Source organism: Natrix helvetica (assembly GCF_964273705.1).
Source record: "Natrix helvetica genome assembly, chromosome: 5".
Taxonomy (NCBI): domain Eukaryota; kingdom Metazoa; phylum Chordata; class Lepidosauria; order Squamata; family Natricidae; genus Natrix; species Natrix helvetica.
Window position 1 is genome coordinate 26,772,794 of NC_138551.1, and position 144,179 is coordinate 26,916,972.

Sequence of the window (144,179 nt, forward strand, 5' to 3'; positions counted from 1 at the left end):
TAAAACACTAGCCTTTTAAGGATATATATATAAAAAAAAAGAATCGTGACTTGTGCCTGAAAGCTGAGTGGAAGCAAATGGAGATTTCAGGGCAGACCAGGACTGCCAGGTGGCTCGGCTGCATCTGAGAACTGTCTCCAGCTAAAGCCTTCCATTCCATTCTCCAGAGAGGAAGGGTAGTTATTTTTAGAACCATGTGTGAAAGCTAATGTCAACAGCCACAATGATTAAACTGGCCACGGGCTGAATGTGAAAACTGCACGACTGTTCGCCACACCTATGAAATTGGCCCAAGTTAGCTGACATTTAATGTTTTATTGGAAATGATGCGCTACTGCTTAATGGAGCAGTGATGGCAAAACTTGTCGGCACTCAGTGTCGAAAAGGGAGAGCGTGTGCAGGGACGCAACCCGGAAGAGGAGCTGTCTGGTGTGCATGCATGTGCCAGAAACTGTATGTGCGCCAGGCAGCTCCTTTTCTGGTTTCTGGCCCACGTGCATGCACAATGATCAACTGGCCGGCACGCATGCATACGCATAAACTGGAAGACCAGCTGATTGTCAAACATGCGCACCAAAAACTCGGAAGAGCAACGGGCGAGGCTGCACATGGCGGGCAACATAGCTCTGTGTGCCACTTCAGGCATGCATGCCACAGGTTCATCATGATAATGAAGTGTCTAAATACATGCGTACTTGAAAGTGTCTCCTTGTTTGTTCAGATCTGGCAATTTGAACAAGAATTTCCACTGACAAAATGCCTGATCCATTTCAGTTATAAAGAAAACAATTCACTGCTCCATAAATGCAAATTCTCTAGAAAATATTTATCATCCTTTTGGTTTTGTTGTTGTTGTTATCTGTTCTATTGTATATTAAGTTACTAGATACCAGGTTTGTAGCTTTGTTTTGTTAATTTAGATCAGTCTTCCTCAACTTTTTTGCCTTCTAGAAGTGTTGGAGCAACAGGATTAGAGTATTAGTACAACACATTTAGTTACAAACTTCTTAATCACATTTTAAGCTAACAGGTTACATAAATCTAGCCATAATGATGTCAGGTACAAAGGATCAGGGCTGTACATTAAGTTGTGTCACAGAGGTTTTATTCAAGTCTGTGCACAAGAATCTAGTCAACTAAATTTAATATTAAATTGGCACCAGGTAAGGGTTAATGGAATTCAAGAGGGGTTGAAGTTGGATTGTTGATGGCAACATAAAGACTCTAAGCTAATGACACATTTAACTCTGCCCACCTCCACCTCTGTCCGGCCTTGTCCTACAAATGATCTCACTTCAAAATGGGTAATCACTTTTCTTGTTAAAAAGAAAACTCAGTAACTCTTCTCCAGTTCTCCAAAATTATTAAGTGTTTTCTTCTTCCTCCTTCTCCCCTCCTTCCTCCTCCTCTTCCTTTCTTGGAACAAGCTTAGACTGTAAGAAAAGCATCAGAACAATCACAGACAAGCAAAATAGTGTTCTGTCATACTCATGGCTTAGAAAGAAGGAAGATTATATACAGTGGCTATATATAAAGAGAGAGAAAACTATTCTCCCTTCTAGCACTGTAGATGTTACCTAGTTGGGTATTGAAATGTCTGCAAGAAAGCATCCAATCTCAGAGAGCATCAAGGATTCCCCAGTTCAACCCTCATTACAAATATTCTATTAATATGCTTTTTTTCTGGATGATAAAGGGTCCCTTTAAACTTTCCCCAAGTCCAACAACAATGGCTAAATCCATGAAAATCTATATAATAGATAAAGCTGTTGGACTGGCTAACTTTATACCAATTTAGGTATTCTGATCCTAGTGAGCATGCCAACTGCAATGAACAGAATGTTTTTCTTTGATTGGATCCTAAAGTACAAAATTTATGAGTGACTCATTCACCTTATGTGGATTGTAGTTCATCCTCCCTTCTACAGTTCTCAGCTGTATCACAGGCATTGCTCATATTAGTATGATACAACTTATATTAGTTACCTTACTGGATTTACCAATTCTTCAACTAAGATTATACACATAAGGAAAAAAAAAACCATATTTTTGGAGTATAAGACATACCCTTTTCCCTCAAAAAAGAGGCTGAAAATCTGGGTGCGTCTTATACACTAAGTACAGCATTTTTTGCCTCCCAAAACCTTTACCAAAACGGCTGTGCAGAGCCTTTAGGAGGCTTCCCAAGTGCTCCTGGGGGCTGGGGAGGGAGGGCAGAAATGAGTGAAAAATGGGCCGTCTTTTGCTCAATTATGCCCCCAAAGCCCTCAGGAGCACTCTACAGGTCTCCTAAAGGCTATGTATTCTCTTTTTTGATAAAAAAAATGGGCCTGTTTTCACGAAAAACAGACCATTTTTTCTTCATTTTTGGGCCCCCACCCCCTAGGAGCACTCTACACGCCTCATAAAGGATATTCATGCCCTTTTTTAAAAAGGGCCCTTTTTTGCGAAAAACGGGTTGTTTTTGGGAGGTCTACAGAGTGCAAAAAAAAATTTTTTTTATTTACCTCTTCAAAATCTAGGTGCGTCTTATACTCCAGTGTGTCTTATACTCCGAAAAATATGGTATATTCCTGAGCTTCCTAATTGTTTCTACTCAGGAATGATAAAAATAGTAGAGTCTTTATGGTAATTTACCCAACAGAATCCATAGACAGAGGTCAAAATCTGCAAGAGAGTGAATTGCACATTATTATGCAAGTCTTACCCCTTTTTAACATTTATGCATGCAACATCAATACACACAAAATAGGTGGGATTTGCATTGATTGATATTCAATTTACTCCTAGGTGTCTGTGTGAAAACAGCTGTTGGGTAGTTATGCTCCTCACCTATTAAAATGAAAGCCAGTGGGATGATGTTAGGAACTGGGTATTTTATTGGAGATAAAGTTGACTGAAGAGCTAACCCTTCTCTCTCTGTCTTCTTGTACTGTTCATATGGGGACAATTGGCGGACCCTGGCAAGCAGTTTTTAATTGTTGACGGGTTTGTGAACCCCGAGAGGTGGAGGAAGCAGAAGCTAAAGGGATTTTTAACAAAATGTTTTGTATCTTTTTTAGGGGGTTCCACGGTGGGGGGGTGGGTTAATCAGGCCGGGAGGGGAGCCAGTGCCAGGTGAACATGTGAGTCCAGGAGGGAAGTGAGTGTGGTGGGGGGGAGAGGGAAAAAGCTATTTCAACAGAGGGTTGTTTTATTACAACGGTCGCAGGGAGGGGGGATGCGAGGACAGGAGAAGATCACAAGGTCGGTTGGGAGACCGTGGCTGCTGGCTACGCCCGGTCGTTTGTACCAACCCCCGCAACCTAGGTGGTCAGGATCTACAGAGACAGGGCCTGCGGCTGATGCTTTGCAATGCAAGGTCCGTGACCAACAAGGCCCCCCTCATTAATGAATTGATCTCTGAGGGGGAGCTGGACCTTGCAGGAATAACAGAGACCTGGCTGGGTCACGAGGGTGGTTTGCCCCTCGTGGAAATGTGCCCACCAGGTTTCCATGCATTTCATCAGCCTCGGGCCCTGGGTAAGTGTGGAGGGGTGGCGGTGGTTATACGGGATGGTCTAGAGCCGAGGGAGTTCACTGTTTCTCAGATACCCGGGTGTGAGTCACTTGGTGTGAAATGGGGCCCAGGGAGGCAGTGGGGTTTGCTGATTGTATACTTGGCTCCTCGCTATACGTCAGCAGCCCTGCCCGAGCTCCTCAAGCTGATCTCAGAGACGGCAGTTGAGATCCCCAAACTTCTGGTTATGGGGGATTTCAACCTGCCGTCGACGGGGGAAGCATCTGAGGTAGCTCGGGAGTTCATGGCTTCCATGACGGCCATGGACCTGACCCAATTAATTCAGGGCCACACACACGAAGGTGGCCACACACTGGACCTTGTTTTTGTATCTGAACAGTGGACGAGTGATCTGGGAATAGGGGATTTAGGGGACTCCCCTGTCATGGTCAGATCACTCATCTCTCCGGCTGGACTTCCCTGGCGCTACCCCCCACCGCGAGGAGGCGGAACCAGACTGTCCAAGTTGGTACCGCCCCAGGCACCTGATGGAACCGGATAGGTTCCAGACGGAGCTTGGGCCATTACCTGTAGCCCTGACCCGCTCTCGGTCGGAGGACCTAGTGACCGCCTGGAATAGGGTGGCGGCTGGGGCCTTGGACCGGGTTGCGCCTTTGCGACCTCTCCTACGGCAGCGACCCACCTGAGCTCCTTGGTATACCGAGGAGCTGAGGGTGATGAAGCGCCATAGGAGACGTCTAGAGAGCAGGTGGAGGTCCTCACACTCCGAATCTGACCGAACACAGGTAAGAGCCTATTTACGGACCTACCTTGTGGCATTAAGAGCGGCCAAACGCAGACATTGTGCCGCTCTTATTGCGTCCGCCGATAACCACCCTGCCGCCCTATTTAGGGTAACCCGTTCCCTCTTATCGCAGAGGACGCGGGAAGCCCCCTTGCAGGGCAGAGCAGAGGAGTTTGGGGAATATCTGCAGGACAAAGTCGCTCAGATCCAGAGCAGATGGACCCCCTTCAGTGGACCGGGGGAGCCGTCAACAGTGAGTCTTGTGAGACCATTCTGGGAGGAGTTTGATTCTGTTGCCCCCGAGGATTTGGACAGGTTACGTGGACGGCTGCGACCCACCACATGTTTAATGGACCTGTGTCCCTCCTGGCTGGTACTGGTATCCTGGGAAGTGACACGAGGCTGGCTCCTGGGCCTGGTGAACGCCTCGTTGGGCGAGGGATCCTTACCAACCGCCTTGAAAGAAGCGGTGGTGACGCCCTTACTCAAGAGGCCTTCACTTGACCCGATGGAGCTAGCTAATTATCGTCCAGTCTCCAACCTTCCCTTTTTAGCGAAGGTTGTAGAGAATGTGGTGGCACAGCAATTTCCACGACACCTTGACAAATCCGAATATCTAGACCCACGCCAGTCCGGCTTCCGACCCGGGCACAGCACGGAGACGGCCTTGGTCGCGTTGGTTGATGATCTCTGGAGGGCCAGAGATAGGGGTTGTTCCTCTATCCTGGTCCTATTAGATCTGTCAGCGGCTTTTGATACCATCGACCATGGTATCTTATTGCGCCGGCTGGAGGGGATGGGAGTCGGAGGCACTGTTTTGCGGTGGTTCGGCTCCTACCTCTCTGGCCGGATGCAATGTGTGTTGGCAGAGGGGCAGAGGTCGACCCTGAGGCCACTCACTTGTGGGGTGCCACAGGGGTCGGTTCTCTCGCCCCTTCTGTTCAACGCATATGTGAAGCCACTGGGGGAGATCATCCGTGGTTTTGGGGTTTAGTATCATCTGTACGCTGATGATACTCAGCTGTACATTTCAACCCCAAACCACCCCAACGAGGCTGTCGAAGTGATGTCCCGGTGTTTGGAAGCCGTCGGGGTCTGGATGGGGGACAACAGATTCAAACTCAACCCCTCCAAGACTGAGTGGCTGTGGTTACCGGCACCTCGGTTCAGCCAGTTGACTCCATCACTGGCCATAGGGGGCGAACAATTGCCTCCTGTGGAACGGGCGCGCAATTTGGGCATCCTCCTAGATGCCCGGCTGTTGATGGACGACCATGTGGCAGCCGTGGCAAGGGGGGCGTTCCACCAGGTTCGCCTGGTGCGCCAATTGCGCCCCCTACTGGACCGGGATGCCCTACGCATGGTCACTCATGCGCTGGTGACGTCTCGCCTGGACTTCTGCAATGCTCTCTACATGGGGCTTCCCTTGGGACGCGCCCAAAGACTACAGCTAGTCCAGAACGCAGCCACGCGGGCTATCATGGGGAGTACTAGGTACTCCCACGTAACACCTCTCCTGTGCGAGCTGCACTGGCTGCCGGTGGTTTTACGGGTGCGTTTCAAGGTGTTGATTACCATCTTCAAAGCGCTCCATGGCACAGGACCTAGTTACCTGCGGGATCGCATCCTTCCACACACATCCCTGCGACCAATTCGCTCACAGGGAGGGACTTCTCCTGGTGCCGTCCACCAGGCAATGCCAACGGGCGACGCCTAGGAGTAGGGCCTTCTCTGTGATGGGCCCAACCCTCTGGAATGACCTCCCCCCGACATTAGAACCACCACCGACTTCCGCTCCTTCCGACAAAAACTAAAGACTCACCTGTTTCGATTAGCTGGCCTAGCACACTCATAACTTTTACCTCCTGGCAGATATATTTTAATTGATATTTTAGGGGAACCATTTTAAATTTAACTTTCGGGATATTTTTTAGGGGTTTTTTAAAGATTGTATTTTAAATACTTTACTTTAATGTACAGTTCTTTTAACTTCCTCCATCTAAGTATCTAAGTATCTAAGTCTTTAACTATTTATGTATTCTATGTATCTTTTATGTATTGACTGTACACCGCCCCGAGTCCCTTTTGGGAGAGGGGGCAGTCTATAAGTGTGAATAAAGTAAAGTAAAGTAATTAATCTGATTATGTGAATTATTACAATGTTACTCCATTACCTCCAGGCAGAAAATATGCCATAATATTCTTTAGTAGAGTATATATCTACCGATGGTCTATCTCATTATGAAGCACACTTTTCATTATCAGAACTGAGTATTAAGACAATTTGTTCTTACTCAGTTCAGGCCTGTTTATTAAGCATGATTGAAAGGATTCTAAATAACATTGGCAACCTGCTTGCTTGGCTAGTTTATGATTCATGGTATTGAATGAACCCAGAAAATGGATTGATCCAGCACCAAGTTAAGTATGTCATGCAAATTCAGCAAATCAGCCTGTATTGAGAAGTTCACAAGGTCGGTTGGGAGACCATGGCTGCTGGCTACGCCCGGTCGTTTGTACCAACCCCCGCAACCTAGGTGGTCGGGATCTACAGAGACAGGGCCTGCGGCTGATGCTTTGCAATGCAAGGTCCGTGACCAACAAGGCCCCCCTCATTAATGAGTTGATCTCTGAGGGGGAGCTGGACCTTGCAGGAATAACAGAGACCTGGTTGGGTCACGAGGGTGGTTTGCCCCTCGTGGAAATGTGCCCACCAGGTTTCCATGCATTTCATCAGCCTCGGGCCCTGGGTAAGGGTGGAGGGGTGGCGGTGGTTATATGGGATGGTCTAGAGCCGAGGGAGTTCACTGTTTCTCAGATACCCGGGTGTGAGTCACTTGGTGTGAAATGGGGCCCAGGGAGGCAGTGGGGTTTGCTGATTGTATACTTGGCTCCTCGCTATACGTCAGCAGCCCTGCCCGAGCTCCTCAAGCTGATCTCGGAGATGGCGGTGGAGATCCCCAAACTTTTGGTTATGGGGGATTTCAACCTGCCGTCGACGGGAGCAGCATCCGAGGTGGCTCGGGAGTTCATGGCTTCCATGACAGCCATGGGCCTGACCCAACTAATTCAGGGCCCCACACATGAAGGTGGCCACACACTGGACCTTGTTTTTGTATCTGAGCAGTGGACGAGTGATCTGGGAATAGGGGACTTAGACATTACTCCCCTGTCATGGTCAGATCACTCTTGTCTCCGGCTGGACTTCCCTGGTGCTACCCCCCACCGCAAGGAGGCGGAACCAGTTTGTCCAAGCTGGTACCGCCCCAAGCATCTGATGGAACCAGTTAGGTTCCAGTCGGAGTTTGGGCCGCTACCTGTAGCCCTGACCTGCGCTCGGTCGGAGGACCTAGTGGCCGCCTGGAATAGGGCGACGGCTGGGGCCTTGGACCGGGTTGCGCCTTTGCGACCTCTCCTACGGCAGCGACCCACCCGGGCTCCTTGGTATATCGAGGAGCTGAGGGTGATGAAGCGCCAGAGGAGACGTCTAGAGAGCAGGTGGAGGTCCTCACGCTCCGAGTCTGACCGAACACAGGTAAGAGCCTATTTACGGACTTAACTTGTGGCATTGAGAGCGGCCAAATGTAGACATTTGCCGCTCTTATTGCGTCTGCGGATAACCGCCCTGCCGCCCTGTTTAGGGTCACCCGCTCCCTCTTGGTGCAAGAGACGCGGGGGGCACCCTTACAGGGTAGAGCAGAGGAGTTTGGAGAATATCTGCAGAACAAAGTCGCTCAGATCCGGAGTGGATGGGCCCCCTCCAGTGGTCTGGACGGGCCGTCAACAGTGAGTCTTGTGAGTCCACTCTGGGAGGAGTTTGACTCTGTTGCCCCCGAGGATTTAGACAGGTTGCGTGGAAGGCTGCGACCCACCACATGTTCATTGGACCCGTGTCCCTCCTGGCTGGTACTGGCATCCTGGGAGGTGACACGAGGCTGGCTTCTGGGCCTGGTGAACGCCTCGTTGGGTGAGGGATCCTTACCTACCGTCTTAAAAGAGGCGGTGGTGAGGCCCTTACTCAAGAGCCTTCACTCGACCCAATGGAGCTAGCTAATTATCGTCCAGTCTCCAACCTCCCTTTTTTGGCGAAGGTTGTTGAGAATGTGGTGGCGCAGCAGTTTCCGCGTCACCTCGATGAATCCGATTATCTAGACCCACGCCAGTCCGGCTTCCGACCCGGGCACACCACTGAGACAGCCTTGGTCGCGTTGGTTGATGATCTCTGGACGGCCAGAGATAGAGGTTGTTCCTCTATCCTGGTCCTATTAGATCTGTCAGCGGCTTTTGATACCATCGACCATGGTATCCTTCTGCGCCGGCTGGAGGGGATGGGAGTCGGAGGCACCGTGTTATGGTGGTTCGACTCTTACCTCTCCGGCCGGATGCAATATGTGTTGACAGGGGGGCAGAGATCGACCCCGAGGCCACTCTCTTGTGGGGTGCCGCAGGGGTCGGTTCTCTCGCCCCTTCTGTTCAATGCATACGTGAAGCCGCTGGGCGAGATCATCCGTGGTTTTGGGGTTGAATACCATCTGTACGCTGATGATACGCAGCTGTACATTTCAACCCCAAACCACCCCAACGAGGCTGTTGCAGTGATGTCCCGGTGTCTGGAAGCCGTCGGGGTCTGGATGGGGAACAACAGACTCAAACTCAACCCCTCCAAGACTGAGTGGCTGTGGCTTCCGGCACCTCGGTTCAGCCAGCTGACTCCATCGCTGGCCATAGGGGACGAGCTACTGCCCCCTGTGGAACGGGCGCGCAATTTGGGCGTCCTCCTAGATGCCCGGCTGTCAATGGATGACCATGTGGCAGCCGTGGCAAGGGGGGCGTTCCACCAGGTTCGCCTGGTGCGCCAATTGCGCCCCCTACTGGACCGGGATGCCCTACGCACAGTCACTCATGCGCTGGTGACGTCTCGCCTAGATTACTGTAATGCTCTCTACATGGGGCTTCCCTTGGGACACGCCCGGAGACTGCAGTTAGTACAGAACGCGGCCGCGCGGGTTATCATGGGGAGGTCTAGATACTCCCACATAACACCGCTCCTGCGCGAGCTGCACTGGCTACCTGTGGTTTTTCGGGTGCGTTTCAAGGTCCTGATTACTATCTTTAAAGCGCTCCATGGCTCAGGACCTAGTTACTTGCGGGATCGCATCCTCCCACATACATCCCTGCGGCCAATCCGCTCTCACAGGGAGGGCCTTCTCCAAGTGCCTTCCACTAGGCAATGCCAGCGGGTGGCGCCAAGGAGTAGAGCCTTCTCTGTGATGGGCCCAACCCTCTGGAATGACCTCCCCCCTGACATTAGAACCACCTCGGACTTCCGCTCCTTCCGACAAAAATTGAAGACTCACCTGTTCCGACTAGCTGGCCTGGCATGATTATAAATGTTACATCTATGAACTCCTGGTAGTATATTCTCATCTGGTTATTTTAAGGGTAATGTTTTAGTTTTAATTGTTTTTAGGGCTTTTAGCCTCATATTTATTCTTCTGTACAGTACTCTTAATTTTAACCTCCTCCACATACATACATATATTTATAGTTCTATTTATATTTGTATTTTATCTGTGATTTATTGTGGACTGTACACCGCCCCGAGTCCCTTTTTGGGAGAGGGGGCGGTTTAGAAATGTGAATAAATAATAATAATAATAATAATTGGTTTAGGGCAGTGGTTCTCAACCTTCCCAATGCCTTGGCCCTTTAATACAGTTCCTCATGTTGTGGTGACCCCCAACCATAAAATTGGTGTCTCGGTTCCTAAGACCATCGAAAATATGTGTTTTCCGATGGTCTTAGGCAACCCCTGTGAAAGGGGTCATTCGACCCCCCCAAAAGGGTCCCCACCCACAGGTTGAGAACCACTGGTTTAGGGTGTTTCCCCTCCCTCAATTTAGAAATATGGAGAAGGATGCAGGGAGAGACCAAATGAATTAAAAAGAGAAAACATAAGTCTTATTTTAACCTTACATAGTTATTTATAGTTTAGAAGTATTTCCCAAATGTATACCAAAATTGAAGGCTAATTTAATTATTTTTATTTTTTCCTAAGTTCTTTGGAAGTAAGGTTTGGAAATTTACCAGTGTGTTTTGAACTGTGATAGATATTAATGGCATTAGAGTTGTTTGGGTATAGTCCACAAACATTTATAACATGGAAGTGTGGAATTTGCAATGTGTGCGGGGTTTTTGCATGAATAAAGCACTTGAATTCTAACTGCAACCTGATGACCAAAATGTAGAAGTTGGTGGACCTAGTTGCAATACTTAAAACAGGGGTGTCCAAACTTGGGAACTTTAAGACTTGTGGACTTCAACTCCCAGAATTCCCCAGCCAGCTGGCTGGGGAATTCTGGGAGTTGAAGTCCACAAGTCTTAAAGTTCCCAAGTTTGGACACCCCTGACTTAAAACAACTCACAGTTTGAGGTATTCTGTGCATGCAAGTTTCCATTTTTATTTCATGACATGGATTTTTTTTTCACATCAGAATTTTGAATTGGGTAATAAAGTCATACTATAATTATACTAAGGTGACCAACTCTCCTCCTTTAGGGAGGACAGTCCTTCTTTTGTAAGTTCTATCCTCCCTCGAAAAGTGTCCTCCTACGTGTCCTCCTTTTCAATATTTGAAGACTAATCTGTTGCGCGTTATGTGACGTATTTGTATTTGACATGACAATTCATCAAGACTCGGTATAGTGCGGTATAAGACGCGATTATGAGACTCATGTGCTCCGCACGGGAGACCTTGAGAGAGAGCGCCCCGTGCAAGTGGCTTTGTTTACTTCTTACCGAAACACAAGACGGCACATACGCACGCAATAGACTCACGGCACGTCGGCAATTGAATGACTCACAGTAATTATTTCTTTCTCAGTTAATATTCAATTATACAGAGGTAAGTACAATTCATGTTTTATTAAACAGTTTTCAATGGTGTTTTTTTTACTTCATCACAAGTATATTGAACAGATATTGAATTTTGTGTTGAATTTTTATCTAAAGAAATGCTAGACATTAAAATAGACGACAATTGTCTCTTTGAAGAAATTAGAAGACTGAATGTATATTTAAATTCTGAAAAATTAATACAATGGGAAAATCAACATGTTGAAATTGATAAAAGATGGGTGGTTATTTTCAGCCATTTCAAAAATGAACATATTCCATGTGAACATTTATTTATACTTGTTCAATTTATGTTGTGCTGCCCTGGAACTAATGTAGCAGTTGAAAGAGTTTTTTTCAATTGCCAATGATTTTTCGACAAGTGAGAACTCGAGATTGAATGTTGATACTCTAGCTGCAGCACTTGCCATAAAATTCAATATGAAGGATATTTCTTGTTCAGATATTTATTTATTTGTCCTCCTTTTCATTGTAAAAAAGTTGGTCACCTTAATTATACAGAAAAGGCATTCAGGATTTCTGGAATGCAACCTTTCAAAATTTTGTCTACCCAACTGAAAGCTTTCTAGCAGGCTTACAGTAGGTCAGTAATGATAAAACAAGAAGATAATAAACTTGTTACTAATGAATTTTGTCCTGTCTATTTAACAGAGTGGGAGGAGACACAGAAAATGTCAGTGTTTTGTAAGAAAATGTCTCCTAATATGTTCCCCTCATTACAAAAAAATTAGATGTTAAGACTAGGAGATAAACAGAAGCAAATAAGTCCAATACTTATTTTAGAAACTGAGAAATGATGGAAAGTATTCTAGGAGATTTAATTCTCTGGCTTGCCAACATACAAAGGTTTATTAGAGAATATTTTCCATGGATTCATTTTTCTGCCCAGTTTAAACTGGGATTGTTTCCAACATACCCTTTTGAATATAGCCTTGAATAAAAGTACACCCAAACTTTCCTTTGCAAGTGGTTATCTGCATTCTTGAATCAACTGATTTTTCTTTTCCATTTATCTGTCCTGTGCTTGTCCCTATATCTTTACGATTGGTTTCTTCATTTTTTAATGCACATGCTACTGGGGGGGGGGGGTCAAATATCTTATTGCTTGAGCACATCATGTTACCACCTATGTATAAAGAACACTTTAAAAATAAGTACTGTAATCCCTTCATTGAAAACAGTGCAACCAAGAAAGGAATGGTCTTCTCCCTCCATAAATTTTCATGAACAGAGTAGCAATTTTTCAGTTCATGTACAAAATGTATAGTTCACCCTTCTTTGTTCCTGGGCTAAGCATTATATTAAGGACCTCCTCATAGTTCAAGGCTTTACTTGATTCCTTGGTTTGATTTGGCTACATAATTCTTCAGCCCAACTTGGCAGAATGTGAATCTTTACCTTAGTCAAGAATCAGAGGCACTCACACAATTCAGTGGCTTCAGCAAAATGATGAAGAGTTTCAAGCTCCACCTCATACGTGTTGTGGTCTGCCACCAGCCTGTGGAGCTGGCAGCAAAGTCGGACAGTGAGGAGATTGGGGAGGAACATGGGCCAGTTCTAGGGTCTGGGAAAGGCTCAGATGAGGGCTCTGCATCCGAGGCAGAAAGGGGGCCAGGGCCATCTGGTAGTTATGTGCTGCCTCCAGAGCCTCCGAAGTCTGACATCAGCAAGGCAGAAGAAATGTGTGAGCCTGTTCCCAGTGCACGCATGTGCAGAGCTATCAGAAGGCAAGAACAGTTAAGACAAAAGGGGCAACTCGGGAGTAAGGCTTGGAGATGATTGGTCCCTCCCATAAGACATAAAAGAGGAGCAAACGGATGTGAGCCTTTGCGGGAAGCAACTTGGTTCATGCTGGTCGGTTTAAACTCTGAAGTTCAGTTTGACTCTGTGCTCCATTTGGCCTTGCAAAAGTAATTGGTCTTTGGCAGCATTTCAAGGGAGATAAAGGTGGGTGCTCATCAGCATTACCCTGAAAGACTGTTTGTGAATCATTATGGGCTGTGAATGAACATAATTCCCAGCCATTTAAATAAAAAGAGGGGTTTTTGGGACTAAGAATGCAATTTTTACTGTCTCAGGAAACTTAGATCAGAACACTATGTAAATCCATGCAACATCAAAACATATGTGCAAAAAGGGCGACACTTGCCTTACTCTCTATTCTGACCAGCAAGAATTCATTGTCATAGGAGCTATGAAATCATTGACCACATATAATTTTTTAACAGATTTAAACCTTGACTTAAGCACAGCACATCTTGGCTACTAATAAAAGCAGGCATGTCCTTTTTCAGACTTCTATTCCAAGCAAAAAGAAAAAGAAAAGATGTTACCCTTTTTATAAGACTGACTCATTAAAGCAACTAATTTATTTAGTAGGCTTCAAAGGGAAATAGATATATTCCTTTATGTTAATTGAATAAGTCATATGAGGATTGATATACACTAGCTGTGAAGAATAATATGAGCCAAGCTTAGTCTCCCCTAATTTAGTTCTGGCTAGCTATGAATTTATATGAGATGAGCTTTGGTGAGCTATCATAATGATTTGTAGAAATGCAATTTATAAAATGCTTTTTAACTGTTACAGAAAATACTATAACAATATTAGAATTCCTATAATAATGCCAATTATTTTGAGTTCACATCAGAATGGCATTTCTACAAGAAGTGAAACAGACTTGTATTAATTATCTTTCTTATAATGCACATTGTAATACATTTCACACCTAAATGTGGTAAATGTATATACATACATACATTCTTGTTCTCAGGACATTTCCCAGATGCTCATTATTTCCCCCTTTGCATCAATTTAGTGTAACACCTGCCACAAGGAGGCAATTTTGTGGTCTGTATAAAACAAAGAGCTCAATCAGAATCAGCATCCTGGTTTTTTGCAAACCCACAAAAGAGTAATTTTGCTGGTAGCTGCAAGAGCTTCTCAAAAATCAGAAAGGAGCTGATGATTTATGGCTTCAGTGGATACAGTTTATGGCTTTCTTGTAACAAGGCTCTCATCCATGATCTCATAAGCCCTGGCAGAGTTTACTGAATTCTGGAGGGGCATGTCTTTATGTGGCACATAGAAATGTACTTATCAAGTGTGGCATCAGCCTTGACCCCAAGACAGGGAGTGAGATGGATTGATGGGTCTTGTTATCTGGGTGTCTCTTGTGGCTTTCAGAGACACTGTTTTGCAGAGAACATTATGTGAGATCCTGTTTAGGACGTTGGGCTTTAGAGGACAAGTGGTAATGTTGCTCTGTACCTCCCTGCTGCATAGCAACTTTACTGCTTAGATGTTCAGTGGTGTGACTGAATTGATAGTGCAACTTCCTAGATTTATGGAACTGGAAGACTTCAACCTTCTTCTCTAAGTACAGAGTTTGAAGTAGCTCAGGAGTTCAGGGCCAACAAGGCAATCATGAATCTAACACAAATCATCAGGTCCCTGAAGCATGGGGTATGTTTATGTTCTGACCTATGTTTCCCAAGAGCATGAGCTCTTTGAGCTCCTTGTCCCGACAAGAACCCTTTGTATTAATTTACAGTGAATTCTGCTCATTCACATCCAGCAAAGTCTTTCAAGGGAGGATTTACAGTCACAGACCTTATCTGGCTTGGAGAGCTGAACGGCCCATATCCGCAAAACCTGGCAAGGAGTCTCGGAGAGTCATGAACCAATTAAGTGATTTAATTGTCTCCTACAAACTCCACTCCCCTTTTGCTCCTCTTTTATTTCCTCTGGGAGGGGCCATTCATTGTCCACCTGTGGCCTTACTCCCAAGTCGACTCCCATTCTTTAGCTGTTCCCTTCGTCTGGCAACTCTGCACATGCGCACACTGGGAACAGGCTTCAGCTGTTTGTCTGCCTCACTGATGTCTGACTCTGAAGTCAAGTGATTACTGGCATACGGTTCTGGACTCCTCTCTGCCTCCAACACAGAGCCCTCATCAGAGCCTTCCCCAGACTCCAGGACTGCCCTAAGTTCTTCCTCAACCTTCTCACTGTCCGAATCTGCTGCCAGCTCCGCTGGCTGCTGGTGGGCCACAACACTTTATGGGTTACAATTTGGATCTATTTTTTTTTTTTGTATGTTTGCTTCAGGCCAGGGGTGATGTGATCTTGGGAAGGTTATGATTTTATTTACAATAATACAAAAGTAGAGTTGAAGGGACCTTGGAGGTCTTCTAGTCCAACCCCCTGCCTAGGCAGGAAACCCTATGCCGTTTCAGACAAATGGCTATCCAACATCTTCTTAAAGACTTCCAGTGTTGGGGCATTCACAACTTCTGGAGGCAAGCTGTTCCACTGATTAATTGTTCTAACTGTCAGGAAATTTCTCCTCAGTTCTAAGTTGCTTCTCTCCTTGATTAGTTTCCACCCATTGCTTCTTGTTCTACCCTCAGGTACCTTGGAGAATAGTTTGACTCCCTCTTCTTTGTGGCAACCCCTGAGATATTGGAACAATGCTATCATGTCTCCCCTAGTCCTTCTTTCTCTTAAGCTAGACATACCCAGTTCCTGCAACCGTTCTTCATATGTTTTAGTCTCCAGTCCCCTAATCATCTTTGTTGCTCTTCTCTGCACTCTTTCTAGAGTCTCCACATCTTTTCTACATCGTGGCGACCAGAACTGAATGCAGCATTCCAAGTGTGGCCTTACCAAGGCATTATAAAGTGGTATTAACACTTCACGTGATCTTGATTCTATCCCTCTGTTGTTCCTTGTCATGAACAGATCATTCTTCGATTGCTTTGGCACTTGCCATCTCAGTTCTGCTTGCAGGGACATAAGGCAAGGCATGTAAATGATTATTATCAATTTGATTAGCGCACTGCAGATGCCCGATGGACAAAAGGTGGCTAAAGAGACCAGTGTAAGTGTGGTTCATGTAAATTATGTGATTACATCATGGCTAGCAGTGGCAAACACTCTATATGTTGAAGAGAGAGACTTCTCTCTGCAATACACAACTCTAAAGGTGCTTGGAGAAAGTCATTGTTTAACCTTCCTGCTCCTCCAACAAGTGTGTGCAAATTGTTGTACTCTCACATGTAATGAATGATGAAAATCCACACTCATGTAACTATGGAAACTTTTTGCCATCTAATTAAGTAACACTTGGCAGCTTTAGTTTATATAAGACTTCAGCAATTAAAGAGTTCAAGGCAGGTATAATACGATGTAATGTAATAGCTGTTACCTTTTTGGACAGCTTTCAAAGGAGTTAGACGTAGGGTCAAAGGAATTCATATAGAATAGTCCTATTTGGTGATTACTGTTGATTACTGTTATATAAAGAGTTGGAAACCTAGAAAACACTGAAGAAAAAATGGGAGACATTTTCCATTTAGGTTTTCTCCCTCTTCCCCCCAAATAACCACTAGAGATGAGGGCAGGAAAAGTTATTTTTCCTAAATTGCCCTAATTGTTTCAGAATTACTGAAACATCTTGACAGCAGTTATTCTAGAAAAGCACTTGATTTGCATGCAACTGATGCAAAATTGAATAGATTGTTTATTAATTATTGTAGTAATTGCAATTGACTACAATTGTAATTGCAATTGTAATTGACTACCAGGAACATTTTAAATATTGCTGTTGACATTTAAAACCCTGATCAGTTAAGGGCCTCAACAGTAGTGGCGAACCTATGGCACGCATGCCAGAAGCGGCACACAGAGCCATCCCATGCAGAACGCACAGCCTTGCTGGCTCCTCTTTCACGTTCCTCTGTGTACACACATACACACACACTGGCCAGCTGGCCTTTCACATGGGAGTGCGCCAAAACCCGGAACAGCAGTGTTCCATCACACACACACACACACACACACACACCGGCATCCGAACTTCCGGGTTTCCATCACATGCATGCACCACAGCCAGCTGTTCATCAGGTGTGCGCCTGCACTGGAAATCAGATGTTCGGGTGCCTGTGCGTGCCTGTGCGCCAGAACACTGCTCTTCCGGGTTTCAGCTCTCCCGCGTGCGCAAAAGCCAGTGAGGCCGCACAGTCCAGGCAGGATGGTTTTACGTGCCATTTCCAGCACTCAGGTCGGTATGCAGTTAGCCATCAGTGGTTTAGGGCTTCTCTGAGTGACTGTTTTATTTGCTGTAGAGACATTTCAGAACCACAAGAGAGGCCTTTTCAAAGATGCCTTTGTTGCTAGAATACATATATTTTACACACACCTGGATAATAGGAAATAGAATCCTTCATATTTTTTGTAATCCAGATGTAATACACTTAAGTGGAAAGGCATGAAGTACCAGGCTGGTAAAAACTAGAAATCATAGCTGTAAAATGGAATAAAAACAGCAGTGGTAGCCCTGAGTAACAACAAAATAAAGAACTAGTATATTTGTGTCTAGGAATAAAGTAGAATAAAATATGGATTAAAATATAAGAATGAAGACGTGGCATAAAAGGGACAGTTAGAAGCTTGCTTAAAGGGACAGCGAAATGTCATCAGCCTTCAACCACAACATGTTCCAGCAAACGTTCCTATGTCAAGAGTCCAAAACCACAAGATTCAATTAAAGTTTGTTAATGACACGTAGTCCATACCTGTAACAAAAGGAGAAGTAAGACCCCCATCTCCTTATAAGGCTTTTTCCTCAAGGTAACCAATAAGAAATGAGTTAAGTGTTTCTGTGTTACGCTGCTTTGAGAATGTATAAGAATGTGTGCTTCCATAATGAAGGTTGTTCAGAATTTCCAATGCTAGCTATGTGCTAACTTTTTGAACCTGGCTGTCAAATAAACTCCTCCTGTATCCTGAGAAGTCTAAAGACTCTCATTTTCTGCAACAGGAAAGCCAGTTTTGGTGTAATGCTAAAAGCACCAGGATAGAAACCAGGAGACCATGATTCTAGTCTGCTTTAGGCAGAAAGTTAGTTGGGTGACTATTTGGACCGTTCATTTTCTCTCAGCCCTAGAATGGAGGCAATGGCAAACCACTTCTGAAATTTCCCCCAAAAAAACCCTGCAGGGATTTGTCTAGGCCAGGTATGTCAAACTCGATTTGATTGAGGGCTGCATCAGGGTTGGGTTTGACCTCGGGGGATGGGTAGGGCTAGCTGGGATGGGCATGGCCAACTCGACATCATTCGTTTCGGTACCTGTAGTGCCCAGAGCAGGGCTGGGGGGAATCCATTGTCTCCAGCAGTGGTAGGCAAAACCAGTGAGAGCGACAAACTCTTGCTGTCTGCCGGTGGCCAGGTGCTACGGCAGGACTCCAAATCGATTGCTGATGTCCATTTTGCTCTCCAAAATCATGGAGACCTAACCCTAACCCCAACTGGATTTTCCGCAAATGGGATTTTCCCATGCATTTTGCCAGCAAATGTAGATAAGGCAGGATTGAAAAGTATGCTCCCTCCTAACCATACCCATGAGCTCCGAATCCATTGGTGATGTCCATTTTGCTATATGAGTTCATAGAGACCTAACCCGAAGTAGATTTTCCCATGTATTTTTCCAGGAAATGTATCTAAGGCAGGCTTAAAAAACAACACACTCAGGGATTAGCCTGAGGATTTTCTAGGATTAGGCCATAGTAATACTTTATAAAGCAGCAGAAGGTGAATCTTTCCTCTGCCATTTCTTCTATTCTCTTGAAAAGGATTTGGAGATTTTGGACAAAAGCTGAGCATCTGTGTAAGAAAGAGTTTGCTTTTCACAGTTAATAGCTGGAAAGAAATCCTGACCCATCTTCAGGTTGTTGGTGGTAAGTGCCAGGCCTCATAAATGGGGCAGGTGGTGACTTTTTAAAATCTGTCCTTTTTTAGTTCACGCTGACTTTTCTACTCAGTTCTCCAATTGAAGAGCCTGGCAAAGAAAAATTCAGAAAATGACATAAATGCGGAAGACCTTTTTCAGCCCTGCAGCTGGCCTTTTCATTTTGAATGGGTTTAATGTAATCAAATGCCTATTTACACTAAATTGTCCTTCAACTTTTGCTGCAATTGAGACATTCGTGTCTTTGAAAAGTCTCCAGCTGTAAATATGGATCCTGCCCCACACCTTGGTGCCTGGAATCAATATGTGTTTCTCGCATCTGCGAGAACGAAAGAAGACATTTTTGACAATACCCCGAAAAAGCCAGAGTGTGTTACGTTTTTTCTTTTCTTTTTGGACTACAGCCAGTGCAGACCTGCAGAGCCTGCATGTCTGACAATATTTATGGATCCATCGTGTCACCCTGATTTTATACATGCTTCCAGCAACTCAAGTAACACATTGGTTTTTTTTTAAATTAATTGACTTACAAATGACCTTCTGTTATGATTTTTTAAAAACATCAGACTGAAGGCACACTAGAGAACCTAGCAGACTGACAGCAGACTGACATGATTTTAAAAGACAATGCTCCCTTTCTGATTTTCGATCAAATGCTGAGTTTTGGACTCAAATCACAAAGGCCTGCTTTTAAGAATGATTGGGGCACATATAGATCCGTGATGTTGAACCTATGGTACACGTGGCCTAAGTGGCACAGGGAGCCATGTTGCCTGGGATGCATGGTGTCACCTGTTCCTCTTCTAGGTTTCTGGCCTGCGTTTGTGTGCATGGTGATCAGCTGGCCTTTGTGTGTACAGCAGTGCCGGAAACTGGAAGAGCTGATCTTCCGTTTTGAATGGGTTTAATGTAATCAAATGCGGCATGAGTATGCATGCCGGCCAGCTGATTGCCGCGTGTGCATATGCGCCAGTAACGGGAAGACTAGTTGGCCAGCGCACATGTCCCTGGGCAGCTCTTCTTCTGGGTTGTGGCCCCAAAAAGGTTCACCATCACTGATATAAATGGATGCCACATTTATTTTACTTACAGCATTCCTGTGCTCTATAACAATGGTTTTCTTTGGATATCTTAAAACAGTAAACAAAATTCAGTATCGTTACAGATAATCCTCAATTTACAAGCCTTCATTTAGTGATTGCGTGAAGTCACAATGGCACTGAAATAAGCCCCTTATGACTTGTCCTCACACTTACAACTTGGGCAATATGGTCTCCATGGGCACAATTTGATTAAAATTTGGACTCTTGGCAACTGGCGTCTATTTACCATGGGTCACCTTCCCAGGTAGTTGCTGTAAAGTCAAGCCTATCGGAAAGGCCAGATTCACACTTAATCAAAGTGTGATTCATTTAACAACTATGGCCAAAAAAAGATAGTAAAATTAGATGTTTCACCTAAAAACCACCTTGCTTAGCAATGGAGATTCTGGCCCAATTGTGGTAATCACTCAAGGATTACTTTTATTCCATAAACGATTGAACCATTGATTAACTATTAATTATTAATGAATTAAGTGATTAAACTGGCAAACAGTTTGGTGTAGTGGTTAGAGCACCAGGCTAGAAAGTGGGAGATTGAATCCAAGTCGTACCCAGCTGGGTGACCTTGGGCCAGTCACGCTATCTCAGCCCAACTGACCTCACAGAATTGCTGTTGTGGGGAAAATAGGAAGAGGAAGGTGTATTGGTACGTTCCCTGCCTTGGTTTTTGTCTGTGAAAATAATAAAGGCAGGATACAAATAAAATGCAAATAAAAACAGCAATAAACAGGCACGTCTTCCCTTTTTTTATGGGGCTTATGGGGCCAAGCAAACAAATCTCAGAGAAGCCTTCCATAACTGGGATGGTGTTTCTAAGAAGTTCTCCTTCTCTCCGACAGAAAACTGCACACACTTCTGGGACTTTGAGCAGGGAGTTTTCAGATATTAACTTTGCTGAGCAACTTGTGCTAAGCAGTCGAACATGTGACCCTGGGAAGTAGGCAGTCCAGCACAGATTCTGCTAGGTTAAAAATGATATTATAGCAGCTTTCAACATGGTCTTTTGATGCAACTTTTTAAATTCAGAAGACCCTGCCTGAGGTTAACAGCATTGTTAATATACCTTGAACCAGTTTCAGATCAGGATTTAGAATTGCAAAAGTTGGAGTATAATATTTCAAATAGAAGAAGCTCAGAGGTGGTATTCAGCAGGTTCTGACCAGTTATGGAGAACCAGTAGCGGAAATTTTGAGTAGTTCGGAGAACCGATAAATACCACCTCTGACTGGCCCCGCCCCCATCTATTCTCTGCCTCCCAAGTCCCAGCTGATCGGGAGGGAATGGGGATTTTGCAGTAACCTTCCCCTGGAGTGTGGAGGGAATGGAGATTTTGCAGTATCCTTCCCCTGCCACACCCACCAAGCCACACCACGCCCGCCAAGCCACGCCCACAGAACCGGTAGTAAAAAGAATATTGAATCCCACCACTGAAGAAGCTACATAATAAATACTCAAAGGTTGATGCTTAATCATTTATACAGCAAATAACAGAATGATGACAATTTCTTGGGCATGTTAAATATGGATCGCTCCATGCATTTCTCTGTGAAGGAAAATTATTAATTATACATATTTTTTTAAAAAAATGTTAAAGTCTTTTTTTTTAAAAAAAATGCCAGCACTCCAAAACTAACAGGATGTTCAAAACTAGTGCCTAAAGAGGAAAATTGTAAGAATAACTCAACCCTTCAATCTTCTTAATCCCCTGCAAGATTTTGTAGCCAACTCTTGTCAGCATTTTTATGTGTGAAGCAATTTGCTTTAATAACGCAGTACGCTGTGATCTTCCTGCTGATAGAGTCCAGAACTAGGTGTCTTTGGATAGGTTGTGCTGTATTACTAACCCTGAGGGGTCAGGAGTTTAGACAGCCTAATGAACAAAAGCAGTTTGTCCTCTTCTGTTACATTTGGTTCACTTGCAACATTCAGTTTTCTTTCCGAGACATTTGTCACATTCAGTCATTTTCCATTAAGACATTTCTTATGAGATCCCTGTGAAATATTTTTAACCTTACCACTCTTGTACCCTATTAAATTAATCAAATTAATATTTAATGGACAACTTAACTAAACCTTTGCAAAATAACGTTGCATCATTACTGGGCTTTCGTTTGTATCCCTTTGCATTTTTGTTCTGTTTGAATAATCAGGCAATTGTATATCTGTTGGATATTCCAGCATGAAGAACTCTGTGTAATTCCTTGATAAGAGAATTTTTGCTGGTCTTTGGGTACAAAGAGAGGCTCCTGCTGTTCATTGGGAATGCAAGGTCATTATAGCCTGGTACCAAATTAAATTTACAATAAAAGCAAAACTCTGGATGGAAAGCTCTTAATGACGGGAATGTTTGTCATTGAATTTATGCTCAGTGGGCAGAAGTTCTCTAGAGGGCCAAGAGGAATGAAAAGGTTCTTTGCCTTGACAGGACAGTTTTATTTGCTTTAATAATCCTGGAGGAGTTTGTAACACACTGTCCAGCCTACAGATTAATCTTGCACAAATATCTCTAGCACACAGATATTTCAGACCAAATGACCATAGCAAAGAGTCTTCAACAAGGAGACTCTTAAGAAGATGGTGATGGTCGTAGTTTTGTTGTCCTTCTAACATGAAGAAGAAAGCAAAAGTGGGCATGAATACACAGCCATAAAAATTGGCTTTCGGGACCTGGACAAAATCTGGATTTGAAGCAAGTGTTACTTCTGAGCACATTCTTAGCAAAACCTCAAAACTGATTTTGAAAGAAAGAATGGAAACAACCTAGTATGGCAGGCTTATTATCTATGACTTGTGGAATAATAAAATGTTTGTTTGTGCAACTGTGCAAGGTTTTATTCATGTATTTTTCAAATTTAATCCTTAGCATGCATAAAATTTGTCAAATAAAAGTAAAACCATAGAAATATTTTTAAAAAACAACTATTTAATAATTAACCCACCTTTAAAAGACTGGCTAAAAGGAGCTGTCAAAACTTCGGCTAAAGGGGGAAGGTTATGGACTTAGATGCTAAAAGCAACTCCCAGAAGAATAGATTGTATAGCTCAGGAATGGAGAAGGACATCTCTTTTGTCCCAACAAATGGGCATCTCAATGCAAAGGTGCCTTCAGAAGAGGCTTTCCTGCCCATGCAGAGTTGTATCAAGAGCTAATGGGGTGGTGGGGATGGGGATGGCATTCTTATCATTATTAGGATGAAAACTAACACCTTAAATTGTGCTGAGTCGTCAACTGAAAGGGCAGATGAAGCATGTTCCAGTTAGCAACTTAATTTCCACATTTTGCACAAATTAAACACTTCCTAAACTTGCTGAAGGCTAGCTTGAGTGTGTTTCCTTAATTTGCTCATCCGAAGGTCTAAAACGGAAGTTAAAACCATATTGTTCTGTTCCCCCCATTAATCGCAAATAACCAGGTTAGTCAGAAAGCCTATCTGATTTGCATTTATGGTTTTCTACACTGAACGTGACTAATTTTGTCCCTCAGTTTTTGCTATCAAACCAACTGGCTTATGAGTGCTCCTGAGTTGTGCTGTTGCAAGTGTGAATCTCAGAAGCAAGTAAGGGGACATATGTCCCATGGAGCAGAGCGCACTCTCCAACATATAATACATGGTTTTCTAGGAACTGGCAGGAACCCACCCCTGCATCAGATGTTAAACAAGAACTTATTTGTCCTGTTCTTCTTTGACAGGAACAGAACAATAACAGGATCTTCTTGGTTGCATGAAGTACAACCAAAGCTAGTGCCACATGGTGGCTAAACTATGTAATGGATAGGTATTGCCATACATTGACTGCAAGAAGACAGCTACTAAAGTCTGTGAAGATTCTCAATTGTCCAGATAACGGTTGTCCCAAAGATGCTTTTTCAAAAGGCAACTGGTCTTTTTTTGGTTTTTTTCTTCTTGAAAATATTTCAGTTCCGAACTCAAGAAGCTTCTGGGATGAGAAGCAAAATGTTTTCAGGGGGTGGGTGGGAAATAATGAAAGCACTTTTTGAGACCTTTGGGGCAACTTTTGCTAAGCGAAGATTATTTCTGAGCAGATATTGGAGAATGACTTTAGCTACAGAAACAGGCATTGCAAGAACTTTACTTCCAGATAACTGGAAAAAAAAGGGAAAGAAGAAAGGCTGCAGCAATGTTAAAAAGTCACAGAATGAAAGCAACTTTATGATAAATAGTTATCCCATGTTGGATTTTTTTTTTCATGAAATATGTAGTTAAGATGATTTCTTGTGACTAAATCCACCTACTGCCACTTCCTAGTACGCTGATTAGATTAAACATTTCATATTCCCAGAGCATAAAACAAATGGGGCTATGCTGCAACTGGAAGTAAAGTGTATTTTTCAAGATCTACGAGATTTTGTATTTTTCTTAAGAAACCCTTTAGCTATATAGTTGCTGCCTTTAAAATTCATCCTAGGTGAGAGCTTTGTGATTGTCAAATTAAACCATACTAGGACAATGCAAAATACTTAAGTGCTACAGATCGTTCTGGACTTACGACCAAGGGAGATCAATCTTGGTCATTAAGTGAAACAGTTATTAAATGAGATGTCACATCATCATTTTACTCAGTGACTGCAATTTTGGCAGTCCTGGTTGTGGGCATTAAGTGATGTTGTGGGGCATTAAGCAAGCAGCGTCTCAGGCAAGTAGCATGTGGTGTGCCTTAGGGAAGTGAACAAGGTAATAGAATTCCCGGTGTAGGCTGTGCACAAATTATCTGGGGGGGCGGGGTACAGTACAGTACAAAGCTGCAGCCATCTCTGGAAGCTCAACCATCCACCTGAACTGTAAACGCTAAGCTACCCAGGCCCAGGACACTTTATCACCCCCCCCCAGTCCAGTAGGGCAAGCAAAACTGCTTAGACCTGGAAGATTTACCAGTCAGCCCATCAGCACAAGGAAAGCTGCCATGGCCTGAGAAGACTCACTGCTCATCCAGACCACCAGCACAAGCAAGGTGTCCAAGTTAACTTTGCCTTTTTTTTCTCTAGCTACTGATTGACATGTGCAATCTATGCAAAGCACGGCCTTCTTATTGAAGCCTTGTGCCATTCTCCAAGAAGGCTTGCAGTGTTTTTGGAAGCCTCCTTAGCAGCTTTACTTGTGCTGGCGGGTGAGGTGGGCAGTGGGGCTTTCTGAAAACCAAGGCAGTTTTGCTTGCATTGGTTGATTGGGTAGTTGAGTGGGATCACGGGAGAAATTGGAGGGAGGGAGTTGCAGTGCCCCTGTGGTTGTAAGCGCAGGCAGGCTGCCAAGTGCTCAAATTAGCACAGCGTAACAAGGGGGGGGGGCATTGCAACAGCCATAACTTCAGACATGAGTCATAAGTCCCTTTGTTCATAAATGGTTCTAAGTTGAGAACTTAGTCCAACTTAGTCCATATTGGTTTTTAATCTGTGCTCCAAACTCACTCAAAGTTTACAAGTGCTTGTTATCCACTTACAGCATTCACATAAAAGGAAGTTTTCACATCAGCAAAGTTCAGGCTGAGCAAGATATTTTATTGAGCCTAGAAAGTATGATTAGTGGAAGGCACTTCACTAGGAACTTTGTGTACTCAGTAACTCAGTCTTTAGAATAAAAACATTGAATGATTTAAATGTGGGTTGATGAAATAGGTTGATGAAATAGGGGAGAGGATGATGTTTGAAGCTCATGTGATGGCTGCTGATCAACCCACATTTAAGGGCAACTCACATAACAAAAATGGTATTCTGAGGAACCTTGTCATGGAGAAACTTTACTCCATGATGAATGCTTCCCTACAGAAGAACCTTTCAGGGTCACACGTCTGGAAAAAGAAGAGTCTAAATCAATGTTTGTCGAACACAGCAACTTTAATCTTGCTGGCTGAAGAATTCTGGGAGTTGAAGTCCATGCAGCTTAAAGTTGCCAAGTTTGAAAAACATTGGTCTAAATTAGTTCTGAACCACATCTCATCAAATCAGCTAATGATCTAATAAATATAATGTACAATATTGCAAACTGAGACAAGGATAACTTTGACTAATTTTTTGTGCTTAACATGTTGGGTTTCTGGCAAGTTAATGTTTTGATATATTACAAAAACCTAGAAAATGAGTAAATTTGAACATGGTTTTCATTATGAATATTATTCCAAAGCTATAGAAATAAATGTGGTATATATAAGGATTGGGTCAAGATGCCTAGAGCAGAGACAATCATGTACAGAACCGTACAATAGAAAATCAAATTAATACTTTGCATTAATTGACTCTTCAATTTCAGAATATTACAGATACTTATCCCATCCCTGTACTCTCAAACAATATGGAACAAGTCAACCTTCTATGACATTCCTTCAGATACTTGAAAAGGGCATGTCCACTGTCATTTCTTCTTCAAGAAAAAACATATCCATTTTCCTCAGACTTAATTTCCTGTTACCTGATCATCCTGCACCTGTTGGTTTCTCTGAATTTTCTTAAAATGTGGTATTCAAAACTGGACACAGTACTCTGATCAATACAATACAATACAATACAATACAATACAATACAATACAATAGTAGAGTTGGAAGGGACCTTGGAGGTCTTCTAGTCCAACCCCCTGCCTAGGCAGGAAACCCTATACCATTTCAGACAAATGGCTATCCAACATCTTCTTAAAGACTTCCAGTGTTGGGGCATTCACAACTTCTGGAGGCAAGCTGTTCCACTGATTAATTGTTCTAACTGTCAGGAAATTTCTCCTCAGTTCTAAGTTGCTTCTCTCCTTGATTAGTTTCAACCCATTGCTTCTTGTTCTACCCTCAGGTGCCTTGGAGAATAGTTTGACTCCCTCTTCTTTGTGGCAACCCCTGAGATATTGGAACACTGCTATCATCTCTCCCCTAGTCCTTCTTTCTATTAAACTTGACATACCCAGTTCCTGCAACCGTTCTTCATATGTTTTAGTCTCCAGTCCCCTAATCATCTTTGTTGCTCTTCTCTGCACTCTTTCTAGAGTCTCCACATCTTTTCTACATCCTGGCGACCAAAACTGAATGCAGTATTCCAAGTGTGGCCTTACCAAGGCATTATAAAGTGGTATTAGCACTTCATGTGATATTGATTCTACCCCTCTGTTTATGTAGCTTAGAACTGTGTTGGCTTTTTTGGCATTGCTGCACACTGTTGGCTCATATTTAAATGGTTGTCCACTAGGACTCCAAGATCCCTTTCACAGTTACTACTGTTGAGCAAGGTACCACCTATTCTGTACCTGTGCATTTCCTTTTTGTTGCCTAAATGTAGAACCTTACTCTTTTCACCATTGAATTTCATTTTATTAGATAGTGCCCAATGTTGAAGTTTGTCAAGATCCTTTTGTATCTTTAGCCTATCTTCTGGAGTGTTGGCTATTCCTGCCAGCTTGGTGTCATCTGCAAATTTGATGAGTTCCCCATCCCCAAATAATTGATGAAGATGTTGAAGAGTACTGGGCCTAAAACAGAGCCTTGGGGTACTCGACTGCATACTTCCCTCCATGTAGATGCAGTTACATTGAAGACTACACGTTGAGTGCGGTTGATCAGCCAGTTACAAATCCATCTGGAAGTGATGATGTCCAACCCACATTCTTCTATTTTATCTAGTAGTAGGTTATTGTCTACCTTATCAAATGCCTTAATGAAGTCCAAGTATAATATATTGACAGCATTCCTCTGGTCCACTAATTTTGTCACTTTGTCAAAGAATGCAATAAGATTAGTCTGGCATGATCTGTTTTTGACAAAGCCATGTTGGCTTTTGGCTATTACTTTGTTTACTTCTAGGTGTTCGCTAATTCATTGCTTGATTATCTTTTCCAGAATCTTTCCTGATATTGAGGTCAGGCTGATAGGTCTATAGTTTCCTGGATCTATGTTTTTCCCTTTTTTGAAGATGGGAACCACGTCAGCTCTTTTCCAGTCCTCTGGCAGTTCCCCAGTGCTCCAGGATCTCTGAAGGATATAGTTCAGTGGTTCTGAGATCTCATCTGCCAGTTCCTTCAAAACCCTGGGGTGTAATCCGTCCGGTCCTGGTGATTTGAACTCGTCTAGGGTAGATAGGTGGTCACTTACCATTTTCTTCCCTATTTCAATTTGTGTTCCTAAACTGATTTTTGTGGTGCTCTTTTTGATAGGCTGGACTGTTTTATCCCTTTTTGTAAAGACAGATGCAAAACATGAGTTAAATAGTTCTGCTTTCTCCCTGTTGCTTGTCACATTCTTGCCACTTTCTCCCAGCAATGGACCAATTGTTTCCTTAACCTTTTCTTGTTTTTAACATGTTGGAAAAAGCTTTTTTTGTTATTTTTTACTTTTGTGGCAAGCCTTTCTTCATTGTGAGCCTTAGCTTTCCTTACTTCATCTTTAAAGGCTCGGGCTATTTGCTGATATTCTGCCTTAGTTATGTTCCTCTCTTTCCACTTTTTATACTCATCTTTTTTGTCTTTCAATTTGTCAGAGTTCTTTATGCAGCCAGGCTGGTTTCTTTTGGGAGCTGTTATTTTTCTTCTTCATTGATATTGTGCTAGACTGAGCTTTTCTAATCTCATTTTTCAAAATTTCCCAAGCTTCTTGAGTTGTTTTCTCCTTGAGGATTCTCATCCATGGAATTATTCCCAAGCTCTCTCGAAGTTTATTGAAATTAGCTCTCTTAAAGTCCAAGACTCTAGTTTGACTTTGTTCTACTACTTGTGTTTGCATAATATTGAATTCCAATATTGCATGGTCACTTGCCCCCAGGGTTCCTGTAGCTTCAACACCTTCTATCATTTTCTCTGTTAGTGAGAATTAAGTCTAATGTGGCTGATCCCCTTGTTCCCTTCTCTACTTTTTGGGATACAAAGTTGTCTGCTAGGTTCGTTAGGAACCTGTTGGATCTTCCACTTGGTGCAGAGTTTGTTTTCCAGTTGATGTCAGGGTAGTTAAAATCCCCCATTACTATTCTGGTGTGCTTCCTACATACCTTAGTTAGTTGACTAGCGAAAAGTTCATCTACTTCCTCTGCTTGGTTGGGTGGCCTGTAGTATAGACCTATGGCAATGTCATCCCCCCCCCCCCAACCTTTAATATTAACCCAAATGCATTCAAGATAGTTCTCATCATTGTTGTGCTCTATTTCTGTAGAGATGTAGTTATTTCTTATATATAGTGCAACTCTACCTCCTCTTTTATTTGGTCTATTTCTTTTAAATAATTTAAATCCTTCTAGCTGTACATTCCATTTGCGGGTTTCATCCCACTAGGTTTCTGTAATGGCAACACTATCGTATCTGCCCTCATTTACTTGAATTTATAATTCACCCTGTTTATTCCTCATACTCTGTGCATTGATGTATAGACATTTGAGTCCATTTTGATTGACTCTGTGTTTACTGTCTACATTAACCTGTGTTATGCCTGACTGCCCCTATTTTCTTACCACTTGTATGATTCATGCACATGGTATGGCACTCACTATTAAATGCTTGGTTTTGCTTGACAGCAGGAGTGATAATCTTACCCGCACAAACATCTATGTTACACGCACTGATAACCCTATGAGTTTTAGATTGCTGAGGACATAAATGTTCTGTATCAATTAATTCTCTGTCCCCGCTGTTCAGTTTAAATGTTTATCAAGAAAATCTGTGAATTTAATGCCAAGTACAGTAACTCAGTCCCTTTCTTGGATGGGTGCAACCCATCTCTTTTGTACAGTTTTTCATTGGACCAGCTGCAGGCATCATGACTAATAAAACCAAAGCCTTCCCTTTTACACCACTCCTTTAGCCACACATTAAACTCTGCTACATGCTGGCCCTTCCCTTTTTGTTCCTTATATACTGGTAAAACCTCTGAAAAGATAAGCTACACTACTAAGTTCATACCCCAAGATCTGGAAATCATTCTTCACAGAAAGTACATCTTTTTGGGACAGATCATTTGTGCCAAGATGTATAATAGCATCAACGTCACAGTCCTTACTTGCATTCTTGACTATCTTAAGAATACGCCTCTTGTCTCTGCTGGCAGTAGCACCTGGCAGACACCTGACCTTTTTTAAAACCTCCATATCCTTTCCTAAATTTACATCCCTTAGGATTGCATCACCAACCAGAAGGTGACTTCTCTTTTTACATACCCTGATCTTCTTGTGCGACTGATGTGTGATACCTGGGTCCCCATTTCGCCTTTCCAAAGAAAGTTCTTCATTTTGGATCAGGATCCCCTGCTTATTTGAGTCATCATTATCACAACTACCTTGATCTGTCTCTTTAGTGTCCCCATTAAAGTCAGCAAGGGCGCTGTATCTGTTATGCTGGGTTACAGCAAAAGCTTTGTGTTTATGGTTCACAGCTCTGCTCAGACTGCTCTTCACCTGCAGAATTTTGCTGTAGAGGGGGCTGATAGCGTGGCATCTCCATAGTGTGGAATGGCTGAATTGGGCACCTAATTTCTGCTTGGAGAGCAAGGATTAGAGATTCTAGATAGGTAATCTGTCTATGTAGACTATGTTCAATGCAGAGTACAGCAGAACGATTATCTCCCATGGTTTAGAAAGTCAGCTATGCTTCTCCCAACAGCACCATATGGACATTTTTAAGCATAGTATAGTGTAGAGTTCTTTTCCCTATTGCTTCTGTTTGGGGGCAAACTCCATCCTTTAGTTGTTCTGTTGCAGTTAGGAAAATCATCCCACTTTGTCTGTCATACCTGTGAAATAGTATTTGCCTATGTACACTAATAGTTTGAGGTCATTCTCTTTATTTTCCTGATTGGGAGCCACCTAGAGTTCAGTATAAGATGGGTGGCTATATAAATGCTTTAAATAAATATATACATACACAAATATTTTAAATGTACACTATGAAGATCACTGCACTTTAAAATAACAGTGGACAGGTCCTAGCCTTCTTTTGCATTAGACTATAACCTTGTTGATGGGAGGCGGTGGCTCAGTGGCTAAGATACTAAGCTTGTCGATCAGAAAGGTCGGCAGTTTGGCGGTTCAAAGTGAGTGAGCTCCCATTACTTGTCCCAGCTTCTGCCAACCTAGCAGTTCGAAAGCATGTAAAAATGCAAGTAGAAAAATAGGGACCGCCTTTGGTGGGAAGGTAACAGCGTTCCGTGCGCCTTCGGCATTTAGTCATGCTGGTCACATGACCAAGGAGATGTCTTTGGACAGCGCTAGCTCTTTGGCTTTGAAACAGAGATGAGCACCGCCTCCTAGAGTCAGTAACAATTAGCACATATGTGCAAGGGAAACCTTTACCTTTATAACCTTGTTGATCCTTGAAAATGCCATTATAATCCTTTTTTTTTTTCAAGATATCCATTTAAAGGGTTGACAGTTTTCCAAAGTACGTATCACCTTCTCCTCAAATTTTTCTGTCAGGTAAATATAACAAAGTAATTCCCATGGAGTGTTTGCATTCATTCTTGCTAGCTTTCTCTTTGTACAGGGAGAAGTAATAGCATTTTCCCAATCATCAGGCACAGTTGCAGCCTTTACACTCATTAAACAAACCATACAGCCACACCTTACACCAACCACTTAACATTTGTCTAATTATACAATTGTAGCCCAACAGCTTTTTAAAATTCTCTCAGTTTTTGATATTTTATTTTCATCATTTTTATAATAGCTGCCTGGAGATCAAAGTCATTACCCTGGATTGTATCTAGTTTGATCAGTTACGTGACTTAGAAAGAGCAGTGGGTTCTATGCTGGAGAATAGATAAAATATGAAGAACAAAATAGCACATCTTCATCCCTTTAGACAATTTATGAGCTCGATACTGAATTGCTATCAATATTAGGTGATTTAGTTCCATATAGCCTGCTTATGACATATGTAATTTGCTTTGCTTCCTATACATTTGCTGCTTTTTAAGGGAAAAAAAATCAGTGCTCTTCTTCATGCTGTATTATTTTGCAATTTATATATCAGCTGGGTTTTTGCCTAAAACAACCACCAAAAATAATAGCACTTCATGAATTGTATACATTGGAAGTTAGCAATTAACAAAACAATCCTAAATATCAATCTGGCTTATTGGCGGTATGGTTGTTATGCAGTTAACAACCCATTATGTCCAAAGGAGGTTACACCCCATTCCTGATGCAAATATGCGATGATCCATCTAGGCCAGGGGTGTCCAAACTTGGGAACTTTAAGACTTGTGGACTTCAACTCCCAGAATTCCCCAGCTAGCATGGCTGGCTGGGGAATTCTGGGAGTTGAAGTCCACAAGTCTTAAAGTTCCCAAGTTTGGACACCCCTGATCTAGGCCCTCTTCTCAACCCAAATACTGTGGCTGAAAGTAATCCCTGGGGAAGATATATTCCCATACATCTTCATGCAGGAATATCACTGGCTGCTGGGCAAACATCCCACTCTAGCTGAGACACGTTTGCTCTTTATCTGCCATAGCTGGCTTCTCTCTGCAAGCCTCAATGTAGGCAACGGTTTTAGAAGAAAACTGGCAATTGTACAAGCAATTCAGCAAGGTTTTTATTAACATATGAAGAATGGAGACAAGTGAATAAAAATACCATTCCACAACTAAAATACCATTGTGTTTGTTGTGTGTGTTCAGGTGAGTCTTTGTCCAAGGGGTGGGAAAAGGGAAAAAAGGAACAAAATCACTTAATTTGTTGTACTCCATATACACATGATGCATACTATATATTAATTTACATTGGCGATTCTCCTCTGACGTTTCTTCTCAGCTGACAGGCCCCCAACCATTCACCCTGGACAACCCTCCACATGCTTCGGCGCAGCCCAGTACCTGAAGGAGGGTTCGTCCTGGGTTTTTCACCACCCAGGATAGTTAGTCATCAACCAATCGGCTAGCTGCCAATGCCAGCAGAAGGGCTGCAGCCAAATGGCTTTAGGAAAGCCAAACGCTTATTAGGAGAAGGAACGGGAGGGAGTGGAAACTCCCCTGTACCTGATTGTGCCTCCCTGGTAAAGAACAGGAAGCAGTAAGGATGTCAGCTTCATCCAAAGGAAAGGGCAGGAGAGAAAGAGAGAAAGAGAAGGGAGACAAGAAAGAAAAGAAAGAAAAAGAAGTGGAAAGGGAGAAAGAAAGAAAAGAAAGAAAAGAAAGAAAAGAAAGAAAAGAAAGAAAAGAAAGAAAGAAAGAAAGAAAGAAAAAGAAAGAAAGAAAGAAAGAAAGAAAGAAAGAAAGAAAGAAAGAAAGAAAGAGGAAGGGAGGGAAAAGTGCCAAAGCGCATGGGATGGAGGGGCCGTGGCCCATTGTCCAGGGTGAATGGGTGGGGTCATGTCAGCTGAGGAGAAAAATCAGAGGAGAATCGCCCAAGGAGGAATGCTGGCAGAGAAGGAGGCGCGGCCAAGGGTAGGAGACAAAAAATCCCATTCCGTCCCATTGCAGGTAGAGGCTCTCATAATCATATGTAGCTAGGGAGGCAATCACAAGAACATTTCTAGCTTAGTCCTGATGACAACCTATTTTAATTAGGTATTATAAAGTTAGACTGGGATGTCTCTCTATGACTTTTACTTTGCTAGATTAAGTGAATGTCGAACAGTAAGGAAGATATATGAGCTGGATCTTGCAGCCTGCAGTGGCAAGCCAGAAATTCACTATTCTGAAGTCACCACCATTTTCTGATTGAAGTGAGGAATCATGATTGTATAATAAAATTCAAAGAGTTTGGTAAGCAAAGCATGGCCTTGCAGCTTAATAGCATGCTGTCAGCATAAAAAACGTTCATCCCTAAAAACATGTTTATTCCCAGAAATATATTTTCTTGCAACATTACCGCCTGAAGACTCACTTTAAGAAACTTAGATAATGTGCCAAGGTTGTTGATCCTGGGTAGCAATTCTTTTTTTCATCATAGTTGACTCATTTGTCTTTTTATAACTGCTGAGATCCTTCTCCTGGATTCATCTAGAGATGTTCTCCTTTGAGGTGACTGCAATGTACGTATAGCAGGCAAGCTAACACTGAAGCTGTTTTGGTTCCTGCCACAGACTACTGCTTTAGTGGTCCTTGAAATCTCAGATGTTATCCCTTTTGAAGCCTTTGGGCGCCTTTGACTGTTGATCAAAGTGGAGGAGGAAGCTGAACTGCCCTGACCAAGGGAACACTGTGTCAACGGAAAGTTTCCACCAAGTTTTTTTCCTTCCATGACTTGTTCTTTAGCTTGAACCAAAGCCTCAGTAAGCTCATAACGTTCCTCACACTCCCTGCGTACAGTGTCCTGGAGAAGGGCATTCTATGAGAATAAAGAAAGACATATTTCATAAAACATTATTGAGATGACAACAAAAGATATATAAATATTGGGTGTTTCTTAGCATCTCGAAACATAGTGTACTCAGAACAGCGTGTGCAGACAACACATTGTGTTCTGAAATGCGCACAGCCATACCACAGATAATCAGCATATCCATGTGACAATTATTCTTATTAGTGACTGTGTTTTTCATCATGGGTGTGGTAAACTATATATTGCGCCTGACATCTAAAGTGTTACTATATTTTAGATATACTAAGCAGCTTTAAAAGTATAATTAGAATACCATTGCTTTATGTCATATCAGAAATCAATTTGCAATTTGGCAGTGCTCATCCACCCAGTTCTTTAGATATGAAGGTAAAATGCTCTATTCACAATTACAATGACGTAATAATGGAAGATCACCATCGCATCAAAGCACATATAAACATTATCTTTATGTTTACAGAGAGAAACATCCATTAAAACAAACAGGTTGAATAAGCCACTTGGCATCTTTCTTTAAATGAACAATGTGCAGCATGAAGGAATAATTCTTTTTTCTTGAAAAAAAGGTTCATTTCATTGGGTGATCTAATTTTGATCTCTTATTCGATGTTCCAATCTCTCCTAAAACGACACTGCTTTTTTAATTTCATAAACATATCTACATTTTGTCTCTCAAATTGCCTGTTTTATTTTCAACAGTTTTCCTCAACAAAGGATCTCAAAGATAGCTTTTCCAACCTGATTCTTGCCATATTGCTGGACTTCCCTTGCCAATTCCATGTCAGCTGGAAATTGTTACAGTGAAAGTCTAATAATGTATGTAGAAGGCAGCAGTTTGGGAAATTGGATTAAGTGAAAAAAGTGAAATTGTTATAGGAAACTATTCATAATTTCATTCATAAAATATTTCTCTTGCACTCAGGGTGCAAAACTCAATAGAAAACATACTTCGTTTTATCTCAATAAAATGACACCTTGCTTTTCCATGACGGATAATGGCTTCAATGATTAGCTAACTATGAAAGTAGTTCAGAGGTTGAACTCATTTAGGAATAGTCACTTTGCTTCCCACGAAAACCACAGTGAGCTGAAATGTCTTTAGCACTGTGCTTGCTTCAAGCCTTAGAATGGAAAATTGGAAAGATAAATCAAGGTATCCTCATGGTAGCAGGCCTTCAGGGCAGAAGCCTAGACCAAATTTGAATATAACCACTTAAACTATTAAATCTGCCACTGAAATATTAATCATTTTAATTAAAAGTCTACGCACACTATTAGTGAACAACTTTAAAGGATTTGAATGCTTTTGCATTTTAGAATGATTATAAAAAACTTACCAAGGGCAATTGTAAAGGCTCAAAAACAATGTGAACCCAATTTGACTAATGATTAATTCAAAGGAAACCTTATTAAGTAAGACATAACATCATTTCTTTTTTTAATGAAAGTAAAGGAAGTCATATCCAATATAAAGGGGTATGTAGCATAGAGGGTATATAAATTGACTGTATGTAGTCAATATAAAGATTACAATAATGAATGTATCATTGACAGATAAAAATGGAACTACATTCAGTGCCAGAAAACAAAACAATGTCCATTTTTCAATTGTTTCTATTCATCTATATGCATAGCTTACTGTCAAAAAGATATAAGGCATGGTTTCTATGACAAGTGCATCTATTTTCAATCTTAGAAAAGAATATTCCAGAGGCAGATAACTAATTAGATTTTTCTTTCCCAAAAATCTTTTGAATCAGAGGGATATATCATGAGAAGTCTAGAATTGGATTTGCTGTCCCTCTTTCCTTCCAATGTCAAAAAATGCCTGAGGGCCTAGCCAGGGGTTGGGTGACTAAGGTATAACTTTTCCAGTGTGCCAAAATTTTAGACCAGATTTCCAGATATTCTGAACGTATTTCCTTCAACTGAAAGGAAATCAACGTAAGTTAAAAAACAAATCAACAAATCAACAAAGCCAGGAGACTGTTCTCATTCTGTCCTGACAGTTTTCAGATAGCAGCGTTCTAGAAATATGTTACATATGGTTCCTAGGTTGGAGTTTTGCTACTGAAGAACAGGATTGTTTTGTCCACTACGGAATTTTCAATGAAGAAGCAACTACTAAGATTTTTTTGAATGGACAGGATAAAAATAATGCAAACAAACAAAGGAACAACTAGATGTGTTAATTTTTAATAATTTTAACTACTCAGATGCAAATCCTCCTTGCACTTTTTTTCCATTAAAAAAAAGGTTTCGCTTCCTCTTTTACATTTAAAAAAAAAAGTTATATTTTTTTTATTTTTCTTGATTGTTTTTCTTTAAGCTTTTTTTATTTGATTTCTCAAATGCCTTTTGACTAAATGTATTCCTTTTCAATTGCAGCTCTCTATTTTACTGTTTTTTTCCTTTTGCCTTCATGCTCACTACAGGGTAATTTATGGAACAAATTCTGTATGCTGCTTTGGAAATTTTAAATACTTGTATTTGCACTGGGCATGGGGATTCAACCACTGAAAAAATAATAGATATTTTATTATATTACATAAACAACTTGACAGGCCTAGCATTGTGTACGCTCTGCCTATTCCTAACTTTATATTCAAATCAGTTGCCTGTCTGTATGAAATATATGGCCCATAAGATTCTCTTTCCCAGTAGAATTCCCATTTATGGAGCAGAGAATAGGGAGAAAATCCTACATATGCAGTACAGCATATATTTACAGAAAATGGTTTCTATGCAGAGAAATTAATTTGTTTATCACAATTCTCTCTTCCATGCCTTGACGAGAATAGCTTGCTTTAGACTTAATAATCTTAGACATAGAATATGGTTTATTTAGCAGGCACTAGACCATGGTTTGATATCCTTGTTTGTAATGGGAAAGAGAGAACAACTGAAATGGTATTTGGACTTATATTTTCGTTCCTTGTCCAAATATCCACCATTCGTTAGGTTAGGATTTTTGTATCTCAAACAAACCAAAATATAAAAATGGATATCACATAATGAACCAGGTCTGACCTTTGGCTGAGTTCATACCTCCTCTTGAACTTGATTCATTGTCTGAATCAATTGTTTTTGTTCCTCGCTTAGTTTTTCCAGTTCATGGGTCTTCTTTTTTATTTCTTCTTTCATGTCTTCTGTCACTGAATTATGAATGCTCTGTTCTTCCTTCAGCTGGAACTCAAGCTCAGTTATTTGTCTTCTGAGGATTTGCCATTCTTTTTCCCTCTTGTGATCTTTCTCATTAACCTTCCTCTCCGCTTCATGGAGTTTCTTTTCAAGTGTCTCCATTTCAACCTTCAGTTTATTAGTAGCATTACATATCAGTAGAGGTATCTGAAAACAAATTGGACATTCAATTCTTGTCAAAGAATCTTGGCAAACATACATTGGTCAAGAAGATTTAAATAGGTTTAAGTGGTTTTGGAAAAAGATAAGGAAACATCACTCCATTCCATGTAACACTTATAAAGAGCTTGTACTTAACATGAAATGAATATTAAAAAGTACTCTATAGTAGTGGAATTCTTAGAGGACATAAGATTTGGAAGTGATTAAAAATGTTAGCTATGAATACATAAATGAAATAAATATTATAGTAAAGCTCAACAAAGAGAGAAGAACTTGTTTTTATAAATAAGTATTCTGGACAACTCTTAAAGGACTAAAACAAAACTTGACCTATGTTGGGATTTTTTAGTATGGAATAAATATAACTGCTACTTCAGTTTAATGGGGTTCTTAGTCTTACAAAAAATCTCTGGACTCACGAAATATCAGTAAGGAAAGATCTTTGTAATGTACTAAATAATCAACATCTAAAAAGAAATGGGACAACTCTGTGACCTTTTGTCATATGACATATAAGGTAAAAGTAAAGGTTCCCATTGCACATACGTGCTAGTCGTACCCGACTCTAGGGGGCAGTGCTCATCTCCATTTCAAAGCCGAAGAGCCAGCACTGTCCGAAGACGTCTCCGTGGTCATGTGGCTGGCATGACTAAACGCTGAAGGCGCACAGAGTGCTGTTACCTTCCCACCAAGGCGGTCCCTATTTTTCTAATTGCATTTTTACATGCTTTCAAACTGCTAGGTTGGCAGAAGCTGGGACAAGTTACGGGAGCTCACTCCGTTACACGGTGCTAGGGACTTGAACTGCTGAACTGCCAACCTTTCTGATCGACAAGCTCAGCATCTTAGACACTGAGCCACTGTGACATACATATGACATACAGAGTAAGATTAAATGATTCTTGAGGCTATACATTAAAAAAGCTTATTTTTAGTTGCTTAAACCTTTGTATGTAGCAGCTCGTCCTGATCTTTCTGATATTTTGCAATTAATTCCTGATGCTTTTGTTTCTCAATATCTAGTTCCATTCTGGCTTCTTCTTTGAGTCTAACAATCTCGTCTTTGTGACTGGTGTGCTCTTTCACTTTATCAGTTTCAACCTAGGAAGCAAACATTGGGAAATCAGCTAAGACTCTGTTCAATTTACATACGCACAATGTTCAGTGGACATAATGTACAATGTAACTTGTGGAAATAATGGGACTTAAGTTGGTGAAGACATGCAGCCTGATCCTTATATCTACAATTTTGGTGGAAATGTACAAATTACGCAAAGGTATACACTATTTCAGTGATGGCTTACATTTTTGGTGCTGAGTGCCCAAAGTGCGCATGCCAAACTCCAAAATGCAATGCGAGCACCCCTGCCACGTATGTGCGCACGTCTCCTGCGCCTACGTTTTGCCCCCCTCTTGCCCATTTTTGCCTTTTAGGTTGGTGCAGGAGGCTTTCCAGGCCCAAAACAGGGCAGGGGGGGGGCTCGTGCGGCATCCCCGCATCCCGTTTTGGCTTGCAGACTGCTGCAGGAGGCCTTCCAGGGCCAAAAGAGGGCACGGGGGTGCGCGAACTCACGTGAACCTCCAAAATACAATGTAAGCATCCCCCACACATGTGGCCCGCCCCGCGCATGCACAGCAGAGCCCCATAGAATATCTGGCCGGCTGGAGACGCATGGTGGAGCTGGGCTGGGGCAATGGCTGGTGTGCCCGCAGAGAGGGCTCTCTGTGCCACCTGTGGCACGCGTGCCATAGTTCACCATCACGGCACTATTTGATACTAATTACTTTGGGATACAAACCATAATAGTACAAAACACTATAAAATTCATAAAAGCTTTAGAAAAAGAGGATTACCAGCAAAAGTGTTTCATTTTTAATGCATGAAACTCTCATCAATATATGTTATGTTCAATAAAGGAGAATATTTGTAGCTCAGGGTTGAAATAAGAGATCCTTGGTGCTCTCTGGGCTTGGTTGTTTTTTTGCAGATGTTTCCTGACCCAAACTAGGTAACATCATCATCAGTCAGCAGCATTGTCATAGTCAGTGGCACTGATGGTGTTGCCTCGTTTGGGTAATGAAATGTTTGCAAGAAAATAACCAAGCTCAGCGAACATGAAGGACCCCTCCAGTAAGGTGAGGTCCAAATGCAGCCAGATAGTTCGAAGTAAATGCATTATATCCAGAATCTAAAATTATTTAACAAACCTACTGGTTTTCATTGGGCATGTTCTTCTATCTTGTTCCCTACTGTGAGAGATTCTAAAATATGATGTGATTCCTGAAATGGAAGCTTAGATGAAACAAACAACTTTCAGAGTACTTTGCTGCACTTTTGCAACCTATTTTAAAGATGAATTTCTTCAGTCGACTTGAAATAATGATGTCATTAATTGAGCTTTCGAACAAAGTGTCACACTTTGGGATTTTTAAATCTATGTATGAATTTCTGAACAGTTTAAAGACAGTAAAGACATTATAACAAATAATGTTGTCTAATGTATATGGTTATTAATCATTTGCTTATCTTTTTTCTAAATGCATAGTCCTCACTACACTAATTACAATTTTGTGAAAAAGCTTTCATAAAACGATAAAAGAAAATGTAAGTACAGTTAAACCATATATCAATTATATTTAAATAATCACTCTCAATAAATATATAATCTGCATTGCAAAATGACATGGTTCAATGTACAATTCTGTCAGACACACATACGCATGCACACACAAACCAAAAGAGATAGATGCTGTCTATCTAAACACCCCTAAAACACAACTGTTCAACAGCACTGCAATATTTACTAATCAATAAGGAGAAGGATTTTTAATGATAGTTGAAGTGTGAGTTCGTATCCAATAGAAAGATGTCAAGTGATGCTCCAGTTGGGTTAAATGCCTCCTCCAGTTGTTTATCTTTCATTATTTTAGAAAATTAGAATATTTTTTCTTTCATAAGAGAAAATAACTGCAAACCTGAATAGCTCTAAAATATTCAGAAAGAGCTTTAAAATATTATGGAAATTAATTATTACAACTCTCAATAGCTTCCAGTCATGATGGCTATACAGCTATTAGAACCGTGGTGGCGCAGTGGTTAGAAAGCAGTACTGCAGGCTACATCTGCTGCCTGCCAGCTGCCTGCAATTTGGCAGTTCAAATCTCAGCAGGCTCAAGGTTGACTCAGCCTTCCATCCTTCCAAGGTGGGTAAAATGAGGACCCAGATTGTTGAGGGCAATATGCTGACTCTGTAAACCGGTTAAAGTGGGCTGTGAAGAAGTTTATAAGTCTAAAGGCTCTTGCTATTAAATATATGCAATATTTCTTAATAATTGCTGATGGATAGTTGTTAAGTCTTTATTCCATAAACGTTCAGAACCATGGTAAGAAAATGCTACTTTAGGTAACACAATCCATCATAGATGTTTCGGTTTTTTGTAGATACAGTCAGATCACGTTCAATAGTGCGAGTCATCTCTTCAGGATGAGGGGAGAGGGATCAGCTAGATTCTAGATCTAGCTGCTAGAACATAATCTCAGTGACTAGATCTGACCTTTTGACGTTGGGAAATTGGCATCTATTTAATGACACATTTCTTTCTGCTGCATGTTTTTCTACCCTGGCCTCATTTTTAAGTACTTTAATCATCAATCATGACATGTGGCAAAAGTGTTTATTAAGCCTTGAGCACATAGATCATAAAGGGTCCTAAAGTACTCTCAAAACACTGTCAGCAGTACTGACATAAGTGGAAGTGGATCTCAGAATGAAAACATTTCCCATTTAACCAACACACAAAATCCGTGCAATTAATAGCCATAATGAGCATTCTGAAAAATGTTTCTCAATTATCTTGTCCACGTTGCCTAGCAACAATTTCCTTCTTCTTTTTTACGTAGTGTGTTTATAATCCAGGGAATTAAATGCCTAAACTCCACTTTAAGGAACTTAGTTTTGAAAGATATTTTTCCCTTCCATTTAGGGTATATATTATTTGACACACACACCCTTTTTTAAAAAAAGAACATTTTATTCCCATGTAGTGGCACAATGACCCAAGAACAAGACTAGTCTGAGAAGAGCATTTCTGGAGCACTTGACATTCAGCACATTTTAATAGTTGTCAGCAAATATGTAAGTGCTGTCTCTTATTCCTATTAGTTGGTTACCTGTGTTGAATGCCAAGCTGCATAACAGATACCACCTGTGCAAACAGACCAATTCGTGATAAAATTATATCCAGTCTCTGAGAAACTATGCCAGGGGTGTCCAAACTTGGCAACTTTAAGACTTGTGGACTTCAACTCCTAGAATTCCCCAGCCAGCTGCTGGCTGGGGAATTCTAGGAGTTGAAGTCCACAAGTCTTAAAGTTGCCAAGTTTGGACACCCCTGAACTATGCTGAAAGGAAAAACTGGGACATCCGAGAACCAAGTATTCATACCCTGAGGTTTAGTGACCAAGAACAAAAAAAAGCTAAACCAGGACAAGAAGACAAGAAGTAGGCAAGCGCAACAAGTACCGCTGGCTATATGAACTGCACTGTCGTCCTGCCTGCCTCTTCGGTGCAACTCCTCCTCCGCCCTCCCCCAATTCTCCTTGCCTTACAATTGAGGGGGACATAACTGCGATATGGCCAGTGAAGTAGGAATTTGGCAGAAAACTTTCTAGTGCAGATTGCCTTGGGTGCTGAATCCTTCCTGGCTCATCTTCTCAGTGTAGGCAAGCTTCTGAGTCTAGATGTGCGTGTGGAGAAACCTACAATAAAACGGCACAATTTTGCTGCTGACAACATCCCAGCCAAATAGTTTAACTGAAGAAAAGGAAGGGCAGTGATTATGGCCCTGGATTAGGATGCAGGTTCGAGTTCATTCTCACCTGTTGAAATTCACTGGATAATTGAACTATTAATTCCATCTCAGTTTAAAGCACCTTACGGGGTTGTTGTTGTTGTAGGGATAAAATGAAGAAAGATCCCCACCTAAAGCACTTTGAGTTCTGAGAAAAGTGGGGAATAGATTAACCGATTAATCTATATTTTAGAATAAAATATATGAAATCTAGGAAGGCCAATATGTTTATATTATACAATGAAGAAAAATGAAATATACTTTATATGTTTTATATAAATTATTGTTCTGTTTTTAAATATTTTAAATATTTTTTTTCTTTTAGAATTTTTAAAACTTTAAATGCTTTTAAAAATGTAAATATCCAGAGGATTCTATGAAACAAAATGGAAGGAAGGAAACTCTGTTACAATATGTATTCATCCTAGCTTTGAGCAAAGAATACAAAAGTAAAAGTATAATAGAGCAAAAGCTTGATGCATTGTCTGACAACTAAGAAAGTTACAGAAAACAAATGAACATGGTGATAATTAGAATACCTAGTATTACCTTTTCTTGCCAATTTTTTTCATTCAGCACTTTCTGCCTTAATGTTTCCTGCAGCCGTTCCGTTATCTTCTGATGGGAAACCTGCACTGATTCCCTAATTATGCAAAAAAAATAATAATATATAAGATGTATTCTAGCAAAAGGGATTTTAAAAACAGTTCTAAATGGGATGTCTTCTCTAACTTCTGATTCTGCTTGATTTAAATTTTGCTTTTGCTTCTGGTGGGTCAATATTTCCCAAAGAGATGCTATAGATATGGAAAATACTGATACAATTGACACTTATTCTCTTCAGATCAGGCATTCTCCCACCAGATTTCTGAAGCAGTACAACACATTTATATCTAGAAATCCTCCCAAAATAAAAAATAAAAATACACATCAAAAGGTACCCTAATTATACAACATCTGGAGGAATTTATAGCATTATGCTATTCCACAAATAACATAAATGCAGTAATTTGTGTACATATTCCTCAGCTTACAGCAGTTCATTTAAGTGACTGTTCAGTTTCAACAGCACTGAAAAATGTGACCTATGACTGTTTTTCACAGTTATGACCTTTGCAACATCCCCATTATCATGTCATCAAAATTCAGATGCTTGGCAATTGGTTCATATTTATGACCGTTGCTGTGTCCCAAGGTCATATGATCACCTTTTGAAACCTTCTGATAAGCAAAATCAATGGAAAAGCCAGATTCATTTAACAACCATGTTACTAGCTTATCAACTGCAGTGATTCACTTAACAACTGTGGCAGGAAATGTTGTAAAATGGGGCAAAACTCACTTAACAAATGTCTCTCTTAACAACAGAAATTTGGGCTCACTTGTAGTCATAAGTCGACAACTACCTAAGGTATATATAGTAATTATGCCATCACAGTAACTTTCTGCTGCATTTAATACACAATCAGAAGTAGTGCATGGCTGATCTAATTGTCCATAAAAATATTGTGTCAATGTGTATGCATTGCATGTTGTTTTCTTCCATAGCACCTTAAGGCAGCTAACAAAAATATAATTAAAACAGAAAAATACAGTTCAAACAAATAACAAAATATTACAAAAACCATGAATTTTTTAAAAATTAAAACATTAAAGCAATTAAATACTTGTTAAAGCTTTATTTTTAAAATAAAGGCAGCTACAAACAGGGACCTAAATTGGAGATCCAACTAAAAGAGAAGAAATAAACTGTTTCCATGCATCCCTAATCTATATTTCCTGCTTTTCAAAAATCAGAACACATTTACCCCAAAGGAAAACAGCATATATGCAGGTTCAGTTTAGAATGAGAAAAGAACACAGGTGATAAGATAAGCGCAGCCATTTGACTTTTGCCTATGCTCCTGCTGTTAGAAAATAGAAGATATGGGAGAGTTATCTGATTGTACATATCATATCCTGCCCAATCTCCAATTAGCACACATTGTAATTTTATTTGGGAACACTTATGAAAGAGGGTAATTATATTATTGAATCCCATCTATTGAAAAATAGCAATAATTATAAATCTTAACAACCTATTTATGTTCTTGGATTAAAGAATATTGGAGACCAAGGCAAGCCACACTAACATGTATTAAAATTGTGGATAATGACATTTGATAAGTAATATACTGAAATACAAACATACGCATATTAGGATGGCATGCTATATAACATAATTGAATTAATCACAACCCCGACGCACCAATATTATTGCATTAGGTTGCAATCTTAGGAAGTTGAACCTGTTGCATTGGTAATACAACTAAACTTAGCGGATTATGTTTGATATTTGTTTGCAAGCCTGTTTCATGATACCACTTACCAGAAAAAAGCAGCAAAGATCTCCCATAGGACAGCATATTTAGAAAAATACACAGAAAATTATTTTTATCATAAAATAATGATTTATTATCCCGCCCGTCCCCCCAAAAATAGATAGGCATGCATTACTTTCAGAGGCATAATGTAGCAGAGAATTCATATAATGTGATGATTGTATATAGTATGAAATAAGAACTACCATTTAAATCTCACAAAATCTCTCTCTAAGAGGTGGTGCTCACCTCAATTTCTTAGCCAAGAGAGCCAGCGTTGTCCGAAGACATTTTTGTGGTCATATAGCCAACATGTACATGCACTGAGGTTCATAGAACACTGTTACCTTCCCACCAAAGTGATGCCTATTTATCTACTCACATTTCCATGCTTTCAAACTGCTGGGTGGGCAAGAGCTGGGGCAAGTAATGGAGGCACACCCAGTGCTCGGGTCTTGAACCTAGGCTGTCAGCTTTCCACCTGACAACGTCAACATCTTTAAGCACTGAGCCATCACGCCCCAAGCTTAAATCTCAAATTACCCTTGAATTCATGTGAAATTCCATGTGAACTCCTTTCAACAGTACGGGAATCCAAATGAGTAAGGTAGGTAAGGAAGGAAGTAAATAGACACAGCTAAACAGCAAGTGAAATTGTGGGAAACCCAGTTTTGGATCTTCAATGATTGCTCAGTCATCTGCCTGGGACAATTTGAACTCTACCTCTTGAACATTGCTGAGTAAAAAGGCAGTGACAACATCTACTATACAGCCCTCTGTCAAATACTTGGGTAGAAGTTGAAATGTCAATGAAGATAACATATATTAAATGCTTTGGACATTTTCACTACTCCAATGTCCATAACAACAGCCATACCAGAGAACATTAATCGTTCAGTCATCACAATAAAAATAAATGGAATTTTAAAAAATTGTTAACCTCTTCCATTGACCTGAATGGTCCTGAAGCTTTATTAATCTCAATTAAAGCCGCTATTTGTTATAACTTTTGGCTGGTTATGGGTTATGTATATACAATGCAGAGCTTGGAGTTCAATGGAATCACTGATAAGTAAGTATGCTTGAGATTGTACATTCTTTTATTGCACACTAACAACCTATGCAACTACTTATTTTGAGTGAGGAGTAGTGCATGTGAAAAGAAAGCCTAGGGAAAACATCTGCACCTGTAACTCTGGGTACAACAAGACAGTTCTAATTACCTATCTTGCTTAAGCATGGCTATTTCTTCCTCTCGCTGTTTCAGAAGCTTGTTGATTGTTTCCAGTTCACTTTCCACAAGCTTTATTCGTTTTTTACAATTATTTTCCCTCTTTTCTTTCTCAATTGTTTCTTCCTGTAAACGTTGATACATTTGTTGGCAGGCAAGTAAAGATTGTTCTTTTTCTGTCACCATATGAGTAAACCTAAATGTAAAACAAACAAAAATATAATAACTGAAATATTCAGACACACATTCATTCATTCATTCTCTCTCTCTCTCTCTCTCTCTCTCTCTCTCTCTTTATAATTCAAATCCATGTAATTAAAAGAAACTTTTAATAGTTGATTAAATGTACAAAGAGAAGATAGAGCTTTCTATAACAGACTTATAATCTGAATAAATTGAAAATTAGTAAAGGAAGTATAACAAACAGGATAGGAATCAGAGACTAGGAACCTAGTTTAAGAAAATTAGATAAACTTCTACAGTATGTTTAGCATTTTTTAAATATGTAAAAGCAGAGTAAAATGTAACAAATAAATAAAATTCATACAATATAAAACAATTATGAAAAGTGCTAGGAAACTGAACACAATTATTTAAGTAGAAGAAGTTATAAACGCCACCTGCATTTCATATATTTTAACCATTATGACTCATACCGAGATTTAGCTATTCCAATTTCAGATGACAACTTTTGAAATTCCAGCTGATGGTCTTCACATTCTTTTGATTTCTTTCTGCAATACAGAACTTTAAATTATTAACTTTACTTCTTTTAAAAAATAAAGAGAACTTTAGTAATAAAATGGGTTAACTTTTTAATGCTTGTTCTAAACCTCAGTAAAACAACACAAAGCTAAATATTGTTTTACTATATACTTTCGGCATGAAAAAACTCACCATGTGTGCAAGCAAACAGTATATCCTATATATTAACTAGGTGGTTCTCAAACCAAAATCCTACTATGCAAATAACTGAGTTTAGACAATATTAACATCCAAACAAAACAAAAATCCCAACTGCTTGTTTTCACTTTTGTTTGAACTGTGCAGAAGTATATAAAAGCTACAATAGGGATAAGTATTAAACTATAAAATCTTGAAAAGTATAGGCATAGTGGTTTTTGAAAAGAAGTTCTCTAATAAATTCCTCTCCTTTTTTAGTGGGGAAAAACATAACATGTGATAGAGAAAACCTCAGTAGATGTTAGAATACTTCAAACAAGAAAGTTAACATATATAGTACCTTGTAATAGCTTATTCATGCTACAATAAAACAGCCCATCAAGAAATCAGATAAAGAAGATACCAGTATAATCAGAAAATTATCTAAGATGCGGGTGTGTGTGTGTGTGTAAAGACTGGGACAGAGAGAGCCCTGTTGGGTTTTTTTGTTATCTGATTCTATTTGTAGGTTCTTGTCTCTTTTTTCCCATACAACCTTTGGAGAACTGCTCCAGTTGCCAGTTGGACCCATGTTCTCATTCAATAGGAATCAGCTGATATTCTCCAATAAGCCAGAGAAGCCGGTGCTTAGGACAGGTCCTTGACTTACAACCACAATTGGAACCAGAGTTTCCATTCTGTGGGGGAATGCCTGATTTCATGAACATTTTTGCCATGCTGTGATTCATGCAGTTGTAAAGCAAATCTGGATCTCCCCCCACCCACCCCCAGATTGACTTTGCTTATCAGAAACTGGCTGGAAAGGTCACAAGTGGTGATGTGACCCCAAGATGCTGCAACCATCATAAATACATGCAGGTTGCCAATTGCCCACTATGACTATGGGGATGCTGCAGCCACTGTAAGTACGAGATCATAAGTCACTTTTTTCTGTGTCATTGTAACTTTGAACAGTGGCTAAACGAAGTGAAGTGTAAGTGAAGGACTACCTGTATGCAATTTAGTAGTAGATTCTGGCCCAGGTGAATCGACAAAGATATGTATTATCTATACAAAAATGTTAATGAAACATCCAAAGGATATTCTACAGATAGTTCTTGTTACACGATCATTCATCCAGTGATCGTGCAAAGTTATGACAGCACTGAACAAGGGGACTTACAACCCATTCAGTGGTGGGTTCTGGATTCCGTTCCAACCGGTATGGTTGGAACGGCCCTGGCGTCACCCACATGGATGCGTGCGGTGGGTGCACATCTTACTTGCCTGCGACGCTTCTGCAAGCATCCGCAATGCTCCAGCTGCTGGGCGGAGCATTGCGCAGGCACCATACGCACCATGCGCATGCGCGGAAGCGCCAAAGGCTTAAAGCACAGGTAAGGAGCTCGGGCGGTGGGCCCTCCGGAGCACCGTACCAGAACAGTACCCAGTGCTCCGGGCAGGCTCCGGTACGCCCATATCGGGGCGTACCGCCTGCAACCCACCACTGAACCCATTCCTTGTAATTGCAACCCTTGCAGAGTTCCTGAAGTCATGTGAACCTGATTCAGGTGCTAGCAACTGGCTTGCAGTTAGGATAGTCACAGAATCTCGCTGTCACATGATCATCATTTGGAACCTTCACTTCTGACAAGCAAAATCAATGAAGACAGCTGGAAATCACAAATGGCAATGATGCGAGCATGGGGCAGTCTGACCTTGTGTGGGTTTGTATAACAAAGGCAGATGGAATTGCCACTGCCATCATAAGTTGGCACTGTCATATTACTTCACACTTTTACAACAGTGTTGCTTACCAATGGAGTTGCCAGCCCCAATTACCATTGTTAAGTGAGGATTACCTGTAAAGGCTTCTTTTAACCTAATCTGATCATGAGTACTATAATTTTCAAAATCCTCTACATTTTTCCCACTTTGACAGAAAAAATGGATTGGACTAGTCAATAACATTGTCACACTGTTCTCTCCACCAATGCATTACAGCGATCTTGTCTTTATTGCTTATCTGAAAACCTGGGCATTTATTGGGAAACAGTGATAAACAGGTCTTAAGCCTTTAAGTCCTGTGAATGGACTATCTGGAACTATCCAGTTGGCCACTAAAGGAAACAGGCTGGGTCTTGGCTTGATTTGGTATTGGTATGTGTATGTGTGAATACTTACACATGTGACACTTTTCAAACAAAAAAACAGAATATAATAAATCATAAGATACACTCTGACTTTTTAATTACTGTATCATTCACTTACATAAGTAATTACAAGCTGTTAAGCAAAAAAGAATGGTATTGTGTATGAATAAAATGAAGTGTCTTACATGACTAATTCTTTAAAATATGTAATTTCATCGGCAGCTTTCTGGAATTTGAGTTCCGTTGCCTGTACTTCATCTGTTAAATCTGTAACAACAAATTATTGTCTATCATTTTCATTAAATTAACCGTGCCTTCTGCCTCAAGAGTTCAAGTCAGTTACAATATATTATAGCAGTTAATATTTTATAATATGTTATTTATAAAAATTATTTCCCATATTTGTGCTAATGTTGTAGTTATAAAAAATTATAAGAAACAACATAAAATTTATTGTGAATGTACAATATAATAAAAATAATCCAAAATACTTCCTAAAGTTCTTGTAGGAGATAGAAGCAGATATTCAGTTGTATGGCATGGCTTTTACTTTCCTTCTCCATGTCTTCTCAAAATAATGCACCAGATGGTCTTCCAATTCTTCAGAACAGATTTTAGGAACATTCTGGATTAATTTTATCAAGAGTTTCAAAATATAAGGAACAGTTTATTGTAATTTGTGGAACAGGTACCGTGTTTCCCCGAAAATACGCCAGGGGCTTATTTTCTTTTGCCCCACGAAATATGCCCTTGGGTTTATTATCAGGGAGGGCTTATTGTTTTGGGGCTGCCGGGCGGCTGCTCCCTTGTGAACTGGCTCCCGAAGAGCCGGGCACAGCCTCAGCGGCGAAGCAGCCATGAGGTAACCATGCTCACGAGCAGCCGCCCGGCAAATCCCCTCTCCAGCCGGGAAGAGCGCCATTCACTGACCTAGGGGGTAATCCCTAAGGTGCCAAGCCATGTGGCGCTCTGCCCGCCCTCCAGCTCCCGCGGCTTGGCACATTCGGGATACCCCCTAGGTCAGTGCATGGAGCTCTGCCCGGCTGGAGAAGTGGGTTGCACGAGCGCCTGTTCCGCCCGCAGCCTCACCAAGCCCTTGCGCAGCTCTCCCAGGCCACCGCCGCTGGCTGCTGCTGCCCGCCGCCCCCCGCCGCCGCCCCGCTCCGCTCCGCGCAATTTCAAAACTCGGGGCCGAGTCTTTCAGCATCGGCCGCTCTAGGAGTGCTCTCTATGGTGGGCTGGCTGCCGGACAGAGAGTCTTCCAAAATCTCATTAGTTCAACTCGCGAGGTTTTTTTAACAAGGGGATTCAATGAGCGAAAGGGCGAGGAACGCAACAGAGCTGTCAGTCTCTGGTAGCGCTAGGACATGCGTCTCGCTTCTCCCCCCCACCTCTCCCCCCTCACTAAAGGGACGGCAGGAGAGGGAACCAGCCAGGCTGCCTTTATCATTGGGGCGAGGTGGGCGGTGTTGGGCTGTGAGGTACACCTCTTATCTTTCCAGCTTCATCACGTTCCTTGCCCTTTCGCCCATTGAATCCCCTTGTAGGAAAACCTCGCGAGTTGAACTAATGAGATTTTTTTTACAAGGGGATTCAATGGGTGAAAGGGCGAGGAACGCGATGAAGCTGGAAAGAGGTGCGCATCGCAGCCCAACACCGCCCACCTCGCCCCAATGATAAAGGCAGCCTGGCTGGTTCCCTCTCCTGCCGTCCCTTTAGTGAGGGGGGAGAGGTGGGGGGGGGAGAAGCGAGACGCGTGTCCTAGCGCTACCAGAGACTGACAGCTCTGTTGCGTTCCTCGCCCTTTCGCTCATTGAATCCCCTTGTAAAAAAAGATCTCGCGAGTTGAACTAATGAGATTTTTTTACAAGGGGATTCAATCAGCGAAAGGGCGAGGAACACGACGGAGCTGGAAAGGTAGGAGGCGTGCCTCGCTTCTCCCCCCCACCCCACCTGCCGCCCCTCGTTAAAGGGACGGCGGGGAAAGGAACCAGGCAGGCTGCCTTTACCATTGGGGCAAAGTGGGCGGTGTTGGGCCGCGGGGCGTGCCTCCTACCTTTCTAGCTTTGTTGCATTCCTCGACATTATATTCAGGGAAGCCCCTGGTAAAAAAAAAAAAACTTCTCGCGATTTCAAGATGTTTGATTGAACTCGTGAGAAGATTTTTTTTTCACCAGCCGCTTCCCTGAGCACAATGGCGAGGAACGCGAGGAAGGGAACCAGGCAGGCTGCCTTTGCCGTTGGGGTGGGCGGTGTTTTTTTGCACGAGAAGGAACAGGCAGGAGGGGGTGATCACATTGCTGGCCTGCCGCTGTTTTTGCGGCGAGCCCTCTTTTTGCCCCGGAAGCTGTACCGGTAGGTGGTACAGTGTTAATGGCGGGGACTGGGGGCGGGCTTATTTTCAGGGGAGGGCGTATTGTGGCGCATGCTCTGAAAAGCCCGATTGGGCTTATTAGCAGGGCGTGGCTTATTTTCGGGGAAACACGGTATGTCCCAGACCAAATTTTTATATTGATGCAATTTTCTAGAATTTCCAAGGCATTAAAAGTATTTTTGATATCATTAGGTAGCGATATCAGAAGAAAATGAGTTACATAAAAGATAAACTCTGCAAACTGATTATCACTGGTTTTACAAATGGCTTTACACCAGGGGTAGTCAACCTTTTTATACCTACCACCCACTTTTGTATCTCTGTTAGTAGTAAAATTTTCTAACCGCCCACCGGTTCCACAGTAATGGTGATTTATAAAGTAGGAAAGTAACTTTACTTTATAAAATTTATAAAGCAGAGTTACAGCAAACCCCTACCGCCCACCATGAAAGCTGGAACGCTCACTAGTGGATGGTAGGGACCAGGTTGACTACCACTGCTTTACACAAACATTTGAAAATTACAGTGGGCTTCTGCAAGTGTCTACTGAAAATTATATAGACAATAAATTGAGAAAATAAAATATCAGCACACATGGCTACATAGTGGTCTTACTTCTAGCTTCCTGCTGTGCATATAATGGGTGATCTGATAGCAGTGTTCCAATATCTAAGGGGCTGCTACAAAGAAGAGGGGTCAACCTATTCTCCAAAGCGCCTGAAGGTAGGACAAGAAGCAATGGATGGAAACTAATTAAGGAGAGAAGTAACCTAGAACTAAGGAAAAAAATTTCCTGCCACTTAGAACAATTCATTAGTAGAACGACTTGCTTCTAGAAGTTGTGGGTGAGCCAACCCTGGACGCTTTTAAGATGAGATTAGACAGCCATTGGTCTGAAATGGTATAGGGTTTCCTTTCTGCAGGAAGTTGGGCTAGAAGACCTCCAAAGTCCTTCCAGTTCTTTTATTCTGTAATCAATAGATTCTTCTTTAAGTCTTAGACAGCACATCTCTAAAACTTGCTCTTTCCCATCTTTGAAATCTTTCCAACTAATTGTGACAGCAAGTAGCAGCCCCTATTTGCTCTTGGTGGATCTCAGAAAGGCTAAGCAATATCAGACCTAAAAGGCATTGGAATGGAAGACTGCCAAGAAATCCTTGGGTGTAAACCAAATGGAGGAATTTTTAAAAAAAACAAAAAGTCTGGATGGCAAATTACTGCTGCAATGATGCCAAAGGTTCTACATGGATATATGTCCACGAAATCACCAGGAATTGAGCTGAAATGTAGACAATCTTTATTGCAAGAAAATATAAAAATATGTTGCAAGGTAAAATAAAAAATGCAAAACCATCCAAAACGCCAAGGCAGAGTTCTGGGACATTTACAGAGAGAGTGAAAACACTTGAGAGCTGAATAGTCCAGAAATTAAGCAGCTTTGTTAGCAAACATTTTATGTAGGCTTAAATACTTTGTTCTTGAAGGGGAAAATATTTTACTTTTGGATGGATTTTAATATATAGAACAGATTTTATAGAAAAAATATTATAATAACTACATCAACAATAGTAGTAGAAAGACAAAGAAAATTACTGTGCAGTAATTACTGGCAACCAAAATAACTGGGAAGGATAAAGGATGCCTCTCCAAAAGCAAGGAGATTCAGAAGTGATAAACGAAGCATTTATGTTCAGAAATCATAGCTGCACTATGGAATTCACTGCCAGCAGATTTGGTAATGGTCATCAATTTAAAAGACTTTATAGAGTCACTAGATAAATTGAGTAGCCTATCAATAAAGGTTAGTATTGATAAGTTCATTAACTTTAATCAGAGGTCACACACCTTAAATGGCAGTTTATGAGCCCAGTGTCTTACAGGTTTCATGTTCCAACTCTTTGATCTCAACCCTGGTATCCAGTCAGCTGACCCTCTGAAGAAAATCCCTTAAAGCTCACTTGTGCCAACACAAGTAGTGGGAAACACAAGTAATATGATAAGATGGCTCTGTTGTTTAAAACCTGATGTCTTCTCTTAGCCTTTTACAACAATATTAATTCTTTCTACTTTTGAATGTTTTTTTAAACATTTTTATGATTGTTTTGTGTGCCACATTGCATGAAATGAGTGGCCATATAAATATAATAAATAAATACTGAGAAGCAACAGAAAAAGCTTACCATCCTTCTATTCATGATTATGTCATGAACAATTCTGTAGAAATATCACTGCCCGAGAGCCAAAAGCAATAAGAAGAAACTTCCAGCTCTCGCCAAATTGCAGGTTTAAAATCAAAATGCAGTGGTGTATATTTTAAGATAATCTGATTCAGAACTGAAAGAAATTGGGTCTTCTTCAATAGTGGAGAATAGAAAAATCAATCTTCAATATTACTTGTCAATTGGTGAAATATCACTATCACAATTCCGTTTCAAGGAAGAAAATGTGGAAATTCCCTAAATCTGCTTGATTGGTCACTGAATAATCCAAAATACTGAACTAGATGATCTAATATCTATTTTAACAGAGATATTCTAGAATTATATTCTCACACATTGACTGAAATCAAAACAAAAATGCTTTATCGGGCAGTGCTTGCTGTTGTCATTCTAAACCAATTACCTTACCCTATCTACATACTGCGACAATAAACAACTGTGAAATCCTTTTTACAGAATAGGGAAATTTGGAACTGAGTTATGAGAGGATTAAGGGTTATACCTCTGTCATTATAGTATTTTTTGCTCTACATTTCTCCACAACCACCCATATTATTATTTCTTCCCCTTTGTCCCCTCCTTCTCCTCTTCCTACTCCTTCCTGTTCAGGCTCAAATCTACATTCATTTGTCTTCTTCAAATCAAGCATGACTCCTGGTTCTTCATGCACATAAAGGTAAAGGTTCCCCTCGCACATACGTGCTAGTCGTTCCTGACTCTAGGAGGAGATGCTCATCTCCGTTTCAAAGTTGAAGAGCCAGCGCTGTCCGAAGACGTCTCCGTGGCCATGTGGCCGGCATGACTAAATGCCAAAGGTAAACGGAACGCTGATACCTTCCCACCAAAGGTGTACCCTATTTTTCTACTTGCCTTTTTACGTGTTTTGAATTGCTGGGTTGGCCAAAGCTGGGACAAGTAACAAGGAGCTCACTCCATTATGCAGTGCTAGGGATTCGAACTGCCAAACTGCCGACTTTCTGATCAACAAGCTGAGTGTCTTAGCCACTGAGCTACCACATCCCTCTTCCTGCACACATATCCGTTTAATTCTGAGCAACAGTCAGAAATGGATTTATGTATCCATTCTTCAACAATGTTTTTTTTTTAACATCTCAGTCTAGTCAACAGTCCTGACATTCTCTACCGGTAGTAGTTCCTATCCAAAAAGTATTGAAGCCTGGCTTATTTAAGCTTCTGAGTCCAGGCTGGCCCAGCGATATCCTAGCACCTGCTAAATGTTATTTATTGTATTGATTTGCTTCATAAATTTATACAGCACACTTTTATTATATAAAATAAACCTAGGTGGTCAACAACAGACAATAATAAAACCACAAGACTAAAACTCTACCAAACCAATAACAGTGCCATCTCTATAAAATAAAATAAAAACTGCTATGTTCACCTCCCATCTTGACCCATACCCAAGGGAAGAACCATGTCTTCAATTACTTTTTACATATGTTAAAATGATTTTTATGTCTATACAGTGTATTAAGTTACATTAATTTAATCCCTCCCGGCATTCTTTATAGAGTACCTACCTAAAAGATCTGACAATGACAAAAAGCACAACTTTAGATTATGTCAAAAATGTACTGTCAACATCTATACCATAGCTGGTCACAGTGACCCTTTTGCTACAGGCATGGGAGAGATATTACAGATTCCACACAATCACATCAAATGTAAAAATAATTTTAAAAGAACTCTTTTTACATCAAATTGCTGACCTTCTCGGTAAACCACATTTATGAAGAAATTGAATTCAACATGTAAAGAGCAGTTATATAAAAAGATTTCCATGCTCATTTCAATAATTGTTTCAATGTGACATAACAGATAATCCAAGTGGAAGAATTAATGTGTCGTCAGATTTTGTCAAACATAAGAAAATTAAGTGTTTTAAGTTGTGCAATAAAAATACATCAATGACCTTTCTTAAAATTGCACAGTAATAGAATTTAAATAATCTAAAGCCTCTAGTGTTGCAAATCCCACAAACGCTTCTAAGTTTGCTTATACTGACAGTTTCCACAAATTCTAACTTTGCTCAAAGGGACAATCTCCACATGTATTGGAATTCCAATGCCCATAATTCTCAGTGTCTTAGAACTGTATCTACATAACTAGAGAGAGGCAGGTTGAGAAAGGCTATAATTATGCATCTATATTATTATGGTTCATTGCACAGCCAGATGTTCAGTCTGGATTTGGCAATTTAATCCTTCTATCGAGTCCTTTCCAAGGACCTGGGATAGGCAGATTTAGATGTTTGATGGTGTTACAGATATTGTCGCAGGATGGAAGCTGTTCTGAGTAAAGCCACTTTTTGCAACCGATTGATGGTGAATTTGTCAATGCTGATGGAGTTCAAGTGGTGCTCTGTTTTAGGCCCAGTACTCTTCAACATCTTCATCAATGATTTGGATGAGGGAATAAATGGGGAACTCATCAAATTTGCAGATGATACCAAGCTGGCAGGAATAGCCAACACTCCAGAAGATAGGCTTAAGATACAGAAGGATCTTGACAAACTTGAACATTGGGCACTATCTAATAAAATGAAATTCAATGGTGAAAAGAGTAAGGTTCTACATTTAGGCAACAAAAACGGAATGCACAGGTACAGTATAGGTGATACCTTACTCAGTAGTAGTAACTGTGAAAGGGATCTTGGAGTCCTAGTGGACAACCATTTAAATATGAGCCAGCAGTGTGCAGCAGCTGCCAAAAAAGCCAACACAGTTCTAGGCTGCATCAACAGAGGGATAGAATCAAGATCACGTGAAGTGTTAATACCACTTTATAATGCCTTGGTAAGGCCACACTTGGAATACTGCATTCAGTTCTGGTCGCCACGATGTAAAAAAGATGTGGAGACTCTAGAAAGAGTGCAGAGAAGAGCAACAAAGATGATTAGGGGACTGGAGACTAAAACATATGAAGAACGGTTGCAGGAACTGGGTATGTTTAGCTTAAGAGAAAGAAGGACTAGGGGAGACATGATAGCATTATTCCAATATCTCAGAGGTTGCCACAAAGAAGAGGGAGTCAAACTATTCTCCAAAGCACCTGAGGGTAGAACAAGAAGCAATGGGTGGAAACTAATCAAGGAGAGAAGCAACTTAGAACTGAGGAGAAATTTCCTGACAGTGAGAACAATTAATCAGTGGAACAGCTTGCCTCCAGAAGTTGTGAATGCCCCAACACTGGAAGTCTTTAAGAAGATCTTGGATAGCTATTTGTCTGAAATGTTATAGGGTTTCCTGCCTAGGCAGGGGGTTGGACTAGAAGACCTCCAAGGTCCCTTCCAACTCTACTATTGTATTGTATTGTATTATTGTAATTTTAAAATAAGACAGATGAGTGGGGAGCAGAGAGCAGGGGGTCGGGAGGTGGAGTCTGCTATCGATTTAACAGCCACCTCCAGAATTGAACTCTCCCATTGGATCCGCAACCAACTTGTAGAGCCGGTTCTTTAGGCTCTTAGGATAGGAGGTTGGGAGCAGATCTTACCCTGGAGGGCAGGATGTTCCAAAAGGTGGGTGCTATGGCAGAAAAGGCTCTTCTTTTGAATTCTGATAGTTGGAGTTCTTTGACCAATGGGATTCGCAGTAGGTCCCCTTTACTGCCCAAGTAGGATGGTCTAGACCAGGGGTGTCAAACTCAAGGCCTGGGGACCGGTTCTGACCCACAGGGTGCTTAGACCTGGCCCCCGGGGCTGCCCTAGAAATAGCGAAGAACCGGCCCTTGGTGTCTCTGCCAGCAGAAACAGAACTCGGGAGGGCTGCACACGGCCTTCTCGAGCTCCATTTTCGCTGTTAGAGCATTGCAGGAGGCTGTCACAGTAAAAAATGGAGCTCGCAAGGGCTACATGTGGCTCTCCTGAGCTCCATTTTTACTGGCAGAAGGTTGAAGAAGACCGTCACAGCTGAAAATGGAGCTCAGGAGCCTGTTTTTGCTGGCAGAGTGCTCGGGCCACCACAGGCACCCCCGACATGAGTGACGTTGAAATGGCCCTGGCCCCCTGAGGTCAAATACAACCCTGATGCAGCCCTCAATGAAATCGAGTTTGACACCCCTGGGCTAGACTAAACAGGTCAATGTATTACATTAATGCTAGTCTATTAACTATTATAGAGATGCTGCAGATAGATATCATCAAATCAGAAAAAGGAGGGCCCAAGAAGCCAAATAATAATTAGTCAAACAAGCATGCCTACAATGTGCAAATACTTTGAAAACAGTGAATACTAGAAGTATTTGCCAAGGACATGTCTTAGCCTAAACTTACTTTTTATATATATGTAGTAGTTTCTTAATACATTATGGAAATGTTATAGACATAAAGTTTTTTGCATTCAACAAGAAGGAGTGAAATATCAAGCAGAACATCAAAATGATATATCTTGGGCATAGTCCCGTCAGCATTTTTATAAACTACTTATATCAGGGGTGGGGAATCGTGACCCGTTTATGACTTGTGGACTTCAACTCCCAAATAAAGAGGTAGAAGGATACATCTCAATGTTTAAGTCATATAAACATAGGTGAGACAATTTAAACATTAGCAGATGGTAACAAATTTCAACATGTTTTCAATAATCTAGAAAGTGGAAAAATACCCTGTTTCCTGAAAATAAGACCTCCCTGGATAATAAACCCAATCGGGGTTTTGAGGATTTGCGCTAAAATAAGTTCTCCCCCCGAAAATAAGCCCTCCCCGAAAATACTGCAACACAGCAGCAGCCATGAGGCGACTATGCTCGCCGCCTTCTGCACCTCAAAAATAATAAGACCTCCCCGAAAATAAGGCCAAGCGCTTATTTCAGGGATCAAAAGAAAATAAGACCCTGTCTTATTTTCGGGAAAATGTGGTATAATAAAATTTAAATTAACTAAAGAAATCCAGGGAAAAGAAGAATCAGAATTCTATCAGATATGGGATAAATGGTATAGGTGGATGGAGGAAAGAAATAGGAATCCTAGGCAATAAATAAACAGAATGTGGTAGCTCTCATAGATGGCTGTCGGTGTTAAAATGTTTATCCACTGAATAATATAAATACGAATGTCTCTTGATAAAAGTACTCTCAGAACAAATGTAGCTAAAGGAGAATGTGGGTATCGTTTTTGATTTAAAATGCACAATTTAATGTGAATGAAGTATAAAGAATGATTGTAGTAATGAACGGAACTCAAATGTAACCAATCGACATGCTAGCTGGCAGTTGTATTGAAGAGTGTTTTGTGTGTGTGTTATTTGTCTAATTAAAACAATAAAAAAAAGTTTAATAGAGATAAATTCAAAAATCTCAACTCAAAATCCAGTAAAGTCAGTTTGATGTGGTGGTGAAGGCACCAGGCTAAGAAACAGAAGACCGAGTTCTAGTCCTGCCATAGTCATGGAGGCCCAGCTGGGTGATCTTGGGACAGTCACTATCTTTTAGTTCAACTCACTTCACAGGGTGATTGATTGTTGTGGGAAAAATAGGAGGAAGAGGTGAATATGTTTACTGCCTTAAGTTATTTGTAAAAAAAATAAAGGCAGAGTATAAATACAATTATAATGTACAGCTATGGGATGAGGAATTCTTGGCTTTGTAATAAAAAATGCAAAAAGGAACTTAGAACTGAAGTTGTTCATAACATAAACATAAGTCAGCAGTGTAAAGGAAAATGCAATTTTCGGCTTTATCCAATTTGAAGCTTCCTTCGGAACCATGATAAAAATGTATTTTCAGCTACATGGACCAACTAGGTCAAATAAAGGCAGTAAGAATGATCCAAAAAAGATTAAAATGAATTGGGAATGCCTAATTTTGAAAATAGTGCACTGAGTTTGGGCATGATAACATGTTTCAAATATTTGAAAAGATATTCAGACTGACGGTCAAGATCTAATTTTCATCATTTCAGAATGATACAAAATTATGCAAAAGAATTATCCATATAACTAAATTGACTGAAATAGTGGGAGCACTTTTTTTAACAAGGAATAATACTTCTTATTCACTTTTTTAATTGTTCTAGTATCTCCAGTAGAAGCAAATCATTTTGAAGTTAAGCTTCACTTTACCGACAAATTAAAATATATTTTGCCCATCAGTGGATAAAATACATTTGGGATTGTTGGCCCTTTTTTTCTTTTCAAAAGGTATTCTGTTTATTTTATTATTATTATTAATTCCTCCACTGCTGGTCATAGTATCTTTCTATTTACTGAAAATAGGAGAGCATTGAGCTCTTTCTGAGGGAAAACAGAAATTCATTTTACTAATTTTCTGGTCATACTGACCTCAAAGAAGGGAGAGGCAGATTAGGAAAAACAACAAGTTTTTTTCATGCTTGAAAATTTAAAATTATTTCAGTGGGAACAAGTAGTACATCTTGATTTTCAGCTTGTCAGCCAAAACTCATAATGCAATGGCCTATTACTTAGTACATTGATAAGTTTAATGGAATGTAATTGTTAGAATCTGCCTACAGAATTACTCATAGCTTTCATTCATTAAAATACAAGCTAAATTTTGGGATTTACTTCCTAGTTAACTGCTAAAACTTCAAAGAATAGTGGGATATCATAGGAATAAAAAAAAGTGTGACAACCTTCACTTAAATCCAAAATCTTTGAATTACTTGTTCCATAGTGTCATAAGGAATTAATGAGAGCAGTACACATTTGGAACTGGACATGGGTTATGGAATACTTTTTTATGGTGCAATAATAAAATAGGTTGGGGTGGGAAGTGGAGGAAACAGAATAACTTATCCATCTTTTCGTGTTTCTTTTATGTGGGATGGAATTCTCCATATTTTTATGGGAACATTAACCCCTTAAGAAAACTGGAGAAGAAAAATCACCATTCTGGAATGACAATAAGTCACAACGCTTTGAGACGAAGTGTATTTATTTTATGACAAGATGACTTAGGTTTTTTAAAAAAGTGATCACCCAAGTATAGTTTGACTTTGTTCGACAGCCCAGCTTTCATTCTTTTTAAAATCTGGTCACAATGTCCAAATGTTATGGGATTACATAGCTTTCTATTTAGGTTTTTTTCTCTCCAAAAAGTAGATATTCAGGAACATGGATCTGAATCTAGTGGCACACATTTTCTGTCTGGAAGTACTGTCTCAAGGGCATTATTGCCATATTTGCAAACAAATGGCAGCTTAAACTAAGCAGCAGGAAGATAAAGATTATCTTGAATTAAGATCAAATTCTTACATGGGTATTTGTGGTCATTAAGCTATTTACAGAAGAGTCTTTCTCCAATTATTAATAAAATCTGAAGGAGTTGGCATTCTCCACATCCTGTCAATCAAACAATGTTATCTGAAAGACTGAGGAGGTGTGCCTTCTCTGTGCCTGACCTTGTGAACAAAATCTCCCTCTCCTTGAGGTCTATATAGTCTATTAAGTGATATAAGAATTTGCTGTATAGATGTAATTGACTGAGTTTGTTTTCCTTGGTTGATTGTTCTTCTTCAAATTTTAAACCATTTTTAATTCTGAGTAAGTCACGTGAGTTGATGATGAGCAAGTGGCTTCACAAATTAAAAACATACATAAATAAAACCATAGTATTTTCCCATAATGTTTCATTAGTTCCCCAGTCTAACCTACACACTTGATTGTCTCCTACCAAAGTACTGAACAGGTCTAACTATGATTAGGATTGGGGCAATTAGCCAAGATCAATAGGTGCTGCCAATTCTTGTACTACAGCAGCCCCCCATAAAATAGAAAATGGTCAAAGTAGGGTTAGGGTTGCTGAAGGAGATGGTAGGACTCAGAATGATATTGCATAGATCTTTCATTTGGATTCATTTTATCTTCTATAATGTCAAGGACCCATTCAGTACACTAAAAACCAAAATAATGGGAAAGATGATAATAACCCTAGACACGAGGCTAGGGCAAAAAAATGACTTGAACCCTAGAGTCCATGCTAGCGGGGAGGTGTTTGGTCTTCGTTTCCTTTTTAACTTGTTGATTGTCTTTTTTGCACAGTATGTAGATGTTGTTTATGTCTATTGATGGCCAATTTTTCAGAGTGCCAGGCTTCCATGAATTCTTTAAAGTTTTTGGACTTGGTTTGGTCTAGTATGGTCACAGGTTCCCAGTTAAAATTATGGTTAAGTCTGTCCATCTGTATTAAAATTAAAGAGTCTTCTGACTGCTAGTTGGTGTTCATGGATGTGTTTGTCAGTAGGGGCTGTTGCAGTCTTTACACTACTGTACACTTTTTTCATCTACTGCTTACTCTTTGCAAATAAATCACTTGAGATCCACAAAAATACAATACACATATTATTTACATATCTCCTAAAAGAGGCTTTAGATCTCTTTATAATCCCTTTCAAGGCCCTACATCCCTTTTTTGAGAAATAAGATGAAGCGAGTGAGTGCATAAATATCATTTTGCAACTCTGACATTTATTAAGGAAAAACTGCCCATAAACTTTCAAAGGAAAGAAGCATATATGTACACAACACAGAGAAATTAATAAAAGACAAATATGAACTAAGCTTTAATGATTGTTTGGGTGCATTCAGATGTAATGAATTACCACGTTTTCCCACTTTATGTGGAAACTATTGGCTGGACTTTTCTTCTTTCGTCTGATATTGCTGTGAGAAAAGAAGCATAAGTTTCTGCTTTGGAGATTGCACTCTGATGACAAGTTGGGAATTGTCATTTTAAAATAAGGCAGAATCTGAAAATATAATTCAACCATGGATTGTTCAAACTAGAAGAAACTATAGTTCATGTGGAGGTATAAATGTGAACTTTGGGTACTTTAAAAGTGAAAGTAACTGCTTTCGTTAAAGCTATGCAAAAATATATTGATGGAGAGATTGCGTGAATCAGTGGTTCATGTACATTTATGCACATAGTAGGAAATGTTACCCATCACTTTCATTATATGTCTACCACAATAATACATGTATTCAAAATATACTGTTCTTCACTTTTAAAAAAATTAACATCTTACCTTGCATTTTCTTTTGTAATGTATTACATTTATTTTGTAATTCATTCTCCCGTAAAAGAGAAGCCTGAAGTTGCTTAGCTTCCAGTGCAGCTGCATCGGACTTCAGTCTTAGGTGTTCCACCTCTTTTTGAAGGATTAGATTTTTCCTTTGACACTCACCTAAGGTTTGGTTCAAACTGTATACTTCTGAAATGTGATAAAAGCCAGGGCAAAATTATAGTTATATCCATACTACAACTTTTACAACATTTATGTACTCTGATTATATCATCCAAACATATATTTATTTGTTGCTATACTAGTCTATAAGAAAACAGGGTGGGTATCTGTAGTTATTAAGATACTAGCATTATTTCAACTTGTCAACTAATGAATGCAAATAAAAAGTATGGATATTCTGTTACATATGTATTCTATAAGAAAACAGAACAAGTATCTGAAGTTATTAAGATACTAGTATTATTTCAACTTGTCATCTAGTTAATTGATACAAACTAAAAGAATAAATTTACTTCTAGAAAAAAGTGACATTTTTTGAAAGTGAGAACAATTAGTGGAATGGCTTGTCTTCAGAAGTTGTGGGAGCTTCATAACTATAGGTTTTAAGAAGGAGATGGACAGCCATTTGTCTGTAATGGTAGAGAATCTCCTGTTTGAGCAGGAGGTTGGACTAGAAGACCTCCAAGGTCCCTTCCAACTCTGCTATTCTATTCTATCTCTAAGGTCCCTTCCAACTCTTGTTATTCTGTTATTATTTAAATCTTTAATTCATAGTGAAAAGCTAAATATTACAAGCAATATACTGTTGATAAAAGTCCTGTAAAGACTTTGCCAACTTGATTAATTCACCCTGCAGTCTAATACCTAGGTAATGATCAAATGTATCTCCGAATAGTATTCACTTTATGCTAAAGTGTATGTTACTGTCTTGGAAAAAATTTCAAGTTAACATTCACATATGTATATCCATTTTTTTTCAGAAATACTATAAAATTAACTTTCCCTCAAGTCAAACTTGACTCTTGTTGAGTAAAATGACTCCATACTGTTTTCTTGACAGTAACGTGATTTGTTACGGCTTTCTATTCAGATTGTTTGTTTTCAATATTTCATCATTTATTTTCACTAGTACTTTTTAGGAAATTATATAAATTATATATTTTAAAGACAGTTTTGTGTAGAAGTTGTGGTATCAGACTAGAAACCAGGGACCCGTGAGTTCTAGTCCCAATTTTGTTTTTATTTATATTAATTGAGACAAGAGTGGGTAATAATTTATCTGAACTTTGTGTTCAAAACAGTCCTCTATGTAAAGAGGCACACAATTTTGTATTTCTTAATGTGACTCAATATTCAGAACAAATCTCCTTTAAAACTGAAATGTGGAGGAAGTAAGGAGAAAACAGGTCTAAATTTATACCATGTTAGCCCAAATGCTATTCAGTCTTTCTATATTAGCTTCTCAAACGTCAGAAAAATCAAAACACATTCCTATACTTTCCTAATTCCATGACCCTTCCTCTCTCTGACTTTAGGGGAAGGCTGGCAAAAGTGCTTCTGTAGCAGAAAATATTCTATGTTCGATATTATTTAAGTCATGTGACATCATAATACGCAGAAACGAATCAGTGGACAAACATTCAATGACTTTTAGCAAGTAGTATGGAGCAGTTGACTCCTGGACTTGGATTCTGGAAACTTTATGAAGCTCAGGAAGTGACATACTCTTTGAGGCTTCACTGATTTACTAAACTGATTTCCTAAACTATTCTCGGGGTGCTATGATCTTCAACATGTAACAGGGACTTTAAATTCAGGCTTATCTAAGCAAAATACTCCACTCATGTAGGAAAATCAATATCCAGAAGTGCATATTCTAATTTTCTATGAATAATTTTGTAAACATTATTTTGATATATATTTTGATTTACAGAAATATTCTACACTAGTATCCCATTTTTCAGAACTTATATTTATCTCTACATCAATTTGCATCTTAAAAATCCACAGAAAAATATTTGGCACATTTATTTTTTTAGGTTATTCCTAAAACAATTTTCCTATTAGGAATGTATTATATATGTGATATTTCATTATTATTTGTGTTTTGTGGCACTTTTCATAAGAAACATTTTTCTGTGCATTTTAAATGAAAAACTGTAGACCAAAATGAAATTATGTCCTGAATCATATACTGATGTGGGTAAATTGCATCAAAATGTGATCTGAAAATATTTTTCTAATACCTACACTATACAGTACCATCATCACAAATCTCAGTGAGAACAAGGTATCAATTCAATGTATCACTGCTTTGATAGGTGTGAACTCTATAAACAGTCTAAACATGCTAGGAAAAGTTTTGCTTTGATAATCTACCTGCCAGTCCTATTTTATTAATGGTTTTTAGTTGTAAAAATATCTCTCCTTTTAGTGAAATCCATTCTTTGAGATAACCAGATATTTCTTCTTTAAACTTCTTTAGCTCTCCCCTGATAAAGGGAATAATATTAAAGGCTATTTTTAGGATAAATTTATGTCGTTGTAATGTTTTCCTGCCAAAAAAGAAAGAAAAAATGGTTATGATTTTAAAATCAAAATAATATTTAGAAGAGATCCATTTGAAAGGTTAAATCAATATTTAAATCAATTTTAATGTAAGGAAAATAATTTTCTAATAGTCAAATACACAAGTTCAGATAAATACTTAAATAGCAAAAGAAATGCCTGTTGTTAGAGTTTCAATGAAGATTTATCTCCTTTTCAAGTTGGCATAAAAGAGAAGAAAATACAATCATCGATGGCAGCGACCCCCAACCTTTTGGGCACCAGGGACCAATTCCAGGGAGAGGTTTTTCCGTGGACCAAAGAGGAGGTGCTTTTGCATGCTGCCTGCATCCCGCAGATAGGGCTTCACTTGTTTCTACAGACCAGTTTCTGGCATGCCACGGACCAGAGCCAGTTCACCCCTGATCTATGAGATTCAGTGCAGTAAATACTTAGGGGGTATTGGTATGAACTATTGCTAAGTCAAGATCTTGCCTACGCATTCTTAAAACATCAAGCCATTGGTTTGGTCAATAAACCTGCATTTACACATTATTTCCTTGTACATACTACTATAATTTTTTTAAAATACAGCTTTAAAACCTACCAAGAAAACAGATTTTTCAGACAGAAAGACAATTTCACTAGAAAATAAATCCCCCCTCCCCAAACCACCTCATGTGAGAATTCTTACTGGACCAATTGTGATTGTCTCCATATATCTTCCTTTTCTTTGTGAAAGCTTCTCAACTGTTTGTTTAAATTCTCTACTGCAGTTTCCTTATTTTCAAGTTCTGTAACTAATTCTTTTATTCTGAAAGAAATAAAATAGATAGTATTATCCTTTGCCTAAAAATATAATAATTAGTCTCATTAATTCCTGCCTTAGATTCCATATACCCTTCTGTTCAAGGAAAGCCTTTTTTTCATAGTTAGGATAACCTATCCTTAACAAGGGGGTCAGGGAATTCCTTCATCTTGCTAAATGAAGAAAATGAGGGGGGGGGTTCATTTTGAGCATCTATTTGCACAGAATTGTTAATGTGCTTGTAAATTAAATCTTTTACATATGTATGTACAAAGCATGTTATAAAAACTGGAGCATAACTAGTTCCTTATTGCAGGGTAAATCAAAATGACAGAGTCATTTGCAGAGCACAACCAACTGGCTCAATTCCAATTTGTAGGTACTCCAGACATTAGAGATTGCTATGTAATATTGGTATATGGTTATTCATCCATTTCCAATTTCTGAGATTGTTAAAGTATTTCACAGGATGAAGCCTGATGCTCACACGTAAAAAACAGTTGACACCAGTGCTACTAAATGAATACAGTATGTTCCTTGGATATATATTTGGTTCCATTGTATTTAATAAGATTTGTACCCCAAGATTTCAGAATTTCTTAATATGTGCTTTACAATTTTTTTTAAATATCACCAATTTAATTTGGTGTCTTATTCCTATTAACATATTTTATTCGTAATACATTTAATCAATTAATCTTTTAATCTTTCACAACACATGAACAGATTTAACCATAGTTTCAACTGGCAAAGTGTGAGTATCCTGGATCAAGCCAAATCCAAAATTACCCCAAAATTCTTCACTGCTATGGGACAGGTCCACTCCACCCGTGCCGCCAGGAAAGGCATGCTGTAGATCTCGTCAGTCAAGGAATTCTGACCAGTGGGATCCAGGAGAAGATCCTTCTCAGCCATGACCCCAGCCCTTTGGAACATCTTGCCCCCTGAGATCATGATTGGTTCAGCAGTATCTACAAAGCTAACTGAAAGATGCTTCCAGGTTGAAAGGATCTGCTGGCAAATAACACTGCTGCCTTTTCTATGGCATGCAGTCCAATTTAGATGTCCTCTCACTATTTCCTACACCAACTATCCAGTCACCAACCAAAAGTAGCACATTTTGCATTTATGTTCTGTCAATTTTTCCTTGAACTTGATATAAAAGTTCTCAATTGTTTCTTTTTATGCATCAATAATATAAACTTGAATAATCATAATTCTGTTTGACCATTTTGTATCTACATACTGTCTTTGCTATATCCTTCCCATGAAATATTTTTCTTTGACTTTTTTGTGATCTTCTGACTAACGGTATCCAATTTAAATCCTTTTCAATTTGATGATGCATAGGACACCAATATGCATTTAACTTATTTCATCTTTCACTCTGTTAAGTTTTCCTATGTACTTGCTTCTATGTTTCAACTGTAGCCTTTACAGCTTCAGATAACATCAGCAACTAATAGCCTGGAAACAAATATAACCATATCAAAAACACAATTAGCACTCTCAAAGAGTCTCAACTCTTTCTTAGTAGTACATTGAGTGACATCTGACTCAGGGGGCCCTTTATCTAGCAATATATTGACAATCACTTCATCTTGTCTATCCACATGGCTTCCTTGAAAAATAAGCCCTCCCCTAAAATATTTAAACACATACGCAGACGGTCCCATTTCCTGGGGGGAAAGGAGGGGAACGGGCACCATGAGCCCCACATTTACCTACCATCCATGCGGAATGGCCTTGTGGAAGCTGCCGCACCCCTTCTCTTAGTGGCAGCTACAAAAAGAGCGGCAGGACAAGCGACACTAGGGCTGGCAAGAGTGTGCCAGAAACAGACAGAACTTCCAGTCCGCTCTGGATCAGCTGATCTGCGGGCCGCAGGCAGAAGTTAAGGGGCCTCCTGCACCTCAAAAATAATAAAACCTCCACGAAAATAAGGCCTTGTCTTATTTTCGGGGAAACACAGGGTATATTTCTGCTGATTTTCATACCTTGGGTGTTCCTACTAAAAATATACTCCTGGTGTACTTCAGTCCTCCCTTCAGGAACATCCTCCTGCTACAATGAGGCGTGTTTAAATACTTACTTATTAAATTTGAATTCATACTATGCTTCCTTATCTTTATTAGAGTCATTTTTCTTCATTTAATATCTGCCTGCTCTGAGATAAATTAAGTCAGGATGGTCCAACTTCACACAGCATTAGTGCAAATAACCTGATAATTAAAGATTTAGCAAACCAAGCATTTCTAATTAATGCTGGGATTAGGAGAATGATATCTTAATACTACCCATCCTCAGCAGTAAACTTTCTACTATTTCATAGGGTGTATCTTTATATTATAGTGCCTTTTGTCATCTTTTTAATCCTTAATAATCTCATGTATCACAATGGATATTACCAGAAACGATGTGTAACTGATTGATAAAATTTAAAAAACCTAAGTCTACAACCTCATTTAACACTTTTCTTTCTCAATATAAGACTCCTGTACAGCTCCTTTATCAAGTTCCAGATACACAGACTCCTTCAAAGAACATTACGATGCTCAGAGCCCCCACTTCCCTTCTCCAATCCAATGTCACTTCCGCTAAGCATCTGAAATTATTAGCTCTCCTCTTCAGGGGTGGGTTCTGGCTGCTGCTACTGCCAGTTCACCCAGGGATGCGCCGTGTGTGTGTGTGTGCACACTTTGTGTGCGCATGTGCACACATGCACAGTGCAAAAAATCCTCTGCACATGTGCAGAAGGCAAAAACAAGATGGCGGCGCCTATGGCGGCACCGAGAAAACTGGTTCAGAGGCGTGGCAAGCCTGGGTCGCTGCCAGTTCCAGTGACCCAGGCCATCAATTTACTACTGGTTCGGCTGAACCGAACCGTGCCGAACCAGTAGAACCCACCTCTGCTCCTCTTCCCCCCCCCACCAGGTTTTTTTCATTTCAGTCTTCTGTTCCTCAGTTCTCTCAGCCTCCTTCTCAACAACAGTCTCTCAAAACCCAATTCTCCAGTTGAACCCTATCCTTCACTCTGTATTTTCACTATCTTTGAGAAAACCTGGAGCTAGATGACTAGAGCTTTTAGCAATGCCAGCCTCTATTATTTTTAAGGTATTATAATATTTCATTTAGTAATTGTTCTTAAAATGGAATTCATTGTGCATGATCAACTTATTTTACCAGGGGATATGCTAGAAAGTAAAATATTTTCATTCTTATCTTACACTGTAATAAATTGGTAAATATTTTCTGTTGTTCTTGTGGCAATATTCAAATAAAGCTATTTATTTTCATTTATTTCTTAGGAATTATAGCTGCTAAGGAAGAAAACTGAACTATCTGGACCTGTCATATATTGGCACCTTATGCTGAGTCGGAGCTTGAGATCTTTTAACTATAAATTCATTGGATCTGCAATTTGATAGCATTTTCTGGAAACATTGTTTTACACAATTCTACTGTTACTTGCATTTACAAGAATGAGAAAACACTAGTAAAACACAGACAAAAGAAGTAAAATAATTAAGTAGCAGACTGTTTTTAAGCAGACATGGAAAAAGTTCCTTCCCCTTAAAATAAGGAGACATGAAGTCCCCGAAATGATGCTCAAGAGAATCAACAAGCTGTCCCTGTCCTTTCCATCATTTAAAAGATGAAAAACAAAATTAGATGAACAACTTTAGTCCTATATCCAGTCTTTAAAAATTAAAATGATTGTTGCCTGCAGATCAGTAAAGACCATAATGGGGGTGGTAGAGAATGGCAGGTAGATCTTTACCAATTCCCCCCCTAATAAATAGATCTGATACGTCCTGGGGAATGCTGGGGGTTCTCAGCCTGCTGTGTCCCACCCAATTGGGTTCCAACAGATATAGAAATCTTTGCAAAGCTTTATTCTGTACTGAATAATTGATGCTTGGGAATAGATTCCAAACCAAGCAAGTAGTCCATTTCAAGGTTAGTTCCTTTTATACAGACCTTACAAAGACATCTTCTTAAAGGAATACATTATCATTAGGTCTTGGAACTCTTACTGCTCCTCCATAGGAAGGAGGAATTCCTATAGGAATTAATAGGAATCTGCAATTAGCTTGTTTTCTGTTTATCTGTATCCCATGGAAATTGTCCTATTGGTCTGACATTTTATGTCCTATTGGTTAGCAATTTCCTTGCAATTTTATTTCCATGGATATTTATTGTCTATCAGCTTTTTATAACTCTAATCTACCATTTGTGTTATTTTTCTGAGATTATTGTCTTCCCCTCCCTTTCTCGCTTATAAACTAGTTGCATCAAGGCTGGGAAAACCTCCTATCTTAAATGTACCTCCTGTCTTAAATATTATCCTGTCATTATGATCAGAAAAGTCATAACGGTAGCCATTTTCTGAATGCATAAATCATTCTCATAGCAGCCATTTTATAAAACTGACCACAACATGCTCACAATATGTCAACTACATCCACTGGCCTCTGTCCTAGATAAATTTGTGATCATATGCATGACTTCTTACCATGAGAGCCAAGCACTTTTCCAGAAACAGATACATCATGAGCACAGGTTGGTGGGAAAAGCAATCAGAGTATTATACTATATTCATTTCCTGATTTCATAAGCATCCCAGCCGAACCGGGACCCTGGACAAGCAGACTAGATTGTCTTTATTATTTAAGCAAGACTCTTTTGTTCCTAAATCACAAAATGCCTAGAGAGAAAAATGTGTAGAAAACCTACATATATGCAGAGGATTACAATGTTTTAATGAATCAGCATTAATTACAATGAATTATCCTTTAAATTTCCAACACAGCTAGTTTCTTTCGCTTGCAATTTTTTCGTCAAAATCTGAACTACAATCTTGGCTGCGCTGATAATATTTAACACGTGAAATCATGAAAACATCCTAAGCTCCACAGCTAATTAATTGCAGAAACTAAAAGGAAAAAAGAAAGAACATGGTGATCTTTTCTGCACTTGTACATTTCGTGTAAACTGTGAAGCTGAATGTCTTTTTATCACAGCCAGAATAGAGTTATATGCTTAACAGAGGAAAAATCAAAGAGGGTGCGTGTGTGTGAAGGGAGACAAGAATAATGAATTGGAACATCAGAAAAGCCAATATGCATTCTAAACTCCTGTCCCCACTTCAACACTTTTAAAACATCACTTTGTAGCCTAGGCCCTATAACCGTGATGGCGAACCTATGACACGCATGCCAGAAGTGGCAAGCAGAGCCATCTCTCTGGGCATGCCAGCCGTTACCCGTTGCTCTTCTGGATTTGGTCTTTGTGCGTGTGAGAGCACCGGAAAAAGGAAGAGCAGTTTCCAGAGCTTCTGGTTTTCAGTGGGCACATGCATGCCAACCAGCTGGTCTTAGCATGTGCATGTGTGCCAGAAACCAGACCAGAACGCATGCGCACACCGGAAACTGGAAGCTAATCTTCCTGCCGTTTGTGCGCCTGAGAACTGCTCTTCCTGTTTCCAGTATTCCCACTTGTGTGCGCCAGGGAACTGCTCTTCCAGTTCCTAGCGCTTCCCCCCTCCCACGTGCACGAACGTTTCGGCACATGATGCCAAAAAGGTTCGCCAACACTGCCCTATAAGATTGTTTCAAGTTGATCCAGCCCACAACTAAATCAATCTTAAAATGTCTTTATATGTATTAGTTTTAAAGTAATTATTTCAACCAAAAGCTGAACCTATCGCATTACAGCTTCAAGATATGCAAACTCTATTATGTCTTGCCATCTAATCCTACTAATCCAACTATTGTGAGTTTAATCAGAGGTTTCTTTTAATAATGCTTGGAAGTACAAATAAACCCTCCATTGCTAGCCAGCTTCAACTACAGTTATTTTATTTCTTACTATCTGCCTTTTCTTTCCCAAATTCTTTTTATACCCATCACCATTTCACCAAAATATTTTTGACACCAACTTCTCTCCATGTTTCAGGTGTTATTTGCATCAAAGACCATTGAGCTGTTCCTTGGAGAATTGGAAAAAAGTCCATAGCTCATTTGTCAGGAAGCACTTGGAATTGAAATATTGAGTATTCAACAAAATTGATCAATAACCTATCTTATGTATACAAAATGTATTCTTTTTAATTATTCCATTTTACATATTGATGTCCTACAGTTTCTATTTAGCATGCACACAAGTCAATGATATGCAAATTTATGCTATTTCTCTCTTACATCTTCAAAGATTTTTGATGGTATTATTTCTGTAGATTATGATATCAAAGCAACTAAAAGTTTAAAACTCAGATAGCTACCTAACATACTCCAGGAAAAAAAAGAATTAGAAATAGTTTTTACTGCCAATCAAGGTTAGAAAGGCAATCTGAGGAATTATTCATAATATAATCTTACTTTACAAACATGTTTAAGGACTGCTAAAAGAATAAAGTGCTCTGCGTATTGTGAACTTTGCTTATGGAGTAGCACATCTTCTCTATCATCAAAAGTTTGTTTTAAAATCTGATTTGTAACCGAGTTACATCCATATCTTATTATGATAAACAAAATGGCTGTTCATGCACTATATTAAGCCATGAGTTACAAATAAACTATGGTGGCTTCATTATATATGATGCAAATCAGAGGTGGATTCCTCCCCGTCCTGTCCGGTATGCCAGAAGAGATAGTGAAAATCTGGCGTACCGGACTGGACCGGTAGTAACGGTGGCTTGGCCATGCCCCCGAACCTTGGTCAGAAGCTTTTTTTTAAGCCCTTTTTCCCTGCCGGTTCAGGCAAGGGAAAAGAGGTTTTAAAAACTAAAAGAGAGAAAGGGGGGAAAGAGAGAGAGGAAGGAAGGGAAGGGAGAAAGAAAAAGAAAGAAAAAGAAAGAAGGAATCTCACTTTTTAACCGGGATTCAGCAAAGTAGAAATTGTTGCTTTAAATCAGAATTGACCATGCCTGGCTGTGGAATTCTGAGAGTTGAAGTACACAAATCTTAATGCTGCAAACTTTAAATTGAAACCTGCTTTAAATTGAAAAGCCCAATTTAAATTGAAAAGCTCAAAAGGAAGTTTGCAAAGTGACATTCAGCAGTTTGTTTATGGGTCAACTAAACAACAAACTGTATAAAAGGTAGGATTCTTATATGGTTCTATGTTTTTGAAGTTTTGGGGTTTGTGCAATATGGGCTTTGTGTTTCTAAAAGGGTTTGGATCATACCGTGCTTGTGAATGGAACTAAACTTTCTATAAGCTCATTATCTCATTATCTATCTGGCAGGCATGTGGAATGAGCCTTTCTGGGAGTAATATTTTATTGGGCGGGGGGGTTGGTTGCTTCCCACAGAGGGGAGAAAGAAAGAAAGAAAGAAAGAAAGAAAGAAAGAAAGAAAGAAAGAAGGAAGGAAGGAAGGAAGGAAGGAAGGAAGGAAGGAAGAAAGAAAGAAAGAAAGAAAGAAAGAAAGAAAGAAAGAAAGAAAGAAAGAGAAAATCAGCACAGCAATTTAGGACTAGAAGTCTACTCAAAGGTCATCTAGTCCAAACCCCTGCTGCAGCAGGAAACCTTACAATGTCTGGATTATTTTGGTACCTCTAACAGAGAGGAAAATTGCCAGAAAGGAGAAAGAGTTTACTAGGACAAGGCTGCCATGCAGGGGAAGGCAAAGATAGTCCTTGACTTATGACAATTGAGCCCAAAATTTTGGTTGCTAAGCAAGAGCGTTGTTAAGTGAGCTTCACCGGATTTTACCCAATCCATGACATCTCCTGGTGAGTGACATCAAGTTGGCCACGCCTACCCAGTCACATGACTGCAAAGCCACGCTCACAGAATAGGTAATAATTTTTTTTTGAAACCCACCCTTGATGCAAATTATAAAGCATGTTTTATAAATTATAATTGCCTGGTTCATGCATCATATTAAGCTATCATTTCAGTACTAAAAATAACACCACTTATATTACACTTGTTTTGTTGAGTAGTGAATAGTGGCTTCTAAATTGTACCTAAAACTATGACTGATTAACATGATTTCATCTGAAATTATATCTGATGTGAGCTAAATCTGGCAAAACAGCTAAAGTATACTTGCCTCCAAATTATATTAACAGACATACTAATTTGAAATGCAAGAATGGCTAATAAGTTCCAACCTTTCTGTTTTTGATTCATTAGCTGCTGTGCATTGTTCAAAATCTTGACTTAGACATTGTAGTTTTTCTTGCAGTATTTTCTCCCGTTCCACACTGCCCTCAAAAAACTTCATCTTCTTTTCCATTGCTTTTACTTTCTCATCCAGTAGCTTAAATTCATGAAGGATCAAGTAACTGACTCCACAATATTTACACATCGTTTCATCTTGGGACATCTAAAAAAAATAAGCAACATGTACAGTGAAAAAAACCTGATCCTTTAAAAAAATTTAATAAAAGCAACCTTTTATATGGCGTCAGAATAATGTCCCCATAGCACATTATTCCAGTGGTGGACAACCAATGTTCCAGCACGGAGTCTGAAGTTAGAACTCTATAATTCCTTATCATTACCAATGCTGGATGGAATTTCTAACATGTATAGTTGAATGTACCTGAAAGTACAAAATAACCTACCCTTGAATTATTCATACAAACATTTTTACCATTCTCCTTGGAAATTTAGACAAAATTAACATTCTCCAAATGGGCCAAATGGATATAAGGTCCTTAGGGGGCAAAATGAAAATCACAGATATTTACCTCGACATAGTGAAATATTTATGATTTTCAAAAAAGTAGCTAGGTTAATACCTGTATAGAAATAGTTACCTGTTCTTAATAACAGCAAAGAATATTTATGCAGAAATGTTTTTTATAAAATTAAATAGGTTTATAGATCTTTTCTATTATTTTTATTACAAACTGTGATAATCTACAATTTAGTGGCGGTATTAACAAGAATGCTGATGAAAAACAGGGAAAGATGGCAAAAAAATAGAACTACAGAGACACTCCTAGAGTAAGGGGACAGAAACCAATCTATAATCCTGGCTAGAAGTAATCAGAAATTATAGAAATTTTTCCATAAATTTTTCATTAAAGAATGAAATAGTTTGATTTGACGACTCAGAATTATTTATTAAACATTCTATAGCATGACTCCTCTCAGTAACTGTAACTAAAAACTTAAAAATAATTTCTAATTTAAAAAACTGCTATAACCACCAGTTTGAAAATGTGTTATCCTTAAAATAAACAGATTATACTATTTGGAGAAAACATCACATGATGAAAAGCCACACAGAGTCATGATTCACACAGAAACTATGAAATTTGGTCAATGTGAGATTATTAATCTTCTTAAAACAAGATATACTTGAGGAAACAAATACATGTTTGAGTGAACGTGAATTGCATTGCAGAAAAAGAGGCAGACTTCATTCACAAACTCTGTCAATTTCATACACAGTGCCCATTTTGTTCATTTCCTCCCATAAATCAAAATGCTTTGATTATTCCTACTTGGGAGCGTGTACAATAAAAATATGTTGAAATATTAATGAAGCACACAGGACTAATGGTAAGAATATCTGTATCATAGTTCTTATGAACCAGGGACAGAAACCAAGCAGAAAAACAGGCATAATTTGTTATAATTGCCAAAAAGTTTCTCTTGGGTTGTCATTTTCTTGCAACTTACTCTAAACAAACACACAAATGCAGAGCGCCAGAAGCAGCTCAGGGAAGTCATAAGAAGAATTACAGTGAATGAAAATCAAATTCCAAAAAACAAAACAAAACCCAATTACAACGAAAAACTATTACCCCATACAACACAAAAAAATTAAATCAACATTTTCCAAACTTTTAACAACGTTTTTGCAAACTATAGAATGCTGAAAATGGTCTAAAGATGAGTGTTACAACCGCCTTGCAAAATGCTAAAGTTAAGCAGGGTATAGCTATGACCATTAGAAAATCCCATGTATGGCAACTTGAATTACACAATGGAATGAAGGTGACACAGAAACCTATAAAATAACCTACATGAAAAAGGTAAATTTAAATACTGTATTCTTAAAAGAAACTCAACCGTGCTATTAGATTAAATCTTCATTGTTAGTGAGATTCTTCTGGAAGTTTATAAACATAACATAACTGTGGTCCTCTTCTTATATTTTTCCACATGGACAGGTAGATATAAATAGTGGCTTGGTTATGATATGCCAATTTGAGGGTGAAGACTTTCTTGAATCCTACCTCTCAATATGACAAAGACCCCTGATGAGAGATGGAGCATGCTCCCATTGGACATAGAAGGACTTGGGGCCCGCGTGTATGTTTTTCACTTTAAGAAGTGAATAAAGTTGGTAATGACAACTGCTTTTTAGTCCCGCATCTGGCAAAGGTAGGTAACTTACCTCTGAACAGGTAGATTCTTCTGAGGTAAAGTGGGTATAATAAGTGGGATATAATAAAATCATCGTAGTGAGCTTTTGCTGCCAAATATGAATTAAAGTTTAATACAAATTGCAATCAGTTAAATGAAGGGCACTATGAAATATATAGTATAGAGGTGATAGAAAAAGCTACCTCAAATTGACAAAAAAGCCCAGTTATTAGATGTTAGGCATGACACATAGGATAGCAACAGAAAAAAGCAAGATTCTTCTACAAAACAATCCAACTTGAGTTATTCTTGACTTTATGTATTATTTGCATAGCTGTCTTTTTTCTAACATGAAGAGCAGCATAGCAATGCAAGTATTTTAAATAAATGTATTTGTCTCTTTTGCTCTGAATTTTATCTTCCCAACAACTCTCGCCTCCTAAAGGAAGGATATATAGACTAAAACACAATATTGAATCCTGTCACACAATCAGCTTAATGGCTATTTCAAGTACCTGCAGCTAAATTTCCCCACTCCTGGTTCAATACTGTAATCTATGCTGGCAGTTCTATGCCATATTCTTTTAAAATAACCAGTAGGCATCACAAGATAATCTAATCTACCTAAATAAGTCACTGCACAACATTTTAAGACACTGGTGATTTACTAAAATGAAATAATGGTACTTGCTTTCCTTCAAAACATATTAGAAGTGCTTCTCATCAACCTATCAGTATTAGTATAGTCTTTATTGTCATTGTACAAAATAAATACAACGAAATTGGTTGACGACGCTCGGTGAGGCACCAGGAACTTCTACTGCTGCCGTCATTTTGTGGATATACATCAAAATGTATATAAAAGAAAATATAGTAGATATCATGTTAAATTTTCTTGCACAAATAAACATGTTTATTGTACCATCCCTGCGACCAATTCGCTCGCACAGAGAGGGGCTCCTCCAGGTGCCGTCCGCTAGACAATGTCGTGGGGCGGCGCCTAGGAGTAGAGCCTTCTCTGTGGCGGGCCCAGCCCTGTGGAATGACCTCCCCCCGGATATTAGGAATACCTCTGACCTCCGCTCCTTCCGTATTAAGCTTAAGACCCACCTATTCCAAGCAGCTGGCCTGGCTCAACTTTGATCTAACCATATCGCTCCTGACGGGTTTTTAACCGGGTATTTTAATTATATTTAATTTCTAGGGGTTTTATATTTTGTATTTTAATTGTTTTTATCAATCGACCTCCTCCTTGTGTATGTCTCAGTGTATGTTTTTGCTTTATGTTTGTTTTGTTTACATATTTATTTCGTATGTTTTGTTGTACGCCGCCCCGAGTCCTTCGGGAGAGGGTGCGGCTAAGAAATAAATATATTATTATTATTATTACTACAATTGTGTTAATGTTATATTATACTGAAGACTTTAAACTATGAGAAGAGTGGGACAAAATAACAAAAAAATGGGAATGGGCATGATGGATATTAAATAACAACCCTTCTTGAGAAAAGGAGAAGAAAGATATTCAAATACTACGAAAAGATTAAAGGGGGGAAAATCAAGTTGGTTTGAAAAAGACAAGCAATAAACACTAATCATATTTATTTATGAGACAAGCCATAATCTAACTAATTGGAACGTCTCACATGATATTCTAATTATTTTGTAATAAAAGTGTGTACCTGTGATATTGGATACAGGTTTGCTACGCTTGCCTTTATTTTTCCTAACTCTTCTTTGCCTCATGAAGCCTGATCATAGTTACAGTGGCTCTGAAGGAAATGAAAAATTAATTCTATTTTTCCTGGCAGTAACAACCTGTGCCCAGAAATATGAAACCATCATTCAGAATAAATACCATAAGGTTCCAAAGTACTAAAATTACTTATTGAAAGAGGACAAACTGAACTGTAACATGAAGGAAAAGGAGAGACTGTTATCCTAAAAAGAACACGGTGATTTCTTGCGGCACCACCATCTTTGTATTTCAAAATAAACAATTTCAGACATTCCAATGTATGTATCCACTTTCAGCAAGACACCGGACTGGATAGGGAGAAGGTTGGGATAGAGAGCAATTCTATTTGAAACCTATATCAATAATCTGAAAATACTAAATTCAACCCTGAGTAAGATACATTTTGTGTTACCAACCAGAGTAACTTTCAGCTAAGGAATAGAACCATGTGCTCGTCAGTATTTCTTTCAAGAACTTATTTTGCCTTCTCTGGATGCTCACAAACTCACATAAAGCGAATGATATAGAATAATTGGAATACATTATTATCAAGATAATATTTTTCCATATACCGTATTTATTCGAGTATAACGCGCAAAATTTTGTACCAAAAAAAGGAATCAAAGTGTGGGTGCGCGTTATAAACCAGGGCTGGGGTGGGGTGGCAGTGGCGGAAATTGTACATTTCCGGACTGCAGCCTCGATCCCGGCCTCAGGCGCCGCCGCGCCGTGCTCAATAGTCGCAACTCAGCTGCCTGCCGCCTTTCCCCTCCTTTGTCTCCCAGCTATTGCCGCCGCTGCTGCCGCTGGCAATAGCTGGGAGCGGCGGCAATAGCTGGGAGACAAAGGAGGGGAAAGGCGGCAGGCAGCTGAGTTGCGACTATTGCCGCCGCCGCTGCCGCAGTTCACAGGACCCGCCTCTCACCCTCTTCCTCCAGTCGGCAGGAGGAAGAGGGTGAGAGGCGGGTCCTGTGAACGGGTCCTATTTCCCTTAAATGTGAACCAATTGGGGCAAATTTTCCAAATTTCTATTCTATACATGTATTCAATCAAAAATGGTGTGAAACAAAATTTTATACCGATTTTTAATCAAAAATTAGGGGGTGCGCGTTATACACGTGTGCGCGTTATACTCGAATAAATACGGTATATTATATCATACTGAAGCAAAAGGGTATCACTGTGCTATATTGAACATAGCATAATTTGAAATGCTAGCAAATGCTTTTAAAAAATAGAACACTTTGCCATAGCATTTAACTCTAGCTTCTTATGATTTCTGAATAAAACTCAGTAACCAGCATAGACAGATCCTTAGCTACATCACTCACTAAACAGCAGCAGTCCAGTTTTGTCAGTGAACTGTCCATAGAACAGTGCAGGAATCATGGTTACTTGACAAGTATCAGTATGATGCAAATGCCTGTCTCATTGCCACATTATACTGGATGGAAATATAGACAGATCTGTAGAATCAAGGACAATGTGATTATTTTGATGACCTTCCACCTTGATTTTTTTAAAATAATGCTTCCTTTTCCAAGCATTAAAATGTATCCCAATTAATTTCTTTTCTATCATCAATACATATCAATAAGTTTAAATTATTTGTCCATTTTCCTGCCTCTCCAACCAAAATAGGCTTACATGGGATGGTAACTGTTATTCAAGTTAAATAAAAAGGCAATTGTGGAAATATTACTGACCTAAGGAAACATGGAACAGGAACCAGGCAGTGATTTCTTTAATTGCTGCACATCTGACAACTGATAAGTCAGAATTATGTGGTTGCTATACAAGAGGGATGTCATTTCGGTACCATAGTAAATTACCATGAATGATACATTTTAACAGATCAATCCTTTAGAATAGTAATATCTTAAATATAATTTAAAACCACTAGTATGTACTTTTACAAACTATTGTACTTATACTTTTACTCTATAAACTCTATTTTCAGAAGTCTATGTTGGCTTCCTCTGTACTTTAGATAAATGTTTATTCAGAATGGATTATATTATAAAAAAGAGAACCGCTGTGATCCAGTGTTTAAATTGCTAGGAGCACAGAGATCCAGATCCTAATCTTCTCTTATAAACAGAAACTATCTAGGTGACTTTGTGTCAATCACTCTCCCAAATCACCAGTAGTAATAAGAAAGAAAGAAGTGCATTGATAAGAGCATCCAAGTATAACAACAAAAATAATTAAATAATGCAGCAACAGAGAAAGAAGACTGTGTCCTTTGCTCTTAAGAGTATCAGATGTACAGAAGTTTAATAAATAAAGAAAAAATAAAATTAATGGAAAGTCAAATGGGGGAGTCATGAGAAACCAAAGAAATATATCTACCTACATGAAACAACGGTGCAATAAAGAACAATACTGAAAACATCACATCGTTCAATAACAATCCTTTATGTAGATTATATTGTGTATGGAGGAAGAAGATTATCAAACCTTTGTTACAATCTAAAATCTATAAACATATCGTTGTAAACCAGGGCTAACTTTAGAGATCTTGTGGCACTTAGCCTTGTGGCTGCTGTTGATTCTATCACACTGTCACTAATGACTAACTATTTCAAGCTGAAGCAGGTTTACTTAGAAATAAAATTGCACTCCCTGAGTTTAGGATTTCATATAAAAGCACTATTGGGTCAATTAACCATTGTGAGCCTTTTTTTTTCAAAGACGTGCAGAAATTGAATGGGGAATCAAATTAAATATTATAAAGTCAAAAACAGTCAAGGTTGCTCTTCTTAAAATATACAGCTTGCATATTTTGGCTGTCATTTTTGCCATTACTTATTCTCTAAGAATGTTATTTTCCTTTCTTTTCTTTTTCTTTTTTGTTATTCTCTACACTCAGCCACCTTATCTATTTGGACAACAATACTATATTTAAACTAAGTCCCACTGAAATGAAAGATAAATCTGAGTTCAAAGGAATGTTATTCACTAGTTAAGAATGCATGTGATTTGAGATTTAATTGTCTGCTCTCAGTTATCTAATAGGTTATTGTGAAAGACTTTTCAAAAACTTAGTAATGGACTCATGCCAAATAGTGTGTCATGTACTGTATATAGATAAATCTGATGGAACATCTGACAAACCCTGGGAAAGCAGAGGAAGAAACATGATTGTGGCATCTCAGCTCAACAGAAGGGGAAAGCAAGAGACTGAGACTTAATTATGCCAGATATAAGTTCAGTTTATATCTAGGCTTTCAAGATTTTGCTACATCCCACTCTCCCCAGTGCAATAACAATCTGTCCAAATATACAAATGGTTCTTGTTTTTCAGTTTCCCATCTGATTACATGATAACATTTAATCTCATCATATGTATAGCACTTTCAGGATTCATTCAGTAAATATGTATGTTGTATTATTAATGTGCCTGGGTAACAAACACTTTTCTGAGTAATACTTGATCAGGTTGAAGAAATCTCATACACGACATGGTAGTAAAAGTGTAGTTGAGATTTTCATTTGGGAAACGTCTAAAAGCACATACCTCATTACAATTAATGGTGTGGAAATGAGTTTACTACAGATTGTACATGGCAAACAAGGAGGAATTGGAAGCAATGGAACCAGACCCAATTCTGTCAAACCCAATTGCCTATCCTTTTTCAGGACCTAATGCTGTTGGAAAATCACAGCCATGAATGTGGTGCAACTTTTCATCAGTATAAATAGTCTAAATAGAACTTCCAAAGCTGACACTTCTTCCCTAAACTAGCAGTGGTGGGAGATACTAAGCATCCAAAAGATTAGAATTTCTCTGTTTATATCTGTATAACATGTGAACATAATGTACTCTGACATCAATTGTATTAATTAACAGTAGTTTTAATGCAATTGTTTAATATAATTAAAGTCATGGCATATTATGTTCATTGACTCAGCTTTCCATCCTTCTGAGGTCGGTAAAATGAGGACTCAGATTGCTGGGGGCAATATGCTAACTCTATAAACTGCTTAGAGAGGGTTGTAAAGCACTGTGAAGTGTCTTAAGTGTTATTGCTAAGTGCTGTATGCTTTCATAAAAGAGGCTTATAGACATGTAAGTTATATATACAATTATAGGCCACTTATTTTACACAAAATCTGTTGCAGTCTGTGTTGCATTCTGCAATCTGAAAACGTGGAATGTTCTCTGAAAAAAACCTTCTCACGCAATAAAAAAATATATCATTCCTGTAATTTTATGGACATGACACCTATTCTACCCTTCTGTATAGCCAACCTCCCTGTGTTATCAAGCCCTTTAATTTCACATTTTTCTTAGCAGAAGTTATATCTATCCGTTTCAGAATTCCTCCCCTCCCAAGATTTTTCATTTTTGTATGCACGTGTTTATACGCGTGTAAACCTTTTATGTAGGAAAATTCATTTTTCTAAAAAAAACCAACTTTTTCAAGAATAGCAGAACGCGCATGAGGAAACAACACACTAATATTAAAGTAAAGCAGAAAGAGGAAAAACAGTAAATAAGAATGTATGTAAAATTGTGGCTTGATAATAGCTGCAAACCCTTTAGAAAACCCCATCACTTTTTCTTTCAAAATCATACCTTTCTTATTTCTTCTGGCAAAGGATACGCAGGAATATGACGATCCATTTCTTTCTATTTTTTTTTAAAGAATTATCAGAAGACAGTCACAAAGCCTATTAACAAATAAACACACAAAATAAAAATGAATTAGGGGATTCAAGAATACTAAAGTTTTTTGTCCATGTGATAAACCAGAAAAAAATATCTTCTCATTATCTGCAGGGTTAAATGCCACATTTGTTTCCTTCCTGCATTACACATGCTACAAACATAGGCTGACTGTACAACTGTAAAAGAAAATAAAGGTAGTAGAGGCATAATGGTCTATCTCCAGATTATCAGAGAAGGTAGGGACTTCTTAAATTGAACACAGAAAGTACTTCCTGAGGGAGAAGGGTATCAAGAACTATCCTAAAGATGCCAGAAAGCCAGGCAGACAAAGCATACTTTTTTTACAAGTTAGGGATCCAATGTTCCCTCATGGCTCTTAGATTAATAGGTTTATTTCTGGACCTTACATTCATTTATGTTAATATCTTTATTCACCTGGATTGCCATTCCATCATGTTAATGGTTCTGCTTGGGTAAATTAGGACACAGGTCCTACTCAAGGAACATACCAAATAAACTGGAAATTGTGAAGCTCTTCTCTTTCTTGCTTCATATATTACTATCCTAAGATTTTCTGCAAGTAACATGCCCATCATTTTCTTCCTTGGAGCCTCTTTCTTTGTTCTTTGGGAAATCATGAAGAATGTGTAGAAGAGTAAAGAAAAGCAAATGTGTTTTTTTCCCCTGCCTTTGCACATAACTTTCCTCAAGCAGCAGAAAAGGGACCATGTAACCTTGCTTGAACTTTGAAACAAATTATCTAAACAGTTAGTTTGTCAGCATTTTTAAAAGAACATATTGCTTTGCAAGGTTTATAAAGTGCATGCTGTGACAAATCAATCTGAATTCTTTTTTTGATATAATAACTTGTTTAGTTTAATATGGAAATGTACTGAACACAGTATACCTGGCTTAAGCAAAACATTTGACAAAGACTTCCATGAGTTTATTTGAAAATATTGCAAATTATGAACTGGCTATGCTATTATTCACAGATTCACAACATTCTAGGTTACACACATATAAAGACAGAGAAACATCAAATGGAAGAAAGTATTAAGATTCAGGAGGGTTCTGATAAGTTGGAATAACAGTCAGAAACCAGCAATATAAATTTCAACAAAACATTTTAATGCTATTTATTTGAATAGAAAAAAAAGCATGAAGATAGGAAAGGCTGCGTATGAATACATGCAAAAATAATTACATGGATAATGTAAGATAAGGAAACAGTGTACAAAAAGTCATGTAGTCTTAGGCTACATGAACAGATCTAGAGTATCAGGTCAAGAGTTGTCATAATTTCTCTCTGTTCTACATTGGTCAGATAAAAATTAGAATATTGTATGCAGTCTATGTACTGCACTTTAGGAAAGACACTGGCAAACTAAATTATTACAGAAAACAGTAATCAAAATGATAAGGGGCTTAGAATGAAAAATGAAAGATGAATAGTTAAAGTAGATTGAGTAGAGATTTTCTTTTACCCCAGTATTTCTTCAGAAAACAGAGCAAGATACAACAGACGTAAATTATAGATTTTGTTAAGACACCAGGAAATTTTCCAAATAGTCAGAAATATTCAACAATGGAACAAATTGCCTGGGGGAAGAGGCGAATTCTCTCATGCTGCAAGTGTTTAAACAGACTGGTTAGCCCTCTGTCAAGTATACTGCAATATTGGATTTCTGCGGAGGAGGTTGGACTAGATAATCTCCAAGATCTCTTTAAACTGTTACATTTTATGATTCATGAAATGTCATATTGTTTAGTAAAGCATACGCAATCCAGAAGCACATTGCACAGGATTAAAATTAGGTGTAGAATTTCTCAACTCAGATCTATCTAAATAGGACAATTCATTGTAAAAGAACAAGCTTGCAAGAAGGGGAAAGAACTATATAACTCAAATAAAATTCTGATGGATGAAGAATTTCTCTTTAAAAATGCAAATAAAAGGGGAGACAGTGAACTTCGAGTTCTTTCAGGCAATTTTCCTCTTCTAACCCTTTTGTCCCAGATTCTGTATACAGCAGAATAAGTTATAGGAGTTTACCAGTGTTTACCAGTGTAACTCTGAGAGTTTAATGAAGATAAATCTCAGAATAATTTGCTATATTTGGGGAGGTTACCGACTGTTATTATTTGTTTAACATTTGAGTAACACTATCCTCATCCTTCTTAAGTTCAATTGCTGAACATGAGGACTAGGAAGATTGAATGTTTGTGTAGGAAACATTCCTACACGTCTAGTATCACCAATTCACCAATGAGGTCACTTCTAGTAGCATCAATTCCTAGGCACAGTTTGTGCAGGGAGCACCCGGGTCCTCTTCTCCTTACCATGAAATCTGATTAGGCCATTCTGTTATGTTTGGTCCTAATGATGAAGCCTCGCAGTTCAAGCCAAAGAGGCTATCAAGTTATTTCCCATAAAGCTGAAACGTGCCCTTTCCTTTTACAGGAATTCGGTCTTTGGCCATTCTGTTTTAAAAGATCTCTGAGTAGGAGAAGCTGGAAAGAATTCCCCCTGTGGAAAGCTTTAACAGTCAAGGGTGGGCTCAAAGGTGCTTTTTCAAAAGGCAAGTGGACTGTTTTAGTTTTTTGCAATAAACAGTAACACAGTTGGAAGGAACCTTGGAGGTCATCTAGTCCAACCCCCTTCCGTTGAGGAAGAAGACAATTTGTCTTGGGGGGGGAGCACCTTTGAGAGACACCGATTGCACGGGTAAACATTAACAGAGTTGGAAGGGACCTGGAAGGTCTTCTAGCCCAACCCCCTGCTCACGCAGGAGACGTGTACTAGCACCTCCACAGACAGTCACGATTGGAGAAATAATGATCTGACTCAAGGGAGGGTTCAAAGGCGCACAAGGGAGCCAGACCCACCGGGGCCTCGTATATTCAGTCCAGCTGGTTGGCGGGTTAGGGTGCGGGGTTAAAGACAACGGACACCAGCGGTAAAAGGACACACACAAACTCACTCACCCCACCCAAGCACAGCTAGCAAAACACCGCGGGCAGCAACGACAGCCGCGCAATGTTGTCAACGCCCCACCCAGGCGTCTCTCCGCTTCTTCGTTTCCATAGCAACCAAGCAAGCATGCCGGGCAAAATCCTGGAAGTAGGGCAGACGCGGAGACCGGAAGTTATTTCTTGCGTTTCTCTTCCGGGTTCTTTCTTGAACTGAGTTGACTTAACGGCTCCGTTCAGGCAGTCGCACGCGAGAGTTATGCGTGGAGGGGCTTCCTCCCCCAGGTGCTCGGCGATACTTATGCGTTAGTAAGGGTATGCAATCGCTGGTTTTTTTTTACTTACAGTAATTGATTGCAGTGAGGTTTAGCTCACCATCTGAATAGGTTAGTGTGATGAAGGGTATTGCTCAGTTTTGGAGAAATCGCTTTTTCAGTTGCCTATATCAATTCAATTAATACAGGTAGCCTTCCCCTTAATAACAGTTCGTTTATGGCTGGTTTATATTGCTATGAAAAAGCAAAAAGTTGTGGTTTGCTGTTTTTTTAAAAAAAATATTTTGATTCAAACATCATTTTCCATTAAACTGTCTCATCCGGGTACATATATTTTGTGCAAATCTTTTATACAATTACAATTTACAGCCATATTTATTATTTTATCTATTTTTAACTTAATACTAATATATACCATACCTAATGCTATAACAAACTTTTTCTCTATTTCACTCGTTTTTTTTCCACTTTTCCTATTCTCTAACCACTGATAAAATAATTCCCATATGTTATAATAATTAGATCGTTCCTTCTCTGTTGTGGCTTGATGTTAATGCCTTATTTAGCTTCCCGACCCCCTTTTGCCAACTTTTCCTCACTTCTCTTCCCCCCCCCTTACTGCTTTCCTATTTACTTTTGTATTTTGTACCTTGTAACCTAATAAAATGTTTAAAACTTGGACAACAGTTTAGTAACCAAAGTTGCAATGGCACTGAAAAACGTGATTTATGACTTCATATGAACGTTGCAGCAACTCCATGGTCACTGATCAAAATTCAAACAATTGGCAACACACTCATATTGGTAACAGTTGCAATGTTCCTGGGTTCCTGTAATTCCCTTTTGGGACTTCCTGGCAAAGTCAATGGGGAAGCCAGACTCAGTTAACAACTATGTTAACTAGCTTAACAACTGCAACAACTCACTTAACTGTGGCACAAAGATCGTAAAATGAGGCAAAGTTAACTTAAAAAGATTTTGCTTAGCAACAAAGATTTGGGCTCAACTGTGGTCGTAAATACTAGACCTGTAGTAGAGTTCACTGAGTTTGGTATTAATTAGGCAAATTACTAATACTGTCATTAGTATACCTGTCATTGCATCATGCCATGATAAAAATACATGTATGTTGTGCCATGTGCCATTTCAATTTTAGTAGCATGTGGAAAAAAACTAGAATGAAGAGTTTCATGATCCTTTAAAAGATGGTCTCCAAAATTACAAAAGTAACTCCCATGTTACTATATTCCCACAAGGGACTGGGGATTGATCAAGCCTTACTAGAAAATACAGTCATAAGTCACTTTTTTCAGTGCCGTAACTTTGAACGGTCACTAAGTGAACTGTTGTAAGTCAAAGACTACTTGTAGTGTGACAAATATATTCATTATATGTGGTGAAAATGTGGGTCTCATCTGGTCTTGCTATGTAAATTATGGTAGTATTCAGTTCTGAATAGCTTTAAAATATTGCTAAGTCTCTGATCTCTGCACTTGCACATACTTTCAGGTGTAGGGTAAGCAACCTGTTGCCTTCCACATGTTGTTGAAGAACACCCAACATTGTCATCCTTTTGACTGGGCTTATGAGAGTTGTAGATAAACATTTAGAAGGACAAATATTGTTCACCCTAAGTGTGTAGTGCATGATTAATAACACCGATTCTGCCCTGAACTACTTTAATTGGTACAAGTCAATTGTCTAGTAAAAAACAAAATGGATCCCATGAAGCTGCTCACGATTGCTGCAGACCACATTTGCTTTGTCCACAATGTATTTGGAGATAATAATTGATTGTAAAGAAGAAAAAAATTCAGGAACTGCATGCACTTACTATCTTTTTTCTATCTAAGAGCTTCGGATAAGCCTTCAAAGAACATTCATTTCCCCTCAATTGCAATTTTAAAAAACCCTGTTTTGGGGTGTTGTGTAGTGAGAGTAAATGCTGGTAATACTTAATTTACACATAAGCTATGGTCCACATAAGCCACAATTGGCTGAGTTCATGTAGCATATTATAAACCAGAATTTACAAGCCTATGTCTGGGCTCACACAAATGTGCTAAGCCAGAAACAAGGTTCAGCATAATGAAAAGTGTATATCCATTCTAGCTAGAGCTCTTGCCTTCCTTAATAGCTGTATTTATGTTGTATTTTATTTTGTTCTAACAACTACTGTAATAAAAGGTTACAGCAACTAAGTGAATATTTTTCTCATCAAGTGCTAATAATACTGGCACAGAAAAACCAGGAAATAGTCCTCAATTTACAATTGAACCCAAAATGTCTGTTGCTGAGACAGTTATTAAGTGAGCTTTGCCCCATTTTAACAAGCTTTCTTGCCACAATTGTTAAGTGAATCACTGCAGCTAAGTTAATAACACGATTGTTAAGTGAATCTGGCTTCCCCATTGACTTTGCTTGTCAGAAGGTCATAAAAGGTGATCTCCTGCCCACGGGAAACTGTAACCATCATAAATACAAATCGGTTGCCAGGCGTATGAATTTTGACCACATGACCATGAGGATACTATAATGGTCATGTGATCTGTAAGTGAAAAACGGTCATCACTTTTTTCAGTGCCGTTCTAACTTTGAATGGTCACTAAATGAACTGTTGTAAATCGAGGACTACTTGTAGTTGTTCCAAAAAAGGTCTTCACGTCGGAGTTGCTTTTTATTCTTCATAGCAGCCATCTCCAGTCACCGAATACCACAACCATTGTTGCTCAGCTGTCATTCAAGCACTGAATTGCAATGAACCAAAAAGCCACCGAATGTGAATGAAGCCTAATTATAACATTTTTTTTTTACATTGCTTTAACTTTTGGCCCAGGCATGCTGTCATCTCTCCTGGCTTTCAGGATATTCCGTGCAGTCTAATAGACTGTAACGTCCCAGTACGTACTTTTAGAATCCACAGCCTCTGCTGTGTTTCCAGTTAAAATCGGTGATCTGGGCTTTAAGCAGGCACAGCACTTTCAGTTACAATAGAAGAAAAGGCCAGGAAAAGAGGCATCGCCTGATTATTTGAGGTTACTGAAATCAACAAGCAAGCCTGATTTCACTAGAACTCTGTGACCCAGGAGCTGTCTGTTAGAGCTAGCTCAGTGCCTCTAAACTAGGACATCTGTTTACCCTGTACTTGAACTGCCTTTGCTCATCCAGCTCTGGCTGAAAGCTCACTCAGAACAAAATACAGCACAGGGGATAATCCTGAGAATAAGCATTTCTGTTGTGACTCCTTCCCATGGGAATTAATCCCCCCCTCCCCCATGATTATGCTTTTCTTTCATCTGAGTGATGAGTCTTTACTATCCTACCAAGGATAAGACTTGATGACATCCTGTTTTTTTGTTCAAGCCCGCCTTGCTCTTCTTACAGCACCCTTTTAAACAAGGCTGTTTTGTTACCAAAGAGATGAAGTTGTCATAGGTTTCGGTGAAAAAAAACTCATCTGGCTTGCCCCCACCCGACAACTTTTATGAGCAAAGAACTGGGCATGTGGTTCGGTTTTTCTTTATCAACACCATCATAATGGTTCAGATAGAAATGTAAGTCAGTTGATTTCTGTAATCTTAAGGAATGGGAGCTCAGTCTGCGAACTGATTTCAAATGCACGTGGTGCATTTCTATCAGATGATATGAAAATGCTGCCCCTGGTATGTTAGAAATGGCTTGAGTATCCTACCTAGACTTGGAAATCACATTGACAATTGGTGTAGATGGCATTGATATAATGGACCAACAGCCTGATTTAGTAGCTGGATTTGCACACTGTGCTAAGTGGATTAGTTTGGATTTCACTTAGCATATTACGCTAACTCAGCCACTGTGATTTGTGACCTTGGTCTAAGGCTTTATCCAGTTGTGTTTGTCAATATATCATGGTTAAACAAATCAGTTTGGCATGAATTGCAGATCTAATCGGAACAAGGCAAATTGCACTGTTCCTATAAGCCTACTTCTGTAAAATAATTCCACAACGAATATACAGTGACCGTGCTAATTTTTTTTACAATGTTCAGTTTATAATATATTATAAAATCTCTTACTGATTTTCTTATTTTTAACAAATTGATTATATAAAACAACTCTTGATCAAACATCTGCTCCATTCAGAATTGCAAAAAGCCTTCGGCCGACATGAAGCAAGGGAAATTAAATATTTCACAGGGACTATATAATGCGGTCCTCAATACACAACACATGAGCAGACTTTTTTTTAATTAGCCCTGTGTAGGACGTAAAAAGAGAAGTCTCTGCTGAATGGTCATACGTTCTAAAACATAGTGAAAGAAAAACATTGTGTCCCAATTTTTCTAAATCATGATTTATTTATTTTCTATTCTGCCTTCTTCAAGAAACTGAGCCATGATTTTCCCTTCCAGTCTCATCTCCCTTCTTCCATTCTCTCACTATAGTAACTCTATGAGGCTATGAGATAATCACTGGCTCAAAGTCTGTACAGATTCTCAGTCATCCAGGTCATGGTTGTCCCAAAGGTGCTTTTTCAGTAGGAAATTGGACTTTGTTTTTCTTTGAAAATGTTTTGCTTCTCATCCAAGCTTATTCAGCTCAGACAGTGGAGAATGGAAGGATCCTGTCAGAGCTGAAGAAGCTGCTTGCATGAGAAGCAAAACATCGTCAAAGAAAAAACAAGTGAAAACACACCTTTGGGACACTGGCTCAAAGTTCTTTAGATAAATGGGGATCTGAGCCTGAACTGTTCCAGTCCTGGTCCAATATTACTGGGTATATCTAATCCAACATCTAATTCCCACAGTAGCCAGTTGGATGCTTCCGTTGTGATTTTAAGCAGGGGTCAAATAGCCTTCTGGTGGCATTTGCTATATAATAATATCTTTCCCCTATCTGGCGCCTATCAAATTCGAGCCATCAGTCTGAACAATTCTGGGAGTTGGCCTCAGCCCATTAGGTTGGGAAGCATCAAGTAGCTGATTAACTGTGTGACTAATTCATGGTTTACTGTTTCAAGCCAGTCAGTAGAACTCCATGATATTATGAAAAAAATGCTTAAGGCACTGATCCTTCCAAGGTAATTACAAGCCAAGCCAACCTGGTTTGAATGAACGTCATCAATAAGTCACCGCAATGTACTTTTCCCAGACTTGACAAAGAACCACTAATGCCAAAGCAGATCTCTAGCAAAAAACCAAAGTGGGAAGGAAAAGAAGAGGAATGATGCCCACATTATTTTGTTACTTTTGTGCTTCTTTCTACTACAAAGCACTAGGCTAGCCCCAAGCATAGAGAATGCATGCAGATTATACAGACCATTTTCTGACCACAGCATCTTTAGACCTAAAATGTTGGTTTCTAGTGATATTGAAGTGGGGGGAGGGGGAGACAGCTTATTGGGGTTTCAGGAGCCAAATTGAAATCAAGAAATACTATGCCTAAAACATTTGCGGTTTCGGAGTGGTTTTCAAAGCAGGGCCCTGCAGAATAATTGCATTGTGCACACACCTTGTTTAGCATTCCAATGATATAGGCCTGTAATGGCGAACCTATAGCACACGGAGCCATATCTGCCGGTACGTGAGCCATCAGTTCCAGTGCACATGTGTGTGCCAGCAGCTGATTTTCGGCCTTCCGGAAGGCCAGGGGAGGGCAAAAAATGGACCAACCAGAAATTCTGAAGCGACTCATTTCCAGCTTCCGGAGGGCCTCCTGGGGACCGTGGGAGGCTGTTTTCGCCCTCCCTCCCCAGGCTTCAGGAAAGCCTCCAGAGTCTAGGGAGGGCGAAAAACAGGCCCAACAGAGGCTTTCCTGCAGCCTGGGGAGGAAGAAAACAGCCTCCCATGCCCCCCCCCCCCCGAATACCAAGCTCAGCTTGGAGGCGAGTAATGAGGTGCAGGGGGGGCGTTGTATGTGCATGTGGAGTGTGCTGCATTATGGGTGCCGGCGTATGCGCACCCTCACATTTTTGGCACCCAACAACAAAAAGGTTAGCCATCACTGATAGGCTTCCATTTTATGAGAAAAATCCCTTTTACTTTTGTGGAAGGAGGCAGAGTTCCTCTTTGAAGAAGGCATTTAATCCTGGAATAATTGTATCAGTGGAAGATAAAAGTTAAAACAAATCTTGTAGTGACCTTGACAACTTCACAAATATCACAGGAAGGTTATATTTAAATGCCAACAACAACAACCACCGAAGAACCGCCAATGAAAAGCCTAGAGGCTGTAGGGGCGCCCATCTTTTACACGTTCACCCTTTGGGGCCAAAAGGGTATTTTATGCCGCCGCTTACGAGAGGTGAGACCCGGTCAAAGCAACTCCGCCTTTCCGATAAGCGCCGAGACTCCGCGTTCCAGTTTCTGCCGCGCTCCCAGGACGAACGTTCCCTGCTCGTCCCAAACTGCCCCGCCTTGGATTAGCAATTAGGCATCTCCTGCCAAGCGCGAAACCTGCAAAGCAGCTCCGCGATAGCAACAGGAAGATGACGGCGGGGTCACTAGGACAGGGAGGGAGCCGCGGTGTGCGTGCGCGCTTGCACCGTCAACCCGCTGATCCCGTCGCAAGCACGCAAGCCCCGGCGCTCAGGAAGCAGGAGCAGCTGGTATTGCGTGCCAGTCGTACACGCGAGGTACTTGGAGGAGTCAAGGTCCAGCACGGAAACCGCGGGCGCTTTTGGCTCCGGCTCCGCCTTCCTTGTGCGTGTCAAGGCAGGCAAAGCGACTTGATGGTTGCCTTCCCCCCACCCCCCTCCGCCCCGGGGAGCTCCGGCGCGGCTTTGCACGGTGTGATTCAACCCAGGGAGGGAAGCGGCTGACGCTGCTGCAAGCGATCGTTGTCACGATCTTGCTTCCCTAGGAGACGCGGCCTCAAAAGCAGGGCGCACAGGACGCCCTGGAAGGACAGGGAGCGCAGTTGTACCGCAGGGCACGACTCGAAAGTGGGAGGCGGCAGAGAGAACAGAGAGAAAGGAAGGGAAGGGAAGGAAGGAAAGAAGGAAGAGGCCACCCCAGTGATTACGGATCACGATCGAAGAGGACGGAGTTGATGTTGAAAAGGCTAAATTGTGACGAGGTTTTTTCGATCCATGGTGGTTGTGTATTATATAGAAATGTCAGGTTGTAGCAGAGGTCTTCAAACTTGGCAACTTTTGCAAATCCAATCAAGAGTGTTTCCAGGCGGAGTTCTACAATGACTGGGTTCACTGGCACTTTAATCATAGTTTATTGAATAAGCCATAATTAGATTCACACATCATGCATGGCCAAACCAAAAAAGCTCACATTAAGGAAGAGCCGAGTTACTGTTATCTCCAACAATTCTTTTTTTCTATTCCTCTTGTTTAGTTTAGAAAAATCAGGGAGCTGTCACTTGCCTGTTCTTTCTGTGATGGTAGGCTGAAATTCAACATATTTTTTCTTCTTCTTCTGTGTATTGTTGTAGCTACATCTGTTGAACTTCCACCCAACTTTTTTTTTGGGGGGGGTGTATTTTATTTTTGACAATTCTACCTAAATAGAACACTCAACTCAACAAGAAAGTCCCACTTGGCTTGGTATGGGGATTAGATTTTATTATCTTGGAAAGGGAAAAACAAAGAGGCATCCCTCTTGCATTATTCTAACAGCCCTTGTTTAAATTGTTAGAAAAGTGTTAGAATCTAAATAGAAAAGAACATAGGAAAGAATGTTGGAAGTTTAAAAACCTCTCTCCATGGAGATTCTCAATCATCCAGGTCATGGTTGTCCCAAAGGTGCTTTTCAAAAGGCTTATTTTGTTGCTTATCCAAGAAACTTCTTCAGTTTCCTCTAGAGCTGTGATGGCGAACCTATGGCACGCATGCGCACGCTGGCCAGCTGAGTTCACCTTTTTAAAAGCTATTTTTCGCCTTCCCCAGGCTCCAGAAGCTTTATAGGAGCCTGGGGAGGGCAAAAAGAGCCTCCCCCCCCCCCCCCGAGGCTTCAGGGACCATCCCTGATGCTTCGGAGCGCTTAAAACCACCCTCCGAGCAACCCGGAAGTCACTTCCGGTTTGCTCGGAGGGTGGTTTTAAGCGTTCTGAAGGCTTCAGGGACCGTCCGAGGCTTCCCTGATGCCTTCGGAGCGCTTAAAACGACCCTCTGAGCAACTCGGAAGTCACTTCCGGTTTGCTCGGAGGGTGGTTTTAAGCGCTCCGAAGGCTTCAGGGAAGCCTCTGGACAGTCCCTGAAGTCTCCGGAGGGCCTCCAGGGGGTCGGGGGAGGCTCTTTTCGCCCTCCCCAGGCTCCTATAAAGCCCCTGGAGCCTGGGGAGGGCAAAAAAAACATGTAAAAAATGGGGTGGTCGTGCATTTTGCACGCATGCGCACTGGGGTGGTCGCGCGTTGCATTATGGGTGCGGCACGCCCACACTCAACCCCCCTGCGCTCCCCCCACTTGTGGCACACAAGCCAAAAAAGGTTCACCATCACTGCTCTAGAGAAAGGGCATGGGCCCTCCCCACCATTGGGATCATATCCTCCTGATATTGTAGGTGTTTTGGAGCAATTTCTTAATCAACCTTTTCTAAGCTTTATTAAGGTTTGTGTGCCTCTCTTGATGTTCTTCTTCTTCTTCGGTATCTCTTCTGCAAATTCTAAGATTTAAATGGAAACGATGCTGTGAGGCGAATACTAACAGAGGAATGAATCCAGACAAAAGAGGAGAAAAAGTATGCTCAGGAGCAAGTGCCAGGATGGCTGGTAGGATATCTCATTGACCAACGTTGGCCCCCATGAGAATGGCCCGATTTGGTGACTTCCCCAGCCGGACTGGAGGACCTATTGACTGAATCTGCGCAGTCTCTCGTAGAGGGAGAATATGGGGAGGGGGAAAGGAGGTGACTGTTGTAAAAAGCCAAGCCTAGAGTTGGGAGGGAGAGGGGGTCCTTTCCCTCTTTGTATGGAAAAGACCCAGGGGAAGCAGATGAGAACAACTGATGGAACATTATTCTTAATTTTTAGAGTATATGCTTTGTAGAAAGTTTATGACTGTTGGCTGTACGTGAATGGGGTATGGGGAGGAGCGGAAGAAGGGTTGGTGCTGTGTGTGTTGTGGTTTGTTGTGTGTCAGGATCTGAGTGTTTTATTTTAATTTTATTTTATTGTTGTATTTTGGTTCTAGACAAAGGACCAAGGGCATAAAGATTGATATGATTCTGTGTAATACAATTTAAGATCTAATAAAGCACATGTACTTGGAACTTCGTGCTACTGCAAAAGAGGTGACAAGTTATTGTTAAATGTGTGTACTAAATGTGTTGTCCTTTTTCTTGAAGCCAGGGGTAAGTTCCGGCAGGCACTACTGCCGGTTTGCTTGAGGCGCATGCATGCGCAGTGCAATTAAAATTGTTCTGCACATGTACAGAACTGAAAAACAAGATGGCGGCGCCTATGGCACCGCCCAGAAAACTGGTTTGGGGGCATGGCAGGCCTGGGTCGCTGCCGGTTCCAACAACCCAGGCCGCCAAACCACTACGAGTTCGGCTGAACCAGCCTGAAACGGTAGGAACCCACCACTGCTTGGAGCCAAGAAAAGAAGGCAAAGGGTTAGTTGGGTTTTGGTTTTTTTAAGGAGAGCCTGTAATGGTTAAGACACCAGTCTAGAAAGCATGGGGCTCTGTGTTCAAGTTCGGCCTCAGCTATGAAAGCCAGCTGGACGTTTTTGGACCAGTTATCCTCTCTCAGTCCTAAGAAGGAGGCCTTGGCAGGCCACTTCTGAAAACTTTGCCAAGTTGCCAAGAAGACTGCAGGGACTGCTCCTAGTTCCTAGGAGTCAAGATAGACTTAATAACATAAAAAACATCAGGGGAGAAACCCCAGCTGTTGTTTTTGTTCCCCCCCCCCCAGGAAAATGTTATGAAGAGTTTCCTATTTTCCTTATGGTTTGGGTTTTTTTTCGTTTTCTGAAACCAAGAGTCCTGATGTAATTTTTTATTTTTATTTTTAGTCTGCCAGACTTGGGAGGAGTTGCAGGGAGCTTGCTTCCCGCTCTAGTACAAAAATGATTATAGTAAATCAGGGGTGTCCAAACTTGGGAACTTTAAGACTTGTGGACTTCAACTCCCAGAATTCCCCAGCCAGCCATGCTGGCTGGGGAATTCTGGGAGTTGAAGTCCACAAGTCTTAAAGTTCCCAAGTTTGGACATCCCTGTAGTAAATGAACTAGACTTTAAGCCCTTTTTTCAAAATTAAGCTCAGAGACTTTTGCTAGAGCTGCTTCAGTAAGGAAAAGGTAGCTGCTTCTATAAAAGGACTTAGCTGTGAGGGCGGGGAGGCATAGCTTTTGTCTTCCCAGCTGCCCTACTGCTTTACCTGCTGTGCTGCCCCACAAGAGTGATTTGCATATCATCTGCCTATATACAAAAGCATTCCAGAATTGTTGGCTTAATCCTGGCTGGGGGGGGGGGGAGAGAGAAGGGATGTGTGACTTTTTACCTGTGTTTTACCTTTATAGCCTTTCAGCTTTCATGAGAATAACATTATATCTTTATCCCTTAACATTACATCCGATAAGGGTGAAAAGTGGGAAGGAAAAACAAGGTTTGATAATGTTTGATAGAGCCTCCATGGACTGATCTGGTCTATATGAGAACATGGCTTGGGACATGCTAAGCAATAGCCAATACTAAGGAATCGCTTTCTGTTTCAATACAATGATCGGTCTCTTTCTCCCAGGAAAGCATCTTTCATAATGGAATTTGGGTGGCATTCAAAATACGTTTCTGCTTCCCTGCCCAATGCATCCACCTACCTAGGGCAGATTTGGGAATGTCTCCCATACTGCCAAAAAATGGACCACCAGAAATCAAAGGCAACCCCTACCCCTTATGACAATCCAAATTGATCAAAGTTATGGTAACCAGAACTTTTAGAAATCTTTTTATCAATGCATGGAATTCAATAGCTTATCCCTACACAAGGGGAAGAATGTTAGGAAAATGTTAGAATTTAAACAGAAAATAATATAGAAAAGAAGGTTGAAAGTTAAAAGCATCCGATTTGCTCCCACTCCCCTTTATCAGCGCTCTAAACTGCCATCAAACCTCAGAATGAACATACAATCCTAACATTTAGACTAGCACCTCACTAGCTCCATTTAAAAAAAAAACCAGCAGGGATCCCCTCAAGATAAGGGAGGATGCCAGACCCCTTATGATAATCCACACCTAGGGAGGATCTTCCTTCCCAAAGAAATATTCAATACACATATTAACTTACACCACATGATCAAAGCAGGAGGCAGGAGCACCTCAATCTGCATATCTAAACATCAAAGCCCACTTGTCATTATATATACCTCTACTAGTATAGACCCCTAATGATGTAGGCTACCTTCAACCATTGTACATGGTTGAATGAATAAACTATTCTGCTTCTAGCAGCTGCCCATTTGTGTTTATTCGTGACCTGGCTCAGAAAATTGAACCAAGGAAATTCTTCTAACAAAATCAAAACTAAGCCCTTGAACATTTATGAATAGTAATGGCCAGCTGCCCAGATCTATCTGATACTTACAGACTTTAGGTTAAAAGATTGAGCATGCTTTAATCTTTTTGCTAGGCCATAAATTGTATTAATGCTAGGAAAGGTCCATGTTTTTGCTAAATGAATTTCATTAAGCTGATTTGCATTGATTTTATGAACAACTTTGATTATGCTCCGACTATGCAGTCTCCTCCCTTTGTGTTTTGTCAAGTGCAGATAAAAAACGGGGTGCATTTAGAGGCTGCAACTAATCTATAGGAGATTCAGCTCTGTGATTAGGAACAGAAGTTGAATCAGGGTATGAGGATGGGGGAGGGAAACAATGTTAGCTGAATGTTCAAAGTATTAAGGGTTGTGGTTCTACCGTAATTGGATGGAATAGTATTTATCTAGTAATTTATATGTACTTATTTTTGCTTGCATTTTAAAGATAATTAATTTTCAGTAAAGCTGTGATTTTTATAAAGCTCTGTTTGTTTAAGTCCCCTTTTAATCAAATTGCACAGCAACCTATCAAGCTGTGAACTGCAGAAAGACAGAAAAGCTACTCAGCATAGTCAGACTCTTAATGTTTTCTTCTTGGATCTGTTCCCTCTGTTATCAGTTGGACTGCAGTTGCAGAGAAATCCTGAGCTAGAGAATGATAAAACAAGTTCCCTGACAAGGGCACAACCTACAAACAATGAATTACGTACAGCTCTAAGGAACGAGGTTCCTGCCTAGATCCAGATGGCTCTCGCTCTGCTGTTGTTTCGAAGAGCTGACTTTTCACCCAGGCCTTTGGCTTCATCACACTTGCCATCTTTTATTTATTTTATTTTTTTACCTTTTATTTAATTTGTTTGTTGCGAGCTTCCCTGTCTCGCTGAGAGTTGAGCAGCATACAAGTTTAACAAACTGCTATTACTATGGTTGGTTGCGCAGTCAGCCAGATGTTTAAATTGGATGTGCATTTTGTCCATCCATTGAGTCCTTCCCAACGATCTGGGACAGGCAGACATGGTTGTTTAATAATAATGAAGGAATCATCACAGGATGCAAGCTGTTCCAAACGAAACTGCTTTTTACAATTGACTGACGGCGAGTTTGTCCATACCGATGCTGTTCCAGTGGTATTCCAGATGTTTGGGCATTGCGCCCAAGCTACCTATTAGTACAACCTTTGTTTTCTTTTGCCAGAGTTATGCTACTTCTATTTGCAGGTCTTTATACTTCATGATTTCCTCCAGTTCTTTCTTTTTCACCAGATATCGCAATGTCAGCCATCTAGACTTTTTTCCTCTTTCTTTATAATAAGCTCATATTAATTTCGTGGATGAAATTGATCACGGCTATCCAAAATTGCCCTGTGGCTTATTAGTTGCATAAGGCGATGTATAAAGAGTTATTTCTCTCACTTCTAAAGAAAATACAGATGTGTGTGCATTTAAATAATGTTGAGAAAGCTGGCAGGCAAAGCAGTGATGCCTCACCACTTAAAGAACTCCAAGTAATCCAAAGATGCTTTGGGAACCCGTGGAGTGAAACAGAGAGGAGAATGCCCCTTAGCTTTTATGCAGGGAATATTTCCTTCATCCTCATTACTGGAAACTGGTTCTCATTCCTGTTTATTTCGAGTTTGAGGGAAACACTTTCTGATCAGCTGTGACTTCCAGCAGAGCCCTCCTTTTGGCTGCTAACATTCCCCTCTGCGGCCAAGATGACAACTTGCTTTTAAAGCCCCAGGCATTCCTCCAAGTCACACATGTTTCTTAATGCAGGGTGGCAATCCGATTCCTGCACCAGGTTCTCCCTTCAGCCACCCTGTGCACATCGGCGACTGTCCTTTTCCATTGTATTACTTCTCACATTATTTATTTTTCAGCTTTACTTTGCACATTCAGTCCAGATGACAGCACATATCCAACCCTCACCCCACTCCCCCTCACCCAGCTTGGAGGCAGGCTGCTGAGAGCTTTGCGTGCGGAACTAAAAGCTGGCCCTATGACTTGGTTAATCCTGAACTTGGCAAAAGTATTGTGGACCAAACCCCTTTGATCTCCCAAAGGGATTTGCAGCGGCAGGGGAAAGGAGGAGGCAGAGAGGAGGAAGAAGAAGCCCTTAGAGTCTGCTTTGCTGGAGGTGCCAAAGTCCCTCCAATAGCTGGAGGCAATGTTTTCGTTTAAGCTCCTGCTTTCTCACTGCATCCTGTATTGATGTAAGGTTTTCTTCTTCATTTTTTTTTAAAACCATTGAAGCCGACAACCAGTAACTGGAGTGTGCATGGAAGCTCACGATTTTGTTTCAGCCAATTAACTTTACTGTTTTGAGTAGAAACAATCCGAAATGATTTGATTCTCAGCATTTTGATTATTGGTTCTTTCAAAAATGGATCCACACCGGGGAATATAGCACAGGTAGTCCTCGATTTACAACTACAATGGGGGCCAGAATTTCCAATGCTAAGCAGGGCAATTGCTAAGTGAGTCTGACCAAATGTTATGATCTTTATTTGCCAGTATTGTTAAGCGAATCATGAGATTGTTAAGCAAATCTGGCCTCTCCCACTGTTTTTGTTTGTCAGAAGCCCGATGCAAAATTCACAAATGGCAATCCATGACCCTGGGACACTGCAACATTCAGAAATGCATGCCAGTTGTCAATCACGAAAAAATTGAATCACTTGACTGTGGCAATGCTGTGATGGGTGCAAGTGCGAGGACTTACTATAAGTGATTTGTTTCACTGTGGTGGTAACTTTGAATGATTGCTAAATGAATGGTTGTAATTCAAGGACTACCTGTATGTGCAAGGTGTGGCCACTTGTCTGTATTCTAAAGGCTCTAATTCTCATTTCCTGATGAGGGAGTGTGGTAGACTTACCATGTCACAGACCAGACTTCAGATGATAATTAGAACTGCAGAAAGAACAATTACTGCCAACCTGCCTGTCAGACCTGCAAGCCATCTTTTCAGGTTTCAGGCCTGCCACACTTTCTATTATTCATTTTCTATTGTGGGAAAATGGGAGAGGGGATTACACGGAGTAGATGATATGTAGCTATAACAAAATTCTTTCTAGAAAGCCAAGGTCATCCTTTGTCTTCGCACTTCTGCACCTGACCGGAACTAGATGGGTGGAACTGCCAGCATGGCAGTGGGAGATGGCACCATGTGATGGACCTGTGGGTGTGGGGGGCAAGATCTTGAACTTTCAACTAGGTGGGGAAAACTGGGAAGCTTTCAGATTTGGGTTTTCCCAGATGTGCCAACATGACTCTCTTAATAAATTGGAACTTTGAGGAATCTTTTGCCTTGGACTCTGATTTATCTTTGGATGCTATTTGTAACCCTGACACTGCCTTCCATTAAAAATCGGTATATTGCCCGAGTCAAAGAGAAGGCGGTGAAAATATTTATAGACCCCTTGCATCCTGGACATAAATTGTTTCAATTCCTACCCTCAAAACGATGCTATGGAGCACTGCACATCAGGACAACTAGACACAAGAATAGTTTTTTCCCGAACAGCGAACACTGTTAAACAAATAATTTCCTCAACACTGTCAAACTATTCACTAAGACTGCATTACTAGTACTATTAGTCTTCTCATCATTCCTATCACTCATTTCCTCCCACTTGTGACTGCATGAGTGTAACTTTGTTGCTTGTATCCTTAGGATTCATATTGATTGTTTCCTAGTATGATTTGATTGCTTCTTTGTACCCTATGACTATCATTAAGTGTTGTACCTTATGATACATGACAAATATATCTTTTCTTTTATGTACACTGAGAGCATATGCACCAAAGATAAATTCCTTGTGTGTCCAATCACACTTGGCCAATAAAGAATTCTATTCTATGTCTTTTGTGTTAATTCAGCTGCAGTCAGGCAAGGGCAATGATAGATTCTGCAACCAACGGTTGCAGGAACTGGGTACATCTAGTTTAATAGAAAGAAGGACTAGGGGAGACATGATAGCAGTGTTCCAATATCTCAGGGGTTGCCACAAAGAAGAGGGAGTCAAACTATTCTCCAAGGCACCTGAGGGTAGAACAAGAAGCAATGGGTGGAAACTAATCAAGGAGAGAAGCAACTTAGAACTGAGGAGAAACTTCCTGACAGAACAATTAATCAGTGGAACAGCTTGCCTCCAGAAGTTGTGAATGCCCCAACACTGGAAGTCTTTAAGAAGATGTTGGATAGCCATTTGTCTGAAACGGTATAGGGTTTCCTGCCTAGGCAGGGGGTTGGACTAGAAGACCTCCAAGGTCCCTTCCAACTCTACTATTGTATTATTATTATTATTGTATTCTAACTCTGTCTTAAATTCAGTGACTTTTTGTTCAAGTTTTTTATCAACATAATTAAGCAAAGCCAAACAAGGCTTTCACTGGTTCAGTGCTAAGTAAACCCAACCACTGTAAAAAGAGTCTTAAAATGAGAAATGGCACATTTTGTTTCATTCAGAAGGCTTTAAAAATGAATTTCACAGCAATAAAAACAAAATTCCCAGCTCAGTGCTATAAGCTCAGAAGTCTCTACATGGGGCAACAAAGCAGATATTCCTGACATTATGACATACAAAACCGGAGGCCTCTAATCAAAGTCCCTCATATACTGACACTATTCATTAACTCCCCTGGTGCTCTTTTAACCTGTCATCTATGTTGCATTCAATCCTAGCACACTGTCCAGAATTTGCATACTTGTAATACCAGCAATGTTACTGGCTTCCCAAAAGCCTGCTGCCCAGATGACTTTTAATAACTGACAAAATCTGACCTGCATTGGTTCAACAGAGGGATCTCCTTTGCTCTCGGAATGTTCCTGTCAGCATTACTGTCCAGCACAGAAGAGAACAAACTGACTTCCACACTGGATGGATAGCATAGGGCCTGGTTATTTGAGGAAACCCCATCTGTTATGATTCTGCCCATCCCATAAAATCTGGCAAAGTCCAGGGTCCTTCAATTAATGCCATTTTTTCAGGACCTATGGGGCATGCCACCTGGAATAGTATTACTCAAAAGATCTCTAGGTTAGGTTTAGGTTTAGGTTTAGTTTAGTTTAGGTTTATTGTCATTGCACATCATACAACGAAATTAAATGCCATCTCCAGTGTACATTATAACTATAAAAATAAAAACAAACACACATCCTTCACATGCTATACAATTGAAATTGAAAACCCGATATTCCATTAATATTGCACTATACCCTAGAATTCAATATAGTTACTGCCCTAGGATAGAAGCTGTTTTGCAGCCTCTTTGTCCTTGTTTTTATTATCCTGTACCGTCTGCCAGCTGGTAGTAGTTCAAAAAAAGGATGAAATGAATCTTTAAGAATGTTTTGAACTTTCTTAAGGCACTGGGAATTATAAAGCTCTTCCAAAGTGGGGAGAAGGCAAGCAATGATTCCCCTGGGCAATGACGTTAACCCTCTGGAGGGCTGTCCTATCTTCCACTGTGCAATTGGCAAACCATACACAGCAGTGGTGGGTTGCTAACCGGTTTACTACCGCTTTGCTCGTGCGTGCGCAACACTTCTGCACATGCACAGAAGAGTCCACCACCACCACCACTACCGGTTCAGCCAAACTGGGTGCAACCCACCTCAGATACACAGGTGCAGTAAGTTAAAATACTCTCTATGGTGCAGCGGTAAAAGGTCACCAGCAGTTTTTCATGCAGTTGTTGTTTCCTGAGAAGTCTCAGGCGGTATAATCTTTGCTGGGCCCTTTTGACCATTGCTGCAATGTGAGCTCCCCAGGCCAAGTCCTCTTTTATGATAACACCCAAAACTTAAAACTGGCCACTTGCTCCATTGGCCTCCATTGTAGGGCTCCTACCCTGATATTAAAAGTTCCTTGATAACCTGACTGCTCCCTCAAATTGTGTAGTAGGGTGCATGCTGGTCTCCTGTAGAATTTTATTTTATTTATCTTTGTCTTATTCTACACATGCATGGCTTGGGTTTTTTAAATTGTGTTAGTGTTTTCCTATTTGTAATAATATAAGCCACCCAGAATCTTGTAGAGTTTGGCAGAATTATAGAAATAAATCAATCGTGAATATTCCTGTAGTTTTCATATTTTGCATTTCTGGATAAAATATAATTGAAGATACTGTAATTTTTTGCAGGCAGTAGCTTTTTCGCTACTTTGCACAAGGTATAATGGTGCTTTTCTAAGGCCACCTTTTGTTTTAATTAAAAGTAAAAAAAAATTTTTTTGAACAATTCACTCCTATTGGTGCACGTCAACCTTTCTCATTGATCAGTCGGAAGGTTCAACGCTATGGCCCAGTGGCACTTACACAACATCTGTTCAATAACTTTAACGTCAGTTTAACATTTATATTTTATTGTGTTCTACTAATCAAGGTGAAATGTTAATATATATTGCTAGTTCTTGTATGATGTGACATATACTGAATAAATGTTTAATGTTATTTACATGGTTCAGGTCAGATTTGGCCACTTTTCCATTTTTATTAGCATCCCAATACAGCTGATGTGACAATCACACAGTTTTCAACTAGAATTACATTTCTGTGGCTGTTAATGCACCATGTATTTTATGGAATCGTATATTTTATCCATGGTGGCTCAGTGGCTAAGACTCTGAGCTTGTCAATCAGAAAGGTTGGCAGTTCGGTGGTTCGAATCCCTAGCGTCACGTAATGGAATGAGCTCCCATTACTTGTCCCAGCTTCTGCCAACCTAGCACTTCGAAAGCATATAAACGTGCAAGTAGAAAAATAGGAACCACCTTTGGTGGGAAGGTAACAGTGTTCTATGAGCCTTTGGTGTTTAGTCATGCTGGCCACATGACCACGGAGATGTCTTCGGACAGTGCTGGCTCTTCAGCTTTGAAATGGAGATGAGCAGCACCCCCTAGAGTTGGGAACAACTAGCACATATGTGCAAGGGGAACCTTTATCTTTACCTATATTTTATCCAGAAGTATGATCCATTGAAGTCGGTGGGACCTATTGTGGATTAATTACAATAAGATTGAAATGTATAATCCTATAATTATTTAGGGGAAAGTCTAATGAGGTCAGTGAAATTTTCCTCCAGTGTAGGATTGCAGCATTAGTCCTACTTTTAAGTAAACTAAAATGCTCAATGTTAACAGTGGATTTTCTGTAACAAGTAGTCCTTGACTTGTGACTGTAATTGAACCTGGAACTATGGTCATGCAGTAAATCATTCTGATCATTAAGCTGCTCCTCACATGACCAAGCCAATTTTGCAACTTTTTTGTGGCAGTTAAGCAAACCATGGTCATTAAGTGAATCCAGTCATTAAGCGAACATAGTGATTATTAAGCAAACCCATTGTCTGCAAGTAAGTTGTGGTCATGTGACTGCAGAATTCTGCAAATAGTCGTAAATGTAAACTGGGTGGGTGGGTGAGGGAACAACTTTAAATACAGGACAAAGTACCTTTTTTGAGTCTGTTGCAACTTTAAACAGTTGCTAAACAATTGATTGTAAGTCAAGGACTACGGCACTGTTTCAGCACATCTCAGGATATCAACATAGGGTGCCTTAACTTCTCATAATGTCCTTCTCATAAGGACATAGAATTAAAGATGATCCAAAACTGAAATATGATTTTACGGAAAGCATCCATAGGTGAATGGACATATGATTTTAGGCATACACATTTTATTACTACAACACTTTAATTTTAGCTCACAGATAAGGCCACCTGCTCCTGTTTTACACCCCACCCTTATATGGTTATTACTTTAACTTACATAGCAACTAAAGGGAAACACAAAACTTCATGTAAGCTTTGTGTATGTGTGCACACCTGTTGCTTTTATATGAGATTGGGAGATTTGTATCTGCCATTTAAAGCAAGATCAAATACACAGAAACAGCATATGGTCCATCATTCTTGCATTTCTGCCAGTGGAAATGTAAAGTGTTTACTGCCATGTAAAAACATAAAAAATGCCCAGACAACAGCGATAAAATCCTTCTGTTCAACTTCCTTTTTCTGCAGCGAAGTTGATTCAACCATATAACTCCTCCTAAAAGATATACTACACACTTATTGTAACATTTCAGTTTATTGAATGTGGATTGCCTAATGTTTCTGAACATTGATAGCAATCTGCACATTCTCCCACCAGAAGGTCCTAGGTAACATGACTAGATTATCTCATATTTTCAGACCCTTTCCTCCTTCCGTTTTGCAGATCCCTTTAATAAATCATCACTTTTAAAGTGCTGCTTAGCACTTGTACAGTTTTACAAGGTGACAGTTCATGTTCTATTATGTAGGAAAGCTATATACACCCAAAAGGTTAACATCAACTACCTGAAGCTTTAGAAAATGCTAACCAGAAGGCAGGATTTGTCTGTCTCAAGATGAATAATATTCCTGGAATTCCCTTTAGAACAAGGATGGAAAATCTTACAAATTCCAGATGCTGGTGGACTATCAGTCAGACATGTGTCCATGTTGGCCTTAAGCTGATATGTTTTGGAATCTCCCCCCCCCCCCAGCAAATCAATTTCTGGTTCTCTCTCCTCTCCAACTAGGGCAGGGGTCAGCAACTGAAACACTCAAAGGCCAGAAGCCCTCCACCCATTCAATTCTGGAGCCAACTGGAAGTCCAGTTTTCCCACCAGTCTCCTCCTAGTGTGTCGTCCTTTGTCCTCTATCTGTCCTAACCAAAAGCCCGATCAATTGTGGAGCTGACTGGAAAACCTGCCCCTTGCCATAGAGTATCCTCCTGGTGTGCTCTGCTTCCCCACCCCCTTCACCAGAAGTTCCTCTCAAAATTGTGATGCTGACTGATGGCAACAGGGAGCCACAGCAGAGGGATGAGGGACGCATGTGGCTCCAGAGCCGCAGGTTGCTGACCCCTGATCTAGGGGATGTATTCAAAAAAGAATAGGAGGCACCTTATTGGGATAAATAGGGGATCCTCCCGGGCTGAAATGATTTACCCAAGCTGATTCTACTTGCTTTCTCGAGAATTGTAATAAAACGAGATTCATTTCCCAACAGGCCTGCTTTGGGTTGGCCTGCAAATTGGCAAGCGTTTCACCATGGCATCCGATTGCTGGGTGGGTAGAGGAGGCACTGAATGGCGAGTAGTGTTTAGGCAAGCAAGGCGGGGCTGTACTTGCAAACAGACGGTGCTTCCCGAATTAACTTGAGGGCAACTTTCGCCGAAAGTTTCCGATTGCGGCAAGACGCCGGTAATTGCAAGCAGGCCTCGACGCCTTTACATGCTGTTAGCCAGATGGCGTGCAAAGAAACCAGGTCACAAATTGAGCAGCATTACCATAATTATTTTGTTGTCCTTACCACCACCACCGCTATTCCCCACCACCCCGGGAGGCTCCCTTAAAGCAATTCGGAGCCTTGAATGCATTACAAGAGAAGGGAGGAAGGGCGAGCAAAGAGAAGCGCCCGGGCTCTTTGATCGGCATTGGGGAAACAAAGGCGCTCCTGCCATCTCTACGTTTGATGTTGCCCTTTGAACATATGTTCCTCCCGCGTGAGCCTCGCACGAGAAGCCGCTTTCGGGGAGGGGGGGAAGGAGGAGGGGACCGAGGGCAGAGAGAGCACGGGGGGGGGGACACGCGAGAGAGGGACGCTGGGGACAAGTCCCCTCCACGCAGCCTTGGCTCTTCTCACGCTATCGCCGTGCGGAGTTCAGGCGAAGGGTGTCGTGCAGCTCGGCAGCCAGATCGGTTTAAATAACCGCAGCGGTGGGGTGGTGAAATGGGCTTGTCACGCAGCAGCCAGCCGGCAGCGTTGCCGGATGAGAGGAGGAGGAGGAGGAGCGCAGAACAAAAGCCCGCCCGCCTGCCTGCCTCTTCCCGCCGTCGGTCGGGCGAAATCGAGTCATTACGCACGCGAGCGCCTTTCTTTCCCCCCCCAAATTGAACCCAAAGGGGAACCACGCTCGCCTGGGGAACCTGGGAACTGTGACTCAAAGCGGTTGCGGATCGGTATAGAGCAGAGTGTAAAGCGTGAGAGGCTGCAAACGGGGGGAGGGAGGGAGGCGAGGTGGAGGCGGCGGCAGCCCGCAGAGCAACGTAGTGAGCGTGTGCAGCCACACCAACACGCAGGTTGTAACAAGAAGCAGCTGCAAGCGTCTCTGTGCTGAACGCGAAATGTTTTCCCTCCTTTGCTTTCTCCCGTCTCCCCCCCCTTCCCTACCCGCGCCCCCTACCCCGTCTTTTTTAATTCAGGCAACTCACTGTGAGCATTGAATGACAAAAGAGTTGCAGAAATAACCGTGACTTCGTCCCGCGGGACCCCCTGAGCTCCACCTCAGTTCTGCAACATGTGGGCAACCACTCCTTCCTTACCTAAAGCTCTTAACTGAATACTTAACAGTATCAGAAGGACGCTGGATTTAGCAAGAGGTGTATTACAATCTATCCAAACTACACAGCTCTAGAAAGTAGGATTTTGCACTGAGGATACAAAAGGCTTGCTCCTAGGCTGGAACTGTAAGGGACTTGTACAGGTCTCCTGCGTGAACGGGATTGGACTAGATGACCTCCCAGATCCCTTCCAACTCTGTACTGTTTACTCTCATTGGTAGATCTTAGGGATACAGGAGTTTGACTTGAGTATTCCAGATTATTCCCCTTTTTAACCAAACTACAGATAAAACAGCAAAGCCATTTCATTTTACATCTTCAAACCCCCATAACTTTAACCTTAAACGGTCTACCGTGGACTTCACCCCATTCCTAAGAGGTCTGTAAGGGGGCGTGCATAAGCGCACCAATGTGCCTTCCATCCCTGTCCTACTGTCCCCATTTATTCGTCCCCATTTCTTGTGTTCATGTCCATGTTTATACTTATACCTGTTATATCATACATGTTTAAATAAATAAATAATAAATAAATAAATAAAAATAAAATGGCTAGGAAAAACGAGTGCTGAAGAAAGGGTGGGGGAAGTATTCCAGATTATTCCCCTTTTTAATCAGGCTACGATAAAACAGCAAAGCGGTTTCATTTTACGGTAATGCTATTTATTATGTTCTCGAAGAATACAATGTTCTGGATTAAGGATCATTTTTTTAAAAATTCAAGTTAATCTGTTTAGATTTGTGACAATATATATTGCAACATGACCAGGCTTCTGGAATTAATGTTGATGAAACATCTTTTTAATTATTAGAAACAGAAACTGTTTCTAAACTCTTAGCTGTTGACCATAATGGGATGAAAATAGCTTATCGTAACTGGGTGAAGAAACTGATGTTGTGAATGCCAGTAGTTACATACTACAGCTTCTGCAAAAAAAAAAAAAAAAATCTAGCATAGTCTTCCAGGAGTTTTGTATTACAGTCCTGTGCTAGCAAGATTCTTGGGAGTTATAGCAAGGTGCCATTTTGGGAAGGTGGCTCCAGCTACAAAGCACTAATGGATGGTGCAGTTCCACTATACTCGGACTTCGCCAAAAAGTCCCAGTATTGATGTATCTGGATAACTTGCAAAACTTTCTCCCAAATTTGTTGTGTTATTATACATTGGTAGCACTACAAAAAGCTGCCCACAACCTGATGCTCTTCAGATATATTATAAGAATGGCTTCTTCAAATTGTACAGTGTATTTGGAGTGACAATGGTAGAGCAGCGACTAACGGTTTCCAAATGTTGAGAACAATTACCTCAACAAATCCCAGCTAACTGTGTGAGAATGGCCAAATATCCATTACTCAGAAAGGCAAGAGGAAAAAGGATAGAGTGTAGATCAGTGATGGTGAACCTTTTGGACACCAAGTGCCCAAACTGCATGTGTGTGCGAGCTCGCAGTTTGCACATGCACGCACAATCACACATGCGCAGCAGAAGACCAGTTGGCCAGCAGGAAGTGGGGCATCCCAACACCAGCAGCTCCACAACAGGTAAGATCTTTTTCTTTCATGAGCTTCTATTTCATCATTTGCAAGGAAATGAAGCTCACAAAAGAAACCCAATAAAGTTCTGAGCTGGGGCGATGGCATGCATGTCAGCAGAGAGGGCTCTTCGTGCCACAGGTTCGCCATCATGGGTTTAGATCCTGGAGCCAAAGGCAAATCTTAGGGCATTCTTCATCCTCATCTATAGTGTATTCATACTAGCCAAGTTGTGTCTATCAACCTATTGCCAAGTTAATAAGGCATGCGTTGGGAGTCTGGAAGATCTAGATCTACGGTTGTGTCAAGCTAAATAATAATACAGTTACAGCAAATAATTCTTACAGATGGAAAGAAGGCTCTGAAGTGCTGTTGGTTTGTTTCCTTCTGCTCAATCTTTTACTTCCTGTTCATGCAGAACATTTAATTGAGTCACGTTTTGTGCCATCTCTCATCTATTTATCCCAGAAGGATTTACCCCAAGCAGATTTAGTGTTCTTTAGGATTCAATTAACAACTCCCTACTATATGAAAACTACTTACCATGAAGCTAGTTGATTTCAAGAAGGACATGATGCAAAAGCAGAGCCACTCTAGGAATTCCCATCTTCCTTCTCAAGAGCTTTCATATTCTCCGCAGTATAGGGGAAGGTGTGAGAAAGAGGCAGTCCCTCTAGTATGGCACCAATTACTCCATCCCAGTTTTTTAAGACATTCCAAGACGATAAGCAAACAAAAACAAAAAAAGGAGGAGGAGATGGGAAAAGATAAGCAATTTTCCAACCTCCTTTATGGTTGTTGGAAAAACTTTTTTAAAAGTCCTGTTGCAGCAAAGACATAACCACACAATGTCACCAAGTAGAAATTAGCAATTTTGGACAATCCTTTGACGAGCCTAAATGAAAGATTGTTGACCTGTCCAAATGTCATTGAGTAGTAAATCTAAACAATGCCAGTCTTAGGGCAAACAATGCCCACCACAGGTTTTCTCCTCTGTGATATGCTGCAAGTACATGTAGCATAGTTCACAGTCGTAGCTTCCCAATATTAATGTAACTTGATAATAGTCATCTGGAATTATATCAGGAAAAGAACTGAGGAACACTTTTCTTGAACTTGGAACACTGGGACCTATCTAAAAACATGAAATTCAATGTTGAGAAAAGTAGAGTTTTACATTTTGACAAGAAAAACCAAACATACAAGTATAGAATAGGTGGTACCTGGTTCAATAGCAGCAACTATGAGAGGTATTTTGGAGTCCTAGTTGACAAGTGCTTAAGTATGAGCCAGCAGTGTGCTGCAGCCGCCAGAACCAATGCAGTCCTAAGTTGCATTAACGGAGAGAATCAAGATCACGTGAAGTGTTAATGCCACTTTATAATGCCTTGGTAAGACCACACTTGGAAGACTGCATCGAGTTTGGGTTGCCACAATAGGAAAAACATGTTGAGGCTCTTCAAAGATTGCAGAGAAGAGCAACAAAGATGATTAGGGGGCTGGAGGATAAAAACAACGAAAATGGTCGGATGAATTAGGTATGGTTGTCTAACAAAAAAAAAAGGGGGGGACTAGGAATGACATGTGTGCTAGTTGTTTCCGGCTCTAGGGGTGGTGCTTATCTTTGTTTCAAAGCCATGGTCATGTGGTCGGCATGATTAAATGCAAAGGTGCACAGAATGCTGTTACCTTCACACCAAAGTGGTCCCTATTTTTCTACTTGCATTTTTTAACGTGCTTTATGAACTGCTAGGTTGGCAGAAGCTGGGACAAGTAATGGGAGCTGACTGTTACATGGTGCTAGGGATTCGAACCGCTGAACTGCCGACCTTCTGATTGACAAGCTCAGCGTCCTAGCCACTGAGCCACCCTTTATCTTACAACGCACTCGTCAATTATGATTACTTTCTGTTGAGTATACATATTGTGTGAAACCCAACTGTGACTTAACATGCTGTAATGTCTGAATTTGGCCTACTAATTGTTTCACGCTTTATGTAACAGCAAGTTGCTTCCAGAACCTTGTCCAAAAATCATAGCCAAACTAGACACTTTTGGTTATTTTCATATGGATCATGTCAACATAAACCCACACAGTTTTATAGAAACTCTGTTTTTAAAAGTAACGTAAGACTCAGTGTCAGGACTCGCTGTTAGGCAATCTAATAATCTGAAATTCATTTTCTCACTTGTATTGTTTTCTCCTAAAGGAAGCTTTACTCTGGCTTAGCACTTAAACCCACACACAAGGTCTCCCACTGCATTTAAGGAATCACGACTCAGAGGGCAGGCGGTCTTGGAGTGTGCATTGAAGGAATTAAGCTAATAATGTATGAAATCATGGCCTGGGCTCCAAGAGACCTCATTCAGAACTGCTTCTATCAGCTGCGGGATGTCTTTTTCTCATTATAACGGAACTGTGTGCACAGAGCAGGTATCTCTCAGCTAATGTTTTCTCCTCTACTACAAGACAAATTTGCGGTAGCGTGTTATTATCATATTACTCTCAGGAAAGAGAGTAAGAACATAACGAAGACAAAGAGGATTTTTTTTTAATCAAACCTATTTTATAAGGAGAAGACTGTGGAACCTATTCAGTCGTATAAAGAAAGGATGGTTTTTTATTATTTTTATAGATTTTTTTTTTTTTGCTTGTTGGAGACAGAACAATCTTTTATGCAAATATTCCTACTATCTGTAAAATTTAGCAAAGATGATGTATGATAACTATTGTACTACTTCTATGTATCTTAGTGTCATATTGATATGGGGATTTTTTTTCCCTTTAACAAAGCAAATTCAGTACATTTATTTTCAACAAGTTGCTTGGGACCTGAAATCAGGCTGTATTCGAAACTCACTGGTGAAGTTGTGTGTGTGTGTATATTAAAAATGAACAGAAAAAAGAGAGTAGTACTTTGCACCAACAATGTACTGTTACTGTTGGCAATACACTGTCACAAATTGTGTTTAGGTGTGGGATAGAATTTGAAAAAAGATAAAAGATGAATCTAGCTAATTCACGTAACAAAGGATGGTGGTAAAAAGAAAAAAGGGAAAATTTAAAATATTTTATGTTGTACTAACTATCCCTATTTCATCAGAGAGTGAAGAGCAGCTTATAACAAACAAATAAATGATTACAGGTAGTTTTTGACTTATGGCCATAATCGAGCCCAACATTTCTGTTGCTAAGTGAAACACTTGTTAAGGTGAAATCTCACGATCTTTCTTGCTACAGATGTTACATGAATCGCTACCGTTTTTTAAGTTAATTACATGGTAATTAAGTGAATCTGACTTCCCCATTGACTTTGCTTGTCAGACAGTACACTGCAACCATCATAACTATGAGTTGCTAAGCGTCCACATTTTGATCATATGACCATAGAGATGCTGCAATGGTCATAAGTGTGAAAAATGGTCCTAAGTCACTTCTTTCAGTACCGTTGTAACTGAGCGGTCACTAAGTGAACTGTTGTAAGTCGAGGACTACCTGTACTGCTTCTGTTCTTTCTTATCACCACTATCATTTGATCACTCCCAATAGTTTGTACTGTGTAATTTTTTTCACTGGATTAAATGGCAGAAAGTTACAGCTTTTTCCCCCCAGATTTTTGCAGCCCAGATACAATACCTTACTTTAAAAAAATCTCATGCTTATCCTTTTTTTATTTCAAATTGTGAGAAGCCATTCCTGCGTCATTTGGGAACATTCTTGCAGTGGTGGAGTTCAAATAATTTAACAACTGGTCCTCTGCCCTAATGGCCAGCTGGGTAGGTGTGGCTCGGTGGTCATGTGACTGGGTGGGCGTGGCCAACTCAATGTCACTCACGTCGATGGGCGCTTCGCCTTAGCTGTCACAATGTAATAAGGGTTAACCAGAGAGGCAGTTTCTGTAAGCAGGGCAATAAAGATTAGGCTAGAAACCACACCAGAATGTTTCCTTCCTGTCTTCTTTACAGGATTAGCCCTGTAAAATGGGGGGAAAAACAAAAAGAGATTTCTTCCAACAACCGGTTCTCCGAACTGCTTAGAAAGTTAACAGCCGGTTCTCCCGAATAGGAGCGATCTGACTGAATCCCACCACTGCTTCGTGCTTAGTGAGATCCTGAGCTTCTGCTCAATACAGTAGCGCCATGGACGGTTGGGTTTGGGTAAGGAATCACTGATGGAATGGAGAAGCCAAAATGCCCACTTATTTTATTTACGTGATTTGAAATTGTTATAGCTGCCCAATTCCAATGGATTCATTCAGTGCTGTTATTTTTTTTCTTTGTGGGGGGAGCCAAACCAATAAACCTACGGCTATGGGAGGAACATTTCCCTGGCCTCTCCATGTGCAGTGGGTAGCCAGAGGTTAGTCAGTCAGATGGGGAAGAGTTGCATGCTTTCAATTTGCAAAATGCAATCCTTAAAATTTTATGACCGGGCTAGGATAGGCTGCTGTTTGAAATCCTGGAGAAGTGCTCTTCATCTGACCATCGAATGTAGGGTGGAAAGTACAACCCACAACGCACAGGCCACATTCACTTCCAAACCCTGTCTGTCCTTCTTCAGGCTATGTTGCCAACACTCACAAAACTTTAGAGATGGAAGCAGCCAGTTAAACTACCAAGTCCAGACTCTTGCTATGCTCAAAAATTCAATCATGCATTTAGCCTCTGCTTCAACATATACAGTGAAGGGGAGGTCACCACCTCTGCTTATAATTGGTTCAACTGTTGAATACCCCCCCCCATGCCCCTGTAATTTAAAGCATTAAAAGAATCTATAACCCAGCCACCTACCCACTCACTCCAAAGGTACGGGGGAAGTTATAACTGCTGAAGTTCTGCATCTGATGGCCAATTATTGAAACACTCATACCAAAACAAATAAGTTTTATTTTTCCCGAAGGAGAGGGAAATTGTCTTTCTTTGGCATAGATTATACTGAGTTAGGAATACCTCTAGTCTGAAGCAGTACGAAGCAGATTTAATCATTTAAAAAACAGGGAGGGAATTGTGAGAAAGAATGCTGAGCTGGGGGAAAAACTTTGGAACCCTCCCGGTGGCTGGGAGGAGGAGAGCATATGATTCAATTAACAAGATAAAAGATAATGTGAGCAGTGATTTCGATGAACTCAAAAGGAGATAAGATACAAATTCTAAGAAAAGCCAAAAAGCTATTCTGAGCGGATATGAAGGTACATACAGGTACACCTTGGTGTTTGAGCACAATTGGGACCAGAATTTTGATTGCTAAACAATTCAGTCATTAAGTGAGTCGTCATGTAACCAGACCCAATTGTATGACCGTTTTACCATGGTCATTAAATGAAACATGATTGTTAGGTGATTTATGCAGTTGCTAACCGAATCCAGCTTTCCTGCTTGACTTTGCTTTTTGGAAACCAACTGGGACGGTCGCAAATCACAATCACATGGCTTGGACTGTAAAATGCTGCAATCTTTGTAAATACAAAACTGGTTGGCAATCACCTGAATTAATTAATGATGTGATCACAGGGGCGGTGCAACAGTTGTAACTTCATCAAGGAAAGATCATAACTCACTTTTTCCCCCAAGGCCATCGTAACTTCAAACTGATGTTAAAGGAATGTTCTTATCTTGAGGATTACCTGAGACTCTTCAGAACATGTGGTGGAAGAAAACAATTGATTGCTGAGCACATTAACCAAAAAGAATTAATATCAAATTTTTTGAGAAGGGGGACTGCAGTACACAAAAAGTGGGTGAGAAAGAAAGATGGGAAGGGAAAGAAAAGGACAGGAAGCACATATTTCTCCAGGTCATCCATTCATGATTTAATGATTGATTGATTGGTTGATTGATTACATTTATTCAGCACTCATCTTGCTGTCCTGCAATTCTTGGCGGCTTACAATAAAGCTATATTTTAAAAGATTAAAACAATAAGAAAATGAATACATCGAAATTAACAAAAAAAGTAGATAATATGTCAAGGGTTTAAAGTAGACTGCAGGTGGGATCTTCTAATCCAATGCTATCTCCAGGATAATCCATTCCAATTGGCAGAGCCAGGTTTTAGTTATAGCATTTTACAGCATCGCCCAGCCATCATTTTATTTGTTTATTTGATTTTTATCCCATCTTTATTACTTTATAAGTAATTCAAGATGACAAACACACATAATACTGTTTCCTCCTATTTTCCCCATAACAATCTTGTGATGTAGATTGGGTTGAGAGAGAGTGACAAGCCCAAAGTCACCAGCTAGCTTTCATGCCTAAAGTGGGACTAGAACTCATAGTCTCCTGGTTTCTAGGCCAACACATTAACCACTAGGCTAAACTGACAAAATAAGGCTCTCTTTGTTTTTTTGATATATAAGCCCAGCAATAACTGGAAGATGCTGTAAAATGCTGTAAATCACAACTGTGGAAACAGCTGTAGAGTTCTTATTGCTATACTTCCAAAATATTAGATGACACCATATTCTACCAATGAAAAATCCATTGAAACTTTATTTTCCATTAAAATAATTTTATGAAGCAATTTCCCTTCCATGAAAATCAATAGCACCTGTTAGGGAAGCAATTGCATAATTGCTGTGCTCAGCAGTGGGGGTAATTCATCCAGTTCATAATAAAAAGAATAACAATGATTTTAATCCATATTTTATATTTCTACAAGAGATTTTCTGATGATATATCAATGGTCGATATTGAGATATGTTATAAATCGAGACAGTTACGAATTCAAGATTGAAAGACCCCCAACTCAGTCTCAGAATACTGAATTCTGTGTCACACGGTAATGATTTAGAAACTTACAGGGTGATACAACCTTATAATGTATGTACTCATTAGCTATTTCCTCATATGCCTTCTATCGAGTGGCTATTGCTTTTCATCAATAAATGTACATCTGGAACTTGACATGTGCATTATGTCACCTACTCAACCTCACATTTGAGTCACATATTCAGATTTGACATGTTTGAGCCACATATTCAGATTTGACACGTTTGAGTCACATATTCAGATGAACATTTTTTTTCAAATCCCATTCCTCTGCACTTAGGTTTCCCAATGCATTGTGTACTTGCCCCAATTGTCTTGTCCTTCCTGCCTGCCTGCCTGCCTTCCTTTTCACAATGGTCACATATTTTTGGGTGTGTCCTGGGGATACAATCAAAAAGTCAAGGTGACCTCTACAATGGTGTGATAAAAGCTTCTTTTTTTTTAATGAGCATCTCTTATGGCCACCATTGTGACTTTTTTTTTTTACTACACCCTGTGGTCAGCCACGCCTGTTCAGCATTTGAACAGCAGATTCCACCTTTGCTTTCTGTTTAGATTTCTGAACTAGTGACCCATCTTTTAGTACTTAATCCTCAATTTACGTCCATTCATTCAGTGACTGTTCAGAGTTAAAACAATACAGAAAAAAATAACTCACCAGTCCTTAAAGTTCCAAACATTTCAGCATCCTGCAGTCATATGCTCTCGATATGGACACTTAGGTGCCCTGCTTGTGATTATGATGCCATAGCCGGCATATCACATGATCATCATTTGCAAACTTAAGAAAGATGGGAGTTCTGAGAGGTGATTCATGTATGCACACTTACCAGCAAATAGGTGGCACTGAATTGCAAATAGGTGGCACTGATTCATGTATGGACACTTACCAGCAAATGGTGAAATGACCATTAAGGATGAAATTGCACCAGCTAAGTTTTCATCATGATTTTTAATGGTGTTTTTTTTTAATCAGAGGAGGACATGGAAGTTGAGAACAGTCACCTTAATAGATCTTCCCTTGCCTAATGATCCAGCCTGGTCTGGAATATAGAGAGGATTGAGCCTCTGCCATATCTTTATAATTTGCAACTTTGATCCCAGATCCTGAAACAACACTACAGCCCCTGAATCCATAAAAAGAGCATCACCATGTTGAGGATTAGGATAAAGGAGGTCATCAGAATACATTTGACTGTATTTAATTGATAAACTGTTAATCCCTCTGATAGATCATTCATCCTCTCACTAGCCTAAGATAGATTTCTTTCATATCACACAATATTTTTTTTAAAATCAATCATGCTTGGCAATATATATTGCCATCAAGCGTTATGTTACTCAGAATTGAATTATTGTGAATTCACACTCATGTGTATCAATCCTAAAGATCTGGCCAAGTATGGAAGATGACTTCCACCTTTCCTGAAATTCAAGTAGTCGAAACCATTGTAGAATGGTGATGTGCAATCCCTTTGTGATTCTCAAGAGCAGAAGTGCTGTAGCAAGTGCTTCCTGAAACCCTTAGATGCAGTCACCAGAGTCTATCCACTGTATTATAATTTTGAATGTGACAAAAAGGAAAACAGAAAAAAAGGTCATTTCACTGTTTGCGCTTAACCAGGGCACAATTGTGTCTTGAAAATGGCAATTCTCTAAACACTGCCTTCATGTTATGTCAAATCTCCAATGTTTCAGATTGATATGAGTGAAGTAGTTATGGTGCAGGCACTTCATTTCCTCTGGTTGTCTGGAAGTTGAGTCACTGTGACTGGACTTTCTTTTTTGTTCATTGACATATTTCCTCCGATCTCTGGCCAACCTCTTCCAGTTCCATTCTTCTGTCTACTCTCGAAGGAACTGTTTTAACTAACCATCACTTCCCTTCTGTTGCAAAGAAAACCACATGTTCTTGTTTGTCCATTTCTTAAACTCACCAGAGATCCTTTTCAATGCATGCTGTAGTTTGGCACAGAGCATTTCACTTTTTTTGCGCTAGTTGTTGCATTGTGCATGCTTGACATTGCGCCTGCTTTATTGTTCTGATGGCAACAGCCCTTCAAACCTCTCCTTGAAGTATTACAAGTGATTCAGTCCCTTTTAGAAATCCTCATTGATGCTGTCGTAAACACTTCATAAATTGTGTATTTCAGCTCAATAGGGCATGGGAGCAAGGGCAGCACAAAGCAGCCTAAAAAGATTGGTAGATTGGCAGATGCTTTTTTTTTTAAACAACTGGTGTTAAACTAAAGAGACGGGAGGAAAGTAAAAAACGAAAATGACCAACTGTTTTGTTTATCATGCATCACACAGAACACTATTATTCTGTACTCAGCAATGACTAAGAACAGATACACTTACAATGTTAGGATTGGCAGTGGGACAGTACATTTCATTGATTCAGGTATGGGTGGATAGCACTGAAACTCAGCAGGGGGAGAGGGACATGGGGATTAATGATGCTAGCTATATCTGATACACTTATATTAAATGAAATAGTTTTTAGTTTGACCTCCAACTGAAGACCCAAACCCAGGGCTCTCTGAAGAGAAAGGAAAACTGGAGTATGTTGGCTGAGACAATCCCGCCCCCCCAAGGTGTGACGATGAAGGAAATTCCTTGCTTGCAGTTGATATGCTGACTATTGCCACCTCTGTGCTGAATGTCTTAAATCATATCCTAGGGCAATGATGGCTAACCTTTTCTGGACCAAGTGCCCGTGCATGCATGCCTGCCCCCTGCATGCTCCTTCCACGTGCGCATGCGGCACCCCGCATGCACGGCACAGACCTGAAGACCAGCTAGGAGGCGGGAGGTGCACGTGCATGTGCAGCAGAGCTGAACTGGGGCAGTAGCTTGCATGCCCACAGAAAGGGCGCTGCGGGCCACCTGTGGCACGCGGGCCATGGGTTCGTCATCACAGCCCTAGGGCATCGGATATGAATATCAGAATGCAATATTTCTTCCTTTAAAATGATTTAGTCTGCTTTGAATTTCAAAGTGCCACACTATTAAGATAGCCATTTGAATTGAGGAGTAAATCAGGGCTCCACTAAGACTCACGTTCTGTAGTTTTGAGTAGAAATGAATCAGCTCTCCTCCTCTACCTGCTGTCCTTGGAAACATGTTGGACTACTAGTCCCATCACCCCAGGACAGCATTGACTATTTCTCTGGGTGATATATCACTTGGATACATGATACATTTAGAATCCAGATTGCAGAAAGGTGAACAAAATCAATCACTTCTTGGTTTCATTGTTTTGCTTTGGTATTCCTTTGATTTGTTCCTGATGACAGAAAATAATTGTTCTGGTAGACACAAATGATTGCAGCCTTTTGATGTAGTCAGGCAAATCTAAACAGGTGATAACCTGGTGCAGAAGGGCAGAACAGGGTGTGTTGTTTATTATGTGCTTTTACCGGAACTGTGACCTTCTGTGTCACAGCTAGAAATAAATATTACCCAATAAAAATGGACTTGTTTCAATTTGGCTCCCCGTGTCCACTGATATTGCAGTGTGCAGCTGGAGATTCTTGTGCATATTTTATCTGTATTCTAATTAACTGGGAATGTTAGTAGCCAAATGCAAATAATTCCTACCAGAAGAGAGACAGAGTGAGAGATTCAGACACTTTCCAGATATAAACAATTCAGTCTATCTAGCAACCATACTCCAAAAAGCATAGCTGGAGTAGAAAACCCTATTTCTTTATTTGTGGTAATTTCGGTGTTTGGCCACTTAGCAATTATATCTCGCACTGCCCAGAAATGAATAACTTATGAAAACTTGTAAAAAAAATACTTCAACATTTACCTGAGGTGCTTGAATGAAGTGTCAGAACCAACATTTTATCAAGAAAATGAAAGATGTAGGTTTTGATTTCTCAATTAGATCATCTTTAATTTTCCACATTGAAGAAGTAGCATGTAACATTTAGATTGATCAAATATTAATACATATTCCATCAAGTGTTTTCCTTTCCACATAGCTAATGTTAACTGTTGTGGGTGATTCAGATCAGGTAAATAGCAATAGTACTTAGACTTATATACCGCTGTATAGTGCTTTACAGCCCTCTCTAAGTGGTTTACAGAGTCAGCTCCCAATAATTTGGGTCCTCATTTTACCAACCTTGGAAGGATGGAAGGCTGAGTCAACCTTGAGCCGGTGAGAATCAAACTGCTAGTAGTCAGAATGATTAGCCTGCAATATTTCATTCTATCCACTGTGCCTCCACAGCTCTTGTTATTGTTAACTTTGATAAATGTTAATATTAAACTCATAATGAATCAACCAACAATATTAAGCACACCTGGTCAGAATATAGTTGTAGTAAGTGTTAGAGAAAGATCGCATTAGTGGCCTGAAGGCCTAGAATGATAGCAGTTGTACTCATAAATTATAATTTTATAATGATATTTTTTTGTGCTTGAACAGTCTCATACAGCTGACATTACTGAATATTTAAAAGGTGTTGGCTTTCACAAAGACCATTCTGTACCTTGATGTTAATTTATTTTGCTTCAGCTTTCTTTCAAAGGTAAAGAAAATTCGTTATATCACTTTTCAAACTTCCTCATCATCTAAGTTTTCTAGCTCCTAAGGACCATCCTTTATGCTTATTTAAAACATTCCACAAAATTGTTATATAATCACTGCCTTTTGTCAACATGTGCTTAATTCTAGCCAGGACCAAGAAAACAATGACTTCCTTGGCTTCTGCCATGGACAATAAGTCACAGCTACAAATACTTTACAGTGCCAATTTCATGCTCACTATAATTCCATTGTTTTAATTTACTTCGGCAGAACACCAAAGGGGGCAGATCCAGTCCATTGTCTCTTTCATGATTATGACATTACGTCAGTGGTGAAATTCAAAAGTTTTTACTACCGGTTCTGGAGGGCGTGGCAGGGGAAGGATATTGCAAAATCTCCATTCCTTCCCCACTCCTGGGGCCAGCCAGAGGTGGTATTTGCCGGTTCTCTGAACTACTCAAAATTTCCGCTACCGGTTCTCCAAAACTGCTGAATTTCACCCCTGCATTAACGTGATGGGTGAATTCACAGATGTAGCTAACTTAATGTGTCTTTGCTACTTGGAGCAATTAAAGTGCTAGAAATTTGTGACATTCAAATATGGCATAAGATAAATTTCCTATCTCTGACTATCATATAATTTTCTAGATGGTTAACATCTAACTGTTGCCAAAACAAGTAGTTTATATCTGAAGCTAATAAGAATAGTACTGCACATGTACTTTGGGGGTGGGGGGAGAATCATAAATGAAATTTCTGTTTTGGGTAAGCAGCCAAGGGCTACATGTGACCAATAAAACACTATATTTGCTTATATTTTGGCGCTGGAGCCTGGCCTGATCATCAGAATCCAGTGACATGATTTGCTTCTATAGTGACATAAGAAACAATCAAAGATGTGTAATAGAAACCTATGCATGCAGACTGCTCTGCTTCTACACCGACTGAAGCAATGTGCTGTCATCTTCCTAGGTAGCTGAACCACTGAGTCTTCAGCAATGCTGGATCAATCACTGGAAGTTGGAGGCGATCACTTTTCCATTGATGGGAATTCTAGTGTCTAGGCTTCATATTGTGCTTGAAAATAATAGTAATAAAAGTTAGAATTGGAATTGGACAACTGGTTTGTTGCATATTTTTGCAGACTTCTCTTGGTCAGTTGGAGGGGAGCACTGTTAGCCCTACAAGCCCAGAGAATGGCAACAGTGAGGGTCCTTGTAGGATGTTCCGATAGTTTGGGGATAGGTGGAAGGTGGCTGATTGGAGATACTCATAGCTTTTCAAAAGCTCCAAACATTTTCAACAAACTCAAAGCTGAATGTACTACCTTTGGACATCCCAAGTCGGGATGACATCTATTGCAGCCTCAATTCAAAATATAAAATTGAGATTCTCACATACACACAATAGCTTATATTGTATATATTGCTCCTTCTTTCCCATTATTTGGGATGCATTGGGGTGTCTGGGTATGTGCATTTTAAGATTTTGAATGGAACTCCCTGTCTTCACAGGTTCCTAATCGTGACACAGATTTGTTCTGGCATCCTCTTTTTGTGCCACAAGAATTCCCCTTCCTCTGGCCCTCAATTAATTCCAGAGGCCAATCCCATAAGAGAAAAGGGCTACACAGGGAAATGGGAGAGAGGGTGCCACTTGTCTGTCTGCTAATTCATGGCACAACCTTCCCAGATCTGACAACCATCTTTGATTCTGCTTCTGAGTATTTGAGAGGGTGCTTCTCCCAGAGTCTCCACCCCTCACCTCCATGCTTCGATAAAGAGGGCAATCTCTAGGTCCCTTCCTTGAAACAGCATCATCTTGTGGGACTTAGGAAATGTACCTTGTTGGCAATGGTCCCAATTTTATGGATCAACCTTCCTCCTGAAATTATAGCTGTCCCCAATCCTGATGGCCTTCAAAAAGATTGTCAAGACCTAACTCCTTGCTTAGGCCTTTGTGATGAGTGGTGATGTGCTGGAGCCTTAATTGGATGATGGTGTTACTGCTATTTGGATTACCATTTTATTGGGTCATTATTATTTGTATGTATGAAATTTTTTATATTCTGATTGAATTTTGCCTTTGATAAGCTGTCCAGAATCGCCTTGGTTAACTTGGATGCCCATGTTCTAAATAAATAAAGAAGTGTTGAACTGCCTCCTAAAATAGCACTGAACTCACATTAAAAAGCTGCCAAACTATTAGCTGATATCAGGCAATAGGCTGGAACACACCTGCACAAAACATTTGTGCAAAACCAGAATGATTTGTGACAGATGGTTAAACTCACTGCCTAATCATCTGCAAAAACTCACCTCCTCCCCAGCTCTGACCCACATTAAAGGAAAATGATAGATAGATGTTGATATTGATATTTTGGGGAGGGTGAAGAAAAAGGTGGGGTAACCCACCACCAACCTCCATTTCTTAACATGTAATGGCAGCAATTTTTGCTGGTGTTATTGGCGGGGCAGCAATCATTATGTTTTTATAATTTCATACTACTGAAGGACTGGTAGATAGTTCTTTAATGTGCCTAGGAAGAAAAATCAAGCCATCTTGACTGCTGTTTTACAAAAATACAAGTGTTTTAAATAATTCAAATCAATAAATCAGTAGCTGACCGACAATCAAAGTAAGGACAAACACTTTTCTTCTGTTCAGGGGCTACTGTGGTTGAATCCAGGTCACATTAAGATGCTTTTAGCTGGTTGTCCCGGATTTGAGGTCATTAAAGGGTCAACTGCATGCCTTAATTCTTTCATATGCTTAAGGCACTCAACTTGTCTCTTAAAGGTCCTCCATGAGAAAATCAGCCCAAATATTTATGGAGGGGGGGGGAGGTGCTGAAAGTATTTTCAAGAGCTGACATATGAGCCTTAAAGCATTGGAACACACAAGGCAACAATTTTGCTCCTTATCACCTCCCAACTCCAAATCCCAACCTCAAAAGCTGAACTAAAATGGTCAGCGTATCCATTCCCAGCACCCTGAAAACCGCAACATGAGTACAGGGAGACTATTGGATTTTTATTTTAATTATTTATTCTATTATCAGGGCCTTGATGAGGCAAAGGGGTTTTGTGTGAGTAAATGAAACTGTGGGCTATGTTGTCAGACATGTATATCTCCAGAAGGGTCTCCCAAGATGAACAGGCCAAGATGGATACCTCAGATCAACACTGATTACATCTGCCAACCCCCCACTGCACCAGCATGGCAGACTATGGTCTATTCCTTCCACATGCCAATACAACCTCAAAACAGCCCTCATTCGCTGGAGACCCTAGGTCCATGATGGGGAACCTATAGCACACCTGCCAGAGGTGGCACGCAGAGCCCTCTCTGTGGGCACGTGCGCCGTTGCCAGCTGCCTTTCCAGGTTCCGTCACTTCCATGAGCACCAGACAGCTGGCTGGTGCATATGTGCACGATGAAACTTGGAAGAGAGCACATGGCTAGTGTGAACCCAGAAAAGGAGCTGGCCACCACATTCATGTGCATTCACGCACGCTCGCGCACACATGCTCCAATTTCAGCATTCGGTGCTGAAACAGTTAACCATCACTGCCCTAGGTAAACTATCTACAGCAACGGGAAGATTGCCCTAATGGCAGAGGGTGCTAAGAATCACCAGGTTAAATCAGACTGACTTTGGACATAGATCGACAACATCAACAAGTATTGGTGGGCTGAATTGGCAAAAAGAAAGCTCAGGACCGTGCGGAAGAGGCCTTCATCCTGCAGCGGATAGACAATGGCTAAAATGATGATCATGGTTCTAATTATTCATTTGTTTTTCACATTTCTGAATCACCCGTTTTCTTCAAAATAATTTTTTTGAGGTTGCAAGATGTCCACCAGTGGTCTAGTAATCTCATTAATCCAAATTTTAAAAGAAAAGAAAAGAAAAATAAAATAGTCATCCTTCCCTCCAGTCAAAAAGCTCAGTAATAAGAGATATGTGAAAAATGATTACAAACAGGTGCATGCAAGGACAGGGAGTTTTAAATATAGAAGAAGAAGAAAAAACCCTTCATTTCCCTTCCACACACCCCCGAGAAGTGTTACCAGAAAAGTTACGGTAGCTGAATTAACTGCCTGGAAATTGATTCAAAGGTGGCAAATGGGGAAGCCACAATCCTTGTGGGTTGGCACGATACGGGTGGGTGCAATTTTCATGCCGAGTAGAGCAGGTCTATATTGGGAAATCAGTTACTTGCCGGGTGTAAGGTGGGCTGAGGTCTGCTGGAGCTTTTCTTTTTCTGCCCCCAAACATTTGCCTGCTTTTCTGTTTCCAGTTCTCAGGCTCATGGATAATTTTAGAGATTGGCACGTAGTGGTATAAATTTTATCAGCCTACTAAATGGCAGACTTGTAAAAAGCAGTGAAGGAAGCCAGAAGGGGAAAATCTGAAAACATTTAAGACTATGGCACTTATTGTTTCTAAGTTCACAACACTGCTCTCAGCAAGACATAGACAAGCACAGGCTCCTTCACAAAATGGGAGAAACTTGTTGTATTGGATGGTCCATCTCACTCAGGGTTCTCAAAATCAATGAAATTGCTTTCCTACTCCTGTGGCTTCAGAGTAGACTTTCCTAACTGAGCCTACTCCAGATTTTTATCTCCTTTCATAGTCACTCTTGCAGAAAGAATGGTAAAGTTACTGATCTGATTCCGTCTCCTTTTTTTCCCTAGAGCTGCTTCAGGAAAGCATGAGATTAAAATAAAAATGGCAACAAAGGTATTTTCACGATACCAAAAGAAGAAAATATTTGTAGCTCAGCGTTGAACGGTGGGGTCCTTAGAATATAGAATAACAGAGTTGGAAGGGACCTTGGAGGTTTTCTAGTCCAACCCCCGACCTAGACAAGAAATCCTATACCATTTCAGACAAATAGTTATCCAACATCTCCTTAAAAACTTCCAGTGTTGCAGCATTCACAGCTTCTGGAGGCAAGTTGTTCCACTGATGTTCCACTTGATACTCTTTGAGGGTGGTTGCTTTCTTACAGGTGTTTCATTATCTGATTTGGTAACGTCATCATCAGTGCTGGTAGCTGTTATCTAGTCATATATTGAAACATCTGCAAGAAAACAACCAACCTCAGAGAACACCATGGACCCCATATTTTCATGAGCCCCTCTAGGAATCAATCTGTTAAGGTTAGGGTTTTCTCCTGGGGAACACAACTGACTAAGAAAAAACACAACTGTCCCAAATGATTCTGGAGATTTGAGATCTAAAACTAATCCATTTAGGATAAGTTCATTGGATCGATTACTAGGGCTGGAGTCTTAACCTGACACAGACCCTTCATGATCAGCTACATGTGTTACATGCATTTATTATTATTATTATTATTATTATTATTATTATTATTATTATTATTATTATTATTATTATTTTATTAAATTTGTTAGCCACTCCCTCTCCACAAAGGGACTCGGGGCGGCGTACAATAAATAAAACACATATTATAAAATTACACATTGTACGGAGGAGGTATAAAACACAATACAATCATTATAATAACATATAAATATTAAAATAAGTTAAATTAAAACCCCAATGGAAATTACAAGTTTGAAGCATGTGCTTGTCATTGAAATAGGGCATTGCTTTATCTACCAATTTTTTCCAAGAAATCACCCTGCTGTAGAAATCTGGGAACATGATGCACACTTTTTCCTAACATTGCAGTATAATACGCTTTTGTTTGTCAACTTTGGTTTGCTTGTTCTGGGGAACAATGGCCTATGGGATTTCACCCACTTCTGAGCTGAAATGCTGTACACCCATCTTTGAGTCACCAGAAAATTATACTGGCATGAAACGGGTTGTCCCTTTGATGAGAACTGCTTTGTTCTCAATCACCATAGCACCCTGACTTCCTTTCAAGATAATGGGTGTGGAGATAGAAACTTTGGTAAAGAGATTTGACTTACGTATTTATTCGAGTATAACGCACACACGTGTATAACGCGCACCCCCTAATTTTCGATTAAAAATCGGTATAAATTTCGCAGCGAGGGAAAGAAATGAAGAGGGGACGTTTCTTTTTCTTTGCCTTTCGCTGGGACTGCCAGCGAGGGGAAGAAATGAAGAGGGGACGTTTCTTTTTCTTTGCCTTTCGCTGGGACTGCCAGCGAGGGGAAGAAATGAAGAGGGGACGTTTCTTTTCCTTTTCCTTTCGCTGGGACTGCCAGCGAGGGGAAGAAATGAGAAGAAATGAAGAGGGGACGTTTCTTTTTCTTTGCCTTTCGCTTTGCATTTCTTCCCCTCGCTGGCAGTCCCAGCGAAAGGCAAAGGAAAAGAAACAACCCCTCTTCATTTCTTCCCCTCGCAGCGAGGCGAAGAAATGAAGCGGCAACGAGGGGACGTTTTTTTTCCCACCACCCCAGCCCAGCCCTTGTTTATAACGCGCACCCACACTTTGATTCCTTTTTTTGGTACAAAATTTTGCGCGTTATACTCGAATAAATACGGTAAGCAAGTTGTGAGCATAGGGTTATAGTGTCAATCTGAGACACTATTGGAGGCTATATTATGATTCCTTGCTTCCTATAATAATTTATCAAAACTAGCATGGAAGAGGGGAGAATGGATTTACTTTCAATATGCTATTCTAACTCCAAAATTCTAACCCCATTCCAAAATTCTAACCCACGATGAAAGGAACGGAAGCTTGTTTTAGTGAAGAAATCCTGAATTCCACCCAGTGGAGTTTGCCTTTAGTCTTGTGACCCAAAAAAGAAGAAATATGTATTCTCAATAAACTAAGCCACATTTAAGTGTATACGTGTTAAGCAAAGACTTAAATGATATGACTGACTTTACAGATAGGTCTCAATGTACAGTCACCATTGAGTCCAGGATTTCCCTTGTTAAGCAAGACAGTTGTTAAGGGAGTTTTGCCCCATTGGATGGATCTTTCTTGCGACATTTGTTAAGTGAATCACTGCAGTTGTTAAGTTAGTAACATGGTTGTTAAGTGAATCTGGCTTCCCCACTGACTTTGCTTTTGCTTGAGTTTGCAAAAGTTGATCACATGACCATCATAACCATGCCAGTTGCCAGGTGTCTGAATTTTGATCGTGGGACCATGGGATGCTACAATTAAAAGTGTTAAAAACAGTCACAAGACATTTTTTCCAGTGCCCTTGTAACTTCAAACAGTCACTAAACGAATGATTGTATTTCAAGGATTACCTGTACTTTGTGAGAAGCTGACATCAGAAATAACTCCAAATAATATTAACAACTTGTTTATTTACTATGGAAAATCACAAGCTAAATGCAATAGGTAAGCCAATTTTTTAAATTAAATAGTCTAATTAAATCCACCCCAGGAACCTTCTGGGTGGGAAAATTCAAAAGTAGTATCTGTGATTCTGAAAGTATCTTTGGAGGCTAATAAACACTTGGAGGCAAAACATTATACTGTAATTTGTGTAACCTTGATTTATTTGCTTGTGTAATAAAGCTTATATTATTTGCTTGTGTAATAAAGCTTACATTATATTATCATTTAGGTTCATCTAATCAGGTATACTTAAGAAGGAAGAAATGTTCCATGAAACAAGGCAAAATGAAAACATCTGAAAGGAATCTTTTGAGAAAAAAATGCTATGGAACAAAATATCCTGATTTAGATATAAATCTGTTACAGTCTGGTGGATTATTGCTCAATAATTTTAGGCAAATTAAAAAAATAAGAATCAAATCCCTTCCAAGCTTTGTAACAATGGATCAGTTGTTAAAGCAACTAGCATGATAGTGAAATCTTAATAATAGTGTTACCTCCAATACATGTTTTTGAGTGTCCAGTATCTGAAATTGTTGCCAGATTTTAAACAATTTAATATTAAGACGCATTATTTTTTGTTTTGTTTTGGGTTTAGTTTTACATTTTTCTTTTCCTATAATGTTGTTTGTAATACTGCATTCAGTTCTGGTCGCCACGATGTAAAAAAGATGTGGAGACTCTAGAAAGAGTGCAGAGAAGAGCAACAAAGATGATTAGGGGACTGGAGACTAAAACATATGAAGAACGGTTGCAGGAACTGGGTATGTTTAGCTTAAGAGAAAGAAGGACTAGGGGAGACATGATAGCATTATTCCAATATCTCAGAGGTTGCCACAAAGAAGAGGGAGTCAAACTATTCTCCAAAGCACCTGAGGGTAGAACAAGAAGCAATGGGTGGAAACTAATCAAGGAGAGAAGCAACTTAGAACTGAGGAGAAATTTCCTGACAGTGAGAACAATTAATCAGTGGAACAGCTTGCCTCCAGAAGTTGTGAATGCCCCAACACTGGAAGTCTTTAAGAAGATGTTGGATAGCTATTTGTCTGAAACGGTATAGGGTTTCCTGCCTAGGCAGGGGGTTGGACTAGAAGACCTCCAAGGTCCCTTCCAACTCTACTATTGTATTGTATTATTGTATTGTAAATCTTGATATATTGTTTCAGTACAAAGATATTTGCTATGCAGTATTATGGTATACATAAATTCTATTGTTTAGATAACTTAGAGTATTTGAAATTTAAAAAGAGAAAGAAATGTTCTACCATTATTAATTATAACTCAGGCTATCACTATTACAAGCATAAAGTGGCTTTTCTTACAAAATTGAATACGTATGACATTAGAAGAAAAGAAACTGCTGCAGATTACATCAAAGTATTTGTTATTCAATAAAGGTCTTAAGTTGGTAACTTAGTATTGATATCTCCATTGTATACTTGTGTAATCTGTATTTTTCCTGTTTAGTTGTGTTTGATTCTTGGAGACTGTCTGCAATTTTCTTGGCAAGTCCCTGCGGTGTTCTTGGCAAGATGTTTCAGCAATGTGTGCCACATTTCTTCTTTCCTAGGGATTAGCAAATGAGATTGGCTCAAGGTCACCAGATGGCTTTGTGCCCTTGGTGGGACTAGAACTCCCAATTCCCCAGTTTCCTTAACTGAGTACCTTAACCACTACATCCACTGTTAGGTTATAAGCCTTTACATTTGCCATACTGCATGACATATTGCATTTATGGAATACAATAGAGTGGGAATCACTCTTGCTTATATTTGCTGGCATTGTGATGTCAGTTTTGCCATTGCTACTTATTCTCCAAATTTAGATTGACAATTAGATATTGTCAAAATATTATCTCCCTTCCGGAGTATTTGACATTTTAGACTGTGAGTAAACAAGCTTCTAATTTTCCAAATATCCTTTTTCAGGAAAACAAATCCTATAAATAATGTTAGAATAGAATAACAGAGTTGGAAGGGATCTTGAAGGTCTTCTAGTCCAACCCCCTGCTTAGGCAGGAAACCCTACACCACTTCAGATAAATGGATATCCAACATCTTCTTTAAAACGCCCAGTGTTGGAGCATTCACAACTTCTGTTCCGCTGATTAATTGTTCTAACTGTCAGGAAATTTGTCCTTAGTTCTAGATTGCTTCTCTCCTTGATTAGTTTCCATCTATTGCTTCTTGTTCTCCCTCAGGTGCTTTGAAGAATAGCTTGACTCCCTCTTATTTGAGATATCGGAACACTGCTATCATGTCTCCCCTAGTCCTTCTTTTTATTAAACTACACATACCCAGATATACCCATGTTAAATGTGTCCCCCTCTTTCCCAGCAGTAAAAATATTTTTGCATTGAAACCCTGTGGCAGATTTAAATACCTGCCTTATATAACGGTATAAGAGATGAAGCCAGCAGCAGGTGTTCCTACAAGGCACAAGATCTTCTGTTCCTTATCAAATATGGGGCCCTACACATCCAACATTCTTCCAGCCAACTCATGGCTGATTCACACACACACACATCCCTAAGTTAACTTGCTTCTATTTTGGGATTTCTCATAGGTATCAAATTGTTACCAAGTCTAATAACTGGATAATGGTGAAGGCTGGCCTTTGGTCCTACCCACTGGATTATTTTATTTATGAGTCAAATTTAAAGGCCACCCAGGTCATAACAACTCTGGGTCGTATACAAGCTAAACTCCTTTATAAAGTTAAAACCAACAAGAACAACCCTACAGAAAGATTCCATGCCAACTATCTCCTATTTTTGGAATTCCAGTGAAGTTTCTAGCAGCAACTCTATTGCAACAAATGTTTTTTTTCTGATCTGCTAAGCAATATGTTCCACCTAAATTGATTTTTAATTTAAAGCATTGGTGGGAAAATGACGGACCATGTCTGTCTTAGCAACCATCTTATCGTTGACTATAATATGTTTTCTAAATTCCAGATGTGCCCACAGGGATAAAAAGGTTGGGGAGCTCCTTACTAAACAGTTGACTGTCATTTGCAGAATAAATAATTTGTCCAATAGCTGTAACAATTCAAAAGGCATTAAGTACATACTCTACAAAACAGCCTATGCTCTGGAGCGATTGGGGTTGATTGAAGTGACTCCGGAAGTGTGTGCATCCTCTTGGCACAGCAGATATGGTGGGTTTAGCCAATGTCTGCCATTTTTGGAGGTGCGCTGGTTTAGTGGATGTCAAAAAGAAAAGAGGAGGATGAGGAGGAATTTGTACTATGAAAGAACCCAACATGGGTTGACACAGAACTGGGACATGGTAATATGCCTTAATGCAGATTTAGGAAGGATCTCCAAAATACAATACAGTTCTGCAAACTGAGATGATGTATTGTCAGATAGCTACTGTAATGTGCCTGTTTAGTCCACTAAACCAGCAAGATTGGCTAAAATGTATAAAAATTGATTTGCTAAATGTTGGAAATGTAATCAACCATTAGGTTCATATTATCATATGTGGTGGACCTGCCCAAAAGCTAAAAATTTTTAGATGAAAACACATACTTGGTTGGAAAATATGATAAAGCAGCATATTGACCTGAAACCTAAGATATTCTTGCTGGGAGTTCTACCAGAAAAATATGACAAAAAGACTATATATCTGGTTTTACATATATTAACTGCAACTAGAATTGTGTTTGCACAACAATGGGAAAATGATGAAATACCATCAGATGAGAGTGCAATTAAGAAAATATTAGAATGCGCAGAAATGTACAGATTAACTCTCATTATTAAGGATAAAGAAGAAACTGAATATTTCTTGATGTGGGATGTATTTTACTAATGGTTAGACAATAGAAACAGAAGTTAAAAAGGAGTAGATATTTAAAAAAGAGGAAATGTTAATGTGGAGAGAATTTGAGGATGAAGAGGTTATGTATTATTGTAATTATATTGATATACAGCCGTGATGGCGAGCTTATGGTATGAGTGCCACAGGTGGCAAGCATAGCCATTTCTGAGGGCATACGAGGTGTTGCCCTGTCAGTTCCAGATGATTTTCGGCCTTGCTTTTTGGCTGTTTTTCGCCCTCTGGAAGCTTCCCTGAAGCCTTCGGAGGGTGGAAAATGGCTCAACGAGCAACCCAGAAATCCGTTCCCAAACTTCCAGTTTGCATGTTGGGCTGTTTTTCGCCTTCCCCAGGCTCCTAGAAAGCCTCTGGAGTCTGGGGAGGGTGATAAATGAACCTATTGGCCCCACCAGAAGTAAGAAAAAGGGTCAAAAGCACGAATGGCTTTCTTGGAGCCTCGGGAGGGAAAAAATCCCCCCCCCAGGCCATTTTTGCCCTCCCAGGGCTCCAAGAAAGCCGTTCGCGCTTTTGGCACCCGAGGCGAAAAAGGTTCGCCATCACTGATATATAGTTATATTATTAATATTATTGTGATGAATATTACAACAAATATATGGGTTTTGATTATCTAAAATCCAGGTCGCACACTGTTCAGTGGAAATGGAAAGTAATATAAATAAAATAAATAAAATATGAAAAAAAATACAATACACCTCTGCAAACTGAGATAATGTATTGTCAGATAGCTGCTGTAATGTGCCTGTTTAGTCTGCTATCCGTATACTTGCTGGTGATGGAGTACTTCAATATACTTGATGCTCTTCTCCTATAGTTTAAAAAATGGTCTTGGACAGCCTTACAAACAAAGAAGATCTCCAGATAAAAAGCTGTCTTCTAACAACCCTTCAAGCAGAGAGAAGACTGCTACACTGTATATTCCCCTGAAAATGCTAGGAATAGGAGGTTTTTTTTAGTTCCTGACTCTACAAATAGAAAGCATAGCTTGGAGCATTGAACATTTCCCTTCATTTTCCAGCTGCAGTCCCTAAAGCACACTCAAACAATCCTCAGGTTGTATTTTTCATGAAATGTCAGACATAAATGGGCATCAATAAGCCACCTTAAGGAAGAAGTGCAGTTCTTGAAACTTTTGAAAGATGTTTAAGCACCTCATGGGAAGTCTATTTTTCTATTGCTTTCAGTACTATTATCACACGTCAATAGGTCTTACATTGTTCAGTTTTCTGTAGAAGTTTTCAGTTTCAGTCATGGTTCAATGTAATTTTATTTTTGTAAGAACACTGGGGTTTTTTTTTTTTTTGGCATTGCATGTCAGTCATAGATCAGTGCCACTGAAATGAAACACTTTTTTCTGGCTTTTTAAAAACATAACAGTGCATTTAAATGTTCTCTTTAATTAGGGCCCAGGTACCTCCCAGCAGTCAAAAGAGTAAGGCTTGACTGAAAAAAGAAATGAAGAAGAATTTACTTTCAATAATTAAAGAGAAAATTTCTCAGTGTAAAAGCACAGGGAATTGCTAACCCAAAGTAGAATTTGTACAATTGAAAAAAGTAATCCGGATTACTCTCAATAAATTTTGTTACTCACAATGTATCACAATATAGGTAGCTGTTGACTTATGATTACAATAAAGGCTGGAACTTCTGTCGCTAATTGAAGTGGTTGGTAAGTGAGTTCCACCCAATTTTATAATCTTTTTTGCTCAGTTGTTAAGTGAATCATATGGTTGTTAAGTGAACCTGGTCTCCCCAGTTGACTTCGCTTGTCGGAACCCAGCTCAGAAAGTTGTAAATGGTGATTAAATGATCCCAGGATACTTCAACAATCATAAATACGTACCAGTTGCAAAGCATTTGAATTTTAATCCTGTACCTGCAGGGATGCTTTATAAGTGTGTGGACCAGATGTAAATTGGGTTTTTTTGGCTAAGTGAATGATTGTAAATTGAAGACTACCTGCATCAACAAGAAATATAAATCCACATCATTATCCATTTTTAAAAACCAATTAATTGTAGGGGACACAGCAAAGCATGCTTCAAATAAAGTCAAAGTTTACATGAATCAAACTGTATTGATTCAGTAATATCCATTATATCAGTATAAAAATGTACTGATAGCATAAATACAGTGTGTGAACAAAAGTCAAGGGACATATAGAAATTTTTATATAAATTCAAACTGGCTATTTTTTTCTAAACACTTCTTTGCCCATTTGACACATGACCTTTGAACATGCCTAAGTACAGTATCTTTTTTTTCTGAAAAAAATGTTAATAGAATTAATAAAACACACGGTGATTGCCCCTGTGGGCCTGACTTTTGGCACACTCTGTATTTATTCCAATATTGAAAACTGTTGATCCAGTATCTACATAGGGGCAAACTATTGCAACCCAACGCTGTTAGCAGCCCTCATGCTTTCCCCCCCAGCTCCCAGTGTTGTGCTGTTTGGATGGTTGATGGTTGTAGGAGATAACATGAACCAAATCACCCATTTTACTCTTCAAAACTCTAGAGCTTCCCTCTCCATATGGGCCCTGTCCCGAGCTGTTTTGTAATGTGATCCTCTGTTGCAGGCAGCCTGGAGAACCAATGTTACTAATTCACTCACATTTTTTCCCTTCCTAAACTGAAAAGTTAATTCCTTTGGTCTCAGATGTAAACCTCAATGCATTCAGACAATATGACCTTACCCCCAAGAAAAAGATGCATTAGGTTACAAGCAGAGGTGGGTTGCTCCTGGTTCGGCCCGGTTCAGCCGAACCAGTAGTGGAATTCAGGCCTGGATTGCAGAACCGGCAGCAGCTCAGGTCTGCCATGTTCCCTCTCCGCCACTGGGTTCTCACCATTTTTGTTTTTAGTGCTGAGCATGCATAGTTCACTGTAAATTGTTCTGCGCCTGCACGCACAGGGTTTGCAAGCTGGTAGTAAAACCAGCAGCAACCCACCCCTGGTTACAAGTACTGGTAAAGTTCTTCCTTCAGTTTCCAACCTAAATTAACGAAAAAGGAAAAAAGACCTAAATATAATTCAAGAATGTCCCATTTTTTTGAACAACTTGTGAAATGTGGGTATGGGAAATGACATCGGTTGACTTATATTTCCTGCTCAAAAGAAGGAACCTTTAATTATGATGTCCAGAGGGTGGGTGGTTTCTTTCCATTTTAGGTTAGGAAATGTACATTCTTCAGTTGGCATGTTGCTTTCAGAGTGACATAATTCATCCATGCACAACCATGAGTGGTCTAATTGCACGTAGAGGGAAAGAGGCTGCTGCAGCAGTACTTCCTGTTTGTGGAAACTACATTTTCTGTTTTTGATCCTTCCCATGAAACAGCAAAAAGTGAGGAATTCTTGGGAAAGCTCCAAAGTGCTTTTCCAAAGACCCTTTATTGAAACCTGCCTTGTGCCTCAACTTGAAATAAGCAGTTTATTGGCTATAGGCCTAACCCTCTTTCTGAAGTTCAACAACTGCTTTGATCACATTAAATTTGTCTTATTTGGGAGGTACAGGGACGCGATGGCTCAGTGGCTAAGACGCTCAGCTTGTTGATCAGAAATATCGGCAGTTCAGTGGTTCGAATCCCTAGCACCGTGTAATGAACGGAGTGAGCTTCCATTACTTGTCCCAGCTACTGCCAACCTAGCAGTTCGAAAGCATGTAAAAATGCAAGTAGAAAAATAGGAACCACCTTTGGTGGGGAGGTAACAGCGTTCCGTGGCCTTCAGCATTTAGTCATGCCGTCCACATGACCACGAAGACATATTTGGACGCCTTTGGCTTTGAAATGGAGATGAGCACTGCCCCCTAGAGTCAGAAACAACTACCACATGCGAGGGGAACCTTTACCTTTATATGGGAGGAAGTACTCCAAGAACTGAATGAAAGATATATTTCAGAAAGCTGTACTTGGGGTGGTTCTAAGCCCAGGTAATTCTTTGTTACAAGTTCAAAATGTTAGGCATTCGTCATTCATGTTTTCTTTTTCTTTTCTTTTTTTACCATACTAAACTTATCAATCAAAAAGCAAAGTAGCAATAGAGTATCAATGTAATCTCAAATATGTATAGCAAGGAAAAAAAGACATAGAAATATTATATATTGAACAACAACTTGGATCATATTGCTTGAGATTTTTCTTGCTTCTTGTGGTGGAAAAAACCTAATTCAGATGTTGACAAATAATGTATTACAATAACACCTCGTAACTCTTCTAATTCATCTATGGCTCTTTGATGTCTTGGTGGGATTCAAATACTGGGGATATAATCAAGATGAACATGTGCCTATTTCACATGTAATTGGGGATCTAAAGTGGTATTAACAAATCTATAATATTAGTCCCAGATAGTACAATAATTGAATAAGAACAAACATGTCAACTCAGAAGTAAGTAATCCCAATTTATTTTGGAGTGTGATCTCCTTAGGTTAATTTCTGCTTACAGCAGGCCAACATGTCTGCTCTATACAAACCAGAACCAGGTTTAAGTTAGAAGAGCCCACTGGCAAATAACCTCCTAGATCAGGAAGTGAGATCCATAGTGGTGTTTTCCCATTTACTTTCTCACTAATCCATTTGCTCTGGCTTTAGCTGTTGGCAATAGCTGGACATACAAAGCCTGTTTGATACCTTTAGTACCTATAACATGCTGGAAAATTATTACATCTGGTCCAAGTCCCCAGGGAAATTGAAAATAGGATTCAATTTTTTAGTTATCCCCAATGCAACCAGATAATCTCATGGTCAGAGGGCTGGTTAGATGGATGAGTCAATAGCTAGAGCTGTCACGTACCTCTGCTGCTCTCAGATGCCTGATGGAACTGTTTCTGCTGTCAGACTTGCACTGTATAATAGCTAGATTGGGATTTAATTCCTAGGTCATCTAAGGTCAAATCTGTCTCCTGCTTCACACTGAATTCTATATTTATTTTCCATCTGTGTTGGCGTTAAATAGATGTGGAGCTCTGTTCACTTCAATGGTTCAAACTCTTCTATGGGATAACACACCAATAAACTGAAGAGAGATATTTTAGAGGGAAAGTATTTAGTACATTCTCCAGGATACGGCATATTGTACTGTATTATGAATAGGGAGAAAGGATAATTTTAAACCACACTGGTTGATGTCTTCTTCCAACAGTTTGATGTCTTCTTCCAACGGTTTGCTTAAAATTGTGATTATTGCTAAAAACTGTCGGCCAAATCTCGTGATGGAAAGTTCTTAGCTGTTCTACCAAGGATTTTTTCCTTTAACCCAGCTGTAGAAAAATATAAAGGAGGACGTTCTGGAGCCTCTATTTAGAATTAACTGAGAAAGACTTCTTTGTTCTTCCTTCCTTCCATCCTTCCACCCCCCCCTCTTTTTTCCTCTTTAGGGGAACAGAATTCATAATTTTGTATGATGTGGATTCCCCCCCCCCTTCCTGACTGGTGGGGTGGAGGGCTGAGAGACATGAATAAAAATTGTTGTTGTTAGTTGTGAAGTCATGTCCGACCCATCGGGATCCCATGGACAATGTTCTTCAAGGCTTTCCTGTCCTCTACCATCCTCTGGAGTCCATTTAAGCTCACGCCTACTGCTTCAGTGACTCTATCCAGCCACCTCATTCTCTGGTGTCCCCTTCTTCTTTTGCCCTCAATCTTTCCCAGCATTCTAAGCTCTTCTCCGGTGAGTCTTTTTTCTCATTTGGTGGCCAAAGTATTTAAGTTTCATCTTCAGAATCTGGCCTTCTAAATAGCAGTCAGGGTTGATCTCCTCTAGAACTGACCAGTTTGATCGCTTTGCAGTCCAAGGGACTCACAGGAGTCTTCATCAGCACCAGAAGCTCAAAGGCCTCAGTTCTTTGGTGCTTAGCCTTTCTTATGGTCCTACTTTCACAGCCATACATTGCAACTGGAAAAACCATCGCCCTGACTATACACACTTTCTTGGCTGCAGTTCCCATCTGCGGTGATCTTGGAGCCCAGGAAAATAAAATCTGCCAGTACCTCCATTTCTTCTCCTCCTAGAATGACCTAGGAGGAGTATGTACTCCTCCTAGGGTGACCTAAAGTATAAAGGCTATTTCAGTTGCCCAACTAAAGGAAGCAGATACCTGTAATAAGCAGCATCAATAAAGGAAGATACTGGAGGCAGGTAATCACCTTAACGAAAGCAACATAAGTATCATTCCATACTGTGTGGGAGAAGTCAACCGTAAACCATTCCTGTGTTTTACTAAGAAAACCATATGGGTAGATGAGATAAAGTGATTGATGATAGGGGCCCTCAATTTCATGATACTCAACCTGCTTCTAGTGTTTATGATGTGACTAGATTAAAACCTTCCAGGCATCTAGTTGCTGATATTACCATCTAGGTAAATAAAATCTGAAACTTCAAAAGCAGAGTTTTAGTGGGAATGTGGAATATAAAAAGCACAAAGATGAGAAAACTCAATGCATAGATGAAATTAATTTTGTTGACATCTTGAGTATCAACAAATTCAAGTTGATTGAAGTGGGACACTTTCAGTCAAAAAATCATGTATACTACTCAGGATATGAAAAATAAAGAATGAACAACCCTGCTTTCATAGTTCAGAACAACACAACAAAGACAGTCCTTGAGTTATACAATAAATGGCTAAATAATATCAATTAGATTTTGCAGACAACTTGTTTCTACATGGAAACCACTTCTGGACTTCGTGCTTGAGATAGAAAAAAAATGAAACTTTAATTTTGGACTTTATTGATTAACTATATGTGGTTAGTTAGAAATGGCTAGTTTAAAGTGCTATGTAAAACTAAAAAGGTGTGGTTTGATACCCTATTCTACTGAACCAAAGGGAGTCGGAAATCAATATCTTTTCTTTTTTCCCCACCCTTCTTTTCCCCATTTTCCCTTTCCCTTCCCTATTTCTCCTTCGGTTGCTTTTGTATATTTTTTTGTATGTTATATCATAATAAAATTCTTGTAAACATTTAAAAAATAGATTTTGCAGACAACCCTTTAATATTATGACTATTTGAGTTTATGCCATAGTCATTAGTGTGGGGGAAAATATTGATGGATTTTATGACCAAATTCAATCTGAAATGGATAAAATAAGCAAAATTGTGCTACTTCTAGTTGGAAACTGGAATGCCAATGTGGGAAATAGTAAGAAGAAGAATGCAATTGTGTTGTATGGACTATAAAACAGAAATGAAGCAAAAGAACAACTTGCCAGCCTGATAATTTCTTCATTGATAACACATTTTTCAGTCAAGCCAAATCACACCTGCCTTCTTGGAGCACATAGGAGTCAAATTGATTGTATTTTGGTAAAAGGTAAAGGTTCCCCTCAGACATATGTGCTAGTTGTTCCCGACTCTAGGGGGCGGTGCTCATCTCTGTTTCAAAGCTTAAGAGCCGGTGCTGTCCAAAGATGTCTCCATGGTCATGTGGCAGACATGACTAAATGCCAAAAGTGCATGGAACTCTGTTACCTTCCTACCAAAGATGGTTCCTATTTTTCTACTTGCATTTTTACATTTTTTTGAACTTCTAGGTTGGCAGAAACTGGGACAAGTAACGGGAGATCACCCTGTTATGCAGCACTAGGGATTCGAACTGCTGACCTTTTCTGATCGACAAGCTCAGTGTCTTAGCCACTGAGCCACCGCATCCCTATTTTGGTAAAAGGAGAGGAAATATTTAGTTATAATAGCAGAGACATGATTGAAGACTAATTGTGGAATAGATCACAAACTGTTTATGTGCAAATTCCAAGTCAAGCTAAGATGGAAGGACAGAGTCAACCAGTTTCTATAATATGATCCTAAATATATAACCAGCCTGAAGATGGCGAGTGGGACCTCGCTGAAACGTTGCCAAGACAATCTCAACCTTACACGGGAAAAGACCCGTATACAACAAGACCAGCATACCTACACCCATGAAAATCTACGAAAACATATATATATATATATATATATATATATATATATATATATATATATATATATATATATATATATATATATATATATATATATATATATATATATATATATATATATATATATATATATATATATATATATATATATATATATATATATATATATATATATATATATATATATATATATATATATATATATATATATATATATATATATATATATATATATATATATATATATATATATATATATATATATATATATATATATATATATATATATATATATATATATATATATATATATATATATATATATATATATATATATATATATATATATATATATATATATATATATATATATATATATATATATATATATATATATATATATATATATATATATATATATATATATATATATATATATATATATATATATATATATATATATATATATATATATATATATATATATATATATATATATATATATATATATATATATATATATATATATATATATATATATATATATATATATATATATATATATATATAGCCCAGGTTCGAATCCCAGTGAGGGTATGGCTAGCTGATGAGAGCTAAATAGCTTGAAATAGATCTATACTAATCTCCCTTTATTTATTTATCAGCACAAATACAACACAAACATAGCAAAGACAACATTAAAAATAAAAATATGGTTTTCTGCCTGGATGGTCTCCTGTAGTGAGCCGAAGGACAGAAAGGGGGAGCAGTGAGTTCCCTCCCATATTTGAGCATACCAGGGGTTGTAACACAAATACCGTGTTTCCCCGAAAATAAGACAGGGTCTTATTTCCTTTTGCCCCACGAAATATGGCCTTGGGCTTATTATAGGGGAGGGCTTATTATTTCTGGGGCAGGTGAGAAGCAAGGCGCGCCTTTTACCTTTCCAGCTCCGTCGTATTCCTCGCCATTGTATTCAGGGAAGCGGCTGGTAAAAAAAAAAAAAACTTCTAGCGAGTTCAATCAAACATCTTGAAATCGCGAGATAGGTTTTTTTTTTTACCAGGGGCTTCCCTGAATACAATGGCGAGGAACGCGACGGAGCTGGAAAGGTAAGAGGCACGCCTCGCGGCCCAACACCACCCACCTCGCCCCAATGGTAAAGGCAGCCTGCCTGGTTCCCTTCCCCGCCATCCCTTTAACGAGGGGTGGCAGGTGGGGGGGAGAAGCGAGGCATGCCTCTTAACTTTCCAGCTCCGTTCCGTTCCTCGCCCTTTCGCCCATTGAATCCCCTTGTAAAAAAAGCCTCATGAGTTCAACTTGCAAGATTTTTTTTACAAGGGGATTCAATGAGCAAAAGGGCGAGGAACACGACAGAGCTGTCAGTCTCTGGTAGCACTAGGACACGTGTCGCTCTTCTCCCCCCCCACACCTCTCACCCCTCACTAAAGGGACAGCAGGAGAGGGAACCAGCCAGGCTGCTTTTACTGTTGGGGCAAGGTGGGCGGTGTTGGGCTGCGATGCGCACCTCTTTCCAGCTTCATCGCATTCCTCGCCCTTTCGCTGATTGAATCCCCTTGTAAACAAACCTCGCAAGTTGAACTAATGAGATTTTTTTTACAAGGGGATTCAATGGGCGAAAGGGCGAGGAACGCGATGAAGCTGGAAAGATAAGAGGTGTTCCCTCTCCTGCCGTCCCTTTAGTGAGGGGTGAGAGGTGTGTGTGGGGGAGAAGAGCGACGCGTGTCCTAGCGCTACCAGAGACTGACAGCTCCGTCGCGTTCCTCGCCCTTTCGCTCATTGAATCCCCTTGTAAAAAAAATCTCGCGAGTTGAACTCATGAGGCTCTTTTTACAAGGGGATTCAATCGGCGAAAGGGCGAGGAACGGAACGGAGCTGGAAAGTTAAGAGGCATGCCTCGCTTCTCCCCCCCCACCTGCCACCCCTCGTTAAAGGGATGGCGGGGAAGGGAACAAGCCAGGCTGCCTTTACCATTGGGGCGAGGTGGGCGGTGTTGGGCTGTGAGGTACACCTCTTATCTTTCCAGCTCCGTCGCGTTCCTCGCCCTTTTGCCCATTGAATCCCCTTGTAAAAAAATCTCGCGAGTTGAACTCATGAGGTTTTTTTTACAAGGGGATTCAAACGGCGAAAGGGCGAGGAACGGAACGGAGCTGGAAAGGTAGGAGGCGTGCCTCGCTTCTCCCCACCACCACCTGCTGCCCCTCGTTAAAGGGACGGCGGGGAAGGGAACCAGGCAGGCTGCCTTTACCATTGGGGCAAAGTGGGCGGTGTTGGGCCGTGGGGCGCGCCTCTTACCTTTCTAGCTTTGTTGCATTCCTCGACATTGTATTCAGGGAAGCCCCTGGTTAAAAAAAAAAACCTATCTCGCGATTTCAAGATGTTTGATTGAACTCGTGAGAAGTTTTTTTTTCACCAGCCGCTTCCCTGAGCACAATGGCGAGGAACGCAAGGAAGGGAACCAGGCAGGCTGCCTTTGCCGTTGGGGTGGGCGGTGTTTTTTTGCATGAGAAGGAACAGGCAGGATGGGGTGATCACATTGCTGGCCTCCCGCTGTTTTTGCGGCGAGCCCTCTTTTTGCCCCGGAAGCTGTACTGGTAGGTGGTACAGTGTTAATGGCGGGGACTGGTTGCGCATGCGCTTAAATATTTGGGGCGGGCTTATTTTCAGGGGAGGGGGAACAAGTAATTCCAATAGAGGGTTGTTTGATTACAACGGTCGCGGGGAGGGGGGGATGCGAGGACAAAAGAAGATTACAAGGTCGGTTGGGAGACCGTGGCTGTTGGCTACGCCCGGTCGTTTGTACCAACCCCCGCAATCTAGGTGGCCAGGAACTACAGAGCCCGGGCCTACGGCTGATGCTTTGCAATGCAAGGTCCGTAACCAACAAGGCCCCCCTCATTAATGAGCTGATCTCTGAGGGGGAGCTGGACCTTGCAGGGATAACGGAGACCTGGTTGGGCCACGAGGGTGGTTTACCCCTCGTGGAAATGTGCCCACCAGGTTTCTGCGCATTCCATCAGCCTCGGGCCCTGGGTAAGGGTGGTGGGGTGGCGGTAGTTATACGGGAAGGTCTAGAGCCGAGGGAGTTCACTGTTCCTCAGATATCCGGGTGTGAGTCCCTTGGTGTGAAATGGGGCCCAGGGAGGCAGTTGGGTTTGCTGATTGTATACTTGGCTCCTCGCTATACATCAGCGGCCCTGCCCGAGCTCCTCGAGCTGATCTCGGAGACGGCGGTTGAGATCCCCAGGCTTGTGGTTATGGGGGATTTCAACCTGCCGTCGACGGGAGCAGCGTCTGAGGTGGCTCGGGAGTTCATGGCTTCCATGACAGCCATGGGCCTGACCCAGTTAATTCAGGGCCCCACACACGAAGGTGGCCACACATTGGACCTTGTTTTTGTATCTGAGCAGTGGACGAGTGATCTGGGTATAGGGGACTTTGTTGTTACACCCCTGTCATGGTCGGATCACTCATGTCTCCGGCTGGACTTCCCTGGCGCTACCCCCCACCGCGAGGAGGCGGGACCAGATGGTCCAAGCTGGTACCGCCCCAAGCACCTGATGGAGCCGGATAGGTTCCAGACGGAGCTTGGGCCATTACCTGTAGCCCTGACCCGCGCTCGGTCGGAGGACCTAGCGGCCGCCTGGAATAGGGCGGCGGCTGGGGCCTTGGACCGGGTTGCGCCTTTGCGACCTCTCCTGCGGCAGCGACCCACCCGGGCTCCTTGGTATACCGAGGAGCTGAGGGTGATGAAGCGCCATAGGAGACGTCTAGAGAGCAGGTGGAGGTCCTCACGCTCCGAATCTGATCGAACACAGGTAAGAGCCTATTTACGGACCTACCTTGTGGCATTAAGGGCGGCCAAACGTAGATATTGCGCTGCTCTTATTGCGTCCGCGGATAACCGCCCTGCCGCCCTGTTTAGGGTGACCCGCTCCCTCTTGTCACAGAGGACGCAGGGGGCACCCTTGCAGGGCAGAGCAGAGGAGTTTGGGGAATATCTGCAGGATAAAGTCGCTCAGATCCGGAGCGGATGGGCCCCCCTCAGTGGACCGGACGGGCCGCCAACAGCGAGTCTTGTGAGACCATCCTGGGAGGAGTTTGATTCTGTTGCCCCCGAGGATTTGGATAGGTTGCGTGGACGGCTACGACCCACCACATGTTTAATGGACCCGTGTCCCTCCTGGTTGGTACTGGCATCTTGGGAGGTGACCCGAGGCTGGCTTCTGGGCCTGGTGAATGCCTCATTGGGTGAGGGATCCTTACCAGCCGC

General features: G+C 40.3%; 1 protein-coding gene across 3 annotated transcripts; it reads right to left on the reverse strand.

Moving 5' to 3' along the window:
* Nucleotides 1-33,206: 33,206 nt before the first annotated feature.
* LEKR1 (leucine, glutamate and lysine rich 1) lies at nucleotides 33,207-93,902 on the reverse strand. Of its 3 annotated transcripts, none has more exons than XM_081956341.1 (13): nucleotides 92,390-93,902; nucleotides 82,772-82,866; nucleotides 74,240-74,454; nucleotides 66,005-66,124; nucleotides 65,143-65,318; nucleotides 62,764-62,949; nucleotides 49,350-49,431; nucleotides 46,786-46,863; nucleotides 46,122-46,325; nucleotides 43,088-43,181; nucleotides 38,633-38,788; nucleotides 37,373-37,672; nucleotides 33,207-34,312 (listed from the first exon to the last, which is right to left on the reverse strand). In XM_081956341.1, exons 2-13 carry the CDS (start codon nucleotides 82,817-82,819, stop codon nucleotides 33,929-33,931), a joined length of 2,043 nt encoding a protein of 680 aa, XP_081812467.1. In that variant the 5' UTR covers nucleotides 82,820-82,866; nucleotides 92,390-93,902; the 3' UTR covers nucleotides 33,207-33,928. The 3 variants fall into 3 exon arrangements, with proteins under 3 accessions (XP_081812467.1, XP_081812468.1, XP_081812469.1); XM_081956342.1 differs by lacking the exon at nucleotides 92,390-93,902 and adding an exon at nucleotides 85,853-85,970; XM_081956343.1 differs by having other exon boundaries at nucleotides 34,177-34,312; nucleotides 37,355-37,672.
* Nucleotides 93,903-144,179: the final 50,277 nt, after the last annotated feature.

Excerpts from the sequence above, each read along its gene's own strand:
- LEKR1 (XM_081956341.1), bottom strand. The coding sequence starts at position 82,819 with ATGGATCGTCATATTCCTGCGTATCCTTTGCCAGAAGAAATAAGAAAG. Across the intron at positions 66,125-74,239 it reads AATGAATCAAAAACAGAAAG|AATAAAAGAATTAGTTACAG; the intron begins GTTGGAACTTAT and ends TATTTCTTTCAG. Across the intron at positions 65,319-66,004 it reads AGACAATCACAATTGGTCCA|GAAAACATTACAACGACATA; the intron begins GTAAGAATTCTC and ends CTTTTTTGGCAG.